At 37.5% G+C, this 116,352-nt stretch overlaps 2 protein-coding genes and 1 pseudogene across 4 annotated transcripts; 1 reads left to right on the top strand and 2 right to left on the bottom strand.

Moving 5' to 3' along the window:
- Positions 1-16,348: 16,348 nt before the first annotated feature.
- On the top strand, positions 16,349-18,926 carry otpb (orthopedia homeobox b; the record flags this gene model as incomplete). 2 transcript variants are annotated; one of them, XM_079415971.1, is made up of 3 exons in its annotated part: positions 16,349-16,424; positions 16,739-17,136; positions 18,417-18,926. In XM_079415971.1, 3 exons carry the CDS (start codon positions 16,349-16,351, stop codon positions 18,924-18,926), a joined length of 984 nt encoding a protein of 327 aa, XP_079272097.1. The 2 variants fall into 2 exon arrangements, with proteins under 2 accessions (XP_079272097.1, XP_079272098.1); XM_079415972.1 differs by having other exon boundaries at positions 16,349-16,385.
- Positions 18,927-26,612: 7,686 nt separating this feature from the next.
- Positions 26,613-31,066, bottom strand: LOC306869459 (creatine kinase S-type, mitochondrial-like; annotated as a pseudogene). The gene is made up of 8 exons: positions 30,941-31,066; positions 30,818-30,896; positions 30,566-30,757; positions 29,488-29,583; positions 29,154-29,377; positions 28,869-28,923; positions 26,999-27,114; positions 26,613-26,729 (listed from the first exon to the last, which is right to left on the bottom strand). The product of its transcript is annotated as a creatine kinase S-type, mitochondrial-like (transcript).
- A 3,465-nt stretch (positions 31,067-34,531) lies between these two features.
- On the bottom strand, positions 34,532-113,975 carry LOC306869654 (ras-specific guanine nucleotide-releasing factor 2; the record flags this gene model as incomplete). The annotated part of the gene is made up of 27 exons (XM_079416504.1): positions 113,340-113,975; positions 80,862-80,968; positions 79,105-79,252; positions 77,469-77,558; positions 77,053-77,306; positions 75,466-75,545; positions 74,937-75,130; positions 74,291-74,400; positions 73,415-73,533; positions 71,649-71,809; positions 70,652-70,718; positions 70,064-70,200; positions 68,581-68,663; positions 67,479-67,727; positions 55,091-55,497; positions 49,586-49,711; positions 48,102-48,191; positions 47,687-47,793; positions 41,949-42,061; positions 41,757-41,817; positions 36,952-37,055; positions 36,694-36,778; positions 36,392-36,589; positions 36,212-36,291; positions 36,008-36,125; positions 35,813-35,881; positions 34,532-34,624 (listed from the first exon to the last, which is right to left on the bottom strand). Exons 1-27 carry the CDS (start codon positions 113,613-113,615, stop codon positions 34,532-34,534), a joined length of 3,726 nt encoding a protein of 1,241 aa, XP_079272630.1. The 5' UTR covers positions 113,616-113,975.
- Positions 113,976-116,352: the final 2,377 nt, after the last annotated feature.

A 116,352-nucleotide genomic window follows, 5' to 3' on the forward strand; every position in this document is an offset into this window, starting at 1 on the left:
ATATACAACCCTAATTCCGGAAATGTTGGGACGTTTTTTAAATTTGAATAAAATGAAAACTAAAAGATTTTCAAATCACATGAGCCAATATTTTATTCACAATAGAACATAGATAACATAACAGATGTTTAAACTGAGAAATGTTACACTTTTATCCACTAAATGAGCTCATTTCAAATTTGATGCCTGCTACAGGTCTCAAAAAAGTTGGGCTGTTATCCAAAAACAAAGGGCTGAATAAGCAAGAAATTTGGAAAAGATTTAACCGGCTGAACATCTAGCAACTAATTAAGTTAATTGACATCAGGCCTGTAACATGATTAGCTATAAAAGGGATGTCATAGAGAGGCAGAGTCTCTCAGAATTAAAGATGGACAGAGGCTCTCCAATCTGTGAAAGAGTGCATAAAAATATTGTGGAATACTTTAAAAACAATATTCCTCAAGGTCAAATTGTAAAGGCTTTGCAAATATCATCATCTACAGTGCATATAATCATCAAAAAAAATCTCTGTGGTTAAGGGACAAGGCTGAAGACCTTTGTTGGATGCCCGTGGTCTTCGGGCCCTCAGACGACACTGCATCACTCATCAGCATGATTCTGTCTGTAACGGAGTGACAGAAGCGTGAGGCATGCGGCTCCATCTGCAAAGCTTTATTAAAAGGCGTGGTCATAAGCATTGGTTGATACACAGCAAACAGACATAGACGAGGCAAGACAAAGAGTATTCCTTAGACAAGCGTGGGTCTTCGATCGGCGAACAGTATCCAACAGGGCAAGGGAAAGAGAGATGAACCAGGTACACGAGCAATAATCCAGGCAGGGGCAAACACAATCCGAAACAGCAGAGCAAAGGGTTAAACCAAGATACACAGGCTAGAATCAAGACAGGTAAGGCAAGACTAAGACTATGAACACTAAGAAAGGCTCTGTAAGGTAGCTATCAGCTAGCGATAAGTGCATACAATACTCGGCAGAGAGGAAGAGGAAGTCCATGGTGTATGTAGGGTGTGTGATCAGTGCAATCAGATGTGTGTGTCGTCAGTGCAATGGATGATGGGAATTGTAGTCTGAGGTGGCGTGCAACAATTTGTGTGGTGCAAGAGTCCATGTGGTTGAGCGAGTGACCTCTGGTGGTGAGTTAACGGAAGTTCATAGACCAGATTCATGACACTGACATTGACATTACTAAATGGGCACAGGAATACTTCCAGAAACCACTGTCGGTAACACAATCCGCCGTGCCATCTGCAGATACCAACTAAAGCTCTATCATGCAAAAAGAAAGCCATATGTGAACATGGTTCAGAAGTGCCGTCTTGTCCTGTGGGCCAAGGATCATTTAAAATGGACTGTTTCAAAGTGGAAAAGTTCTATGGTCAGACGAGTCCAAATTTGACATTCTTGTTGGAAATCACGAACGCTGTGTCGTCCAGGCTAAAGAAGAGGGAGACCGTCCAGCGTGTTATCAGCGTTCAGTTCAAAAGCCAGCATCTCTGATGGTACGGGGGTGTATAAGTGCATACAGTATGGGAAGCTTGCATGTTCTGGAAGGCACTATGAATGCTGAAAGGTATATAAACGTTTTAGAGCAACATATGCTTCCCTCCAAACAACGTGCATTTCAGCAGGACAATGCAAAACCACATACTGCAGCTATTACAACAGCATGGCTTCGTAGTAGAAGAGTCCAGGTGCTGAATTGGCCTGCCTGCAGTCCAGATCTTTCACCAATAGAGAACATTTGGCGCATCCTTAAACGAAAAATACGTCAAATATGACCACGAACTCTTCCGCAGCTGGAAACCAATATCAGGCGAGAATGGGACCAAATTCCAACACCAAAACTCCAGAAACTCATAACCTTGATTCCCAGACGTCTTCAAACTGTTTTGAAAAGAAGAGGAGATGCTACACCATGGTAAACATGCCCCCGTCCCAACTATTTTGAGACCTGTAGCAGGCATCAAATTTGAAATGAGCTCATTTTGTGCATACAATTAAAAAAATTCTCAGTTTAAACATTCCTTACATTATCTATGTTCTATTGTGAATAAAATATTGGCTCATGTGATTTGAATTTTCTTTTAGTTTTCATGTTATTCAAATTAAAAAAATGTCCCAACATTTCTAGAATTCGGGTTGTAGATAGTCAAAATAGTGAGAATATTTGATTACACAAATCAGTCTCATAAAACTCACAAAGAACCACAGAAAACGGGTTTCCAAAGACTGATACCAGACCATTAAAAGCCTTTTGAGTACCATGTCCAGGCTTTTTACCCATAGATACATCCTTTTACTTGTGCCCCAAAACTGGGTGTAAAATGGCCCTCATCTTTGGAAGTCTTTGGTGATGATGATGTCTGTGAAGGGGCAGATGCTGATGGGACATTGATGGATGTCTGGAGCAGAGCTGTCATTCAACTGGAACTGAAGCCTTTGGTCAGTCATGCAGTTCCCGGATACTGATTCTCTCTCTCTCTACTCTACACACATGCCTTTAAAAGTATTGTTACACTAACATGTTATACTGTGTATGTGTGTGCTATAAAACGTGTGTATGGACAAAATAATGTGAACTAGGTAATATTTCTTTATTTTACCACCATTTTCCGTTAATATAGCTTTCAAACTTCTTAGACTATAGATTCACATGTAGATTCACATCAACTTTTGAATACTCACTTGTTGAATGTGGTCTATCAGAACATCTTCCAGTGTTTCAGAGATGTCACTCTTCTCTCTAAAATATCCAAAGTGTATTGATAATATTCAAGTCAGGTGATTTGACTAGCCGAGACAGATGTTGAAGATCATCTTGGTGCTCCAACTATCAAGGTTTTATGATCATAACACTATCATTTTTGCATTAGTGTCTGTGATTAAATATTTAAAATTTGCAGTATTTTCATGGATGTTGATAAGAATATTTCTGGATAGATAGATAGATAGATAGATAGATTTACTTTTGACTTTTTTATTGTATATAAATTAAATCTTACATTGAGCAATAATTATGATTTACAATGCATATTCTATAAAATAAGGAATAATTCCAACTTTTTGTATTTGAATGCATTGTATTAAGGCGGTTTTTCATTAGAAGGCACAATTAGTGATAAACTAGCCATAGCGGTCCGACTCATTAGATGCTGAAGCTTTATTTAAAATTTGAGCAGTGCCTTGTTTCCACTCTATTCTCCACCATATGTATGCATTAATTAGAGAACTGTGGAGGAGGAGTGGATTGCTGTGTGTGTGTGTTTATGTGTGAGCATGAATGTGTGTGTGTGTGTGTGAGAGAGAGCTAGGCAGTGTGTATGATGTTTTGTAATTCGCTTCAGTTCTACCCCCTATAACTGAGGATCTAATCAATCTGCTGGCTATTAAGTTTCTTAATTGATAATGCATACAAATTAAGCTGAGTGCTGTTACTTTGGAGACTTCGAGCAGGTGATTTTAGGCACCGGTCCAAATGGACTTTTAAAGCAGTTAGCGTAAGACTGAATCTATCTGGCTCAAGATGAATCTATACCACTGAGCTGAGGACAGAATCTTCTCACGTTTTCACTTTTCATGATTCGTTTCAGTTAGGCTACACAACAACAAACACATCTGGATGAATCCAATGTTTTAGAGCATCATGTGAATCGCAAAGCAGAAAAATAAACCTGTTTACCATTCAAGTTGCAATGTAAGTGTCACGAATCTGGTCCATGCTCTCCTGCTTTACCACCACCAGAGGTCACCCGTTCACCACATTGACTCTCACACTACACAGCACACTGGACTCCATTTCCCACTATGCATTGCACAGATCACAGCTGTCACCATTCACTCATCACACGCACCTGATGCTCATTTCACAATCACACACACTATTTAAACCATGGACTTCCTCAGCATCAGGGCCGAGTATTGTTAGCGTATATCACTCATCTAGAGATAGCAACTTTACAGAGCCATTCTTATAGTCTTAGTCTTGCCTTGTTTTCCTGCCGTGTTTGACCCTGCTCTTGTTTCCTGGATTTACCCTTTGCCTCTGCCGTTTGGACTCTGTTCGCTCCCTGTTTGGATTATTGCTCTCGTCTCTGGATTATCTCTCTGCCTTGCCCCTTTGGATACTGTTCGCTGATCATCGACCCACGCTTGCTCCACGGATTGCTTTGTCTTGCCCTTGCCATACCTGTTTGCCACTGTCTGACCCTGCCTGTTTCTGACCATGTTTTATAATAAAGCCTTGCATATGGATCCGCATGTCTCACGTCTCGTCAGCCCCGTAACAGTAAGGAAGTAGCACCTGATCATTTCTTCCGTATTGTGACGTGCATCAGAGTGAAACAGATTATCAAAAAAGAGGAATAAAAGTAGGGTGTTGACTTGGTTCTATCAGACGGTTGTTTGATGGAATCAAAGCAGATTAGAGTGTAAGACTGCAATCTATTTTTAGAAAGGGGCAGAGTTTACGCAAACGAAATAAATGGAGATGTCCAGTATATTGTACGTCACCAGAGAAGTCTGATGTTTCACTGGAAAATTATTTTTGATTTTTTAATGCATATGCATGGATGAATAGCTCACAATAGGATTAACAACTTGCGTTTAAAAATACAGATACGTATAATGAAATAGTGATCAAAGTGAGGAGGATTCCGAATATTATTTGTCTTATGTACATTTAACTGATAAACATCTAAATCATTTTGCACATGATGTTGTTCATAAAGTATAATCAACACTTTACTATCACATCTCCTGCTCAGAATCCATCTAAACTGTCTCTTCATGCAAATTAGACAAAATAAACATTAACAACTCACAACCACCAAACATAAATTAGGCAGACAAACCTGGAATGACAGTTACCATCAGCATGATGAGTCATAAAGACAAAATAATGATCCAGATATTCACCCATCTTTATGGCTGATCTGAGGAAAAAACATTCCATTAATCTGACACTTCATTAGGAACACACTTATTTGGAATGCTAAATAGTTTTGGCAATGGAAAACATGGTAAAAGAATTCACAATTCACTACCGTGGAACAATAGAACTACTCTGGAGTTAAATCTGACGTGATCATGTTTAATCGTGAAAGTACTTTGCACAGGTGATCCCTGCATTAATGTTTTTAATATCACAGTCTAATGTTAAATGTCATTGGAGAAATGTCTGCTTCTTGTGTAATGTGTCTGTTAGCAGAATTGTGTCTTCATGATTCATCAATGTCATTTAGATGTTGATATGTTCCTCATTTCAGAAGCAGAGGCTTGATGGAGACACTTGTTGGATGATTTCTGAGTGCTGGTCTGCCTTTTGGTCTTCATCCCCCTGAGACAAACGGACGTACAGGCATGCCAAACTCATTCTCTGATCAACACAATCTGATTTGGTCAATTTTGCCACATAGGACACATTCTCTATTACAGAGATAAATAGCTTTGGGCCAACTGTCGACCAAAACTTGTAAGCTAATAAATTATTCCAATTTCTCCCAATTTCTTCCCAAGGGAAATACACTTTTTGATTAGTGAAGTTATGCGTGTGTGTGTGTGTGTGTGTGTGTGTGTGTGTGTGTGTGTATTTTTGTGTCTGCGACACACAGATATGTCATCTCTGATTAGGACCAGAGCTTCTCAGGTGGGTGTTGCCTGAAGTGCTGTCATTTTGTAATGAACAGACAGAGGTTGGATTGGCCCACCCTTTCCCAATCTGGATATGGTGATAAAATCTTCATGCTATACTGTATTCTACATGGGCATGACAACATTTGGGTGAATATTAATGCCCACTGTAATTAAGTATGCTACACTCGGCTTGGATAAAAAAAACAACAAACAAACAAAACAACAACAACCATAATTATATCCATAATACAGCAGTGTTTTGTCTTTAAGCAAGCCCAATATTTGTGTTGCAATGTTAAATCATTGCAATATCTTTGTCGCATCAGTTATGATATCCCTAATCCTAATGGCTCTAGGGTTGCATTTACAATTATCTCTATGTCCTTGCCAGACATTTTCTTAATACGGTGCATGCGTTTTGTAAGTGGCAATTACCTTACTGTTCATTCATTCCTAGTTCATTAATAGTTCATCCAAAAATGAAAATTTGCTGAACAGTTACTCACTCTCAGGCCATCCAGAATGAAGATGAATTTGTTTCTTTATCAGAACAGATTTGGAGAAATTTAGCATTACACCACTTGCTCACCAGTGGATCTTATTCAGTTAATGGGTGCCATCAGAATGAGTCCAAACAGCTGATAAAAAATTTACAATAATTAACAAGTAATCCACATGACTCCAGTTCATCAGTCAACAGTCTTCTGAAGTGAAAAACTGTGTGTTCACATAAATATCCACTGACATAATTGTGTACAACTGTTTCACTTTCACTGTGCTCGATATGTGCATACTGTATTGCTCTCTGGATTCAGATGAGACTATTTTTCAACAATAACAAAATTGGCCTGTTGCACATGTAATGCATCCTCCTGCTGGTGGTGTTAACTCACGAACTGCCTTGAATTATAATGGCTTAAACCATTACATTTAATAATAATATTTCCATATAAACATAGCTGTTGCACTGAGCATGAACACACGATCATTTATCAACCGCTCGGTGCCCTAAATTATTACGTCTCCAAACTTTCGAACAAGGTCAAGGAAATTCAAATTGTAAATTAAACTTTAAAGGGTCAGCGATTTTTACTTTCCCTATTCATCTTCTCTCACCTTCTAACTTTGAGCCCAGGAGTGCATGATAATTGCATTTCAGTGGGTGGCAGAGTTTCATTATGTCTTCCTATCTTCTGCTCGCATGTGTAATTTAGTCAGGTCTTCCGAGAACTATACGTAAAGGCAGGACTGCTTTAAAGAGAAGTTGTTACGTTTTGCAAATGAGCTCTATTTGGTGACAGTGATGTTTCCTTCTGCGTAGCCAATTTAGGCGCAAAATATGATTTTCACTTCACATAAATGGCAGATCTCAATGAGGTTGTTAGTCTCTGATGTTCAGCGGACACTCCAGACAAAGCATTCAATAACACAGACACTGCCATTCTGAGCCAATGAAAAACCGTATTTGTCTTCCCACTTCAGAAAAACTCCACCACCTCCAGCAGCATAATATAGCGAGTGTATGTGTTTGCAAAGATATACATGCGAGCTTGCGCGTGTGTGTGCGCCTGTGTGCAAAGAGCAAAGCAACCAGCTGGGTTGTAGGGGTAATAAAGAAGGAGAATCAATAGGGCATGCAATGGAGCCAAGGTGCTGCCATTTATCATGGCGCTTCTCTGACTCCAATCATTCATCAAGCTCAATGAGGCAGCAAATAGGAAAATGACTATTTGTATCAAACACATCTGCACTCATCCACTGAGGTATTTTATTCCCATTAACTTCCAAAGTAAAATACCCACTTTTTCAGCTGCTGCGCACCTACGTGTATAGCCGTGCATGTGTGTGTGTGTGTGTGTGTGTGTGTGTTTTTAAATTTGTGCAGTTATGTAGTAAGACAGCTTACATTGTGGGAATATTTAGAGCTGCATTCCTTTGCACATGCATCTGTCAAAGCGTCACTTATCAACCCATCCACCTCCCCAATCTGACCATATGCAATTATATATTTTGTGTCCCTAACAGCATTTTTAACTCACGCATTAACGGGTTACATTTTTCTATTGCTACGTGTGTCTCTCTCTCTCTCCAGCAATGGATGTCTCGAGAATCAAGTAAATATGCATTTCATTAAAATTTGATAGTCTCTCATTTTTGTTCATAAATGACCATTTGGGGACATACTAAATGTTCATTTCCATTGGCGATTTTTGTTCATAAATGACCATTTGGGGACATACTAAATGTTCATTTCCATTGGCCAGGGCTGCATCAGATGTAAATGGGTGGATTGATGTAATTATGGTGTAATATGCCATGAAATAGTAGAGTCATTATCTCTGCTCTTTTACGAGGTGTCTGTGAATACAGGATTCTGAGGGATTTCTTTTGCTGACAAATGACATAATTGCATTTGTTGTTTTAGGCTGTTATGATAATAAATGTAATATTGCTCACTAAGACAAAAGCTCTATAAATAGGAATAGTTACTCATAAGAATTTATTGCCTGCCATTTAAAAAATAATGTTCTTTATTATTTGCAGTCATGCAGTTGTGCTTTTTTTAAACTAACTTGACTGGCTTTTTTTTATATTTGTATAGGGTGTGTCCTTATCCAATAGGATTATTTTATTCAATTGATTCTAAAGGCTTGTGCTTTGTTTGTGTATAGTCTAATCGTGATTTATTGCATGGACCATAAATCAATTTCAATCACTGTTGAAAAGAAAAACACATAAAATACAATTAATGACCTAAACTTCAGGCTTTGCTTTGTCTGTGGTAAATGAGGGGAAAAAGGTGGGATCCTAATAGGCATTATTGTCATCTGACATTCACTGTGCACAAAACAGTAAAGCAATAACAGCCTGTAATGAAGTCTTCTCTGTGAAAACATTACATTTATTTAAGTCTAAGTAGTATGCTAAGTAAGTATGGAAATATTTAGAAAAATATGTATGTTTAGTAACCACACTAACCAGATGCAAATGCATTTGCAATATATAAATAATATACCACATTAATATTGCTTTTGTAGCATGTATTTTATAATGAGCCAATATTGAAGGGTTTTTCAAAACTCATAAAATCAATATCTTGCAAATAATTGTAAAAATATATTGTTTAGATAAATTTATTTTGCTTACACAGAATCAGCATATTTTATGCATACATTGTAAGAATGAACCCTAAAATTCCTGCATAATGCTGCTATTGTTTGTCTTTGATCAGTTTCTAGTGGTGTGCAGTGCTTAGCAAATTCAAACAAATTATTTTAATTCAGGTATGTCTGTCACAAATATTCCAAATTAGCCAAGTAATTATTTGATAGTCCCAGCAATTACTATATAAATGGTTAAATTTGGAACTCTAGGGTCCCTAATTGATCCAAATTTGATGTTTTGCATATTTGCATAATGAGGAAATTGATAGAAAATTGTGTTCATTCATTTGTGAAGAATCCTATGAATTTTATGAATTTGAAAGCCGTCCGTTGACTGTGGGTGACTTTGCTTGCTGATTGCTGGGAAAACTGGCCTCATGACAAGTTCACAGTCATGCAGATGGACATAAATGTGAGCAGTTACATGTCAAAAATAAGATATGTAAAATAAATTATATTTTCAAATGTATATATTATTTTTTTTTTTTTGCACACAATGTCTGCAAATTCACAGTCTGTGTGTCCTACAGTTTGTCATTTTTTTCCAAATACATGCTGCAACTCCTGACTAAACAAACTGCACACAGAGACGTACTCATGCGTGGCCGCTCTGCCCTCATAAATACAGAACAGGCAGAGGTGATGTCTCCATTTCACACACAGGCCACAGGCACAATATGAGACCCTGTATTGCAATTATTTCGCCTCTGGTTTTGACGGTAGAGATGAATTGCCAGTTCATCCTATCATTGTTTTAGAGGCCGCTTAATGCCAGTTGAAATACTTATAACACATAATGACTTCAGCACACCGCCAACAATAATGCTTGAATGAGAGTAGATTTATCACAACAATTCATAGCAGGAAATTTCTCATCAGGTCTAATTACTCATTATCATGATCTGGCCCTTTCTGTTCTATATATATATATATATATATATATATATATATATATATATATATATATATATATATATATACACGCACACACACACACACACACATATATATATATATATATATATATATATATATATATATACACATATTACACGCACACACACACATATATATATATATATATATATAATGTCCAGGAATAGTCCAATGAATACAAACAAAGCTGGAGTACATATTTTGAGCAAAGGAGGTTTTCCAATTATATTTATATTCTTGAGAATGCAGCACAATGTATTTGCTATATTTCAATTCCTTTTTAGCCGTCTTAGGTCTACTATTACAGATGGTAATCTGATTTTGATTTATGTATTTTGGTGTAGACCTGTATCCTTAGGTCTTGGCCGCTCATTTAGACAGAGTAAGCCTACAACTCGCCACCAAAATATTAGGCTCTTAGTGCTTGAGATGCTCTAAATAAGATGTCCGATGTAGTTTATAGCATGTGATAATATCCTTCAGGGGCTCACTAAATCATCTCATGATCTGTTGCCTGTTGGCCTCATCCGACAGAAAAGGGCGAGTGGCTTGTGGTGCATCGCTCCGAAAGTATAAAAGAGATGAAGGTAAGGATATTAAGTGACTCTATAAAACATCCAGGGCACAACAGAATGATTGATGGTGGGACATTGTGAGAGCTCGTGGACAGAGGACCCTTGGAGAGGCAGAAAAAGCCATCTCCAGCCTGGTGTGATCGTGCGGTCTATTTGTATGAGTAATCAGTTGAGCTCCCTACTCTGTCAGTCCTGTTTACTCACTGATTCTCTCAACAAGACAGTCATTGACACGGGATAGATGGGGATAGTCTAGCAGAGAACCGGCGGCTTTAAAGAGGTTAGGGTTACGTTGTAGTCTCCAGACCCAAAGCACTATATCACACAATGCGATATTTGTAATACCTGACCATTTATTTGAGTTGTAAGATTGTAGGTGATTTCCTTATGTCTTAGGAGTGTGTGTGTGTGTGTGTGTGTGTGTGTGTAACTAGACTGGCTGCAGGTGTCACAATAGTTCATTTCCACCAGCTGATGCCCTGCTCTTCTCGCTGTAACCGCAGTATCATTCTCTCCCCTTTCCGAACGTCACTAATTTCTCTTCCACAGTCAAACACACATGCGCACTAATGGTGTAATTGATATTCAGACAGCGCTCTCTGCGAGGACACCAGGACTGCATTTAGATGTGTGCTCTTTCGCACATTTTCGCACATTGGTTGCCTGAAGAGCCACGCTGGGTTTGAGTTAAAATATGCTCACAGAGAGCTGTAATTTAAATGCAATCTCGGTGCATTTAGGCGGCCCACAGTACTTTGTTATTTAGCATGTAGCCCACCATAGACTCACTGAGGCCTATGAATTAAAGTTTGTTTTCCACTGTATTAGTAACACGTAAATCTTTTTAACTAACCTATGTTTGCATGCTGTCCTTCATTTATTTTTCCATATAAGTCTACTTTGACTTGGTCATATGAAATCTCGCCGCCCTGATTGTTCCGTGCTGCGTGCACTAGGATAAGCCACTCATCCAGTTTTCCCTAATCACGACAATTACTTCTGAATTATCTTCGGACCCTGACAGACGTTCCTTGTAACTCTCTTTTATTTTCAAACGGCCCCTAATCAGCGACTCTCATTACAATCGCTGATTAAACTGCAAATTATCCAGCAGCGCCAACAGTTCGCGCCTACCACCGGCACGTTCAATATCAATTACTCCGAGCAGCATGTCTGCAGCCTCCGGGAGCCTCCAAGTGCTTGATGGTGGCACTTATTAGTTTGGAAAACAAGGAAAATACTAATAATCAGAGGTCATGAGAAAAAGGAGGACACGGAGGGATTATAAAGTGGCAATTAAAATGCTATCAATAGATACCACATTCTTCTTTGTGTACATAGGCTACTGTAGTAGACTTTGAAATTAAGTGGTAAATATAGCCTACCTGGAGGACTGTCTATTACTTCATGTCAAGTCACCAACTTCCAAAACAAGCGATTTACGATCTCTGCCTCTTAGTTATTTTTCCCCTTTGCATTTTAATGATGAAGTATAAGTTCCATTTATGGCCTATAAAGGTCTGCATAAAAGCCAGCGCGCGCTGAGTGCAGCGCTCTGATTGTGTGCTCCAAATTCATTTATACTACCCTAAGATAAAAATAACGTTGTGCTAGGCAATTACTTGGAAAATCACATCTGTATGTCTCAGTGCAGTTATATAAATACAAATGAATATGTTCTTATTGAAGAACAAATGGGGTGAAAAGGTGCTATGGCGAAATGAAAGTCTTGCTAAACGCATTTCGAGGATTTACAAGAGGTTAGTTCTCCTCCTTGATGTGCGCATATGCAATATCGATTTTATTTGGATTACAAAAAAATTGAAAATGGGCCCCAGATGTAGCTTTGCTACAGGTTGGTGCAAGATGTGTTACATGCCAACATATAGGCCTATATTGGCTTGATACAATAATATATATTTTTGGAAAGATTATGTACAGTTTTCAATATTAAAATAATTTTCTACAGTTTCATAAGAAATAACATCGGTGACTCGATGATTAGTTTTCGTTACAAAGGAGCCTATATTTTACGTTTAGAAAGGGAATGACGCATCTAGATCTATAGTAGACTGCTACAAAATTGTTCGTATGGCTACTTTTGTGCCAACAAAAATGTATTCTTTGAATTAAGAAGTGACAAATCCATTTTTATTATGTTTCACATAAGTGCCTCAGGATAAGAATAAAATGCCTCCACTGGGGCAACTCTTCATTCAAAGGGGATTATCTTCATTTCTCAAAGCTGCAGTAAAGCAGCATGAGATATTCATTTGGTGAGTTCAGCTTTGTATATGCTAACAATGACGACTGAAATTATTTGTAACTGACACAAAGTGTGACAAAGTATGTCAGGCTTTCTGAGCAAAGAACACACATTACTGAAGATCTGCCCCATAATGCACCTGACTAATGGCAGCTTGCCCACGCGCCCTGCTGATTTCATGAAAAATGAATTTTGTGCAGTCACTCCGACAAGATAGCAAGCAAATCCGGAATGAAACTATTAGTACGTATTTATTACCAATAGTGATATCTACAAACTGTATTAGAAAAATCATCCAGCAATTTATTAAATAAATGTTTCTCGTTTGTGCGTAATTGATAAATAATCAAAATATATCAACGTAACCTGCACACATTTCAGTTACAATCAAGTAAAAGTAGACCATTTACCACCTGACTTGGTCCGAATTAGAGCTAAATTGACGATCAATTAATCTTGGAGGCGCTAGAGTTGTATTTTGTGGACAAGCAGCAGAGAAGTGGCAAATAAATGGAGTGGAGACAGGAGATTAGTGGATTGAACAGAAAGGAGCTGAACCGCCTCGGTCTGTAGATAATGGGCTTGCAGCTGGGTCGCAAATTGCTGGATTTGTATCATCAGTATGGAGTCAAATATTAGCCTTTATGATTTATCATACAGAGTGCGAGTTTTTTTTTTTTTTTTTTTTACTTTCAGGCGCAACATTGTAGTTCGAATGGGTTGGAATCTTCTGGCATAGGCTACAAAACGAGTAGATTTAATGCGATTTAAATTAACGTGGGTAAAGCTTCAGGTAAATGTAAAAATAAACACCTGTTCAAATCATTCATTTTTAACGAATACAATAGGCGAAGACAAGAAACGACAATAATAATAATAAAAAATGCAACACAGGCGAAATGTTTTCATTTCCACATAATGCATCCAATCAAGCATCTGAGAGTCCTCAGATTACCTTGCACTTTTCTCCAATTTTGTCAATAACATGATACATTGTAAACATCGCCGTTTTGAGAGATGGCCTAATAAACCTTTATTGCTTTATGAAAATTATAAAACTCATTCACATCGAGTTTTCTATAGAAGGGGAGTGGTTTGGCGCATTTAAGCATTACTGTTTCACTCTCGTCTTGCAATGTACAAGGTCAGTGAAACTAATTATTTTCAGTATTAATTTGCTGATGCATTAAATTGCATTAGCAGTGTGATTATGCTGGAATTTAATAATTACTAGCACATGTTCCCAATTTGGAAAAACTCAGAGTGACCACTGACCCAAGTCCTCCCTTCTCGCAAGCCACTTAAGGCCTTTCTTAAATGAATAATATCAGTATATGTATCGTCTTAAATATTAGTTACCACACCCTATTCCTTTACTTGTTTGACACGAGTTCACTTCACTGTTTATTTCAAACAAAACAAAAATGACTAAATATGTTTTTTTATTTAATTTTTAAAAATAACTCTATTAGGGCTATTTATATTGCTGTTTCACAGGTTTTGTGTCAGAGTAAATTTAACTAACCTTTTCTTGCATAAGGCCCAGAACTGAATTACGCATCTGTAAATCAGGACTAAACCTTGCATTTAGACTTCGAAAACAAAGTTTTAGTGCAAACGTGGACATCGAAGTAAACACATTTTCATGTTTAGATGATTGTCGTGCTTACCCCCAAAAGTCTCATTACGGACCGTAATGGAGGCCAGCCACTCCGTGACACACCAAACCTCCATTTCATTACGGTAATCGCCGTCCAATGCTGATTATTTTATTTAGGGCCATAATTGTATTCTCCCCAGATAACTCACGTTGAAATCGGGTCCACATGGAGGGCACCGCGTCTAATCACAGTATGAGATGCGACGGGGGTCGCGTCTGCTTGAATGGAGGAGCCGTTGTGCTACTTTCCAATTCACTTATTTCACGGTATATGGTGAGCCCTTTGGACCTATTATCCAACCTATGTCAAACCGCAATGTCATTTATACATAATAAGAATTCCTCATGGATGGAATCGTAAGTATCAATAGAAATTATCCTGTGAAAATAACATAAAAACCCATGAAGCATATTAAAGAACATTCAAAATCATGTTATGAACACTGCAACAATTACAGCCAATAATAATAATAATAATAATAATAATAACACCGACATTATTCCTTCTCTAATTACAGTAAATTGTAAACGACAACCTTTCAAATAACAAACCATTTGAACCTTGGAGCAGAGATAGCTATAATTTCAATAATTGACTATCACCAACTTGAACGACCAGAAAAGAAATCCGTGCACAAGTAATCATGGGTTAATAATAATTATAATAACAGACATATAATGTTGTCATTATATAAAGTTATAATATTTTTATATAAACATTGTCACCCACCGCCGTGATTATGATTATTTACTGTCTAAAATATTGCATTGATCTGAACGAATGTTTAGACACATCCCTTTCTTTGATATTCAGCTGGATTCAAGCATTAAAGGAAAGTACGCAATGACCCCAAAGTAGTTGTTGTAAAGTATGAAAAAATATGGCTGCATTTGTAGGGTCTTTAGTGATATTCGAGATTCCCATATCCTTTGTGTTTCTTAATTAGCCTACTCTCAGTAGTCCAACAGCTTGGCCACACATTCATGCCACAAAACGAAGGGAGCACTGATTGATTATACAAAAACACTCTGAAAACTTGACAGCCTGGCGAATGTGCTTTCGCTGAATGGATTAAATTAGGCAATGTATGTCAGCGAGTTTGAATTAAATAAATCAAATTACTTGCGTCAGCGCTGATGAAACATCGATAGCCTACAACTGAGGCATCAGTACGCATCAGTAGCCTGTTTCACCTCAAGCCTTTACCGAAATAAATGAGAATTCTTCAAACATGATTTACAATGCCTTCTTGCAATACATCTAAACACAGCTAAATTACCACGCATTACTCAGATTTCACTGAAATAACTGAGATGAAAGCTCATAGATTTGTTACTAATTACTTCAAATGCTTAATGGTCTTGAAAATGACTATTTGGAAATGTACCTTGGATGTGTTGTTAGCTGCCTCAAAGAATTCATCGTTTTTGATAGATGGATTCCACTCAAATAAAGCTGTAACTCACATGAAGGTAATAAAACAAGCAGCTCACAGCACCCATAGCAACCCTGTGTTCATTCTCTTCACTCGACAACAAGCAAATATGACCCGCGTTCTGCATTCGATTCGCCAAGGGCCTCAAAAGTTGGACTACAACCAAATAGTGACTTTACAAAAAGTGTCCCTTATTCCATGTGTTTAGATGGAATAATATCGCATCCCAAGTCGGTCAAGCAGTGGGCAATAAACACTAGACTTTTTCACCTTTTGTGAAGCCTCTTTTTACCAGTAGCCTACAGAAAGATTTATTATTCACTGGTTATTTGCCATGATTATGAAGCCATTTAAAATGTATAGCTAATAAGGGGGCGACGCAATAAATCAGATTTGAAATGAACGAGAGCAACTGCAGATGAAGCCGGTTTGTGTATTTTAGTGGTTGGTTGTCTGACATTTTCAACCCTCAATTCTGATTGGCTCCCATTTGAGGAAGCTCACGGGCTCATCCAACTATTAAGCGCCTCCCAATCTCTCTAAAGAACAGTATAATACATGGCACCGCCTTTTTAAACGCACTGACGACTTTCCTTCATTTGAGCCCTATGCGCTTTTTAAAAGGGTTAAAAGTTGTAGAGTAGTTTGGGAAGCAGTTGTGACTCCAGCAGTGCGCAATGCTCTCTCATGCCGACCTTTTGGATACTCGCCTCGGTGAGTTATCGCCACCAAACTCCGGTCTTCAGCTCCACTGTAAGCTAGAGTATTTTTCAGTCTTCAATCTAGTGAACTAATGTGATTGCAAAATTGATATCTCAACCTGTTCTCATTTTGCTTGCAATGTTTGTTAATCATCAGATAAATTAATTACACATTTTCATCCATCAGCTTACTCTGATGGATTGCGAAACTGAACAATGTTTTTTTTATAATTGTTTGTGCAAAAAATATGTCAATAAGTTTATAATTTTTAAAAATACATGTTGTTCTTTCTGTCTTTAATATTGATATTTACATGCTCCTGCCATTTGGGGATAATGCTAAATTTTGGACTCGTGCTTCCACAGGGATGAAGGATGCTGCAGCCGAGCTTCTCGGACACAGAGAGGCTTTGAAGTGCAGACTAGGGGGGACTGACTCTGGACACCCCGGCGATCTTACTTCGGCTACAGAGACTGTGGAAGGGACCACTCTGCTTCCCGGGGAAGATATAAGTAATGGGGGATCCAATCCTAATGGAATGCAGCAGGTCAACGCCAAAGACCAAGAAAAGCAGCAACAGCAAAACTCCAATAATCAGTCGGGTGGCCAGCAAAACCAACAGAAACAGAAACGCCACAGGACCCGCTTTACTCCAGCGCAGCTGAACGAACTGGAAAGGAGCTTTGCTAAAACCCACTACCCTGATATCTTCATGAGAGAGGAACTTGCATTACGGATTGGTTTAACGGAGTCACGGGTTCAGGTGAGACTGAGTGGACCTGCTCATCTTTGACATCGTAACGGAGCTTTCCAGCTGGTGATTAACAGTTTAAAATTATAAACGGAAAGCAAACTGAACAAAAATTATATGATGAAAATATATATTTTTTTCTAAAGATCCGTAACAGTTGCATAAATTGCATGGCATTATGTCTTCATTAATAATAATAGGCCTAATAATCCCTCAAAACAATGTCAAGCCAAAAATATAGGTAAATATCTATGCTGCCCGCCGCGCAAGGCTACTTTACATGTAAAAACAATTGTTCTGTGTGCATGTGTAGTCAGTGCAAAAATACGTTAAGAAATTCCATTTAAAAAAAGTGAAATAAAATCCCCTCAAACGAAAAGAAATAAAAAATACTACATTTGCAAATTGTTCTTCAAAGAAACTCATCAACGTCAACAGAATGTATGCCCTATTAGACAATACTTTAGAAAACTTGTTGTATAGCCTAACTGAATACGAATCGTGTCGTTAACAGTAAAAATATGCAAATTAGAAATAATAAAATAAAAAATAGAAATAATAGTAAGTCGTCAATTATAATTCGTATGAGCCAAGCGCTAAATGTTAAAAATACCTCAACAATAAGAAGGGATCATATCCATTTTGGATGCTGCTTGTGCGCTTATTTTCATCATGAATTCATGTTTATGGTTCCATGATGAATTACTGAGGCCATCAAACTATTTGTCTCCTAGAATGTGCCATCAGCTAGAACGACTTCATCGCCGGCTGTCTGCAAAACATTACAGAAATTGCTTTGTCTCTTTTTCTCTTGAAATTAGCCTCTCGCATGTTATGGCATGGCTATTGTCCGTGAAGATAGAAGCCTAATATGTCAAATTTTGCATAGCGTCAACAAAAAACAAGCTGGTGCATGTTTATAACCCTCAGCAAGTCAGCATTCATGAAGAACCATTGTGTAAAGGCTATATATTTACAGTGGCTCAGTTCTGCATTTAAAAATAAAAGTGCCCGCCTTTTATCCATAAACGTATTGCAAGAAATCGTGCGGTAATCTATTATATATTTTATGTTTTTTTATTATTATTAATTGTTATTAATTTATTTCAACACAATTAATATTTTTTTATTTAATTTTATAATTAAAATCAAATAAATAATGTTGTGTGCAGTTTAGTATAGCAAAATATTTGTGCAAGAAAGTTGTAAAAGTAGCCTAGGCTATACTGTAATTTATACTCACCGACGAAATGCGTGACTTTCTAAGTGTTTGTTTTTGTTTATCCTTTCAGGTGTGGTTCCAGAATCGACGCGCAAAATGGAAGAAGCGCAAGAAGACAACTAACGTTTTCCGGGCGCCGGGCACTTTGCTGCCAACACACGGTCTGCCTCAGTTTTCGTCTGCGGCTGCGATGGGCGACAGTCTCTGCTCTTTTCATGCCAACGACACGCGCTGGGCCGCGGCCGGGATGCCTGGAGTCTCACAGCTGCAGATACCGCCTTCGCTGGGCCGACAGCAGGCGATGGCACAGTCCCTGTCCCAGTGCAGTCTCGGAGCCGGCCACCCTCCAAACTCCATGGGCCTTTCCAGCAGCTTATCGTCAAATGGTTCCGGTCTTCAGTCGCATCTGTATCAACCCACATTTCCAGGGATGGTGCCCGCTTCCCTCTCGGGTCCAACGAATGTGAGCGGCTCCCCTCAGCTGTGCAGCTCGCCGGACAGTGATATGTGGAGAGGGACTAGTATCGCTTCGCTGCGCCGTAAAGCACTTGAGCACACCGTTTCCATGAGTTTCACCTAATTTCAGCATCCAAGACGTCTTTTCTGTCACTGATAATTAACCCCAAGTATTCCTGAAAAGCGGTCACGGAGCACTCAGGATATGAGGTTATAACTGTGAAATTACAAACTGGCAGCCTTACAGGATGATGGGATCCCAACAAACCCCAGACAATGCTTATATACAGCAGATGTAAACTCTAGTAATAGTTTTAATGCTTGAAATGTAATTTATTTATGTGTTGGATTCGGTCATGTTTATTTGTTTTTTATAGCTATTGATTTTAATAACGGCGAGTTATTTATTTATTTATGAGTATTTATTTGACTCTTCATGCATATATGAAGAAACAACTGGAAGCATTTATTTGGCTCATCGGTGATATTATTTTTAACTAAACTAAATGTAAAAGGACACGTTATTAAGGACATGTGTGCATGTACAGATTGTTTTAAGGCACGTATACGTTGGAGTGATATTTCAGGTACATAACTGAACACGTTGGAGTAAGAGCCAATTAAATAATCAGATTCAGATACATGTCAAATTTCCACCAGGATCAACAGGAAGTTGTTTACATAAAGCAAAATGAACTTGAGTGTCTGTGTAGATAAGAAAAAAAATCTTGTTATCTGCTGGTATGTTTGTGATATGTTTTAACTTATTGTCTGTGCTTATTACTGGCATATGGTTTTTGTAAATGTTTATCTTACCAAATTCAACAGAATTGGGACGGTTTATGTAAGTGGGTGAATAAAATCATTTTAAGAATTTCAGTATGGTATGTGATCTCTAAGTCCAGAAGATTTTTGAAATGCAGCAAGTAAATATAGAGGGTGTTGCCAGATTCAAGAGTGACTTTAATTGCCAAGTCCATATGCAGTTTTAGAGATGGAGCAGCAACAAACAAAAAATATAGCTCAAAATGAAAAATTGTCCACATATTTTAAGGTTATGGAGCGATAATGTGGAATTCAAACATATGTTTGTCTGAAGTGATCTTATAATTTAGCAGACTTTTTTTTTCTAAAGCAACATTCTGGAAGGACCAGATTTTTTACCCCCAGTTGCTTGACATTGCCATGTTTTCAATGGGAATATATATTTACCCCCTGACATTTAGTAAAAAGACAAAATTATCATTATATATATAGAATGGCCTGGCACAAATCCTGATCCTTATATAAAAGGCTAATTTGTTCTTTCACGATCAAGGTTATAATCATGGTCATTTGGATAGTCAACACAACATATGTTTTTCCAGTGATATCTGATATATCCTCATAACACTGAAAGGTGTGTTCAATGTTTCAAAATATTTGAAAAGAATGTAATGTTTTAGATTGACGCAGATGTTTAATTTTAGTTTTACGGCCAAGATAAAACAAAGGAATGCGCAGAAAAAAAGAGACTAAAACTTTTTCCTTAAAAAAACCTCTTAAAAGGATAGTTCACCTAAAATGAAAATGCATGTCATTTCAAACTTATTTCGTCCTTCTGAGGAATACAAAAAGAAAATATTAAAAAAAAGTCATTTTTTCTCTCTCTCTCTACTGTTCAACATTCTTTAAAATATCATCTTTTTTTATATTCCCCTAAGAAAGATTTGCAACAACATTAAGATGAGCAAATAATGGCATTTGATTTTATTTTTAGGTCAAATTATTCTATAAAATTTTACAGCGCTTGTGAAAATGTAGGCCTAAATACTAGTGGGTGTCTACCCTGGATCATCAGTTGGACAGATTAAGCACATTTACAGAAGCATACAATTTATTTGAAAAGTCCTTGAAAAATTTGGGAAACGTAAGACACGTTACTCAAGACCCTTTGCTTTTTCTATAGCAGTAAAACACCAACATAATTATAGATATATCTTACAACACATTTTACAGAGATAGCTTATGATACTGCACATTACTACTAAATTGATCAATTCCAGTTGCAATAAGTCCGTATGTATGCTTATCTGCTAGTAGCCCCTTGCAGAAAAATATCTAAAGCAAAATTGTAACCAATTAGTGTGGCATGTTTTTTTTCTCCTCATCTTTGTATGGTTTGTAACCGTTACCACTGGGGAGGTGGAACAGCCCACAAACATCTGCTTGATCTTTTCTCCAATGCAATGGCCAGACTGTGTCCCATTTAGCAGATTTCTTTCATTTGTGAGAAGAACCATCTACCGTCACTTCAGCAATCGCCTTTATCAATTGACAGAAGACCTAGACCTGGACAAATGTAACCAGATATCAAATAATTACTGTAATGCCTGTAGCAACAGATTAAAAACCTATCTACTATTCTACTGTGATTTTTACCTTAATATTTTAAAAACATATGATAAAAAAAATGGCAAAAAGTGAAATCTGAAATTGCCACTCTCAGAGTGCCACCCTGCACTGATGTGAAACTAATTGTCCCTGTAAATTTGCATATAATATTTCACGAAACAATGGAAAATGCAGAATCTACACAAGCCTCCCCAAATCATTCAACAGTCTCCATGTAGACATCCATCATCATCAGTTTTAGCATCTGCTCTGAGAGACCCTCTGCCTCTCTGGTCCCCCTGTGAATGCATGCTCTGTTCACTGGTGTATTTCATCACTTTAAGCAAAATGCACAAGTGTCTCATGATTAAAACAGAATATAATGCCAATTAGGAGATTCTTTAAATGGAATGAATGTGATTTTGTCAAAAGTGTTCATTGAAAAATCTACTTTCAGTTAATAGTCGGCCCTTAGGGCCACTGAAGAAGTTCTTCTTACTCTTCATTTTTTATAACATGGTCCCATGGATATGAGTGTATGCTAATGAATCAGTGATATATGCACAAATATGAGATTTGAGTTATGAATGAAATGAAGGCTGCATGTGTATCCATTTCACATTACCATGCTCCACTTTGGCCAAGTATCTGATTATGGTCATCAAAATCAAAACAAGTCCGTAAAAAAAAAAGTAGAAGACCGAGAGATACGCAATGCACTTCTAATAAACATAAGCCATTCCCTGCTTTTCCTTGCTTGCTTAATTCACCCAACCTGTCCACACTTGCCCTTGAGTTGCTCTGTAAGTGAATGAAAAGCACCTCAGAGCCTCTGACAAGAGCAGCACTAAATCAGAAATCAGTGGCTGGCAGAGGAGTAAGCCACCATGAAGGTCACAGACATCAGCAGGATGCCATCTTTATCCACCCAGAGCACACATCCGTGACCAGCAGGAGGATTCTCCCCATCTCAGACTGGGACAGGCTACATGGCATAATCAAAACAGCCTGAATCAAAACATAACTAAGCAACAGAAAAGCAGAATTATTCATCCCATTGTTTGAGCAATTTACATAGTTGAACATACATTGACACGTAAGTATTTATAGGTGGGTTTAATATTTTTCAGTCATTTATGTTTGCCTGTTACGTTTATTTCATCAAAAGTTTTTAAATATATATTTGTAAAAAGGAATAAGTTAATTTTTTTTAATTCTTAAAAACAATAAAATCCAACTTAAAAAAAGATTTTGTTGTACAGGCTATATATTTTGAGAGTAAATAACACCTTTAAACTGGTATTTTCACCGTGATAAATTATCAATATAATACGATAAATTTGGGTTATAATATTCCATATATTACAACATGGAAAACACGTTTTATGGCGTTTGCCTTCTGCATATGTTCATCACATGTTAACATACTGCCATCTGCTGGTGAATTAGAGAATGTTTTGTGTGCTAGATGCTACTGATTCTTAAATCAACCAGTTACTTGAGACCAGTATGCAGGACTTTTTTATGAAGGTTATATAGAAATAAATACCTCCGTTAAATGAAATATAAACAATTTAAATGCTAACATTTGATATAGCATGAAGATTACAAGGACACCTTTCTCTCATTCACTCGTAATACAGTTCATTTCATCGTTTCTATTAACCTACTACAGGTACATCTAAAAAAATGAGAATATCATGAAAAAGATCAATATTTTTTGTCACTCATTTCAGAAAGTGAAACCCATATATTACATAGATTCATTACACATAGAGTGAAATCTTTCAAGTCTTTATTTCTTGAAATTGATGATTATGGCTTTCAGATAATGAAAACCCAAAATTCAGTGTCTCAGAAAATCTGAATATTATATAAGATCAATAAAAAAAGGATATTTTAAACAGAAATGTCAGGCGTCTAAAAAGTATGTTCATTTCTATGCACTCAATACTTGGTTGGGCCTCCTTTTGCATGAATTACTGCATCAATGCGGCGTGGCATGGAGGCAATCAGCCTGTGGCACTGCTCAGGTGTAATGGAAGCCCAGGTTGCTTTGATAGCGGTCTTCAGGTCATCTGCATTGTTGGGTCTGGTGTCTCTCATCTTCCTCTTGACAATACCCCATAGATTCTCTATGGGGTTCAGGTCAGGCGAGTTTGCTGACCAATCAAGCACAGTAACACCATGGTCATTGAACCAGCTTTTGGTACCTTTGGCAGTTGTGGGCAGGTGCCAAGTCCTGCTGTAAAATGAAATCAGCATCTCCATAAATCCATATGTCAGCAGCCATATCACCCTGTAGCCCAAGACTGGTTGCCTACTGAAGCTAAGCAGGGTTGAGCCTGGTCAGTACCTGGATGAGAGACCTCCTGGGAAAACTAGGTTGCTGCTGGAAGAGGTGTTAGTGAGGACAGCAGGGGGTGCTCACCCTGCGGTCTGGGTGGGTCCTAGCGCCCCAGTATAGTGATGGGGACACTATACTGTAAAAAGCACCGTCCTTCGGATGAAACGTTAAACCGAGGTCCTGACTCTCTGTGGTCATAAAAAAATCCCAGGATGTCCTTCGAAAAAGAGTAGGGGTGTAACCCTGGCATCCTGGCCAAATTTGCCCATTGGCCTTCCCCATATCTACTGATTGGCTTCATCACTGTCTCCTCTCCACCAATAAGCTGGTGTGTGGTGGGCGTTCTGGTGCACTATGGCTGCCGTCGCATCATCCAGGTGGATGCCGCACATTGGTGGTGGACGAGGAGATACCCCCCTTACTATGTAAAGTGCTTTGAGTGCCTAGAAAAGCGCTATATAAATGTAACGAATTATTATTATTATAAAGTTTGTCAGCAGAAGGAAGCATGAAGTGCTCTAAAATTTCCTGGTAGATGTCTGCGTTGACTGTGGACTGTGAAAACACAGTGGACCAACACCAGCAGATGACATGGCAGCCCAAATCCTCACTGACTGTGGAAACTTCACACTGGACTTCAAGCAACATGGATTCTGTGCCTCTCCACTCTTCCTCCAAACTCTGGGACCTTGATTTCCAAATAAAATGCAAAATTTACTGTCATCTGAAAAGAGGACTTTGGACCACTGAGGAACAGTCCAGTTCTTTTTATCCACAGCCCAGGTAAGACGCTTCTGACATTGTCTCTGGTTCAGAAGTGTCTTGGTAGCCCTTTTCCTGAAGACGTCTGAGCGTGGTGACTCTTGATGCACTGACTCCAGCTTCAGTCCACTCCTTGTGAAGCTCTCACAAGTGTTTGAATAAGCTTTGCTTGACAGTATTCTCAAGCTTGCGGTCATCCCTGTTGCTTGTGCACCTTTTCCTACCCAAATTCTTCCTTCCAGTCAACTTTGCATTTAATATGCTTTGATACAGCACTCTGTTAACAGCCACACCTTTCAGTAATGACCCTCTGTGACTTACCCTCTTTGTGGAGGGCGTCAATGTTCGTCTTCTGGATCATTGCCAAGTCAGGAGTCTTCCCCATTATTGTGGTTTCAAAGAACAAGAGATACCCGGAGTTTATACTGTAGGGATGGTCATTAATTGAAACTTAAATGTAAATATTCTAATATTTTGAGATACTGATGTTTGACTTTCATGAGCTGTAAGCTATAATAATCAAAATTAAAACAAAAAAACTTTTGAAATGTTTTACTTTACATGTAATGAATCTAAAATATTTGAAAGTTTCACTTTTTGAAATAACTTTTAAGATGTACCTGTATGTGCAGATTGTCAAATTCAGCTGCAGAGTTTAGCTCCAGCCCTAATTAAACACACCTGAAGCAGCCAATCACACCGACACATGTGCTTCAGGCGGTGCGTGAGGGATTCTTCTGAGGGGTGCTGTCTGTCTGATATGTAAATTAGCCTACTACAGATAAAACAAATAAAGGTTTGCAGCAGGTTTTATGTGTTTTCTCATAGTTATGCTCCCGTACACAGACAATATCCCCTATCTTAAAACAGCCTCCCTTGACAATAACGATCCACAATTCAACATAAATTATATAATTGGAACACATCTGGAAGCGCCAGATCATTATAAACATTTACTCTATACATGAATGAAAAGCCCATTCCATCTAACAGCCACTCACTTGTGTGTACAGGACCCCCGTTTCCCTTTCCTTCATTACACATCTATATATATATAGATGCATAGATGTCACATTTATATATAGTCCTGTAGTCTTGTTTGTTTTGAGATAAATAAAAAAGTTTCTCTTCACCTGCAAGCAGGCTTGATGACGTAACAAGACATAGTGAAAGCTGATTGGCTGGAATGAATACCACTGTATCGGATAAATGCGGAAACGTTTATTTTTATTTATTTACGTTGCGTTATTTGAATACCTATGAATTCAAAATAATATTCGTATTTATAAAATAAATAAAATGTATTTGATAAAAATGATTGTTTATAAAATGAAATTTAATTGTTATTTTTATTTAAAAAAAAAATTGAAATAAAAATTAATAAATGTGCATTAGAAGCACATTTATTTTGTACCCCTCCCCAAGTCAGTTTTATACTAAGGTTAATTATGATATTATTAGCTACATACTATTAATTTACCATAAGAAAAGGAATTTGACCATGCCATGAAAGTTGGGCCTAATAGTTGAACAGTAATTATTAAATCTATGCCACAAAGAAAAACGTTAATTTGTCTGATTACTTGCAGTTTGTGCATGAGGACAAAAAATGAGACAGAGTAAAACTGGTTATCATACACTAAATGACTGAGAATCTCACTTTCAAGCTGTCTCGAACATAGGAAATGCATAGCAAAATGAAAGTAATGTGTTTTAAAATATTCTTTCTTTCAGTCTTTTTGATTGTAATGCAATTTTAAATAATATCATCCCGGCCAGAAGATTCAAATGGCCTTCTAGGCTATAGCTAACTCTGGCACAACAACTGTGTTGCACAATGTCCCTGTTAATTAAATGAAATAGACTCAACTAAACCCTGACTGCCCAATATTTGCAGACTAGCTCTGACATTTGGCAAAAAGATTTGACTTTCTGAAAAAAAGTACAAAAGTTGTCACTGGGGTGGTACCTTTTCAATAGGTACTGAGATATATACTTGAGGTACAAATATGTATCTTTAAAGTACTAATATGCATCTTTTAAGGCTAGATAAGGTACAAAGGTGTCCCTGTTGAAAACGTACTATCCAGTGACAGCTTTTGTGTTTTTTTGAGAATGTGATGTAGATACCTCCAAAATCAGGGCAAAAATCGGGGTAGAAATCATGTTGTGTGTTTCAGATTAAATTTGAAAGATTCCACAAGACAGAATTAAAATATTAATAATTTATTCAGTTGAATTCCCTTTAAAAAGACCCGCAGACGTCATAAATAACAGGTTACAGATCTCTCAGCTGCCTAGCTCTCAGTTCCTCTCTCAAGGATGCCATTATTTCTTGAACTGGGCTACTGGTGGAGGGATGATGATATCCTCGCCCTTCTCAAGTTTCTTCTCACAGTCGATCAGGTAGTTGACACCATCAATCACACACTGAACGAGCTCAATCTGAAAGGCAATGTCAAATAAAATTGGATTTAATCACTGGCTATATCAAAGTATATATCAAAGACATAGGTCTTTGATATATACTTTTTACAAACATATTAAAAAACTACTTTTATTTGCAGTATTCTACACTATGAACATTTGGTAAAACATCTCACATAATCTTTTGGAGTAAGCTATGTCTACTTTCTATTTGCAGAATTTTCTATTTCTATCCAATTTGATGCATTTGCACGGGTTAAGCCACTTATCAAAGGTGAGCTGTTTACCTCAGATTTGCCTAGACGGTTGGAAATGTCAAAAGTGTCACCCACAGCCGCAGTATCCACACCCCCTGTACCACGTTTTTGTAGCCTGAGATTATCCAAAATTCTATCCAAGAGTCCTGTTCAGAAAGGTTTATGAAGTAGAGGACATTTTCTTAGTAGAGGAAGGCTTTCAGTAGATTATTTAACATAAATTCTCAGTATATATATACAGTGGGTATGGAAAGTATTCAGACTTCAGATCTTCAAATTGTATTCAATACCTTAAGTTCTTAAGTTTTAAATTTCTGAAGTGTTAAGTTTTAAGTTTCTTAAGGAAAACTCTTATAACCACACTTTCGCAAACTTACCAAACTTAAACTTTCAAATAAACTTTCAAAGTTTTTAAATAAAGACTGAAAGAGTTGTCAGAACTGGGGCATGTTCAGGCTCAAACCAGTGCACAACGTTTTGCTATGGTTTCCGGGTTGAATTACATGTTTCCTGGAAACGGTGTGCAACGGGGTTTGAGATGCGTTTTCTCTTGTTTGGTGGGTGTGTCAAATATGTCAGCCCAATCAGCAGAAACGTTTTTATACACCATGCGGTATTAAAGAGACAGATCGCTTACAAATGTGTCCGCTGCAGCTCAGTATAAGCAACAATTGAAGATATTAGAAAACATGTTTGTCCTAAGAGTTTTATAGTAACATAGCAAATCAACATGATGGTGTATATTGTTTGCACATGTTTATTGACATTAAAGGCAAAATAACTGAAATAATGAGAGCACAAGTATAGATCTGGAACTTCTTTAAGTCTGTCTATTGCAATGTCTTCTGGTCCATATCCTTTCCTTAGGAAGGTGTGCTAGACACTGATTAATGTAACATATACATATTTATATATTTTGCTATTGTATTATGGAGTGACACTTTCATAAACGTTTCTATGCTCCTCTGATTATATAATGGTAAATATTACAATATCATACCACAACAACAGTGATCAGCAATAATGATAAGCCTAATAATCACAATAAAAATAATAAGGTCATATAGATCATAACACAGTCTCGGAGGTAAGAATTGGATTATCCTTCAACTGAAATGTTTGTCTTTTCATCCTGAAATGCGAGGCAAATGCTGGATCATAATAATTAGGAACCACAGTTTGCAGAAATCTGTTCACTCGATTGGGATGTTCTCTTTTATTCTGGATGGCAAGGGCAGTGACTGTAACATTGAGTGTATTTTGCAGTATTAAACACATATTTACACCGATTTCATCAGGCTCCGTAAATTCTTCAAAAAGAGCACAAAGAATGGCCTTCTCAGCTGCCAAAGTTGCAACTCTTGCGTCATCAGAACAGGGTGTTCAACGCATCACCGTTACAGTTTAATAAACGTTTTGCACCGTTTTGTTGGGGCTGAACGCAGGTCAGATGATGAGGTTAAAGTCATGTGACTGTGGTGTACTTTGTTTATAGCTTACGTTTAGCCTTTTACTTTTGCCGATTATATTTAGACTTCAAAATTCATAATTTTGTGTTCATTTGTTCAGGATATAATGATGAAAAATGGTAAAAATCATCAAATTTAGTTGGTCACAGAGCTTGTTTTGCAATAATGCAAACATCAATGTAAAAATCCTACATGCAACTTCCCGGTTAGCCTACAAAAATATGTCATAACTGCAGTGCTGTGCATCAAACTACCACTAATATAAATGATCATGGAAATTCATGTTGGTCAAACATGGTCTTTTCAGCGTGTTGTATTTCATTTCAGTATGATATGGGAAGTATAATTGAGGTTCTTTGACCACACATGATGCTAATGTTGACTCTTCGCTTTATTGATATATTGTCTTTTACTGTGAATATATGACATACTGGCAAGATTTTTAAACAGGGACCTCTCAAGCTTTGTGGAGGTACTGCAGGTGATCTGCAGATAAGATGTAAAATATAGAAAAATCATTATATAAGATAACATTTTTAATTAATATTATTTTATATCTGGTGTCCCTGCCTCAGAAGAGAATTTAAGTGGAGGTCTGTAAAGATTGAAAACCTGGAAAAACTGGATAAATTCAACTGACATGTATTTGCGTCTGCATCTATAGTCATTTGCCTTCAGTGAGATTATGCTGAAATGTGTTTCTGGTGTGTACTTACATCAATCAGCTGCTGCTGCTCTTGCTCGGTCATCTCTGTCAGGCTGTAGTATTTGCCCGCCAGATCATCCTTCAGACCAGAAAGACCCTGGACCACCACACGCTCCACCTCACGGCGTTCAGCACGAGTGCAGGCGGGTGGCAGACTGAGCCCACGAACACAGCGGCCTGTACGCGCACACATGATGACAGCACATAGTTCTCATCAAACATCCCGGAGGTGATCTGTTCAGAGGCCTTCAACTAAACTGAGGCAGGTCTCACCTTGCATGAGTTATTGATGGAATGAGTTTGTAAAAAGGGATCAGAACCAAAGACAACAGAGGAACCTTTACCTTGGAGCTATCCAGGTCTGTTGGGTGCTTCATGGTTGTAGGGTCATAGCCATTTTGCCTGTCCTTAATGACTGGGTTAAAGATTTCAGCAAACACCTAAGGATCACAGCCATAGTCAATGATAAAGTTCATCTGCATGTACTGTATTTATGTCGAAGTACTTAATTTTGATGCCACTAATTGACAGAGTTGACCATGGACAATTAAATAATTACACAGTCTCATTGTATTATAAAATGAGCATAAATTCCTTTGTCTGTTCAACTGAATATAACATTGCTCTCTTCAAAGTAGAATCACAGTGACCACAGTCCAAAACTTAACTCTTAAAAACTATATTATTCATCAAAAATACTATGAAATTACAGTATTTTGCCGTTTGTTTCTTTTATGTGACAAAAAAAATAAATAAATCATTGCCACTAGTAGCCTCATAAAGATTTTTTAGTCAAACTGTGCCTGTGACAAGATGATGTGTCATTATTTTATCATGACATGACATTGATTTTAATTTTATTGGATTAAGATTTATATTTAAAATAATAATGAATATTTTTAAGGTCGATTTTAAGACTGTAAGTTATATAAATGAATGATGCACTAAAAATGTACAACAAACATCAAGAAACTCTTGTTTCAAACATATTGGTATATAAAAATCCAAAAATGGGGCCAAAATTTATTTAAATATCATCAGCACTGTTGCTCCTCATATTTCAATTTTTGCTGGCTAATGCTGCCTTCAAGTGCTATCGGAATTATCATAAATATTCCTAGTTGGACATTAGACATGAACAGCCTTTCAAGCCATATTTACAACTGGGAAACTCAGAGATACTTTTGATTCCTGAGTTTCCCAGTAGGGTGGGAGTGATGGAGAGACCTTTAAGTTTGTCTTCCATCAATGTTTTTATTGTGTTCTCACTGTTCTTGTGCAGTTCTCTATCACAGTGGGATATAAACATGGTGGAGTAACTGTAGTACTATAAAGTTTTATTTGTTTTTCCAACAACATATACATTGCTTTTTCTGCATCCTCTAAAGTCAATTTTTACTGCCATTTGGGCCAGTTTTGTACCTCATAGCTCTCCTCATCACCAGCCACCATGCCCACAGTTGATGAAGGGATGACCAGGGTTGTCCACTCCAGTCTGAATGCATTGGTCAAGACTCCAATTATTGGGGGTCGTCCCTCAGCTGGCCATAAATAGCAGGAGTCAAGGCAGAAGCCATGCAGTTGTTGTATTTGCGCAGGTCTGGGTAGTCAGCACTTGGAAAGATGAAAACCAAGGTTAACTGGAAACTAAGTAAAGTCAACTTTCCTACTCACCTGGGTGGGTACAGCTTCTTTTTCTCCCCAGAAGAGTCTCCCCCGACTCAGTCATGATATAGCTGGATACTATACTATACTATACTGAAATGACTGTTAAAGCGAATGCTTTATTGTACTCACCTCTAGGACTGAAGGGGTCTTAGGCTTCAGTACAGCAGACTGTTCCCTGTAGAGTGAGACCACACTGGGCCTGAGCTTAAAATAAGAGCTCATCTCTCCAGCCAATCCTATTTCATCTGTCAGCATGACACCATGTCTCTGTGTCCTTGAGTTCTCCCTAACCAGTGGATACCTCCAGTTACTGTACACAGCTGGTGACTATGATACTATACATACATATGTTTACCTTTCACCCACCATAGTCCATCAAGTAGCCATTATTTTACGGTCCATGTTTAGATATGCTAAGTATAAAAAAAATATAAAAACTTTACAATGTTATTACATGTCTCCATTTTCAGAGAAAATACCCTTTTAAATGATGTACTTTGTCAGATGTGGCTACAGATGAATAAAGCTCACTTGTTTAGTGGTACAGTGTGTGAGGGATAAAGTTAAACTGGTATTTGATTTGCACAGCCCATGAGCTTGTGCATTATCTGGTGCTCATCCCTCCCTTCCTCTGTAGGATTATGAGGAGAAAGAGAGACCTTGAGATTAGTGTCTGGACTGTCATAACACTCTAGTTTTCAAATAATTTGTTCACATTCCACACCCTTCTGAAGAGACATGTTTATATTAGAGAACTGAAGCTGTGCTCTTACACCTCTCCCTTTCAGTTTTGAGAAACATGAAACATGCAATGATTTCACTATACCCAAATGGCTTCTAGTCACCAGATGTCAATCCAACAGCACCTTTTTCTGAGGTGGTGGAATGGGAGAGATGTATCATGGATGTGCAGCTGACAAATCTGCAACAACTGTGTGATGCTGTTGTGTCAGCATGCACCAAAAATCAATCAATCAATCAATCAATCAATCAATCAATCTATCTATCTATCTATCTATCTATCTATCTATCTATCTATCTATCTATCTATCTATCTATCTATCTATCTATCTATCTATCTATCTATCTATCTATCTATCTATCTATCATTTGATAAATTATTAATTGTAGATTCCATTGTTTGTTTGATTTGTTTATTTGAAATGAAAGCATGGAATTTAAGTACTGAAGCCATACATTCTCCAAGAGAATCCGTGATAAAATAAAGAGGAAGGAAAAATAGTTTGACGCAGAAATGTACAAAAAGCAGATTTCACAGAAGGAATCCAACCTGAACATGCAAAGACATGCAACATACCAAAGCAACAATTATGTGTGCACAACACACTAAACCCATAACAAAGAGAGAGAAAAAGGACAAAGAATTGTAAATTAATCAGATATGCTACATTTTTCTTAACACATTTAGCAAAATGTAATAATTACAAGAGTGCTTGCAGAAATTAAAATCTTACAATGGATGGGGACAAAAATCATATTATATCATAAACCCATATTGACACACTGTATACAAAAAGGGTCAAATAAATATGCCAGGAAATAAATACTACTGATTCACACTTGTTTTAAAGATAACAACGCTACATTGATGACAGTGTAACTCACACCTTTCCAACCCACTCACCTCTGAGATCACATTCACACCTACAAGCTCTCCTGCCTTTCACACGCTTGCACATAAAGAACAGAAATCCATCCCACTCCGAAGAAAGGAAAGATCAGACAAAAACAACATTGTCTTCATACAGCACAGTGGTAGATATATATTTATGGCCATTTTGACAGTTCTCTGCCAGTCTATGCATATGAAATCTCCAGCTATTATGATTAAAGTATTTAGATAAAGAAGTGCAGTCAGATGAGAAGATAAATATATGTATGTATCTGTTTTACTTGAGATTTCTTGAGAGTTTAAAAGAGGCTACACAGCAGCTGAATGACATGACCACAAAACATGTCTTGCAATGCAATTTCCAAACATGCGATCACTGAATTTTTCATGCAGATTATGGAGAGACCCTCTTTCTGGATAGCTGACCAGTGGAGTCATTACATTAAAAAGCAGGAAAACATTGATTATTAGAGAACTTGCGAGTCAGATTTGATTAAGAATCATTCATAATTCGATAATAAACTTGTTCTCCAATAGGGGGCGGCAAAGCCTCAATTTACTGTAAACTCAGACCAGAAAAGGTTTTGTATTGCACAAGTATATGTCAACTTGTACTTTGTAAAGCAAGGACGGTGCAACCTACTGTAAGTGGATTATATCTGCACGCTGAGGCTATAAAAGTACTTTGTCTTAAAATTAAGGCCTGTTCACACCAAAAACTAATAACTATAAAGATAACTATATTAGCGTCCACACCAAAGCACAATGTTAATGGTGTTTATTATAACCACGCACTGCAGTTATGTTGTCTGCCACTTAAAATGCTCAAGCTCTTTAAAGCAGGATGGATTCTGATTGACTGTCGATGATTTTATCATTCATCAGCTGAAAAAATACAAGTTGATGCAACAATATCAAGAAGAGTCTCGCTGCAGCCCACAAGATCCAGGGGGCGTGGTTGGATCCAGATCTAACTCCTCCCACCTTAAATTTACCTAAACCTACCCATTTCCACTCCCTGATCCCTAAACCCACCCCATCTCCACCCCCTAAACCTACCCATCTCTACCCCCTAGATGTGGATCCAACCACGCCCCCTGGATCTTGTGGACTGCCCTACTTGACAATATCGGTCCTTCGTATCATAGTAGTTGTGGCGTGGACTCTGCTCTTGATTTAGAATGATTTTTAAAACGATATCTATATATTATATTATATATATTATGGTGTGAACAAGCCTTTACACTGAATTTGAGCAGAAACTGCTAATTTAAACTTGTACTTATTGGTTTAAATAGTTTGAATATCTCCATCCTGTCATCACTTTGCTACACAGGCCAATAATATCCAAACTTTTAAGCATTGCTGAGACATTTGTTTTCATTTACAGGTGTCTGAGAATATGAGAAGGCACAATAAGCAACTGATTTTTAAAGAGCTCACGTAGCTTCAGGGGCTATTATGAAATATCAATATCATCTACAACTGGTTAGTATTTTAGAAAGCTACTATACATTCCCATTACTTAGAAGTCTGATGTATCTTTGAAAATTTACATGTGGCTTTTTGGTTCAGTGCAGCCAGCTGTTGGCAGATGGGACAGCACATGGAGTGTAAAGTTGAGGCAAAGTACACAGCAAACCCACAGTCTAGTTCATGCACAAAGTCATTACCATTACCAATGAGGGGATGTGCCAAGGGCCACAATACACTACATAACATCTGGCTAATAGCTCTACTTCTGTACATGCTACATATCTTCAACCACTCTCTTCACAATTTAGACTGAATCCATCTGCTCGACCCTGAAACTCACTCATGACTCCTGACCTCTGACAATGGACAGTTTTCATAATTCATTCCTTCCATGATAAAAGTCACCCTTCAGGGGACATTGTGGTGGTGAGCACTGTTTAATACTCTCCTCCAAACCTGGACCCTCTACTTTTTCACACTTTCAAATGGAAATTTTTCCTTCCTCCTTCACGTCCCTCTTTCTCAAACACTAGGCATGCTTCATGCCTTCTAAACACCCCAAGAGTGAGAAGCACATCTAAATGGAAGCTGTCAGGTACTGAGGTTGCAGTTCATGCAGGAAGCCTGGGTTCAATCTTGAGAGACAAGTCATACAGTGTGTCTTCATCCATAATCAAGGTCTTATCCAGAAGATACTGTGTGACCTGGACACGAAAACAGTAGATTACATGATTACAAATTGGAGTGGAATTAGATTGCATAATAAATGTTTAAAACACACTAGAAAGTACAGGGTGTCATGATTCATTTGAAGTCCAATATGCTCATATTTTTTCATATGATATATAACAATCTCATACACACACACACACACACACATAAAAAAGCTAAATAGAATTAAGTTGAGCAGCTCTCCAAACCTCCGGCAAGATGTACACAGCACACATATAATCATAATTAATGACAGACACATAATAGTTAACTTTATGGATGTCACATTATGGTTAACTTGCAACATGTTTAGACACACACTACCACTGATTTTTTTTTTCCTTACATTTTTGAAAGAAGTGTCTTCTATTCTTAACACATTTGCATTTATTTTATCTTAAAATACAGTAAAATACAGTTAAAAAAAAACAGTAATGTTGTGAAATATCACAATTTTACATGTTTTCTATCTTAATATATTGTAAAATGTAGTTTATTCCTGTGATGGCAAAGCTGAATTTTCAGCAGTCATTACTCCACTCTTCTGTGTCACATAATCCTTCAGAAATCATATTAATATGCAGATTTGGTAATCAAGAAAATGTTTTTTTATTCAATGCGGAAAACAGTTGTGCTACTGAATATTTCTGTGGAAACGGTGATACTTTTTTTCAGGATTCTTTGATGAATATAAAGTTCATAAGAATTGCATTTATTTGAAATAGAAATCTTTTGTAACATTATAAATGTCTTTGTCACTTTTGATCAATTTAATTCTTATTCAATTTTAATTCTTGCTAAATAAAAGTATTAATTTCTTGGCAGTGCATATACTTATTTAAACAACTACAAGTATAAGAATTAATAATAGAAGTAATAATAATAAAAACATGAAAAACATGGCTTTGTGTAGCTTTTGTCTAAATAAAACCTCACAATATGTAATCAGTAATCAGCTATATATAACATATATACATGATTTAACAAGCACTGATTGCAATAAATTGCATCTACAAAAACAGACATTAGTAAAAAAAACGAATGTATTATGAAAAGTACAGATGACACACTGTCTGAATACATGCCTGAGATCAATCAAATGATATATAGTAATGTTATTGAAGCAACATTGATGCATGGAGGTGTCAGAACTTGATCTGAATATGAATTATTTGTCTAACCTTTGGTTGGTGCTCAATTCTGTACGGAGTTTGCTGGAACTGTCGGATCTCTCGTATGATATGAGATATCTGCAGACAAAGTGTCATGATTTATTAGTTCTACCCACACAATATCAAAGATACTAAAGCTACACAAAAAGGAATTTGTCTTTTAATCCCTGAGCAAATTATACAGGATATGACATAATTTCTTACCATTCTCATCTTTGAGAAGTTAACCAGACCTTCCTCTGTGAAGTTTGGTGTTCCCTCTTCGATAAATGCAAGGTCTGTCAAGTACATACCCAGATATGGAACACAAGGTGGATTACAGCTGCAGAAAGACAGAAATGAGGTCAAAAACAAGTCATAAGTTATGTAATAATAATGTAGGTGTTTCAAAATGTATCAGTAGCTCACTTTTTCAGAGTTTCCCTCAGGTTTTTAAACCTTCCCTCGGATGACACAGTCTTTTGAAGTTTGTCCATTAGTGCTTTAGTCTGAAGAGACATAACAGCAGTGAATAATTTATGACTTTCCATACTGATATAATCTCCTACATAAAACATTACAGCACAGTATTCACCCTGCATCTCTCACCTGTTTGCACACTTTAGCCCATGTCTTCTTTAGCCTGTAGATGGCGCTCCGGTTCATGGCAGATGTGATCTCCAAGACACCATTATAATTGTTGAGACAGCGGCAAATATCAGCCACTGCTACCCATTTTTCAATAGAGCTGGCTCTAGAGCCCACATCTGTGTGGCTCATGATCTGAGAGGCCACGAGATTACTCATCTACACAGAGAAAGAGAGAGGCATTTTTATAAACAGGGTCACACTTTTGTAATTCAGTATACTAAAAGGGTAGCAGATATATATTTCCATATATAGCTACTCACATCATTGAAGTGCTGACTTGTCTTCATGATGTATGGAGTTCTCTCTGACTTGTCTGTCTTCATCCATCCTTGGCCCAGGAACTCCCTACAGCAAGAACACATAGATGTGCATCTGCAGAGGATTCTTCTCTCATGAACACACAAGCTTTTTTGAAGCTCATAATTAGTATGTTCAGTAAGGCTGACACAGATTTGTTCATGCATTATTCTCTGGTGTCTTTGAGGCATCTCTCTGTACTGTGTTGATGCTCTACTCACTCGTAGGGAATGCTCCTGAAGACGATGTGATCGAGAAGAGTGATTTGTTCAGCTAGCTCCATCGCTGACAGAGATTCAAAACACTCACTCTTTGGGCATTCAGCCTGTATGAGACGAACAGACACAAAATCAGTTCTTTATTGTGACAAGATGGCACTGTAAATGTACAACAACTCCTGGTCTTATAAATACTGCATATCTACAAAGTATTTTAAATTGTTTTCATTAGTCAATCTGTTTTTCCCTAAAAGAAAAATGAGCAGGCATTCATTTTTAATAATTGAAATAGGATAATTAGTGCAAAATAATATTTTTTGTCATTATTTACTCTCCCTTAAGTCTTTCTTTCTTTAGTGGAACACAGATTAATAAATGTTCATGCTGCTTTGTTCCATACAATGAAAATGAATAGTGACCAGGACTGTCATACTTCATAAATAAATAAATCTCATGGGCTGTATTCCAAGTCTTCTGAAGAGCATATGACAAAAATGGAACAATATTAAATCAATATTAACTGAAAATCTAGCTTGATAGACAGTCACCATTCACTTTCATTACACAGAAATGAGCACCATAAACATTCCTCAAAACATCTTTGGTGTTACATGGAAGAAAGTAAGTCATACAGGTTTTGAAATGAATGAGTGTGAGTAAATTAAGACATATTTTTCTTTTTTAGGTGAACTATCCCTTTACCAGTGTAAACGTTCTATTCAGGGAACATTTTGTACTTGTGACAACGTAACATTGTTAAATGGCAAAGTGCAAAATATCATGCTGATGTTGATATGACAGCTAGAAATTACACATATTGTATGCATATGAACTTATGAAAATCTATAATTAAACCACCAATTAGTGATGAGTGACTGTTGGTTCTGTTTTCTTTGGCACAGACACTTTTCAATTAACACAGTAGGTGAGTATTTTAAAAGCAAGATAAGGGTGTGTGTGTCCAGGCAGCATGCATTACTAATCAAAACATGCACTTACTCACACACACACACACACACACAACTGTACAGGCTCAGCCCTGATAATGCATGCTGTGTTTGTAATTAGTGTGCCCAGTATGCCGCTGCCAGTAGCACATTATATCATACAGCCACGCATGAGTGTGTGAATACATTTATCTGTGTATCTATAAACAACGGTGCATAAGAAACATTAAAATCAACTGATGTTACTCACTCAAGTCCTCTTAAAACACAGAGTACTGCATACAATATTCATTAAATGTACAGTAAGCATCGGAATAAGTGGAACTGACTGCATTATACAGTAAATCTGCAGATGCTTCTTTTACAATATTAATAAACATGGACTACTCTCATCACATAAAATAGCTATTTTTCCTTCACTGCCAATGACGGAACAAGCAAAACTGAAACTCAACAAATACCACTAGCGGGGCTTTGAAATGTAATAGCATGATCATTTACAATAACACAGGGATATTTCAGGAAGGAAATACCCCTGAAAGGCTGTTTCGAGTGTGTTTTTGTGTGTGCTGCCTTTGTTGCATAGAGTTTGCATGTGGCGAACAGCAACAGGCGCTCCGTCTCGCTATTTGAAGTTGTAATTAGAGTCCTGCTGCTCAGAGATTTGCAGTTTGAACATGTAATTCAGTCCCTGAGCCTGATGCTGCCTCATGAGGCATGCCAAAATCTGCCTTCCCTCTGAGATCTCATCCTTAGGTGGCTGCTCAACAGTGATGTGGAACAGAAATATGATTAGAAGTGATAAGATATCTTCGGACACGTGAGACAGCTGGGCATGGCCATCTTATATCAAAGTCTTATATGAGCCATGCTTTAAAACGGATGGTTTACGTTCTAAATTCTCATGGGAGGAGCCAAGTATGCATGTAAGTATGCCCGTTCCTCCGTCCATCTGATCATTCATATTTATTCACAGATGTGATTTAAATTAAAGTATTTCAGCTATTTCAATATGGACCAAATTATTGGGACATTACACAAACAGGGACTTCAATGGCATAAAATACATAGATATTAATATGGAGTTGCCCCCCCCCCCCCTTGTAGCTATAAGAACTTTCACTGTTTTCAGATCTGTGCAAAAAATCCACATCCAGGCACTCACATAGCAACGAAGTACAAAAACTTTTATTTGACAGAGCTACATATTAAAAAAACACCAACGCGTATCAGCCCAGGCCTTCGTCAGGGTGTAAGACAATCAAGAGTGAGAACTGATCTCTTAAAGGAACACTCCACTTGTTTTTAAAATAGGCTCATTTTACAACTCCCCTAGAGTTAAACAGTTGAGTTTTACCGTTTTTCAATCCATTCAGCCGATCTCCGTGTCTGGCAGTAGCACTTTTAGCTTAGCTTAGCATAGATCATTGAATCGGATTAGACCATTAGCATTTTGCTCCAAAATGACCAAATAGTTTCGATATTTTTCCTATTTAAAACTTGACATTTCTGTTGTTACATCATGTACAAAGACTGACGATAAATGAAAAGTTGCGATTTTCTAGGCCGATATGGCTGGGAACTATACTCTCATTCCGGCGTAATAACAAAGTCTCTTTAAGACAAGTCCTGTCACTCGGTGGCCATCTTTGAAACGCCTCTCGGGCATCCAAGTGCAGCTCCCATCTCTTTGTATGGGGAACCATCAAATTCTCCAAAACGGTTCACTAAGCTTACGATTAAATTTAATATTTGAAATCACCAATGAAACCGGACAACAACTGTGTCATAAATGTTGTTTCTTTTGCTCAAATTGCATTATAAAAAGCTTATTTCTCAGGCTAGATCAGCCAGTGCGCATGCGCAGACCTGTGCGTCTCAGAGCGCTGACTGTTTCTATAGCAACCGGGACTTCTAACGGCAGCTGCAGTGACGCGCTGACTTTACTGATTAACGATTGTTTTTTTCATTCAGAAGGCGGGGCTTCCTGCGATTGAGCGGCCATATTGAGCGTTGCATTTTTCCCCATTCAAAACAATACGAGTGACATGTCTTAGGTATTCTATAGTCTTTGGTAATAATCAAGGAACTTTGCTGCCGTACCATGGGTGTAGCAGGCGCAATGATATTACGCAGCGCCTGAAAGTAGTCCCCAGCTATATCATAACTAGTTACCTAGCTTAGTCTTAGTACACGATGCAACTACAGGAGAGTTTTAAATAGGAAAAATATCGAAACCCTTTGGTCATTTTTGAGCGAGATGCTAATGGTCTAATCCGATTCAATGATCTATGCTAAGCTAAGCTAAAAGTGCTACCGCCAGACACGGAGATCGGCTGAATGGATTCAAAAATGATAAAACTCAACTGTTTAACTCTTGGGGAGTTGTAAAATGAGCCTATTTTCAATAAAAGTGGAGTGTTCCTTTAAATAGACCTGTGACTATACATTTTCAAGACTCAACCACTAGATGTCTCTTAGGCGTTTAAGACCTTTCTCTGAATAAATACATCTGTGAATATACATTTTTAAGAACTAATCACTAGATGACTCTTGGGTATTTACAAATTAAACATTGATCAACCCATCGCAGGAGGGAAGAGAAAATAAAAATTTTCTTTTTTAATTCACATAACCCAAGAAATATAATTACAAAGTCACAGACTGTAAGGATATGACACTGAAAAAGAGAGAGAGAAAAAAATATTATTAAACTATTGGACAAATACCAATAAATATATAAAATATATATAAAAAGCACCTACAAACAAATCTAACAATTACAAAAATGGAGAAAAATCAATATCTTCATTAAGACCAGGATACGAGAGAGCATCCAATTTATGTATCCAAAAAGTTTCTCGTTGTTTTAACCATCTAAGTCTATCTCCACCTCTGATGTTTAATGATAATTCATGTTGCCAGTCCGTATTGCATACCTGTGTTCGGCCAATTTATCACATAACCTCCTCTTAGTGAGTCCAACATAGAAGCAATTACATGGACATTCCAATCTATAAATCACATGTGTGGAGTTACAGTTGATCAAATCAGTGATCTCAAATGTCTTCTTATTTCTTTTGTCCTCGAAGGTATCTGTCCGGACCATTTTAATAAATTTTTATGGGCCTTGCTTTGTGCACTGGGGAACAGACATGCTGGAATGGAAAAGTGTTCCTAAGAATTTGAACGCATAGCATTGTCCAAAATGTCTTTGTATGCTGAAGCATCACCCATCAGACTGCCAAACAGAGAAGTGTGATTTGTCACTCCACATAACAGGTTTCCATTGCTCCAGAGTCCAGTGGCAGCATGCTTTACACCACTCTATCTGACGCCTGGCATTGCACTTGGTGATGTGAGGCTTGCATGCAGCTGCTCAGCTATGGAAACCTATTCCATGAAGCTCTTCCCTCACAGTTTTTGTGCTGACATTAATACCAGTGGAAGTTTGGAACTCTTCAGCTATGGAATCAGCAGAACGGTGGTGACTCTTACGTACCATCCACCCACTCTGTGACAGCGTGATCACTCTCTGTGACTTTACATGGTCTTCCGCTTCATGACTGAATTGCTGCTGTTCCTAAATGCTCCCATTTTCCAATAATGCCACTTACAGTTGACCCGTGGAATATCTAGCAGGGATGAAATTTCACATACTGACTCACTGCTAAGGTGGCATCCTGTCACAGTACCACATTTGTGAATGCAGACTGCATGGTTAGGTGCTTTATTTTTATACACCTTTGGTCTGATTGAAACACCTGAATCCTGTAATTAAGAGGTGTGTCCCAATACTTTTGAAAGAAAATGTAAGCTATTTATTGTGGTTTATAAACAAAGACTATAACTTATCCTCACTATCTGAAGAATGTCTTCAATCTTCAGCTGGGCATCGTCCTGGTCATCTTGAGAAAGGGCACTGGGGAGAAAAAGCAAACTTCCTTTAATTAGCTTTCCAGTTTGCCTTGAAAAAAAAAATCTACATTTATATTCAAAGACTTTCAGAATGCTTTCATTTCATGTGTGAGAGGTTGTGCTTATGTAACCTGCCTTAGTATGTTTGCTGTGGCTTTCCTCTCCTGAGGAAGAAGGTCAGGGTCTCTCAACACCTCCTCTAGAAGGCAGATCACACCCATCTTCAGCTCTCCATTCATTTCAAAGTCCTGAAACCCACCACACACACACACAGAATCACGAACAAACATCAGAGACCCATGCATAATTTAAGTAAAGTAAAGCAAAGACTGATGGGTTCACATCCCCAGTAGACCGAAATCAACTACTGGGTGAATCTAAACTCATTTCCTTGACATATCAAGGTTTTTTTTTTTTTTTTTTTCTAACTAATGCAGATTAATCTATTAATCTAAATATGTGAGTAGACTGAAAAATATTACTAATCATTAACACCAAGGCTGATAACTATAATTACATTAGCGTCCACACCAGCGGATGATATCGTCTGTTTATTGCAAGCACACACTTGTCTGCCACTTTAAATTCTCAAGCTCATTATAGCAGGTTTGATTCTAACTGGGTGTCAATGTTTTTCAGCTGTAAAATGTTTATCAGTTGGTAAAAATCATTCTGAAAGTGATTCCAACAATATTGTTTCTCTGTGCCTTTCATTATAGCTGTGGTCTGGACTACTATTCTTTAATATTGAGAATGACTTTATAGTTCATCTTTATAGTTTATAATCATAGTTTATAGTTTATAATCATCTTTATAGTTTTTGTCCTTGGTGTGAACAGGCCTTTACACAACTTGCTTTAAGCTAATTTGTCTTGTTTTAATGATGTTTATATATATTTATTTATTTTTTTTACTGAAAAGCAAGAAAATACAGATTAATAAAAAATGTATGCAGTGTGAAAGTGTTGGTGTTTTAGATTGCACACTCTCCATTAGTGCTCATCAGAAGCTGTCCTACCTCAGCTTTACAGTTTCCCACTGCACTAATCAACAGCTAACCCAGCCTTTCCTCTGTCTCTCTGTGCCTGCTAGCACCGCAGGTGGGTGGCTAATCTCTTGTGCCACAGTTAAAGCATTCTTCAGTTCTGGCTTCATAAAGCCCCGCATCTATTAAACAGTCAGTGTTCTTCACTGTTTTTTCTCCATTCACTTTAGGTTTATTGTTGAAATAATTTGGCCATTGGGACCAAAGCATTCGGCTAGTTTGATCTATCCATGTTCATACCATCTGTGTTTAAAGTACTTTCATCTGCCAGTTTTGAGCTTACTAATAATTCCTGATCCTGACATGAAAAATGTAAATATTCCTCTGCTAAGGGACAGTCATCCAAAATAGCATATGATTTAATCAAACCAATAAATTAGTACATAATATTCAGTGCAGCCTTTCAAATGCAAATGCATAAAGCACTTGAGCGCTTGTGCTGTGTTGTTCTCAGAGTATAAGTACTCTTATGTTTGATATGCTAGACTGTAGTTAGCATAATGGGCAACTCACTTGCGTATTCCTGTTATGCAGTACAATTTTATGTCCTCTTTATAGAGTATATGTCTGGATAAAACATTAAAATTACCCTTTTAAAGTTTTTTTTTTTTTTTTTTTTTTACTTTCCTAAGAGATATTTTTCAGATATCTTCCTGCAAATAGAAACTTTAAAACAAAGATGCAGGACCAGAATAGTTGCACCATTTTTATGATTCTGTGAGGTTTCTGCACTTATTGGTATAGTTGGTGAACCATCTTGGACCAGCAAACAAGTTACTATGTAATAAAACTTGCTTAAGCTGGTATGACCTGGTTTTCCAGCAGGGGCCTTTGAAAAAATATTAATTAATTACTAATTAATCTGAATTCAAAAAGTAGTACCAGATAGTAGCTGTTTCAGTTTGTCAGTTTGTTTTTGTTATGAAAATGGAGAAAGATGATGTAAACATCTGATAGAGGATGAGAGAGATGAAATGCCAGTGCAGGGTCTCTGGGCTAATTAACAGTGCAGCTGAATTCTCAGTCCTCTTATTCACTTGTGTGGGTTTTCAAAGAGATTCAGCAGTGATTTACACTAAATCATACTGTAGCTGGTACCATTTTACTGTGAACAGTAGATAGCTGCTCCCTAGAGTGACAAAAAAATGAGAGAAGCAAATAGTACCATGGTAATGCCATGATTTATTAGACAGTATCATGTCAGTGTTGTTATCAAAATAATTTCTTTTAACTTTAAAAGTTGGAATAAATTAAAATATTAAAGTAAATGTTAGAAACATTAGATATTAGATAAAAAGCCTTAAACGAAAATTAGAAATGTCGCCCAGGCAAACATTAGAATAGAATTTTACTAAATATAAAAGAAAGCTAAATGGAAATTGTGAAAAAATCTTACTAAATGATACAACAATATATAAATAATCCTAAAATAACAGTGTATCATTATATTATATGATATATATATATATACACTGAACAAAATTATAAATGCAACACTTTTGTTTTTGCCCCCATTTTTCATGAGCTGAACTCAAAGATCTAAGAATTTTTCTACGTACACAAAAGGCCTATTTCTCTCAAATATTGTTCACAAATCTGTCTAAATCGGTGTTAGTGAGCACTTCTCCTTTGCCGAGATAATCCATCCACCTCACAGGTGTGGCATATCAACATGCTGATTAGATAGCATGATTATTGCACAGGTGTGTCTTAGGCTGGCCACAATAAAAGGCCACTCTAAAATGTGCAGTTTTATCACACAGCTCAATGCCACAGATGTCGCAAGTTTTGAGGGAGCGTGCAATTGGCATGCTGACTGCAGGAATGTCCACCAGAACTGTTGCCCGTGAATTCAATGTTCATTTATCTACTATAAGCCGTCTCCAAACGCGTTTCAGAGAATATGGCAGTACATCCAACCGGCCTCAAAACCGCAGACCACGTGTAAACACACCAGCCCAGGACCTCCACATCCAGCATCTTCACCTCCAAGACCGTCTGAGACCAGCCACCCGGACAGCTGCTGCAACAATCGGTTTGCATAACCAAAGAATTTCTGCACAAACTGTCAGAAACCGTCTCAGGGAAACTCATCTGCATGCTTGTCGTCCTCATCGGGGCCTCGACCTGACTGCAGTTCGTCGTCGTAACCGACTTGAGTGGGCAAATGTTCACATTCGATGGTGTCTGGCACTTTGGAGAGGTGTTCTCTTCACAGAAGTTGCAAGGATCTGTACACATTTCTTGCATGGCCAGCATACTCACTGGACATGTCACCCATTGAGCATGTTTGGGATGCTCTGGGTCGGCGTATACGACAGCGTGTTCCAGTTCCTGCCAATATCCAGCAACGTCGCACAGCCATTGAAGAGGAGTGGACAACCTAATCAACTCTATGCAAAGGAGATGTGTTGCACTGTGTGAGGAAAATGGTGGTCACGCCAGATTTCGGACCCCCCGGATCCCCCCAATACAGTAAAACTGCACATTTTAGAGTGGCCTTTTATTGTGGCCAGCCTAAGGCACACCTGTGCAATAATCATGCTGTCTAATCAGCATCTTGGTATGCCACACCTGTGAGGTGGATGGATTATCTCGGCAAAGGAGAAGTGCTCACTAACACAGATTTAGACAGATTTGTGAACAATGTTTGAGAGAAATAGGCCTTTTTTGTACATAGAAAAAGTCTTAGATCTTAGATGAGTTCAGCTCATGAAAAATGGGGGCAAAAACAAAAGTTGTTTCGTTTATAATTTTGTTCAGTGTAATAATACTTTGAAGTGCTTTTGAGCAACTCCCTACTATCAGCTGAATATTTCACTTCTCTCCCTAGATAACCAGTATTTATAAACATTCCTCATCTCGTGTTTCTTTTATTCACATCTTTCTGTGCAACCATAAAGGTCATTTCTAACAGGCTCTCTCTGTGTGAGTTTGTCAGGCGATTCTTAACCTAAACTGACAAAGGGTTAAAACAGATCAATGCAATTAGCCCACACTTTGCCTTCACTTCACTTCACTGCAGTAGATAATTATGTTGGCTGTGTGTGAGGTCCTGTGACTGTGCACTAGAGTTTTGCTTTGAACAGTTGTCAATATTAATGTTATAATATCCTATGCTTTTGAGTGAAGAAAAAAGTTGGCAGGGCCTGAAATTATCAGGGCATAAGTTAATGGGCATAATACAATACAGATCAATCTGACGACTATGGCTTTACAGCTGAAAGCAAGCCAAGTACTGCTTAAAATACCTGAATCAATAAAGATATAAGTGTACAGAGAGAAACAGTAAGGTCATAAAGTGCAGTAAGACAATAAACCACAGCACATGGTAGATTTCAACACATACCACAATTCATTTAACTATTTCCTCCAACTACCAATGAAACAATTACCCAAAATTAAAAAATTTCGGAAAAATTAACTCTCAGGCCATTCAAGATGTAGATTTGGGTGTAGATGTAGAATTTGTTTCTTTATTACATTACATTACATGTATTGAAAGCATTACATTACTCACCATTGGATCCTCTGCATTGAATGGGTGTCATCAGAATGAGTCCAAACAGCTGATAAACACATCACAATAATCCACAGGTAATCCACACGACCCCAGTCCATAAATTAATATCTTGTGATGTGAAAAACTGCATGTTTATAATGAAGAAATCCATCCTTCAGACGTTTTTAACTTCAAAATGTTGTTTCCGGATTAAATACATGTCCTCTATCCATAATATTGCTTTCTCTAGTGAAAAAATCATCTCATCTAAATCAGGAATAAGCACAGATCAAGCACTGTTTATGAGCAGTTATTTTTTAAAGATTTATTTTGGGAATTTTTGCCTTTATTTGATAGGACAGTAGTTAGACAGGAAGTTGGAAGATAGGAAGACACGACAAGTTGACGCGCTGCCCACAAGGCTATCAGCGCCAACAGTGCAAAACAGTTCTAAGCAAATATGTTGGTGGATTTTGATGTGACAGGACAACAGGGGATGGACTTTATCACCAGAGGAAGCGTTATTATGGATAATAGATTGGTATTTTGGCTGATGTTTTAAAGTTAAAAAGCCTTTTCACTTCAACAGACAGAGGACTGGAAGTATGTGGATTTGATGTTTGGACTCTTATTTTGATGGCAGCCATTCACTCCAGAGCATCCAGAGGTGAGCAAATGATATAATGCAAAATTTCCCCAACCTGTTAAAAATTACTTTTCCTATTTGAACAGAATATGTATATTCAAAGTAATTTGTATCTCCTTGAAAAGTGTAACACTGGCTCTAAGGCTTTTCAAAACACTGATCAGCAACATTAACTTAAACAATGGCTGAGTTTGGGGCAAGGCTATCTGTCAGTCCAACCAAAGCTAGATGGGAAAATGTTCAAACAATCATTATTCTTTCAAATCCACTTGGTTGGATGCTACTGGCACAGAAATTACACACTTAACCTTTAATAGTCTCTCTTTCAAGAAATGCATTTTGATCCAATATTGGTGTGGTAATTAAAGTTTGGTAATGTTTATGTAAGGTAATTGGTTTCCCTTGTGAAAATAACATGGAAATTGTGAAGAGGTGTTACGCTTCCTCTGCCCTGTAAAATATGAAGCCCGGGGGTTAACCATGTGTTCACAGCTGAAGCCTGGACTAAAATGTATGCTGATAAAATATCAGTCAAGCAGCAGTCAAGGAGAAAGAGAGGCTGATGAGGGTGACAACTACTGCTTTAGGTTTGTAGTAACACGAAATGTGCCATCTGCTGTTCGGTAAGGCGATGTCATTGAAATACATGCAGCTACAGAAGAACTGATGCTGATACAGACCTGTGAGTGTTTGGAGACCCAATGGCGCAGGACATTCAGGACTCTGTTGGTAGCCGCACAACGTATAATAAACTCCTTGTCACAAGTCCGCTCAGAATTGTTAAAGACTGCAAAAGAAAATACACACCGTAAGGTTTATGCAGGCAAGAGGATTAGGTTTTTTTTTTGACAGTTTAATCTAAGCAAATTATTCCTTAATTCAACATGTAAATCTTGAGCCTGCTATTTTCCTGTTATGATTTTAAATACAGTACTCTGCTGATAATGAAAAAGCTACTAGAGCTGCAGAAACTGCAACAGCTTTATGTGTAAAGTAAATTTCAATTTGTGAACACAGTAGAGGGCATTCTGAGGCAAAGGGCAGAGCAAATGAATCTGTGCGCTTCTCTTGGGTTGTGTCAGTGGTGCAGTGTACCTGGAGGGCTGCTGTGTCCAGCTGCTGCTGTGGCGATAGCAAACGCAGAGGCTGGAGAAACGGAGCAGCGCGAGTTCTCAGCTGACTGGACTAGAAAAAAATAATATGCAGAACAGATTTAACAATGATCATTTTTAGAAAAAAAAAAAAAAAAAGGGGTGATGGCATCTACAAAGAATCAAGTCGTTCAAAAATTCTTTCATTATTTACTCATTCTTGAGTCATTTTTCCCATGGAACACAGAGAATCCAATAGTTTATTTATTTATTGGTTTTTAGGTTGGACCTCAATAACATCAAATGTCATTAGATCCCAAGTGTCTCATAACCACACGCCATGATGTCAAACCTGCACCATATCCATCATATTTGGTGAATCATTTTACTGAATAATGGCTTCATTTTCTCTCTCTCTTCATCACACAAAATTATAGGATGAACTACTTTATTGAACTACTTCTAAAGTATTTTTATCCATTGTATCTTGCTAGCTCCTGATCGCTATGGACTAATTGTATGGAAAATACTAATGTTAGTACCATTTAAAAATTCATTTTTAGCGTGTGGTCCGCTGGAAAAACAAAACAGCATACGGGAATGACATTAGGTTAAATAAATAATGACAGAATTTACCCTTGACTTCCTCAATGGACGTGTAGTACAGTATGTACTGTACGCATAGCAAAGCCATAGTTATCTCATAACCAGTGATTTTACATACTTCAAAATGAAAGACATTTTCGCAAAAATTCCCCCTTTATTCAGCCAGTAACTGAGTGAACATATGGAAAGAGCTTTTCATGGAAACTGAGAGAGCAGACAGTTATAAACCATATACTGTATATCTACAGCTAATTGCTTATGTTGAACAAAATGAAGATGCTAATGATACCCAATACAAACAGTCTGTATGGAACAACAGCTGCACCAATCAGAACCAATTATGTGCTGGTGGAAGTCCCATTTAATTTACTCCTGTCCCAACTCTCCCCATTTATGGCTTCATTTAATGTCATCCAAGCACAATATTTGACTGTTTCAGATCCAAGACTGTGACTGTGGCCATTTAGTAACAGCACTGGAATTTATGGAGGAATGCACTGAGCATGATTCGCTTGAGGAACCATCAGGAATGTCATATGCTTTCTCCTCTAAAATGCAATTTGGAAACATTAGACACATAAAACTGATCTAAGACCAGTACAAAAGCAACTTCATGTTCCATTAGCTATTTACTACATGCAACAGGACTTCGCAAAGTTACAGTCCAGCTTTATTTGATTAAATTACAGTCAAATCTTCATTTACACTGCCTCATTGTACAGAAAAATCAACAATATTGGAATGAAAGTGTTTCATTCACAGAAGTATCTATATTTCTCTCGGAAAGTAATAACTTGCCACTGTGTTTGACGCTATAGTTTTTCCCGTAAGAGGCCTGCACTGCCAAGGGAGCCAAACACAAACAGACATGCGCACGCTTACCTCCTGACTGTCTGTAGCGGAGGTGGCGTGGAGTGGAGGGTGAGCGGCAGGGAGAGATTTCTCCTGGTTCACTGCCTTGTGGCGACTCTGGAATAAATTTGTCCAAAGACACTGACTCCAGCAGAGCTGAGGGGAAAGTTAGACCCTTTATTAAAATGGATCATAGAACCCCTCCTTGAAAAATGAATTGTTTTAGGGCAACAGCTCTAGAAGACAAAAGAGCAGGGAGCAGGGAGCAGGGAACAGCAAATAACTATGGCCAGGGAGTTGCTATGCAGATGCTGGGGTCTGGATGGTTGTTAGGTCGTAGATACAGTGATATGGTGCATGATGGTTACATACTGGCACAAGTCAAAAAAAAAAAAAAAGAGAGTCAACTCTAAGCAGGGTTATTACACAGCTCTGCATTCTTTTAAAATAATTCTGCCAAATTTTGCCTAATTTCAATATTTGTCAGTGTTTGGATGCCATAAAACACCCACTGATGCAGCAGAAAATATCTGGGTCATGTTTGCTTTTTCTTCTGTCACTATTTCTAACTTTGAAATTGGAGTAAGCATAATAAACAGGCATCATAGGCACAAATCGGAATCATTCATACATGTAAAAATGGTCAGAATTGAACAAACAGCTGTAGCCTGGCTCAGAGGAAGATAGGAACCATGTCTTTGTGTCATTTTTTGGTGATTAATGGATGATACTTAGTCTCGTTTAGCCAGACCTTCAGACTGACGGTTGAAGGTCTGAGAACATTGGCTGCTTTGAATGGCCAAGGCCCGCCCAAGAGGCCATATGACTGATAGGTAAAGCAACCAATCATGTTTCGTTTTGTGCTGCGTCACGTTTCGGGGTGTGGAAATGTCACCACAATAACAGACATACTCTCTGACATATTTTAAAGATTATATGCCGAAAATTCAGCGTTTAGTTGATCCTGACAAGCGCTTGTCGTCACAGTTGTAAACACGACGGCTTTCGTCTTTCGTGAGGGAGTTTGGCGCCACGGCACTTTTGTTTCTAGGCGGAACGTTAAAAAACGCCACACACACTTCTCCCGGAAATCCTGTATAATCTAACCAATCTGACGATGACTTCGAAACTCCTGAAGTGTTTCCAGATAAGTGTGCCATTTGGATCAGACGTTTAGCCAATGGTCCATGGGCGTGAAGTCTGAGGCTGAGACTAGATTATATTAGACTTCATCGCCTTACGACAAGGCTGAAAGGGAAAATGCTACAAAAAACTGTGAGAAACTGTGATGTACTACAGCACAAAAGGCATAATTTTTTTGGAATCATCATCCCAAAATTTATTAAAATAATAAATAAATAAAATGTTGGATTTAATTAAGTAAATATAATACAGGGAGGTGTTATAGTTAACTAAAAGCATAAAAAATGTTACTTGAAATTAAATAAACATTAAATAAAATAAAATAAAAAAAGTTCAGCATGTTGCCAATTTCCTTTAATTTAACTTTATGTACTAAAATTACTAAAACTGAAATGAAATGTTATAACTAAACTATAGACTATATAGACATATTTAAAGCTAATAAACTAAAACTAATAAAAATGACAAAAAATTAAAATGGAAAATATAAAAATAAAAACTAATTCAAACTATTAATAAAAACTAAAATAATATCTCAATCTGCTAAAATAATACTACCTGTCACGAATCTGGTCCATGCTCTTCCGGACAATCACCACCAGATGTCACTCACTCACCACATTGACTCTCACACCACACTTCTCTGGACTGCAATACCCACAATCCATTGCACTGACGACACGCAGCTGATTACACTGATCACACAGCTGAATTCACTGATCACCCCATCACACACACTATTTAACCTGGGACTTGCTCTTGCTCAGGGCCGAGTATTGTTAGCGTATATCACTCCCCAAGCGATAGCAACTCTACAGAGCCATTATCCTAGTCCTAGTCTTGCCTTGTTTTCCTGCCGTGTCTGACCCTGCCCGTGTTTCCTGGATTAACCCTTCGCCTTGCCGTTTGGACTCTGTTCGCTCCCCGTTTGGACTTATTGCTCTCGTTTCTGGATTATCTCTCTGCCTTGCCCCTTTGGATTCTGTTCGCCGATCGTTGACCCACGCTTGCTCCACGGATTGCTGTGTCTTGCCCTTGCCATACCTGTTTGCCACTGTCTGACCCTGCCTGTTTCTGACCATGTTTAATAATAAAGCTTTGCATATGGATCCGCATGTCTCACGTCTCGTCAGCCCCGTAACACTACCCCTATGCGTATATGATATTCTGGTCCATAAATACAATTGGAGACATACTGTATGTAAGCAAATAATTTTTTGCCTGGTTTATCATTTGGCAGACATTGATTTAATAATTTGGGTTAGTACTTTGTAACAAGGTACATCTGTGACAGAAAAATATTAGTCAATAATAAATCCTCTATGTAGGCTCTCTCAAGACATTTGACTTTTATAAACGCAACATTTGCTCCCTGTGGCTATGAGACAGATTATCTTGTTACTGAGATTAGAAAAACTCAAAATGACAGTAAAATCGAAAACAATAAAATAATCGCATCTTTTTTTATTTTTTAAATGAGACATTGATTGGGCTGTGATATAAACGCAAACCAGAAGAGATCCTCTTAGCAGGTTTTATGTGGCTCATCTGATGCGGTTAAAGCTTACTTTTAGTGCTAATGGCTCACAATAAGAACTCAGAATGTGGTGGATTTTATAGCAGAAAGAGGGAAAAACAATACAAGCACATCTCTTTAAACTAGCAAACACAAGAAGCAAACTATTAGTAGTTCGCACACCACACATCCTAACCAAAGTCACTCAAAGATGTTCATTTCCAATACAAAAATTGATCCTTTGAATGTTTCTGAATAAAGCAAGAGCTTTATCATTTGGTTCAGTTTCAAACATGCCTGCTTCTCATTCCGAGCTGCCTGGCTGCCAGTATAACCACAAAATTATGGGTGTTTTGCCAAATATCTCAAGTCTTCTGCTTTGCACTTTATTTGTGCGTGGATTTTATGTGGAGACAGGAGAATGTTGGTCAGACTAATAGCCTATAAAAGAAAACAACACATTTGTTTGGCCGTCAAGTTACTATAATGAAGTGGTTTTCAATGTTATTTGGAGCAGCTACAGATATCTTTCCCACAATATTCACTATGCCTGTATGCCAGCTACTTATGGGTATAGATGAAATTATGCTTTTAAAAAAGCAAAAGCCAGCTAATGAAGTTCAAATACATGAACATCCGTGTTACCATCCAGCCAGTGTGTTGACCTACTTCCAGCATCCCACCACTGCTCTATTCCAAAACCTAGTGAGCTGCCTACAGAAGACTTTTAAGTTAAAAAAAAATCTTAATTATACTTAATTAGATACCTTGTTTAATCCATATTATAATCCTTTCATGTAACCTTCCTTAAAAAGGCAGTGCCAAAATGCATTGTGATAAGCGCAGTGAAAACGTCCAAGGATGAAGCAAGATAAATTTTCATTTTAAATGATAAATCTTAGATTTCATTCAGTGCTGAAAAGTATAATCAAGTATAAAAAGTATATCACTTTAGTGTACTTATAAATGGCCAAACATTTGTGTGCACTAGGGCTGTCTTTGACTAAGGATTTTTCTGGTCGACTAATAGTCGTTCATTTTAAGCATTAGTCGAGTAATCGCACGTTTATAATAAGCCATTTAAATCATTATTATGAACCTTTAATTGCCTATAGCCTAATAAGCGCTCAAGCACACTCAAAAAGCTTGTCAGAGCACACTGGCAGAAATAATGATTATGAATGTGTCAGTGAAAAACAGTAAGGAGATTGTATTAACATTTTAATAAACTAGTGCTTTCTTTGTTCTCGGTTTAAGAGATAAAGTCGGCGACACAGACTCGTCACCTCCGCAGAAGTGATGCGCCTGTATGTATGTTTCATATGGATTACATAATCTGAGAATATTTTTCTTCCATTTGAATTGGTTCATTTGAAAGTAGACATTTCACTCTCTATAGATATGTTTTTTTATGTCTGTAAGGTAAAGATATACACGCAATTTTTCGCTCAAGTTCACAGACCGAGACGGCATAAAACGCATCCTGTTTGCTTTCATTATTTTACAAAAGCATGATTTGTTTTTATTATGAGTGCAAACAAATAAACGTACTAGAGTCTTAACAGATTTGAAAGATCTATTACTCTTATCTGTAGGACCAAAAATGACGAGTATTTTAGGCGCAAGTGACCGCACCGACGCCTCCATCTGTCCTGCAGAGAGCGCTATTCTTCAGACACACTCCGCACAGACACAAGAGCACACATTTCTCTAGGTTAACATTAGACTGAGCAGCCATGTAAAGTTGCTAATACTTACATATTTCAGATGATAAGCCATATTTGAGGTCGATGAAAGATAGTCGAGTGTTTGGTTGTCCTGACTGATGTACTGTATTACCATAGACTAACCGTTAATGATCTGTTAGTTACAGACTGCGTGTAATCCTGTGGATTTTTATTTTTCTCCTGCGACTAAGCGACTTATTAAATTTTGGTCGACCAAGCCTCTTCTGGTCGACGCATCCTGTTTGCATCCTGACGCATCCATCCAGCGACTTTTTTACCTGCTTTTGTCCTGAAAGTATTTTTCCCGTTTGGATTTAAAAAAAAAGGCTTTGATAAACCTTATTACCTTGCCTTATAGCCATGAAACAAACCAACCAGCGATGAGGTGAAATTACAAACTTTGAATCGTTTTTGAAAATCGGATAAATAGACAAAAGACTCAATGGCTTTAATGAGGGAAAGAACTACAATACAATGAAGCACTGCAAATGATGAATGTTGATCTTCATGGGATGCTTCATGGGAGTGTTCTTTTGACACAATTTGCTTGTTTAGATTCTCTGAATTGTGGAGGTTTTTTTGTAGAATCATAGGTTACAGTTTTTCACCTAAAATTCTGTTGCTGAACACGATTATTTAAAAAAACAAAAAAAGTTGAAAAAATATGGACTGATGACCTTAACAAAAATAAGTACCATTAATTAACAACCTTAGCTTGTAGCTAACAATAGGTTTGCTTTTAATGGTTTATAATAGGGGTGCCCAGTCCTATTCCTGGAGATCTACTGTTCTGCAAAGTTCAGCTCCAACCCCAATCAAACACAAATGAACCAGATAATTAAGATCTTCAGGAGCATTTGATAATTACAGACAGGTGTGTTGGATTAGGGTTGGATCTGAACTTTGTAGGTAGATCTCCAGGAACAGGATTGGGCACCCCTGGTTTATAATTTAAAAATCCCTATAGAGAAAATTAAAGGGATTTTTACTTCCGGAAGCCAGCTGTTAGATTTTGACTTATGTGTATGCTTCCAAATAATGAGGTTCCATTTCAGGTGGACATGGAAGACACCTACTGAAGTAGGCAGTAGACAGCAGGGGAACTCTATAGGTTTTAAAACAGAAAGAGAAAAAGTATTTTCTGCTCACCTCTCCTGATGCTGCGACGCAGTTTACCACAGAGGGCGTCGATTCGCAACACCTCTGCATTCTCATCCAGAGCTCCAGGGCTCTGTTCGGGGGAGGATGGACTTTGTCCACGGCTAAGATCCAAAGGGGGCTTGTTGTTGTTGTTGGACGGTGGCGGTGAGATGGTGGGGTTGGCAGAGGTTGGACTACTGGCTGCAGATGACGAGGTCGTGGACAGATCCAGGATGCCTACTTTTGAGCCAATAGGGGAATTAAGAGAAAGTTTCCTGGTGCGAACTGGAGAGGAAGTACGGGAGGGGATGGAGAGAGGTGGAGGAGATGAGAACTTGCGACACAGTCTTGGGGATTTGTCATTTACGGGGTCCCCGCTACGGTTCTGGTTGGTGGCGAAGAAAAGCTCCAGGGATCTGAGTTGTGGAAAGAACATTGAAAGATAGGGCATAAATGGCAGAGCAACACTGGCACATCTCTCATGTTCTGTTCTCAGTACTTGCAAGCCCCACTAAACACACTTGTCAAACAGTTTCTGGGATGCATTCTGGAAACACATGAGGAGTATTGATTGCAGCTTTCAGAAATTGAGAAAACAGCAGTAACAAAGCAGAAAAACATTGCAAGATGTAAAATCTGCAATGGATGATAGCATTTGTGCAAGTGCAGGAGTATTGAGAATCCAATATTTAAAGGGGTCATGAACTGAGAACCCAAAATTCCCTTGATCTTTTGACATATAAGAGGTCACTGTACTATGAAAACATCCTGTAAGTCTAAAAACTCAAAACTTTCTCATTAGTCTAAAAACAGCTTATATCGAAGCCAGTCTGCCTAAACCAAAGGTTGTGGAATGTATGATGTAATAGTGTGACTAAACACCGCATCCTCAGAAGAAGATCAACATCTGCTTCTACATCGCTGCCTGTTTAGCCCCACCCACTGATTCACGCATGTAGTGTAAGTAGGTTATCTTGCTGGATCTGTCTGCTGCTTTTGATACGGTCAACCATCAGATCCTCTTGTCAACCCTATTGAGAAAGGGCATCTCAGGAACCGTACTCCAGTGGTTTGAATCTTACCTCTCTGATAGGTCCTTCAAAGTATCTTGGAGAGGTGAGGTATCCAAGTCGCAACATCTAGCTACTGGGGTGCCTCAGGACTCAGTTCTTGGACCACTTTTCTTTTCTGTCTACATAGCATCACTAGGTTCTGTCATTCAGAAACATGGCTTTTCATATCACTGCTATGCTGATGACACTCAACTCTACCTCTCATTCCATCCTGATGATCCGATGGTAGCTGCTCGCATCTCAGCGTGTCTAACAGACATTTCTTGCTGGATGATGGACCATCACCTTCAACTCAACCTTGCTAAGACAGAACTGCTTGTGATTGATGATAAGCTGAATTTCTCAGACCACATTGCTAAAACTGCCCAGTCCTGCAGATTTGCATTATACAATATTAAGAAGATCAGGCCCTTTCTCTCGGAACATATAACACATCTCCTTGTTCAGGCTCTTGTTCTGTCCAGACTTGACTATTGCAATGCTCTCTTGGCAGGTCTTCCAGCCAATTCTATTAAACCTCTACAATTAATCCAAACTGCCGCTGTAAAATTAATCATTAATGAGCCAAAAAGAGCGTATGTCACGCCTCTGTTCATCAATTTGCACTGGCTACCAATAGCTGCTCGCATTAAATTCAAGGCATTAATGTTTGCCTACAGAACCACCACTGGCTCTGCACCCCTTTACCTAAATTCATTACTTCAGACTTATGTGCCCTCTAGAAGCTTGCGTTCTTCAAGTGAACGATGCATTATTGTGCCATCCCAAAGACGCACAAAAACACTTTCACAGACTTTTTCATTAACTGTTCCCATCTGGTGGAATGACCTGCCCAACTCAATCCGAGCAGCCGAATCCTTACCCATCTTCAAGAAACGGCTAAAAACTCATCTGTTCCATCTTTACTTGACCCTCTAACTCTAGCACTCTCTATTCTAATTTTATTTTATCTATATGTCTTTTTATAAAAAAAATTTTTTTTTAAATAATAATAATAATTATCTGTACTGCGTTAGGCTATTCAAGACTTGTAATAGCACTTGCATGTTGTTACTCTTTTGTTGGTTTTGATTGCTTCTTATGTCCTCATTTGTAAGTCGCTTTGGAAAAAAGCATCTGCTAAATGACTAAATAAATAAATAAAAATAACGCAGGTATATGCAGAAACAAAACGATAAAGATGCCTCCGAAGACAAAAAATCATTGTTCATTGCCAAGTTGTGGAGTCTTTGCATTGACTTCCTTCTGATCCCAATGGAAAGAGTGAATTAACTTTATTTTTAATGAAGTTCCAGACCACATCAGTAAGAATTCAGTCCTTTGTTTACTTCCTTTGACCACAGATTCGTTAACAAACAATGAACAATTCGACACAGGATTTTCAGAAAGATTGAAACTAAAAGATTATGCTGTGTCGACTATAGTGGATCCGACAGTTATGTCACAACACACAAGTGTGAGTAACTGTTTTTATGACGTGATCACTATTGCTTTGTCTGATCGTTTGGTATGTGTATTTATGTGTTTTTAACCTAAATCACAGCAGCATCTATCTGTGAAGGATGTAGACTGTCAAACATGCACAACTGTTAGCCAATCCCAACAGTGGACCTTTACTTACGAGCCTACAATCCACCATGCCCATTCAAACAGAGCGTTCAGATGAAGGGGCTCTAAAACAGGAAAGAAAATAGCCTATTACTTCTAAATTATGTTTTTTAATGTAAAAATATTGATAACATTATAAGTGGACCTCAGAGAACAGTACAAAAAAAAATTTAGAAGTGAAATATTTCATGACCCCTTTAATAAAATCAAATATTTGTAACTTCCAAAAAAAGAGGATAAAGACTCCCAAAAATAAAGACAAACGGAGTGGAAAATATGAGGATACAAACTAGAAAATGGACAGAGATAAAAGTGAATGGGTAACAGAGATGGGTTTGTTACTTTGACTGATCCAGTGCTATCTTCCTGATCTTCAGGCTGTAGTCTGGGCAGATGGATGTAATGGACAAGCGGTCAAATGAGTGATACTGGACCCTGTGTGACAGCAAAGTAGGTGTGGGGATGAGGAACATCAGAAACAACACATTAAACGTTACATCACTCACAATGACCACAAGCATCTGCACATGAGGTACACAGGCTTCTGCACAACCATACTGAACATTCAAGGAAAATGGAGGAGGAATAGTTGAGCACTTTAAGGCTTTCTGAACTACTTTTCAGGTAAAAGTTACCAAGAGTTCACCAATTTACCTTGGCAGAACACCTGCTTTTGCAACAAAAAAACATTCTTCCACTTAAAAGAACAAATGTATGCAGAGATAAATGCCCTACTCACTCTCGCTCACAGCAGTGTTTTAGATGCATACACCTAGTGGTTTCTTTCACATATTTCAATCAAACAGAGCATTTGAGTGTGAATATATGGTATTATTTCAAAATGATTTGACAGGCCACAATGTAGAAAGCTGACTATGATCCAACAAGTTTCCAGAGACAAGCTATTTGCCTGTCTACACAAAATATAAAACTGCTGTGTGACATAATCCAATTATAGCCATTCAGACTATATTTATGTGGAGCAGGACCAGTGAGATCTCTCTATGGGCACTTTAAATATGATTTCTTCTCAGGGTCCTTTAAATATAATTTCTGATTTCTTTAACTATAGAACTGGCTGTAATCTACTGGCTACAATATATTGAATATACACAACTGCAATTTTTTTATTAAAGCCCACAAACAATTTGACTACTCTGATGATTTTAATGTGTGTTTTTGGCTAATTTGGTTAAAAAAGATATCTCTGATTAAAACTTCAGAAGCAAGTTTAGCTTAATATCGCTAAAAATACATTATATGGGTCAAAATTATAGATTTTTCTTTTATGCCAAAAATCATTAGGTTATTAAATAAAAATCATGCTCCATGAAGATATTTTGCAAGTTTCCTACTGTAAATATTTCAAAACTTAATTTTTGATTAGTAATATGCATTGCTAAGGACTTCATTTTGGACAACTTTAAAGGGATAGTTCACCCAAAAATAAAAATTCTGTCATTAATTACTCACCCTCATGTCGTTCTAAACCCATACGACCTCTGTTCATCTTCAGAACACAAATTAAGATATTTTTTACGCATTCTGAGAGCTCTCTGACCCTCCCATAGACAGCAATGTAATTAACACGATCAACATCCAGAAACGTAGCAAGGAGATCGGTAAAATAATCCATGTGACATCAGGGGTTCAACCGTAATTTTACGAAGCTACGAGAATACTTTCTACCACGCGGATACGTTGTTTTAGTTCAGATCAAAGCGTAAGCGACGTATACCGGGTGGCGCAACTGACACAGAACAGCATATGCTGTTTACGTTCAGTGGATACTCTCCAAAATTACTCTAGGGTGACGCGGAGGAGACGAATTGTTGAATAAAGTTGTTATTTTTGTTTTCTTTGCGTACAAAATGTATTCTCGTAGCTTCGTTAAATTACGGTTGAACCACTGATGTCACATGGATTATTTTACCGATGTCCTTGCTACGTTTCTGGGCCTTGATCGTATTAATTACATTGCAGTCTATGGGAGGATCAGAGATAGGGTGACCATTTCGGGGTATTTTTACAGGACGCGTCCTTGTCAGGATTTCTCTATTGCTGTGCCGGTAGATCTTTGTGTGACATTCATGAAAGCTATAGAGAGCAGAGCAGACGGCTCCTTATGCTTTCGAATCGCTCTCGCGCCTACCTTGGTGTCTTTTTTTTGATCAGTGCGCAGTGATGCTTCAAGTCAAAGGAACGAACAAACACATGCGCATATTTGCATATTTGATCGTTCTCTGTAGATCTCACCTTCTAACGCGCAGCGCCACGATTGGTCGATTATGTACAATACCTGCATGTCATAAGTCAAACTACTTGGGATGATTTAGGCAATATTAAAATCCTGGCCAGGACATGTCCCATATGAACGGCACATATGGCCACCCTAGTCAGAGAGCTCTCAGAATGCATCAAAAATATCTTAATTTGTGTTACGAAGATGAATGGAGGTCTTATGAGTTTAGAACGACATGAGGGTGAGTAAATTATGACAAAATTTTCATTTTTGGGTGACTATCGATTTTTTTGCATCTTCCGATTCCAGATATTCAGATAGCTGTATCTCGGCCAAATATTGTCATATTCTAACAAACCATACATCAATGAAAATCTCAATTTCTTTTTGTTAACAACTGTTTATTGAATTTTATTCTATGGAACAGTAGTACAAGACAAAAAGCAGCTGTACAAATTTAGAACCCACCCCAACCCATCCCACCCCTTGGTAGACTTAAAAAAAAAAAAAAAAAATAATAATAATAATACAAATATATTAATTAATATTAATAGATAAACAAATAACAATAAAATAATTTTTACAAAGATTTTAGAAAAGAAGACACAACATTAAAAGCTGAATGCCATGAATGAACAGTTTTCACGTTAGATCCATGTATACGAGAAGTAGAGAGTTCCATCGAGATAATGTCCAACAAATACACAGTCCAGGTTCGTCTGTCCATTGTGTGAGGAGGATTCCAACAGTTAACCAGCAATTTTTTTGCTGCTGTGAGAGCAGCTAACAGTAAAGATCTTTGTTGGACGGACAAGGTGAAGTCCTAAAAGTCATTCATGAAGAAATGGCGTGGAGTCAAACATATCTCAGTACCCAACAAATATGATAGGTTCTGTGAGAGCTGAGTCCAAAAAGGTGAGAGAGAAGGGCACTCCCAAAAAACATGCAAAAACGTGCCTAAAACCCTATGCGGCAATTTCCAATTAATCATTTGGTGATTAGGGTTTTTAGAAGACAATTTAAACATACCCCATACCTGATCGGAAAATAAAACATGCACATCCTCATTAAGATCCTTAGCCCAAACAGTAGTAATAGATAAAGGTTTGTATGAATGCTCAAGAAGAAAGAGATAGATGACTGAAGCAGAGGAGGGAGATTCCTCAGAAGGAAGGATTAGTTTGCACAAAGGGTGAACAGGCAGTTGAGAGTTCCAAGGCACCCCATATGGCCGTAGGGCCGATCTAATACGCAAATACATAAAAAAGGAGGTGCCTGGCAGATTATATTGAGTTTTAAGATTCTGGAAGGATTTTAAACCACTATCATCATAGATATCTCCCAGAGTGTTTACTTTACTATGAGTCCATTGCGGACAATGAAATGGAGTACTGCCTGACTAAAGGTTTTTATTGTGGAAAATAGGCGAATGTCTATGCCATTTTGTAGCTAGTTTTGAACGTCTTTCAACATAACTCCATGTGGAGAGGAGATGGGTTACAATGGGACCAAACCGAGATTTACACTGCCTAAGCGGAACTCCTTGCATCAATGCATCAATGAACTCAGATGCATCAATTTATACGGATAAACAATAGATTCCTCAATTGCTCTCCAAGACACAAAAGCGTCAGGATCAAACCAAACTGCTAAAGGGCGGAGGGAAAAGGCTTGAGTATACAGTCTAAAATTAGGGAAAGAAAGACCTACATGTAATCTACATCGTTGAAAGGTAGTCAGTTTAATACGAGGACGTTTCTCATCCCATATATACTGTGAAACACATGCATCTAGTTTGTTCTAGTAGCCAGCCCGTGGAGCAAGAGGAATCATGGAAGAAAAGAAATTGATACGTGGGAGAACATTCATTTTAATCACCGATATACGGGCCTGAAAAGAAGTAGGAAGACGAGACCAATATTCCAAATCTGAGGATACTTTGGCAAGAATACCATTATAGTTTTTTGAGACGATTTCCTGCAGGGAAGGAAAAACATGTAACCCCAAGTACTTAAAGTTTAGAACCAATGGAATAGATATAGAAAGGGACATGGAAACAATTTTAGAATTGAGGGGAAGTAAACATGACTTACTCCAATTAATTTTAAACCCTGAGAGAGATCCAAAATGTTCAAATAAATTCAGCACATGAGGAATAGAATGTGACGGCTTCTCCAAAAACAATAAGATATCTTCAGCAAACAAAGAAATATGATGATGAGTATTCCGTAAATTTATGGGAGAAATCATTTCAGATTGTCGGACCGCTTGAGCTAAGGGTTCCAAGGATAGGGCAAATAACAGAAGAGACAGCGGGCAACCCTGACGAGTACCTCGATGTATAAAGAATGGGTTAGAGTGACCAGCACCTGTGAGAACAGTGGCTGCTGGATTGGCATACAGAACTTTTATCATATTTATGAAACTCAATCCTAGACCCAGATGCTGTAGAACCGCCCATAAATAGTTCCATTCTAGCTGGTCAAAAGCTTTCATCGCATTTAGAGATAATACTGCACAAGGAGAGGACAAACTATTCTTTGAATTAATAATATGATATAACCTGTGTAAGCTGTGCCTCTACTGCGGAGTTCCGGGGCACTTAATTCGGGTGTGCCCCACTCGTCCCCTACGCCCAGCAGTGAGTACCCTCCAATTGGAGCCTGCTATCTCTACCCTATCACTGCTAACGGTACAACTGCTCACCCCACGTCATTTAATTTCAGTACCCGCCCTTGTGGACTCGGGATCCTCAGGCAATTTCATCTCAGAAGTCCTCCTAAAACAGCTTGATTTACCCTGCCAGAGACAGGCCAAGCTGAAGATCGAGACCATAGAGGGAAAACCGCTCGGGCGTGGGCACATCAAGTTCCGGTTTCTGCCGATCACTCTGCAAGTAGGCTGTCTTCATCAGGAGAGAATTTCCTTTCTGGTACTGGAGGGACCCACCGTCGATATCATCCTGGGACGCCCCTGGCTATCTCAACATTCCTCTGAAGTCAGATAGCGAGATCCTCTGATGGAGTAAAACCTGCATCCAAAACTGTCTTTCCAATGTCCCTGTACCCCTGGTTAGTAACCCGAAGCTCCAAGTTCATTCCACCCTAGTGGAGAGCCCCGAACCTTGTGAGGTTGCGATGATCCCATCTGACTACATGGCGTTCCAGGATGTGTTCAGCAAACAGGCAGCCACGAAGTTACCACCGCACCAGCCATGGGATTGTGCCATTGACCTGCTGCCTGGAGCTATACTCCCCAAGGGTCGAGTATACCCCCTGTCCATCCCGGAGCGCAAGGCAATAGAGGATTACATCAAGGAGGTTCTCCAACAACAGTTCATTCGTCCTTCTACCTCTCCGGCGGCCTCAAGCTTCTTCGTGGGCAAGAAGGACGGAGGCTTGCAGCCCTGCATTGACTACTGGACCCTCAATGATCACACTGTCAAGCTCCCTTATCCTCTTCCCCTGGTCCCGGCCGCCCTCGAGGAACTCCGTGGGGCCCGCATCTTCTCGAAGCTGGACCTGCGGAGCGCCTATAACCTCATTCGTATCCGGGAAGGCGACGAGTGTAAGACGGCGTTCGTTACCCCCTCAGGCCACTATGAATATCGGGTCATGCCGTATGGCCTTTCCAACTCCCCGTCCGTCTTCCAGGGGTTTATGAACGAGGTGTTCTGGGAGTTCCTCCAGCGGTTTGTCATCGTGTACATAGACAATATCCTGATCTACTCCCGGAACCTGGCCATCACATGACGCAGTTCCTACGCCAACTCAGGAAACACCACCTCTACCTGAAGCTCAAGAAGGTTGAGTTCCACCGCCCCACGGTCGAGTTCCTCGGCTACATCCTCAGTGCAGATGGGATCCAGATGGACCAGGGGAAGGTCCAAGCCATCCGGGACTGGCCCCAGCCTCAGTCAGTAAAGCAACTCAAACGACTCCTCGGCTTCGCAAATTTCTACCGGAGGTTCATTCTGAACTTCAGTCTCCTCTCAGTCCCCCTCACTTCCATGCTCCGTCAGAAACCCAAGTCTCTGTACTGGAACTCCGAAGCTCGAGCCGCCTACAAGAAGCTCCAGGAGGCCTTCTACACTGCTCCCATTCTCTCGCATCCCGAACCCCAACTCCTATTCATAGTAGAAGTGGATGCCTCCACCACCGGCGTGGGAGCAGTGCTCTCTCAATACCACTTACACTTACTTCTCCAGGAAGCTTTCCCCAGCAGAGCGGAACTACGATATTGGAAATAGGGAGCTGCTCACCATTAAACTGGCGCTGGAGGAATGTAGACACTGGCTGTAGGGAGCTCAACACCCCTTTACGGTCATCACTGACCACAAAAACCTGGAATATCTCCTAAGTGCTAAGAAGTTAAACCCCCGGCAGGCTCGCTGGACCCTCTTCTTCACCCGGTTCCAATTTTCCATCACGTATCGACCCAGAGATAAGAATGTTAAGGCGGATTCCCTCTCACGTATCCATGCCCCCGACGAACCCTCCACACCTGAACCCATACTCCCTCCAGCCATCCTTGTGAGCCCCATTCGGTGGGCCCTGGATGAACAGATCTGCATCGCCTCCATCACCGAACTCGCTCCGCTGGGAGGCCCAGAGGGCAAAACCTACATGCCCACTTCCTTGAGGACTTCCCTTCTGGGCTCCCTGCATGCTTCCCCGGGCTCTGGACACCCAGGCAGCCAGCGTACTCTCTCGCTCCTCCAAGCTCAGTACTGGTGGCCCAGTATGTCTCCCAGGATGTTCGTGGATGCTCAGTCTGCGCCATCTCCAAGACCCCGCATCACTTACCCGCCGGAAAATTAGTCCCATTAATCATTCCACGTCGTCCCTGGTCCCACGTCGGAGTGGACTTCGTCACAGATCTCCCCAAGTCAAAAGGTTATACCTGCACACTCGTTGCAGTTGACTGATTCTCCAAAGCCTGCAAGTTAATTCCCCTCCGGTGTTTACCCACAGCCCTCAAAACGGCAGAGGCCCTCTTCCATAATCTGAGTCCTGTGTCTATCTGCTGACAGATTCCAGTTCAACTATCTTTTTGTGCCTGTTTTTCTGAAGGAAAGAGGCATTTGAAATTGAGTTATTCCTTATAAATCCTTTAACTGCATTCCAAAGTGTTCGAGGATCATCCACTGAACCTTGGTTAATTTCAATAAACTCAGCAAATTTATTTCTGAACTGTAACAATTTAGGGTTAAATCGCCATCTAGTGGCACGAGATTGCCGAGGGATCAAAGATAATCTGCACAAATTTCCATCATGATCTGACAGAGATAAGGAACAGATATCGGCATCACGAACAGCTGAAGATAAAGAAGTAGAAATGAAAATATAGTCAATTCGCGAATAGGATTTATGAGTAGCAGAAAAGAAAGTGAAAGACTTAGCAGAAGGGTTTAATAAACGCCAACTGTCTACCAACGAGGATGAGGTTGCACATTGCCGAAGTCTGTCAGAACACAAAGCTTGAGAGTGTGATTCCTTTGGTCCAGATCTATCTAGGATATACAACATTACAGAATTCGTATCTGCACCCAATACAATTTCAAAATCTGAAAACTTCAAGAGATAGGTTGACAAAATAGAGAAAAAAGTATGGTCAGGAGTACAAGGGGCATATACTGAGAGAAATACAATATTCCTATTCACCACTATTGTTTTTATATGTGTTATTCTACCATTTGTATCACAACCTTTCTCTAAAATAGTGATATTTAAAGTCCTCCCCACCAATATTAGGACACCCCTGGTTTTAGTATCCGAAGATGAGTGAGATACCACTTCATAAAACTTATTACATCTGCGTATATCCTCCTCTTTCAAATGGGATTCTTGAACTAACACTATATCAATCTTTCTTCTTCGCAAAAAATCCAGAAACCCTGTATGTTTGTGAGGGCCATTTAGCTCATTAATATTACAACTCAGAATATTAAGGTCAGTCATAGGTATCAAACAGAATTACTGCATAATAAGACAAAATACAAGTTTGAAAATAAAACCAGTTGAGTCTACCATTAAACCACCCCCCATCCTCCCCATTACCATTCAAAAAAACAAACACATTCCCATGAACTATGGCAGATCAAACCAAGAACAAACCTTGATCTGCCAGCTCCCTTTAATATGGTCCGTGGCATCAACAAAAACCTGCACATTACTGTAGCACCAACATTTGGCCCCATAGTCACATATTGACTAGGTAGTATTTCTATTTAAAAAATGAACTATGAATTAAGAAGTGAACATTAAAGTGAACAGTGAAAGACACAGTCACCTAACCATTTAGAGCATCTCTTCTCCGATTAGAGAGCAAATGTCCAGCTGAAGTTCACTGAGAGTTGGTGGATGAATGGGATCTGAGAAAATATCTTGCTGCTTCTGGGGAGTGTAGCATTTTAGGTTCACCTTGATTGAGAATGGCCTTCAGCGTTGCAGGATAAAGGAGAAAATTCTGGATGCCAGAGTCTCTCATCTCCTTCCTAATTGGCGCAAATGCACTTCTTTTTGCGTTGACCGGAGAAAAATCTGGAAAGAAAGACAGCGTTGCTCCGTCGGAAGTTTTCACTGGGGCATGAAGTCTGGCGGCCCGCAGAATGAGCTCCCTGTCCGTGTACTGCAGCAGTTTAAAAATGAAAACCCGTGGTTTAGCGCGATCTGAGGAGAGCCTTGTGTACACGCGATGCGCTCACTCCACAAAATCTCTATGCTCGCCAGAGATGGGAGCCACGTCGGTAGCGAGCTTTTCAAAAAGCCCATAGGGTTGTCCTTTTCAGAGAACCTTCAGGCAATCCGACCAGACGCTGTACCTACTGCGATCCTGTAAGTCCACAACCTGGAGCGCGGCTACTCGCTTATCGTGATCTGCAACAACTTTCTTTTGTTCTCCCTGAGAACTCCCCTGTAAGAAGATCCAGTTCAGAGCATAGTGACTGAACAACTGACATGTGAGAAGCGAACTCGTTCCGCATTGCCGTCAACTCGGTTCTTAGAATGTCCTGAAAGTGTGTAACAGTGTTCGCCATCTTGTCCATCATATCGCTCTCGGTCGGTGGCTTGGATTGCTTCTTAATCTGAGAAGCCGATGGAGACAACTCCTGCTGTTTATGACTGCATGCCATCAGGTAAAGCACCACCAATGAAGAAAACTTAAAACAAAACGAAAAATTCAGCAAAAAGAGGCCAAACGTACGGAGCTCTACTCGAGTGTGACTAGGTTCATGAGCACGTCATGTGACTCCTGAAAATCTCAATTTCAAAAATTGACCCTTATGACTGGTTTTGTGGTCCAGGGTCACATTTAAGTTAATTCAGAGAAAAGAGACAAAAACTGAGATATACAGATTATATTTTGGACATTGAAAGAAAAAAGGCTGTAAAATATTCAGTAGAGATAATTTTTTTTATTTGCATTACCCAGCTCTAGCGGTGACTTTTAACCCCTTTAAGAGCTCTATTACCTGACTGGTATGGATGTAAAAGGCTTCTTGTAGATGTCAGCCAGTTTCTCCATGACCACGGTGGCGGTGGTGAAGATTCGGTAGGTGTGCAGGAACGTGTTGAGGAAGTCTATGGAGAGGAAGCGCAGGTCGGTCAGCCTCTCCAGCAGTCTCTCCACACTGGCGTAGCGGATCTGAGGAACCTTGCAGGAGTTGAGCGTCTTACTGAAGCAAATGTCAACATCATCTTTATGGAGACGCGCATCGGATCTAATGAGGAGCATAACCAAAGTATCTTTACTGTCTGTATGCTGTACACTTATGATGATATTATGAAGCATTAGCGGAGATGTACTGAAATAATTTTTCCACAGTTGATAGTATCTAAATATGTTAACTAGCTCATAACAAATGTAACAGATTGTAGCGTAATAATAGTAACATATACTTGAAAATTGTGGTTAATTTTGATTAGAAGCTTTATGCTAACCTACAAGTGGAGTATTAAAACTATTTAAACTCAAATCAATATTTCATATCTATATTTATTTCAAATTATTTCAAAAGTGCAAAGGCAATAAACAAGAAACAGCCAGTTGGTCATTATAGCAAAATAAACTCAGATTCATCCAGCTGGGCTGACTGTACATTCTCACTTTTATTTTAAATAAATAAAATACATACATACAAAATCGTTATTCTTTGCTTATGGCCCTTTTTGCCAGTGGTAGTCAATCACTTGGACAGTTGCACTGAAATACTGTAATGCTTTCTGGACTGGTATTGCCAACATATTTTCCAGCAGGGAGATCAATTAGTCCCGGTTGGTTGCCCTTATTGTAGTGTGCTCATTGTCACTGCAGTGTTTAGCTTGGACAGATGCGTTTGCACATGTGCAAGGGGCCAGCACTCAGGGCTTCAGTTCATGTTCACTGGGCCAACTGATGCATTTTTGTGCACTTAAAACTTTGAAGGATTAATCATTTCAAAACAGTGATTTTTTGCTAGTTGAAATATTATTTTTAGGCATTCGGTCTTTTACAAAATGCTTCTATTATTACAAAAACACTGACCCGTAACAATTAAGACACATCATTTCACAATAAACAAAGGTCTGACTTACTTGATCATGTGTGGCACTGTGACTTTTGAGTTCTCCTCAAACACACTGGACATCAAGCCATTACAGCGGATGTTATCAATGCACTATATAGAGCAGAAATTCAAATGAAGAGAGGCATCAAACCAAGGAGCAAAGAACAGAGAACAGCATAATTAATCCAGTCACTAAACACTGGACATACTGTAATTTCTTTGAGACTGGGGGATTCAAGGACAGAGAGATGTCTCTTGTGGGTTCATCAGTAAGCCAGGTTCAGTCCACTAGTACAAAGTGATCCTCTCCAGGAACAAGTCTTAACCTCATGGCTCTTGGTGTGAAGTTTCAGTGAGGTGGGTGTTAGATATTATGTTCAAGTTCTTCTGTAGAGCCATTTTCGTTTAGTTTTTTAAAGGCTACAGGGAATTTGTATGGTTCAGAGTAATTGCACAAACTATAGATGAGGTGTCAGGCACTGTTATCTTTATATTATTTTTATTACTGTGTATGCCTATAATCAACAGGAAACTAGAGAGAGACAGGGTTGTATATAGTTGAATATGAGAAATGAAGCAAGCTAGATACTAAAACTTCATCTGCAGCATGTGCATTAACAACCATGCCACAACTCTGACCAAGCTTATCAGTGAGCATATACAGAATAATAATTCATACACTACAAATCAAAATTGTTTTTTTTTTTTTGTGTGTGAAAAAGAATCATGGCTACTGTATCACAAATGTTTTCATTAATGGCTACTGAAAATTCAGCTTTACCATGGCAGGAATAAATTACAATTTAAAATATCAGTGTAAAAGGCTTTTCACAAACATTAAAGGGATAGTTTTCAAAAATTACAATTTTGTCATTAATTACTCACCCTCATGTTGTTTTTAACTCATAAGACCTTCGCTCATCTTCGGAACACAAATTAAGATATTTTTTATGAAATCTGAGAAGTTTCTGATCGTAGAAAGCAACGCAACTACCACGTTCAAGGCCCAGAAAGGTAATAAGGACATTGTTTAAATAGTCCATGTGACATCAGTGGTTCAACCGTAATGTTATGAAGCTATGAGAACTAAGAACACTGACACGGAAGAGAAGAAATTGTTGAATAAAGTTATTTTTGTCTTCTTTGCACACAAAGTATTCTCGTTGCTTTATAAAATTACGATTGGACCACTGATGTCACATGGGCTATTTTAATGATGTCCTTACTACCTTTCTGGGCCTTGAACGTGGTAGTTCCATTGCTGTCTATGGAAGGTCAGAGAGCTCTCAGATGTCATCAAAAATATCTTAATTTGTTTTCTGAAGATGAACAAAGGTCTTACAGGTTTGGAACGACATGAGGGTGAGTAATTAATGACAGAATTATCATTTTTTGGGTGAACTAAACCTTTAAAAAGATTGTCAACCCCAAACTTTTGAATATAATACCCATGAGCAGTTGAATGTAACCACAGAGGAGGAGCTGTTGGTTACATGTGGCTTCTCTCTCACCTGGCTTATGTCGCTGGTCCAGGCTGCTTTCTCCTGACGGGATGGTGCCAGTAGCACCACAGTGAAGGCAGGAGCATCTGAGGGCTCTACCACAATCTTAAAGTCCAGGTGACCAAACACCTGCCCTGAATTCTTAGCTAAAAACAGACAGAAGGTTACAATTAATCATGAATCATGCTTGAAAATCCTAATTTACCAGTCCCGAGGGACCACTCAGGAAGACAATGGCAATAAAAACTAATTAAACTGAAGGTATCTCTTCTTAGTAACACAATGATGGTGGTGATGTTTATTAAATAAGCTCTTAGGGACCATTTTCAGGGATCACGAGAAGGTCGTTGTGATGCAGTTTTGAATTAGCAATTGGGTATCTTTCTATACCCTCAAGTGGATAATCAATCCATGACAATTATCATCTCTGCCCATTTGACATTTAAACAGCAGGCAGTTTGGACTCTTTTCTGACCTGTCTATAATAGTTAATTAACCTGCAGTATATGAATAATAGCCAATATATAGCTATTGATGCATGTCTCCACTCATCTGTGCTGATGTGTTTGAAAATTTGCCTCAAAGAAACAGGCTCACCATCTTCGTCGTTAGCGTCAGGCTCCTCGATGAGAGTGCACTCAATCAGGGACAGCACACCACCTTGCTGCCAGAGTCAAACCATTAGGTTGAGAGGTTAATCACAAAGGGAGATATTGATATTGATGGTTTGTTAGAATAATGGCTTTGTGATGGATCTCATGTACAAAGACATTTCAAAGGTGTTTTCCAAAAGCCTTTGTAGTGCTTTCTTATAAATCTCCTTTTGCTGTGGCAAATGATTAAATAACTGGTAATTATTTAGCTTAATTATTTAGCTGGATAACAAAAACAAAGTGTTTTTGAGAAAAAAAAATTGAGAAAATAATTTGATTAGTTAATGCATCAAACAAATTAGTAAATATTTTGTTCTGCATGGTCAAAGTGTGTATGAACTCATAGCTTTACTGGAGTTGGATTATAGTTCATTTCCAGCTATTACTGCAAAATAGCTAATTGTTTTATTTTGCAAATTAATTTAGTATATTAACAAAAAATACTGTATAGCTATATTATTGTGATGCATGTAAAGCAGAGTCCTGCATGTGGATGGGTGATTGGCTTTATATTAATCAGGATTATGCATTTAAACTGCTGGACTGTTAGTACACAAACTAAATAAACTGTATTAAGAGAGTTTTTTTAAAACCCTCTTAGTTATACCTATTTAAAGCTCACAAGGAAATTCAGCTTCAGAAATTGTGCCTGAGGGTTGACCCATTCAATTACAATAGCACAAAAGCATGTCACAAAGTGTGAGAGGAGTAATACACAAAATCCGGACAAGGGCTGTAGGGACTGAAGGAAATGAATAGGGGACGCTCAAACCTCATCACACGATTAACCTTTTGACATTACAATAATCAAATGTTTGCTGCCGGGTTTCTATGATATTGATCATTAGGGGTTTGCTTTATAATCACTATGCCCTAGCTGCCCTGTCAATACATTCAACACAGAACGGAATACTTTTTTTTAGTGCATTTGTGTCACGTACTTTGAGCAGGTGAAGTTTGCCTCCTGAGCTACGTGTGCAGATAAGGAAGTGCTTGGTGAAGAGGAAGCACTGTCTCTCCCCTTCCTTTTTGAGTGAGAGAGAGCCTAGACGCACCTTACTGAGCTTCCCTCTCTCCACTGAAGGCAACTGGATCAAAGAGCCTGAGAGAAAGACATCAGAAAAGAGAGAGAAAATATAAAACTGTTAATAGAGTGACAACAAGCTGAGACAACAGAGCAACATCAGCACAAATGATAAATGAAGATCAAAGACACCTTTACCTCTGAACAAAAGATTACAAGAAGAAAGGGAACATGAGAGATTTTTAATCAAGTGACAGAAATCATAAGGAATTATAATAATCATATTCAGAAATTATAAACCAGAGTCCAAAAAAAAATGTATCCATGTGCAAGTATACAAGTATATTATATATATTTAGGACAACACAATAACCTATTTACAACAAAAAGGGAATCTATTTACTTTATTAAATCACTTTATTAAACTGATATAACACTTTTTATAATAATTTAATTATTTTTTGCTAATTTATAATTTGAACAAATTTTCTTTTTTCTTTTCTTTTCTTTTTTCTTTATTTATTTTTGCATATATTCATGTATATATTTTAGTTGCTACTGTAGTTTCCCCACCCTCTTTCTTACATTTGAGTAAATAAGATATGATTTTAAATATACACACACACACAATTTTTGTATATATATATATATATATATATATATTTTTTTTTTTTCTCAATGTTTCTTTAATATATCTAAATATATTTATCTTATGCTTAGAGAGTTCATGGGTTAACGTTTCAAGAGGAGAAAAATTGTCTCTCCTAAGGCCACATTTAAAAAGCTGGAGAGACTATTTTGACAAGAAATCAATTTTATTATTGCTAAAAAATAAACATTTTACAGAGGAGATTTTAGCAGTTTTGCAGATTTAAAATTTTAGCAGTGCATCATGCACAAGATGAACGATTATAAATGTATGATGAATGATCTTTATTGTATCACTGTATGTGGACAGAGACAACTCAAACAGATAAAAACAATGTTCTCTGTTGCTCATTTTTTCAGAAATCGGCATCTCACATTGAAAATATAAGACTTTATATAGTATAGCAGTACAAATAGCCAGTAGAATAAATAACCTTTTCAAATTAAAATGTCAGTTTTTTGCTGTGCTTGTAAGAAAGGTAGGCTATCTGTACAATTTAATTTTAACTTTGTCATTGTTCAGTGACATATTGTGAAAGGACACAGGATAAATAATAAAATAAATAAATTAAAATATAAAATTAAATTAAATAAAATAAAAGTATATAAAATAAACTTGTAGACAGATTGCAATACACAAGTCCTCTCACACAGACTCATGGAGCTCACATATTTTAAAATCACAAGAAAAGTCAACAAAAGAAATTGCTTTTCCTGTCACTCATTCTACAAAAGAACATGAATCATGGTGAGCTGATGTCATTTCCTATTCCATATATGTAGAGCCCCCCCAAGTGCTTGTTACTCCTGGTTTTCTGCTTCTCCAGTACAGGGCCGGATTCTAATACATTATAACCTCAACTGAAAACATCAGACACTCTGTCAATCCTGGAGACAATGCTGTCCGATTGTGAAATCATGAATAATTCAGAGCCAGAGGGGATCAAACCGAAGCTGTTGCTGTCACTCAGGTGCTGGTTCTGCTTTAGTCAGTGTGTCAGGCAGGTGGCAGCTCGAGGTGTTAACACGACTCACCTTGTCTCACAAACGTCTGGCTGGTATCAAGCAGGATGTCACAGCCCTCCACGATCATGCGCTCAATAGCCAGGTTCTTACGGATGTTTTCTGTGTCACTCACTTCATCGTGCATCACCCTGGAACAATGCAAACACGACACTTGTTTCACAAATGGAAACGTGAGACATTCACCTTCTTACTTTTTGCCACTTTGGTTATCTGGCAAAGCTGTAAATGAACATGTCAGGGTATAAGAAGCACAGGGTATAAGATGAGTCGATGTATTTACAACTACTACCTAATGCCAAGGGCAAAAAACTGGAGGAAATTCACTACATCTGCTGAAGCACTATCTGCATTGTTTTGACATATTATTCACTAAAATAATTCAAATGTGAACCAACTACAATTTAATTTACAATTTAATGTATGATATAAAACGATTCAAAAATCAGCTTATGTACTGATCAATAAAAAATTATCTTTTCAATTAATTTACTGTTGAATTCTCCATTTAACACCTGCTTTTTGCGGTGGAATTAGCAGAATATTCAAATAGTAGGGCTCTAGAGATTTATATATAAAGTAGAGAAAATTAATTAATGCTCATGGCACAATGCTATTTCAGTGTATTATTACCCACAAATGAAATTTCTTTCATTATTTACTCACCCTAATGTTGTTCCAAACCTATATGACCTTCCTTCTTCTGTGAAACCTAAAAGAAGTTATTTTGAAAGATGTTTCTATGGGTTTTTTGCACATACAATGGAAGACATTGGTCTCCACCCATTTGTGTTCCACAAAAGAAAGAAAGTCATACAAGTCTGAAACGGTCTTGACATACAATGCGCAACTGTTTAGTAAGTTTTCCTCTCAGGGTGGTTTCCTTACCTGGAGAGTTCCTCCAGTTTAGACTTGGCAAACTCTAGACTTTTCCTTTCCACATGCTCATGAGGTGTATGAGCCAGTAGCTCATGGAGAGTGATGATATAACGAGGGATCTGTCAATCAATAGAATAAAGAGAGAAAAATTGTAAAAACTGAAAGCGTATAGAGCGAGAGTTATCAGCAGGCCCGCATAGAATCTGTGCCCACAGAATGTCCGTCAAGTTCTATATGTCCCTCGCCCGTTACATGTTCGGTACTCAAAAAATTTGGCTAATTTGATAATGCTTTCGCCAAAGTGTATAGTATTCTCTGTCTAATTTAATTCTGCTGACTTTACCACAAAACCACCCCAGAACAAAGGTCTACAGATTCTGTCTGGGCCTTGATTTCAGGAAACTTTTAAAAGATTACTTTGAATGTTTGAGGAATTGAGATACATCAGGTGAGATACATCACTCAAGTGATAAATGAGGCTCTTCGTTAGTGAGTGTGAAGAGCTCGCTCAAATGGTTTATGGAAAACAAATGTCTTATTTGTAGAAACACGACCCAGCAATTCCCAGTGGCAGTTCAATTAATTGAACAAATCAAGCTCTTCAGTGATCAGTCTGGAATTGAATAAGACACTAATGAGAGTGCGAGAGAGGCACCTGAAACATGGGGTATGTGAGGAAGGTTTCCAGCATCCTCCCCTCACATGCAGCGTTTGATTCGTACTGCTTCAGGAGTTTGTCAAAGTCCCGGTTCTGCTTACAGTTGGCCAGAACCTGAAGACTGTACTGGTGGTTCCTCACAAACTCCTGATAGATGTTCAGCATTGGCAGCAAGATATCAAAGAGATCCGCTAAAAAGGAGAAAACAACGTCAAAGTCATTAAAAACGGATTCTTTTATTCACAGCAGTGCTTGAAAATGCTTATCTTGGGTTTAAGATTTTGGCGGGTTTTTGTCTGGCTCTCATTGTTGCAGAAGTGTGTGTGTCTGTATATGGTGAGATAGGAGACAGTCAGACGTCATTGAAGGTTTTGATTGAGATGCTGTGCGTCAGCGGAAACAGCTTGTCCTTGATGTTAGTGTCAGCCTGCAATGTGCTGTCTTTGTTGATGGTGTGTTCTGAATAGCTGCTCCTGAGTGCGGTAATTAGCATTCTGAGAGATAAAATGTAACAATCATGACATACCTAGAACCAGTGTGGGCCAGTTTGCTATCCTTGCCTTCAATCCCTGATGGAATATTTCATGTAGAAACATGATTGTCTCACTGAGGACAAAAAAAAAGAGTATATCAATACAATAAATATTTAAAAGGATTTATTAAAATATCAATAAATCCGATTATTCCATGGCACCAGGGTCAAAGCTTAACACTCACCTTGTGCCAAAGGTGAGTAAAAATAAATCACTCACCAATAAACACAATGTTGTATTTTGGTTGCAGTTCGTTTAAAATGCAGTATAACGTTTATACAATGTTTTATTTAGGTTTTAAATAATCAACACATTTGATTGAGATGTTTCAAACATTAAGGACCAGTTTTACTAAGCAGGGCAAATTAATGCGAGAGCGCATTTACAAAACAGCACCGATTGGCGTGGAAATTTCTGTGGGTGATTAACTAACAACGCGCAAATTAAAGAACTGAAAGGGAAACTCTGACAAATTCATATTCAATAAAGTCAGGTGCAAAAATAACTGTCCACTCCCTTTTCAGCGCTAATTCGTCACTGCGCGTCTTTAGTAAATCCTGACAGTCCTATTTTAACGCCAAAAGAATAGTAATACTGGCCCTATGCCTGTGTTGCAGAAGGATGTGGATGAAATAGTTCAAATCATCATCCAAACAAGCTGTCACAACACTGCAGTAATTATGTGTCAACACCGACCCTGGTTGATCTGGGTCAGAGGCTCTCTTGTATAAATTTTTTACAACCCAGGATCATTGGAAAAACATTCCTGGTGCATAATTTCAGCAAAATGGCATTGTTTGTTTCATATTTCCTGACACTTTCAAAGTGAAATGTCCAATGAACGGCACTAAAAGTGCACAGAGTTTTATCTGAAACAAATCAATGTGAATCTGGGAACGCTCTATTATGTTAGCTGTTTCATACATTGTGGCAATTCAAAAATTAAATGTCCAGTGAGTAGCGCTAGAAGGTTGATTATCTCTCATTCCACCAACACTAAACTTAACCAACAACAAAAGCAAATGTGAACAAAAGCAAACATGACATAAAAATGCTTTTGCTGAATCATCTATGCCATTAGCTTGCTTCTACAAGTCTCTGAGTTCTTTTATCTTGGCTTGTGTTTCACTAGATTTGTACATGAAGGCTCTGAATGTGTAGTACTGTACCAGGTGAGCTACAGTGCAAGTTAACTATGTCAGAAAAGGCATTCATTTGAAGTTGGTTATGTGATGCAATCATTAAATATATTAGTTTTCACTAATCATGCACTATTGTAAAATTATTTTGAGGTCATAACATAATATTGTGCAAGGAAACACGCAAGAAGTCTTTATTAGTTGCTAATCTGTCCCTGTAATCATTACTTGTGTGAAAAGGAATAAAGTTGTTGCTGTTTTACTGCCTCTAGTGTTATTTCAGCTGAAAGCTGCAGTGAATTATATGTTCAGATACATTTTTGTAGGTTTGCAAAAATGTAGGCTGAGGTACATTTGTTACAGGTTACTGGTTTTTCCAATGAGCCTTTGTTGATTTTTGACAGAGTGGTTTTCATTGCCAAAGAAGCCGAACTCACACACCTGTTAAGGAAGATGCTACTGACATCATCGTGGCTAATGGGTGGTTTCTTGGAGCTGGCGGCCATTCTGAGTGGCCTCAGGAAGCAGTTGACCAGAATGGAAAGCTGATGGACGTACTCTGTCTCAGCCTCCACCATGTTGAAGACGATCTGGTTCCTCTTCCTCATGCTCTCAGCATGAGGAGAACAGATGTAGTCCTGCACAATAATCTTCCATTTCCTTCTACACAGCCACCCTCGCATGAAGCTCTGGACCTACAGAGACAAAGTGTCTAGAATAACATTTGTGGTCACAGTTTGATCAAAACAGATTGACTTCTCAAACCAATGGCCCTGGCTAAATGTTTAACAAGCCCATATGGCAGCGGTACACATATGTACACATATTTCTGGCCATGTAATGTTGAAGTTCTTTACCTTTTTGATTTTTTTTATATCAGGATCCTCCTCTTCCTGATATACGTGGTAGGGACGCATTCTTTCCTTAGTTTTGTTCAAGGCTATAATCTTTAAGAGAGAACAAAACACAACATGACTGAGCATTACAATGTTCAAAACACTTGCGAAGGGAAATTGGTGGAGGTGACTGTCAAAATGATTGGGCCGCTGTGGTTATAATTTGACAAATCAGATAATGTTGAGGTATTTAACGCTCATCCTTCTCAATGAATAATCCTTGTGTGTCATATATGTGGATCACTGAGACCCTGTGTGGGTGCTGGCACATCAGATAACCATCTTAACTTCCTCTCCATTCCTTCCTTCATTCAACAGCCTTCATCACAAAGCTCTCTCACCAAGCCTTTATCAGCCATTTACTTTGGATGCAAATAGGCTAAATGCCCCACAGCGTATCTCCTAGTATATGCGGTCTGCAGGAACAAGCCAAGACTTGAGTTTATTGAAGTGCTATTGTACACTCTAGATAATATGTAATGGTCATGTTTGTTGTGTTTTCTTTATTTGTTAAGTGTTCGTTTGGAATTTAAAAAATCTTTGCATATAATCTGAAGGCTTTTATAGCTACCCTGCTTTAAGTGGCTAATGGTTCAGTTTCCTTATTCTAGTTTTAATGCCATCATATAACATGCTAAATGTATGTTTTTTTCTTCAGTTTCACAACAATAAAAATTATACTGAGTTTCTATAATAAAACAAATAATACAATCCCTTATCAAAATGCAGCATTTACACAGAATATACAGTATTTTTTATGTCATCAATACAAATGTTTTCTACAATATCAGGGTGTGAGCCAGTAGTAGTTGGTATCTTTTTTAATTGTATCCTTATAAAATATGTATAACTCACAACAAGTTTGAATGCAGATGTTTCAGTTTAAAAAACAAAGCACTGCTTTTATGGCTTCATCATTTATTCATAAAGAATACTTCTGATATAATCATGACAATACAGCATAAGTGGTTTTTATGGCAATTTATATTATACACCAGACCTATGTTTATATAAAGAAATAAGAGTGCAAGGAAAACAACATCATGCAGTAACAACAGTAGTTAGATGATGGATGGATAGATAGATAGATAGAGCTCGTCTTTTGTGAGTACTGAGCGTACTGAGTGTAATCAGCCTAATTAAGACAACATATTTCTTGTTTCTTTGCATTGATTTATACTTTGAATTGTGTGTTCACATGCCACTGGCCCTGCAATGTCAATAATGGGGTATATTTCTCATCCCCATGGCGACTGGTCCAATGGGGAGGATAATTCCATGGTAACAGAACTAGGGAACAGATAAAATGCAGAGCCTGAGAGATGCTCTGTGGCACACTGGGATTGCATATGTTGCTGGTAACCTTAATCACAAAAAGAAATACTACAATCTGGAAAAAGCAAAGCGAGAAAATGAGGATATGAGGATAAGTCACAAATGCTTTTAGTACACAGGACCGTTCAGTAATGGCGACATTTTTGGAGACCTGCACTGTTATTAGATTAATGGGATCTAGAGTGGTTCACTGATTCATAAAATTGGACTGCACGTTGGAAAACAGCCCATTAAATGGCACAGCTCAAGCATATACAGTTACCTCAGATTTAAGCCTCTCAATCTCTGTGTCTTGGTCTTCCAGTTGTGTGCGGAGCTGATTGGCTGCCACCTTCTCTGTCTCCACAATCTGCACCAGGTGGATGTACTTCTGCATAAGAACCTCACGCTCGATGATGATGTCAGAGTAGCTGAGATGAAAACAACAGGGTTACACTCAAATTTAATGAGTTCTCAGAATATAAATGTAGTCGTTTATGTATGCCTGGGTTCATTTAGTGGGGCTCAACAATAAAGATGCCCAGTTGAGGTGCCAAAGATGCCAAAATGCTACTATCAAGCCACTGCTGAACATGTTACTAAATCTTAACTTGATCGTGTTGCTCATGTGTGTTGTTTTTTTTAGTTTGTTTTTTAAATAGCCTGTGTGTGTTGAACCTACTGAACTCACCAACACTTTCCAGTAAAATTGTGTTTATGAAATTGCTCTGATGGATTTAAATTATAGCTTTTATCATTTCCAGATATAATTTAAAATAAAAAAATAACTTTTTAAATGAAAATTTACTGAATTTTAAAAAAAAAATACAATATATATATATTCAAAAAACAATATTATAGTCATGGTGGCATGTCCCAAAAAAAACTGATTTCAACTCAGGATCCCTGTTTCTTTTCTGCATTTTACCTATTATTCTAGCTTGTTTCCTGACGTAGCTTTCTAATAAACCTGGCATTGTATACTATGAATTTTGTTGTCTCTGTATTGAATTGCTTATTATGCTCCTCATTTTTGGTTGCTTTATATAAAAGCATCTGCATTAATGTAATGTAATGTATATGCTAAAAGAAAACTGTACCACTAGACCTAGTCACTGTCTCAGAAGTATGTACATATATTTTCAGTCAATAAACTATTTTACAATACAATATTGTAAAATAAACACTACAATATTGAATTGTTAACTATTATAATATTGCCAAATACAGCAACAAATAACATGGAAAATTTTATGTAATAAGCTTAAAGAAAGAAAGCAAAGACATGAATAGAATAGAATAGAATAGAATAGAATAGAATAGAATAGATTAGAATAGAATAGAATAGAATAGAATAGAATAGAATAGAATAGAATACATTTGTCCAACTTTCTACTTGGAAAAAAACACTAAAACCCATTTCAGAAATGGGGAAAAAAAAATGAATCCCAGCAAAAAAACAATAAAAACAAACCTGTACTTGTACATGCATAATGAACTATTAAGTTGCTAAAAAGTTTTCAAGTTGCCAAAGGTTGTCTTTAAGTGATCTTGCCTAGGACACCAAGTGAGAAAGGGCTGGTACATCTTTAAAAATAAAAAAAATAAAAGATTGGTGCATGACGCCCCTGGCAACAGGGTTTCCTCAGTCTGAAATTACAGCTTAATATTCAGTCTTGCTCTAAGTCAGATCTGTGATATAACAAATAAAGCAGTTTATGCTTTCTTTAGAGATTTGTCTCCTGGAGATGAGTTGCATAAAACATGACTGCAAACTTTGATCTTAGGCTGCATGTCTGAGCACCAGGGAGAGGAGAACAACAGTGCTGTCAAACTCAGTGCGGCTTATTTGTTGCTGTGCTGCTCTGCAGTGACAGGGATAAATGCACAATGCGCTTGACTTAACCCCCTCTCTGATATGTCTCTTTCTTATTATGATGATTTTATTCTTTCAGCCTGAGAGTAAAGCTTCTTTAGCGCCTCTAAATATTATCCTTGACTGAGCAAGATACAAAAAACAAATACACACAGTCACACTACCTGGCCTGCTGGATGGCCTCCTCCCATTCATCACAGTCTGACTCCTCCTCTGTCCGCAGTTCCAGAGGCTTCTGTCCATCATGCCCGAAGACGACGAGGAAATAATGCTGAAGAGATAGACAGATACAAACTGAGATGTTAGCCTCTGTGTGTGTGTGTGTGTGTGTGTGTGTGCGCGCGCATGTTTTTGTGACAAATGAGGACATACATTTGTAGTGACACAGGTATGACATAGGTATTACAAGGTGAAGGTGACTTATGAGGACATTGCCCCATGTCCCCACTTTTAAAAATGCTTATAAATCATACAGAGTGAGTTTTTTTTTGAGAAAGTATAAATGTACAGTTTCCTGTGAGGGCTAAGTTTAGGTGTAGGATGGGTGTAGTAGGGAAATAGCACATGCAGTTTGTACAGTATAAAACCATTACGCCTATGTGATGTCCCCACTTTTCACAAAAACAAACATGCGTGTGTGTGTGTGTGTGTGTGTGTGTGTATCGAACCTACTGAACTTCAAACTGTACTACAGGCACTTTCCTCAAATAGTGTACTTTAATGTCCTATTTTAAAGCATTATAGGCATTTTTTGTTATAAAAATTATTTGATGCTAACTATTTCATGCTTAGTAAAATAGCTGTATGAAAAGAAGCTATTTTTAACACATTAAAATGTATTAATTGTGGCCTTAACCTAACTTAACTTAACTTAACTGTATTCAACAATAAAATCCAAACAATGCCACCATCTTGACATAATCTGTTGAATCTATTTAATTATTTTTAATAATTACCTAATTTTATTTACTTGTTTCCCCCATTTTCTTCTCAACCCTCTTAGAATCTGTTTTTTGTCTAATTGAAAAAAAAAATATATATATACAGCATTCCCTAAAATTGTGACACTTATAACCACACACAATTTGGATCATCTTCTACAAAATGGAAAAAAATAATCTCGGTTTTACCACAAAATGCAGTGTTCAATGCATGTCATAATCAACCTTGTTATTTTGTCAAGAAATAAATAATTTAATCATTCTATTTAATTTTGATGCATATTGCTAGAAAAAACAAACAAACAAACAAACAAGAATAACCATTTGTTAAAAAAGAAAAGCAGTTCAGACATTATTTTCTATCTTATTTGTCCAAAGCACTACAATCTAAAATATGATGTTTAGGAAAAAAATACCACCACAAGTGGCCTGCTTTTAGATATCAGAGCACCTGCTCTGTATTAGAAACAGCACGCTTTTACTGCTAACACACAAATGCTGACAAGCATTGTGAAATAAAACAGGTAGAAGGTTATGAGAGTCTGAGCACTATGCGGCTTGAGGCCATCTGCAAGGCAAATACACACATACAGACGCTTAACAGCAGGTGTGAGAGGAGTTGAATCAGCTATTGTCATAATGGCTTGAGGGAAAATGCATGGTGTGAGCTGGTTAGCATGTGACATGCATAAGCAGCTTCACAAAGTGTAGAATAGCATGTGCATTTCACTTTAAATGTATTGTTTTTGTTGTTTCCTAGAGTTACAGTGAAGTATAGCACGTAAGACCAAAATAAATAATATGGGAAAAAATAAGGTAAATGTAATTTACAATGTAAGAAAAGCCCATAAATAAATAAATAAATTAATAAAAAAAACCGAATAGAATAGAAGTCTGATTTTCAATATAATATTTACTCAGACAGTCTGTGAGAGGACTTTATATATATGTGTATGTGTGTGTGTGTATGTGTGTGTGTGTGTGTGTGCAGTGTGTACATATATATACTGGACGTACATGTACACACACAAATTCTTGTACATCCAATTATAAATAGCGTCATCAAAATTAAAAGCAACTAGCTATTTGTTTATATAGCGGAATAAACTATTAATGCAATTCCTGCATAACCATATACACTGGTGCTGTTTCAAATACATTATTAACGTAATATCAACTGCATCAAAGGCAGTCAAGCTTTAGCAATACTAACCACAGCCTGACATGTAAAGTATTTAAAAAGAAAGGAATTGTGGCATGGCCTTTTTCAAACGGTGAAAATCACTTGCGAATAAAAAAAAAAAACACTCTAGCAGCATTTAACTGACACTGAGAGCAAGCAATCACAGTCTAAATGTAAGAAAGCTGATCATTTCCATCCCTTGGTGCCTGAATTAGCATACACTTAGAATCCAGTGGGAAATAAGTCTAAAATATAAAAATAATTCTAACTAGTTTATATAATTTCATAAGGCTTCGTTACACATACAAATGCAATCTGCTAGGCTTAGGGATCAGAATGCAGAACATGTTGCATTTGTTTGTGTATCTGATGTTTGCATTTATTTCACATCTGCAGCCGACACTAATGAAACGAGCGACTTCAGCTGGTCATGCAACAGTAAACACAGCTCCACTCGTTGCTCTTTGAGTCATCGCTAGACTCGCGAGAAGGAGACAAAATACAGCGCAAACATTTAGCCATGTACTGTACATGTTAGAGATAGAAAGAACTGTTTTTGTGTACAGATGTGCATATGCGTCCAGTATATGTATGCGCACATATATAATCACAAAACTGCAGTTGAAGTCAAGTTCAAGGGATTAAGCGTTCAGCGTTTTCTAGCACAGAGAGGCATGAGAGGCCTTATGTAACCCTCCCTAGATCTATTTACAGTCTCTCAGGCTGGCTGCCTCTCTGGATGTCCTCCTGCACTCGTCTCTGGGCGTTTAAGTTGCATGTAAACAGAAGCATAAAATCAGCACCAGGTATTCCTATATACACAAAACCATCTCTACGCTATCAAAAGAAAAAGGTACAAAACTGTCACTGGGGTGGTCCCCCCTTATTTATTAATTTTTTTTCTACAATTGCCAGTGACATTATCTTCCATAGTATGGAAAAAAAAGTCAATGGCTACCAGCTGTTTGTTTACCAGCATTCTTCAAAATATCTTCTTTTGTTTTTAACAGAAGAAAGAAACTCATACCGGTTCGGAACACCATTAGGGTGAGTAAAAAATGACAAAATGTTTATTTTTGGGTGAACTACTATTCCTTTAAATATCCAAATTCATCTGCAGCATCCAGCAGATCTACTACAACCAGCCACTGTGGTGTCTGTTAGAAATATTGGTACATATTGTAACACTTTACAATAAGGTCTCATTAACATTAGTCAAAGCCATAGATCACTAAAAAAAAAAAATTGTCATTAATTACTCACCCTCATGTCATTCCAAACCTGTAGCCTTTGTTCATCTTCAGAACACAAATTAAGATATTTTTGATGAAATCTGAGAGGTTTCTGACCCTGCATAGACAGCAACGCAACTGAAATTGTTGAATAAAGTCGTTATAAATAAGTCATTGTTTTCTTTGTGCACAAAAAGTATTCTCGTAGCTTTGTAAAATTACAGCTGAACCACTGATGTCACATGGACTATTTTACCAATGTCCTTACTACATTTTCATTTTTGGGTAAATCCCTTTAATGCATTAGCTAAAATTAACTAACAATGAGCAACACATTTTTAAAGCATTTATTAGTTTCTGTTAATGTAAAAAAAAAAAACTAGGATTAAAACTTTCTGTAAATGTATTGTTATTGTTTGTTCATGCTGACTGATACAGTTATCTAATGTTAACAATTGAAACATTATTGTACCAAAGGTTTAAATATTACAATATTTGCAGCACCCAGAGGCTTTTTTTTTCGAACAACCTACTAAAGAGGTTTGTGAGCAGTCTTGGTGAAAGGATGAGATAAAAACAAAGTTAAAAAAAATACACAGACATCAGAGTTAATACAGAACACAATATTATATCTCTGCAATCATAAGCCCTGGAGTAATCTTTTAAATGGTTTTGGAAAGCTCTAGTGTATACTGATATTTCCTGCGATAACAGGAAGTAATTTGCTCAAACTCATAACACTCACTAAGACAGACAATCAGACTTTACACAAAAAGAACATCCAAAAAGGAAATCAACTTCTATAAATGAAAAATGGTCTAACAACACAAAATAATATAAAATACATTTATATGATAATCGTTTCAGGACATGTTTAGAATAGTCGGGTAACAAGAGTATATTTACTTTACACGTATAGAAAAAAATTACTGAAAACTATCAAAAATATGCTCATTTTAAGAACCAGACAAAGCAAAAAAAGGCATCAACAATAAAGATGGCCCACTGGTCACAGATTTTCAGCTCAGGTTCGGCCTATTGAGTCAGTGCATTGCCAATTAAAATGTTCAATTTATTGATCATGTTGATTAAAATTAATGTTTATTTCTCTCTTTAAGGACCACAACTGTTTTTAACAGTGATAACAACAGTGATCATTCAGCTTAGCCATTGCAGGAATAAAATAAATTTTTAAAGAATAACCTGCAAGAATGCTGGTTTACATGCAGAGCAAAATCTGGTCACTAAATCAGCTAAAAATCTACAGTATTCATGCGGATTAAGTCTCGTCTAAACCATTTGTGACCTTAAAAAAGGATAGTTCACCCAACAATGAAAATTTTGTCATCAAACTCACGCTCAAGTTGTTCCAAAACTGTATAATTTCATTTCTTCTGCTGAACACAAAAGACGATACTTTGAAGAACGTTGATAACCAAATGGATTGACGGCAGCCTTTGACTTCCATAGTATTTTTCCATACTGTGGAAGTAAATGTCTACCATCAACTGTTTGGTTATCAACATTCTAAACTCAGGTTTAGAACAACTTGAGCATGAGTAAAGGTCTTTGCACACTGACTCCGAAAAATTTGTTTTTTCATTTATTTAGTCATTCTTTCCTATCAAAATGCTTGCTATGGATACGAAAATGCAGAAAATCTAACCTGATCCGATTTTTTTATGACATATGAAAGTTTCGGAGGCAGTGTGTAAACATGATTGACACAACGTGAGGTCGTATTTATTTTTTTAACGTGCAAAAATTTCGGATGAGAATTTCTGACTCAGTGTGCAATGACCTTAAATGATGACAGAATTTTCTTTGCATGACCTAAAAGTTGTCTGGTTATTAAATATAATCAGTGCAAGATTGTGCATAAATGCAGTCATACTTAAGTTTAGATAACATTTTAATTCCAGATAAAATAACAAATACTAATCCCAAACTACAACTTGGCAAAAAAGACTGATATACTATTAATAAAGCCAAATATTCTCTTTGAACAAAATAAATAAAAACAGAGGAGAAGTAGCCCACGCGGACGCTGACCTAATAAACTAAATCATCGGTGCTCTGCCCCTTTACACGCATGAGCTATTTTTAATGCGGGTGAGAATGGACCAGTGACCCCTCCACTCACAAGCAGTTATGCCGGTCTGACTGAAATATTTCCTAACCTATTTCCTCACAAAAGTCATACATTTGCGAAATTCTGAAGCCCTGTATTCAGAAGGCCATGCCCTAAAGCATTGAATTATATGAAGAGTGTCTATTCTGGGCTGAGCGCTTATACAGAAGCCGTACACACAGAGCTCTCTTGTTCGACTCACAGGAGGGCACTGAACTATGCCGCCACATTAGTGCCCAAGGCCAACACAAACCAACAGGCCTGGTGAGCAGGGTGAAGGTTTGGCCCAACACCTCTAAATCTAGTCACCGAACCCTCCACCAATACACAAATTCATCACTGCATGTATCCGCAATAGTAATTTGCTCTGGAAATCTGCCAAGCCTACAGAAGGGAAAAACAGAGCGGGTGGGTGAGAGACAGAACCTCTTGCATAACATTTCTTAACAAGTGTCAAGCATATTTTTAAACCGTCACTTTACCCAACAAATCTCGTTTCCATGACAACGCAGTGCTCTGCGCAAGAACAGTGCTCAATAATGTGCTTTGCTTTGTATTCATTACTACCGCTTTCTTTGATCAGCGCCTTGCCAATCTTTTTCTCAATTTAAACTTCCTTGTCTATTAGGCTGACAGGAGTTATGTTATGAATACATTCGGCTTGCTTTTAGCAAATCATATTTGCCTTGATCTTAGCACCGTAAATGACGATATGTTGAAAAAAAAACAGCCCAAGGTGATTTCTGCTGGTTTGATCTGGTTTGAACGGTCAGCCAGCTGGTTTTACAAATTGACAAGCACTCAAACCCTCAATAAAACCAGCAAAACAGAATAAACAGAGACTAATTGGGCCTATATTAAAAAATAAAGTTAGCTTATTAGCATTTTTAGTTCCATCAAGAACATCCATGGAACCTTTCCATTTCTTTAGAGTAAAAACAGGATATTTAGGTCATTAAAATGTTATTCACTCCAAGAAAATAATGGTTCTTTTAAGAACTGATGGAACCAAAAATGGTTCTTCTATGGCATCACTGCAAAACACATGCAACAGAAAAACTGCTTCTTTTTAGAACTGTTCACTGAAAGCTTCCTTGGGGAACCATTTATGCATTGAGATATGCATTTATTCCGCTGACAGGAAATTGTTTCGCTCACATTTTGCAAATAATATTTGGCATCATCTCAGCATTGTAAATGACAATATGTTGAAAAATAAACGACTTCAGAGGATTTTCGTTGGTTTGATCTGGTTTAAACACTCAGCCTGTCAATCAGCCAGTTTTCCAGCCTGACAAGCACTCAAACCCTAAAAAAACAGCAAAACAGAGCAGATTAAGCTTAACTGGATTGGGAGACCACATATGGTTTTTGAAATCTTTATTTTTTAAGAATGGAGTGGAGGTCGGTTTAAGGAGGACACATATTTGTCTCGGTTAGCAGCACTTGTCCGTTTTATGTATTTCTCTCATTGGAGGAAGGCAGAAGAGATGGAGCTGTCTTTCAGGAAAAGTGTTGATGTTCATTGTCTGGATGAAATAGATGATGTTTTCTTCTCTCACTCCTGCTGGGTGCTTACCAGGGCTTAATTTGTGCCGGAACAAGCCGGATCCGGAACCGGCACCTCTGAAATCCGATCCGGCACCTCATTTTGGGGGATCCCCCTCCTCATGAGCCAATGAAAAACGTTTGTGCTGACGTGTAGAGTGCATATATTTAATTAAAAAACACATATAATAACGATAATGTCAATAACGTTATCCCTTTAAAATATAAAATGATAATAAACATAAAAAAAAAAAAAAAAGATGTGTTATCCATGCCAGGTTTTGGAGGTTTTTATTTCCATGGCAATAAACTACTTCTGTAATTGGTTGATGCTGATTTGTGTGTGTCTGTGTGTGAGGGGGAGGGGAGGCTTCAGTGCTTAATTGGAAATGTGGAACAATGGCAAAAAGACAAATTTACGAGATTATTTTAGACAGGGCCCAATGTCTAAAACCAAACAGGCCAGAATTATTATAGATACCGATAGCAAGGGTTCAAGTTCACCGGCTGATGTTGTTAACACAGAGGAAGACGAAACAATCTGGGATGAACAGAGAAAGTTGACAACTGCGGAGAGTTCTGGCGGGCCGGGGGAAGAAGCAGCATGTGGAGGTGAGCAAACAAGCACCGAAGATGGAGAAAACCAGAAAACGGGGGCAATATGGACCGAAGCAGAAAATACATTATATCCTTGGCTTGTTATGGAGGGGTCGCATCTGGGCTGCACTGTTTGCAAAAAGGTTGGAAGACTGGGTCCTGAAAAATCGGCGGGGATGAAACTGGCCAAAGAGTGGGTGACATGCACTATAACGTCATCAGCCACAGATCTAAAAAAACAACAGAGGGCATTTACGAAAAAGGTTTTTGAATACTCTCGGACGAAGACGCACATTGCAGCACTTAGCATTCTGGAAAAGGCAAAGGAAGACTCATTACAAAAGACAATAATAAATAGCCTGTCCGATGAAGTGAAAACTACTACAATAATTTTTCGTACAATGTACAAAGAAGCGAAGCGCCACAGACCAGCGTACGGCTTTGACAGTGAAATTGATTGTCAGGAGTTAAATGGTCTGGACATGGGAAGAATTCTGCACTCTAATGTGGCATGTGCAAACATACAGAGCCATATTTCGCTTGAAATGAAAAAGAAATTATTCAAAAAGATTGTTGCTTGCGCTCCTAAAATTGGTCTGATACTTGATGAAGCAACTAGTGTAAGCAGAAAGAGTGCTTTAATCATTTACGTTAGATTTCAGCTGCCCGACATGGAGTCGCCTGAGAATATTTTAGTTGAACTTGTTAAACTTGAAGATCAAAGTGCCCAAGGAATGGTCGAACAGTTGTTACGTGCTTTGGAGGGTGTTAATTTTACCAAGGATTTTCTGTCTAAAATCCTAATAGGTCTCTCGTGCGATGGCGCATCAGTTATGCTCGGCCGCAAGTCTGGAGTGGCAGCCAGACTTAAATCACTTTTCCCAAATATGATAGCATGGCACTGCTCAGCGCATCGACTGGAGCTCGCAGTCGGCAATACGATGAAAGAATTAGGAGAAATAAATCACTTTAGGATTTTCATGGATAAACTCTACACATTGTACAGCACATCAAACAAAAACAGAACAGAGCTCAAAAAATGTGCTGACAAATTAGACATTCAGTTGAACAGAATTGGCCGGGTCTTGGACAACAGACGGGTTGCGTCGAGTTTTAGATCTGTTGAAGCTGTATGGAAAAATTATCCTGCCCTCTACAATCATTTCAGTCAGGCAGCAGTAGATTCCTCCCGTGACAGTGTTACCCGCGCGAGCTACAGTGGCCTAGCTAAGCGTTTGTCCTCCTACAGTTTCGTCCAAAATCTTGGCCTCATGTACGATGCACTTCAAGAATTGTCTGAGCTGTCGTTGGAACTCCAAAAGCGAGACTGTACAATTATAGCAGCGCATAAAGCTATTTGTCGTGAGGCAAGGGTGTTTGAGGCAATGCCTGAGAGACCTGGACGTCACAGAAAAATCAGTCAAAATGCTGTAAATGACAGCATCTTCCAAGGCGTTCCTCTGCATTCAGGATGAAGAGAAGAAAAAGGAATGGACCACAAGGTGTTTTTAGGAGTCTGGCGAGAAGCCTAGACAACCGCATGCTATCGTACGGAAGGGCTGAAGGAGACCGGACAGGGTAAAACAAATTCATCGAAGAGTAAAAAGTGCTTTTTTCCTGAGTACTGGCCTCAGGATGCCAGAGCAACGTATGGTGATAAAGAAACTGAGTCTCTTTGTCAACAATTTGCCGTTGACAACCCTCGAACTGCCGTCCGGGCTTTGAGGGAATATCGAGAGAATGGCGGCCGGCTCATCCCAGCAGGATTAAAAAACATTTTGACTGCTGTTACCACGGTTCCAATTTCAAGTGCAGAGTGTGAGAGGGGTTTTTCTCAAATGAACTTAATTTGGAATGCAAACCAAGCATCTCTCCACACCACAATTTCATTGCTTTTATTTCTCTGCCTTGTTGGACCACCACTATCTCAGTTTAACCCCATTCCATACATGAGGTCATGGATTTCAAAGGGACACAGGACTGCAAAAGACCCCAGAAGCAAAGCACGATCTAGAGAGACTCAGGGAAAATTGATGCCTGTGCTATGGTCCATTTTAAACAACTAAAACGAAAGGTAAGAATGGCATTATGTTAATTTTCTGTGGCATTGCAGTGTTGAATACACTGTTTATTGTGTTTTTTGTTTGTTCCACAGGGTTAAAAAAAAAATATATATATATATATATATATATATGACGGAACACGCGTTGGGCTAATCTTACCCAGCAAATTGCCTTTATTTTTTGTTAAATACAGTTCTTAACATATTTTTACCGTTTACACATGTATACAATAGTTCTTACATTTAAACTCGTTTAACAAGCATTTTAGAAGCAAAAAAACAAAAAAAAAACATTTAAAAGTTTAAAACTTTGTGAAAAGACCAATGCAACTTGTTTAGGTGACAGACATCGCGTCCCTGTAGTTTGCTTAAAATAAAATAATTTACAGCGAAGAAACGGTTTTATATATTAAATAATAAAATATTTGTCAGTGGCACAGAGAACTACTCTTTACCTGAAAAGGGTACAAAATATCTGTGCTCATTACAAAAAAATAAATAATGATAAAAAAAAAGACTTGTTTGAAATAAGTTAACCCATGATTTTTTTTTTTTTAGAGTGCATGCACACCATACAAGCTACTGATGCTAGCTGTTATTCACTTAAGTTGGCCCACCAATGTGATTGCGCGAATGCTCCGTTACCTCACCCTCCTCTGATCACATGCCGGATCCGTCACCCTGCTTTGTTCCGGCACCTCGCAATTTACAAATTAAGCACTGGTGCTTACTGATACGGTTTACAATCATGCGCTGTACGCTATGTCTGTAGTTATCTTTGCAGCTACAGCCAGAAATAAAAGCAATATTTGCTGCTGTCATAATACATCATGTGGTATGTTTATGACAGACAGATGGCAGTAAAAGAAATGGAGCAGGTCCTGCTTTTTCTCAGAGTGACAGTGGACTATTTTTCAAGCTTTCAATAAAGTTTTTATGGAATCTATTGTAATATCCCACCTCAATTATTTCTTGACATCCACATAATATTTAACACAGAGTGGTCTGTCAAAAAATATTTGAGTTTTTAAGAAATCAAGGCTGTAATACAGAACACAACTTTTGGCCAGATTTTTGACCTGATTTGCAGTTTGGATAAGTCAACGCTAGCTTCCTATAGTCAGAGCCAGTCAGCAGATTTTAGTCAGTTGGATGTTCAGATTTAAAAATTTGTAGGCTGTTACAGCCTTTACTAACAGCATAAACCAGCCTATGGTGAACTCATTCTTCCCATGCAAACTATGCCGATCTTACAGCCATGCTGCTTAGACTGGTCTTTTGTGGTGGTTTTAGAGGGTTTTTTGGCAAATAACAGTTGGGAGATCCGCTTACTGACCAAGTAGATAAGTTTAAACCAGGGCTGTCAGTTTAACGCGTTAACTATTAATTAGTTATGAAAAAATAACAAGATTAAAATATTATGTTTTGTTAACAACTGTTTATTGATTTTTTTCCGGGAAAAGTAGCCCAAAACAAAAAGCAGCTGTACAGATCCAGAATCCACCCCACCCCCCCGGCAGACCCCCAAAATATAATAAAACAAATAAATAAGCTAAATAAAATAAACAATAATAATAATACAAATAAATGTATATTAATAGATAAATAAATAACAATAAAATAATTTTTACAAAGATTTTAGAAAAGATGACACAACATCAAAAGCCGAATGCCACAAATCCACAGCCTAGATCCATGATCCATGTATCCATGACTAGATCCTTTTGGATAATGTCCAAAAGATACACAGTCCAGATTCGTCTGTCCATTGTGTGAGGAGGATTCCAACAGTTGACTAGCAATTCTTTGCTGCTGTGAGAGCAGCTAACAGTAAAGATCTTTGTTGGACGGACAAGGTGAAGTCCCATAAGTCAATCATAAAAACAATGGCAAGCAGTCAAACATATCTCAGTACCCAACAAATATGATATGTCCTGTGAGAGCTGAGTCCAAAAAGGTGAGAGGGGCACTCCCAAAAAATAAAAAAATAAGAAAGACCTGCCTAAAACTCCTTGGGAACAGAGATTAGACGACAGATTTGTATAGAAACGTTTCATTGGAGTCAAGTAAACCCTATGCAGCAATTTCCAATGAATAATTTGATGATTAGGGTTTTTAGAAGACAATTTAAACATACCCCATACCTGATCTGAAAATAAAACATGCACATCTTCATTAAGATTCAAGAGATAGAGGTTGACAAAACAGAGAAAAAAGTATGGTCAGGAGTACAAGGGGCATAAACTGAAAGAAATACAATATTTCTATTCCCCACCATTGTTTTTATATGTGTTATTCTACCCAGTGTTGCCAACTAATTTTCAGAGAAAGTTGCTAAAGGAAGGTCAATTTGTTGCTAAAAGTTGCTAATGACATTGTGATGTCATTGCGTGATGATGTCATTGCGTGATGACATCATTGCGTAATCACGGCGCAAAATTGAGTCACAACATCAAATCTCAAAATAATACTATGTTAATTTAGATTTGTTTGTAAAATAATATGTATAATATAATATTAAAATATAAATAACTTTATTTTAAATACATTGAATTATTGAACATTTGCACATTTTTGAATGATTACAATTTAAGTTTTTTTAATAGTTAGTAAACTAGTAATACTATACACATTCTCAACAATTATGCTTTAAGCAGTGTATTAGTAGTTAGTATGCTACACTCCAAGAAAAGTCTGTAAAAATAGAGCACAGTCTACTACAGTATGTTAATATGAAATAATTTTCCATTTTGTTTTTTACCTACATTTTAAATTATGTATTGTGTTTTCGGGTTACAGGGCTACAATGGATAATAATGTCCTGGAAAATTACTAGTATCTTTTCCATTTTTCTTACAGTGTATTAACTGATCAACAATCGCAAGTACAAGCTACTGACAAAGTGTATCATGAATGAACATTTATTCAATTAAACAACTGAAAATAGCCACTAATTCAATTCACGTGATGTCTGTAGGCTACTGATAGGCATCTTTGATTTTCTTCTTTTTGTGTAATTTGGATGGAAAATGTGTGCCTTTTTTATTGTCTGAGTCACTTATCAAACGCTGCTAAAAGTTGCCAAATAAATTTTAAAAAATTGCTAAATTTGTTGCTAGGTGGAAGAAAAAGTTGCTAGGGTAGTCTGAAAAGTTGCTAAAATTAGCAACAAAATTGCTAAGTTGGCAACACTGATTCTACCGTCTGTATCACAAACTTTATCTAAAATAATAATATTTAAAGTCCTCCGGACCAATATTAAGACAGCCTTGGTTTTAGTATCCGAAGATGAGTGAGATACCACTTCATAAAACTTATTATTACATCTGCGTACATCCTCCTCTTTCAAAATAAAACCAGTTGAGTCTACCATTAAACCACCCCCCATCCTCCCCATTACCATTCAAAAAAACAAACACATTTCCATGAACTATGGCAGATCAAACCAAGAACAAACCTTGATCTGCCAGCACCCTTTAATATGGTCCGTGGCATCAACAAAAACATGCACATTACTGTAGCACCAACATTTGGCCCCATAGTCACATATTGACTAGGTAGTATTTCTATTAAAAAATAAATAAATACTATGAATTAAGAAGTGAACATTAAAGTGAACAGTGAAAGACACAGTCACCTAACCATTTAGAGCATCTCTTCTCCGATTAGAGAGCAAATGTCCAGCTGAAGTTCACTGAGAGTTGGTGGATGAAAGGGATCTGAGAAAAACTCTTGCTGCTTCTGGGGAGTGTAGCATTTTAGGTTCACCTTGATTGAGAATGGCCTTCAGCGTTGCAGGATAAAGGAGAAAATTCTGGATGCCAGCGTCATCCTTAAAAAATTCTTCATGCTAGGGTGTCAGCGGTGAATCCAGTGGAGAGAAATCCCACCACAACTAACTGCAAACTGGCATTCAGGTCTGCCTCCATTTTGCAGAGGTGGAAAGAGTACGAAAATATTTTACTCAAGTAAAAGTACCAGTCTAAAAATCTATTCAAGTAAAAGTAAAAAGTAGCTCATTTAAAATGTACTCAGAGTAAAAATTACTTAGTTACTTTTTAACAGTGGAAGGGATGCAACAATGGGATAGGCCAAGGGTGTCAAACTCAGCTCCTGGAGGGCCACAGCCCTACAACAGTATAGATATAACCCTAATTAGGGTTATATCTATACTAATCTAATCATTTAGGCTTATTTGAAAACTACATGGTATGTGTGTTGGAGCAGGGTTGGAACTAAACTCTGCCGGGCTGCAGCTTGACACCACTGGGATAGGCCTATAAATCTCAAATTAGTTGTTTTTAATTAAAGGAATCAGTTATTTAGAATAATAAGACATTTGAGCTGTTACCAGGCAAATTAAATCAGTATCAACAAAATTCATCTTTGCAATGCAGAGGAAACACAGAAGCTTCATCTGAAGTGGCATTTAAACGTATTTACACACTGTTTAATGCAGGACATGAATACATTTAACATGCAGTCACAAATGCAGATATAATGTTTTGATATATAAGACATAAAATGTTGAATACTCATTTGAAATTATATTTAAAAACAAAATCCAAAGATACTTTAAATGTGAAATTAAAGCCACCAGTAGGTATCACCAAGTCCCTGTTAATAAGTGAGTCATTGCAACTGAACCGAATCATTTAAAATGTTGATTAATTCAGGAACTAAACACCGTCATGTTGCTCAGAGATGCAAACCAGTGCTGTGGCTGTGTTTGGGATTATTTTTGTTGTCGAAATAAAGCAAAAACAGGCAATATTGTGTCTAAAACGCAAGTCTCTTAATTAATTTCTTATTTATTGAACTGTTGTAAAAAATAAAAAATAAAAAAAATATATACAGTGGTGTGAAAAAGTGTTGGCCCCCTTCCTGATTTTTTTTTTTTTGCATGTTTGTCACACTTTAATGTTTCAGATCATCAAACAAATTTAAATATTAATCAAAGATAACACAAGTAAACACAACATACAGTCTTTAAATGAAGGGGGTTTTTTTATGAAGGGAAAACAAAATCCAAACCCACATGGCCCTGTGTGAAAAAGTGTTTGCTGTGGCATGACCTTAAAAAGGCGGTTCATGCTCGAAAACCCTCCAATGTGTCTGAATTACAACAATTCTGCCAAGATGAGTGGGCCAAAATTCCTCCACAGCGCTGTAACAGACTCATTGCAAGTTACCGCAAACGCTTGATTGCAGTGGTTGCTGCTAAGGGTGGCCCAACCAGTTATTAGGTTTAGGGGTGGGTTTGGATTTTGTTTTCCCTTCATAATAAAAAACTTCATTCAAAAACTGCATGTTGTGTTTACTTGTGCTATCTCTGATTAATATTTAAATTTGTTTGATGATCTGAAATATTAAAGTGTGACAAACATGCAAAAAAATAAAAAATCAGGAAGGGGGCCAACACTTTTTCACACCACTGTATATATATATATATATATATATATATATATATATACTGTATGTATATATATATATATATATATATATATATATATATATATATATATATGTAATCATTGTTATTTTTAGAGAAAAACGGCACTCTTCGTGTGATACTGATTTACTATATGAAATTATATAAATATACATTTTCTGCACCTATATCTTAAATTTTGTGATCATTCTATATGCATTTTAACAGATTCAATCACGCAGTGAAAGAATACACTCTTAATGCGCATGCGCACTAGTCTAATCTACTAGACTTCACACACGGTAGGAGTGTTTTGTTTGGTTTTTCGCTAAATACTGATAATGTCAAATCGTACATCGTTAAAACAACAATTACGATATTGTCGCAGACGATATCGCACACCTGCACCACTGTCTTTTTGGCTAATTTGTGCAAAACCTTTTGCTAAACTGCCAAAGCTTCATTTTAACCACTAATGCAATGATGCAAGTATTTACCTTACCTCTACATGCTTGCAAAGGGTTGATGTCAAGATTTTATAAGCTGCTAGTTTGGTCTCCTTAGGCAAACACAGCTTACACTGCATAATAGAGCATAAATATGGCCAGGGGTTCACTTCATTTCCTTCGAGTTCAACTTCAGCCGAATACGACGGGTTTGGTTTCCAGCTGGGTCTGCACCACTAATGCCTGTCTTGTCCATCTGGATCTTCTTGTGATTTTAGCGCCAGTTTGTTCTCCTGCCCATTATATACTGCAGTAGGTTCCAGGGAGCGATTAGTTTTTTTTTTTACTCAGTAATGAATGCGTTTTAAAATGTAGCGAAGTACAATACTTCAAACAAAATATACTTAAGTAAAAGTAAAATTACAAATTTAAAAAAGTACACAAAAAAGCTACTAAATTACAGTAACGCGAGTAAATGTAATTCGTTACTTTCCACCTCTGCCATTTTGTTAGCAACGCCCCAACTTCCAATGATCCAATCAATTTTCGAAGGACGAAATCAAGTCCCGCCCTCTCATTTTAAGATGCCGTTTCACTCGGATAGACGTCTCAGTAGAGAAAAAAAGACAATCGCTCATTCCGTTTCATGCCGACTTTAAAGCCATAGCAGAACTGTTGTACATCTCCGAGCGAAACACATTGGTGATTACACGAATCGTGTAAACCGATGATTCAAAGACCTTTCGTAAAAGAGCCGTTTACTTAATTCCTGAATGAATCATGAAGACATTTACCGCCACCTGCTGGCATATTTAGTTTCTTATTTAGAGTATCATTTCATTAAAATGTAATCATTTAATAAAAAATACATAAATAAATAATAATAATAATAATAATAAAACATTAAAGAGCTAGTTCACCCCAAAAAATTACATTCTGTCATCATTTACTCAAACCTCAGTGACTTACTTTCTTCTGTGAAACATCAAAGAAGGTATTTTGAAGACTGTTGGTAACAAAGCTGTTTTGGTTACCAATGACTTTCATTGTATGAACAAAAAATACTGAGATGTTTCTCAAATGATCTTCTTTTATGTTCTATAGTCTAGGCCGTTATAGCCCAGATGTTTAGTGGTTTTGTCTCATATTAATCTTTTGATTGTGTTTGCGCTGTCTTGGCTCCGCGGCCAACAGGGCAATTTTGTCTTTACTGTTCCAAAACTTATGGAGGGCACTGTATATGTATGTATGTATGTATGTATGTGTGTGTGTGTGTGGTTGTACATATACATATATATAGTTGTTGTTTTTTTGGTGTTTGGTTTAGTGTTATGTTAGAATCATTATTATACTCATACCTTTTGTTCTTTAATATTTTGAATTGTTTTTAGCTTCATTTTTTGTTTTTCATATAAATGTTAAGTTTTGAAATTTAGTTGTATGCATTTGTCATTTTTATTTAATGTCTTTATTTTTAAAACGTGTATAGGTAGTATTTATAAAGTTTTTAGCTTTTAGTTTTGGATCTGTTTTTAGTTGTTTTAATACTAAAATTGATTGCTTCTGTTGTCCTCATTTATAAGTCGCTTTGGATAAAAGCGTCTGCTAAATGACTAAATAATAATAATAATAATGTTTATGTGTAATAAATTTTATGCTGAATCAAATAAAATATTTCTAAAGCTACAATTTGTAATGTCTACTTCAGTGGTTCTCACACTTTTTATACCAAGTACCACCTCAGAAAATATTTGGCTCTCTAAGTACCACCATAATGACCAACATTAGAATACAGTAGCGAAGTAGGCCTAACTATTCAGCTACAGCTCTGCACAGTTCAAAAACGAGGCAGTTTTATTCCTAATAAGAATATTGTTGTCAGCCACTTTAACGTTGTAAATACACAGTTTGAACATTAACACTGCACTTTGCTTACATACAGGTAAATAAAAAAACTTAAATAATTATTCAATTAAAATGTGTACCTAAAAGTTAAATAAAACCTGTGCTGTACTTAAATGTAAAAAAAAAAAACATATGTTGTGTTTTAAAATTAATTTATATTTAATTTAGTGATTCCTCTTCGTACCAAACTTTGAGAACCGCTGGTCTACTTGATACTTTTTCATTTAACACAAAAATAGCTGTTTAAATAATCTTTTGTGGGTATTTTCAGTCAAATTTATTTTGCGATTAATAAGATGAATTAATCAAAACATCATGTAATTAATTAGATTAAATTAATTAGATTAAAAATTTAATCTGACAGCCCTAGTTTAAACATACTAACAAACTAAAGTGATTGGTGAGGAGGGAACCCGAAGCTGTTGTCTAAAGTGTTGTCTTACTCTGAGACAATACCATATATACCAAGTGTACATTCACAGGCTAATATTAGTGTTTCAGTAAGCAAGACTTCTCCAAGTACTGTTTATTTATTTAGTTTTTTAATCTTATATTACATGATATTAAAAAATGAAAAATTAAAAGAACTTTCTAGGTGCAAATTTAGCTATGGAGCAAACATGAAATGTGGTTTCTATCACTGGTGAGCGTGGAGCGGGAAATGGAAAACCCAGAGTGTGGCTGGAGTGGAGAGATTACAGAACACTTTCAGCAAGAGGAGAAATTGCTGTCAAACCACTTAACTCATACACTCGGCAGAAAAACACCTTAGGCTGGTTTAAGCTGTTACTTTTGGCAGGGTTTTGGCAGTATGAACATAAAGCTCCCAGACCCTGTCTCTAATCTGTGCCTCCACAAGAGAAGTTGCACCACACAAGGATCAGATGGAACTACTTAAGTTTAGTGTTCTCCTACTGATCACATTATCAACACAGACTATGGAAATCTCAGGTAGTCTTTGAACGTGTGGACCAGTGGCAAAACATTTTTGAACCCTTTGAGCACACAGAGCAATATCTAACATTCAGAGGGAATTTTAACAATATATTTAAAAATAAAACACTTGGCAGTGATTGGGAGTCATAGGGAAAATGTACAAAAGTTAAACTGATTAAAGTATTCATGAATCTTTTTCGATTTGCTTAATGTCCAGCACTTATGACTTATTATGGGAGAGTGTTATAAGAGTGTTGATTACGTGGGAGAATGTGTGGATTGAATTGATTTTTACTTCTCACTGGTATCTACAAATATTACATGTAAAATCAGTTCCTTAAAGGTGAAGTGTGCAATTTCTGTGCCTCCATTTGGACTTGCAAAAAAAAAAAAAAGACTACGTTATAAAAATGGTCAGCGAAACAATAAGATCATTGCATCATGTGCTCTGTATATACAGTGCAGTTACCTTTCATGCAAATGGTAGTAGTTCTAAATATAACTCTATAATCAACACTTCATGATTAATTTATCTTGTCGGCTGTTATAGTAAAACAAACACAGTAAAAGTTTAAGAGAGTTCACATGTACTGCTCATTTCATATGCAAATATATTAGCCAATCATAGCAGTGGGCGTTTACATTGAAGTCTCACAGCAGACATGTCCCTTCCAAATCATAGAGCTAAATTCAGGGTAGAAAATGACCATTTATATCTAAATTATGACCATTTTTGATGAGGAAAAAATAAGTAATTAAAAAGCATACTAAGATTAACAAATGCATTTCATGACCCCTTTAACGAAAAACATAAATTATGATTCGCAATAACACAAAGCAACAAAACAGCAGGCTTCACATCCAAAAACAATATTTTTCGTGGAGACCGGTCATTTTAATGCTCCCAATCTAGAGATTATTTCTGAGGCCAATTATCAAAGCGTAACAGCTGGGAATAAGTTTCTCCGTCTCTCCTCTTAATCTAGTAAAAATCCTGGAGGTGGGGGATTTCCTCACAAAACGTATTGTTAATGAGGAACACAGGGACGAAATAACTTTCACTGTGAAACTACTGTAGTTTAATGCTGAAATACATCAGTATAATTGGAAAAGATTCACATTATGTCTGACCTTGTTCTTCCGATGGTAATGGTAATGATAATTCTCGAGGCGCCATGGTGGTGGAACTGTCATGGGGCGTGATACATTTCGTACATTAAAAGTGTATGAATTTGTGATCATCTGCTTTTGTGTGAAGATGGATGAGCTTACATAAGATGCCGAAGAAAAATAAAGAATGGTCATGGCCCTGGAAATAGTCTCTTAATATGAATTATTAACAATAATTGATTCAATAATAGCAGTTGCTTCACTGTAGACATATTGAAATGTGGGTGCAAATTAAAATAAACACATTAAGACATTTTAAGTGTCTGCACCAATTCAGCCAGATAAACTACATTGCGCCCCTTTTCTTACTTGTACTTTTGAGAACAACAGTTAAGGTCTTTGTATACTGAGTCCGAAATTCTCATTCAAACTTTTCAAAGATTTTCTGCGTTTTTGCATCTGTAGCAAGTATTTTGATAGGAAAGGATGACGAATACAAAACACGCATATGGAATTTTTGTGTGCAAGGACCTTTACCTCCTTCCTGAGATCACCATTGTGTTTAGAAATTTCTACATCTATTCAGTCACAGAAATCTTTACCATCAGATACAAGGATACTTGATAAAATCACTGTTTATTTAGCATGATGTTTTATCAAGACAAGCGCATCGTGTCCAGCTGTATGTATCTCAGAGGCTGATGGCAGCAACAGGATGACATAACTCCCACTCGGGTGTGAACAGTAATGAACCAGCCAGCAGCGATTCTTTAATGTTATCAATAACTGCAGTCAGGAGAGCAAATGTGTAATCTAATATCATCATGACGTCAATGGTCATGGCTCAGCATATATTAGCAGATCAATATTAGGTGGATGGTTTAATATTTAGATTAGTTTGTTTTGTAGGGAACACTGGGTGGGCAATATGGCAAAAATACCATCAGTTTTTTTTAAGGAAAATCACGATTCCGGATCTTATCACAATTCTTTGTCATGTTGGTTTTAATATTTTGCAAGTTGTCTGAGCAGTACAGCCAAACTAATTTCCCTATTTTAAAAACAAAGCCTTATAAAGTAACAAAATATAAAATAAAAATAAATGGCAGCCATTTAGGCCAAAGTGGGCAGAGATTAAAAAAAACAAATAATTTCATTATTTTATCTTCGTTATTAAAAAATAAGAACAAAGATACACATTTAAATACACATAACATGCAAATAAAACAAACAGTGCTTTATTTGTCAGGAACAGGTGTATTTAGCAGTTGCATTCAAGAAATTGAATGAACAGAAATAAAAATAAAACAATATACACTTCACTGTATATATTATATATTGATTCTTATTAAAGCAACTGTATTAAAGTTCTTCAGTCAAGAGCAGTGAGTGATTTTTCTCTTTGTATTTTATTGTTTTATTAATGTTAGGATAGTTCACCAAAAAATTAAAATTCGGTCATCATTTACTCCCTTTCAACTTGTTTTAAACCTGAATTAGTTTCTTTCTTTTCTTTCACTTGAAGAATGTGGGTAACCAAACAGTTGCTAGTCCCCGGTTACTTACATAGTATTTTTTTTTTCCCACTATCAAAGTCAATGGGGACCAGCAACTATTTGGTTACCCACATTCTTCAAAATATCTTCTTTTGTGTTCAGCACAAGAAAGAAATTCATACAGGTTTGGGAACTGTCTACTTTCACTTTAGTGAAAACCAACAGACATAACCAACTGTGTTTATATCTAAACCTTGTGTGCTTTTTAGTGCGCGCACACTTCAGGTGTACCCGCTCAGAAAAGGCACATGTCAGAACAGCACGTGAATGAAGTGTTCAAAGCACCTGCATATAATGTACTTTTGTTATTGCTAGTAAGCGCAGTGTCCTCCGAGTGGAACGCTACCACTGAGTTAACATTTGATGTGAAAGTATTCCACTTTGTACAGTATATTGAGACAAAAGCACCAGAACTGTAACTAATAGAATGTGTGCTATACTACAATATTTCTTCAAAAAGCAGATTGTGGAGACATTTAAATCATCCACGATCAAAAACCGTCATATCGCACACCCCTAGTTCACAGGTGTACACACTAGCTAGCTATGTTTACAAAAACAGATCAAATATACACAAAAACAGATAAAAGTGTTTTATTTTTCCTAGGAGGTGCTATTTTTATTAATACATTGCTGTACCAAATAAAATTGATATTTTACATCCACCATATTTTTAACTGAAGTTTCTGGTTTAAGATGCTTTCAGTTATTTAACAAAACAGTCCATTATGCTGCTTGATATTGCAAATGTGCATTTGTTATTGTATTATTTTTTAATTGATCATAATCATAAACACTGGTTTGAAGCAATAAATACAAACCGTAAACAATTTTACAGTTTACTGTACTTTGTGCTTTGCTTCTTCTAGCTATTTACATTAAGCAGCTAACAAATTAGAAATCTTGCACAGTCACAGGAAATACATTTGTTGTTGAAAAATAAGGTGAATAAAGGATGTTAAAATAAATAAATGAATATTTTTGGTAAACATCATAAATAATGATTACATGGTATTAATATATTTGTAAAAATGTTTTGTCAAAATATCTCGGTTTCATAAATTTACAAATTATTTATATGATTTAATTTACATAAATGGCTGCCCACTGCTCCGGGTGTGTGTTCACGGTGTGTGTGTGCACTTTGGACGGGTTAAATGCAGAGCACGAATTCCTAGTATGGGTCATGTTAAAAAAATAAGGTGAATAAGGTACAGTGGGGAAAAAAATGATTTGATCCCTTGCTGATTTTGTACGTTTGCCAATTGACAAAGAAATGATCAGTCTATAATTTTAATGGTAGGTTTATTTGAACAGTGAGAGACAGAATAACAACAAAAAAATCCAGAAAAACGCATTTCAAAAAAGTTGATTTGTATTTGAATAAGTATTTGATCCCCTATCAATCAATTTCTGCCTCCCAGGTGTCTTTTATACAGGTAAGGAGCTGAGATTAGTCTCACCTTGTTACCTGTATAAAAGACAACCTGTCCACAGAAGCAATCAATCAATCAATCAGATTCCAAACTCTCCACCATGGCCAAGACCAAAGAGCTGTCCAAGGATGTAGATTGTAGACCTACACAAGGCTGGAATGGGCTACAAGACCATCGCCAAACAGCTTGGTGAGAAGGTGACAACAGTTAGTGCGATTATTCTCAAATGGAAGGAACACAAAATAACTGTCAATCTCCCTCGGTCTGGGGCTCCATGCAAGATCCCACCTCGTGGAGTTTCAATGATCATGAGAATGGTGAGGAATCAGCCAAGAAAATGCGAATCAATTTACAACTTTTTTGAAATGCGTTTTTCTGGATTTTTTTGTTGTTATTCTGTCCCTCACTGTTCAAATAAACCTACCATTAAAATTATAGACTTACCATTTCTTTGTCAGTGGGCAAACGAACAAAATCAGCAGGGGATCAAATAATTTTTTCCCCCCCACTGTATATACTTGGAAGGGAATACTCCCTTAGAAGGGAGTATATTTTGCAGCTCACTGGGGTTTGGAGTAGAGATACTCTTAAAAATAAAGCTGCTTAAAAGGTTCTTCACAGCGATGCCATATAAGAACCATTTTTGGTTCCACAAAGAACCATTCAGTCAAAGGTTCTTTAAAGAACCATCTCTTTCTTACCTTTTCATAATCTGAAGAACCTTCTTTCGCCAAAAAGGACCTGTGAAATAGAAAGGTTATTCAGATGTTAAAGGTCCTTTATGGAACCATTTAGACAAAAAAGGTTCTTGTATGGCATCGTGAAGCACCTTTATTTTTAAGAGTGTATGTTATTCCCAGAAAGAAGACTGTTTTTGTAAACTGTTATTAGCAAGAATCTGGCAAAACAGACTGGGACTAAATGTAATGAAAAGACAGATGTCATATTCCACATTCTCCGTCCTTTCTTACAAATCATGGAGTGCAAATTAAACTATATCAGAAACACCTGCTTGTTTTTCACTCCAACATTTTCCATTTTAAAAAGTATTTCGCTGGCCCATTATCTTGTGCTTATTATATCAGCTCCTGCTGTAAAAAACATAATTGTGTGCTATCTGGGCCTGAACAGGACTATTAAAACAATAAAACAGGCCGTAGAGTGAAGAGCAGTGGAGTGAAAAGGTCAGACTACTTTTTTCCGCAACACATCCATCCGATGAACTGTTGGGAATTATGTGGGATTTCCCAACGTATGTATTTTCCCTAATTGGAAAAACAAACTCACGTCAGGCCTCTGTTAATAAAGATTGATTTTTAACGCATTTAGGGTGTGTGCTTAATCCGTATTAAAGGCATTAATAACAGTTAATGCCTGATGCCAAATTACAGAATTTTATTTCAGCTATCACACCCCTTGTGCTGAAATAGCAACATGTATTTTCCACTGCAATATGAAACTGCAGTCAGAATTGAACTGCATTGACGATGCACAACCTTGAGCTTGCATAGCTAGAGGTGTTTGCATCCACGTATTTGCTCAGAGAACGTTTCGGGTCTGAAACTGAGCATGTGTACAATATTCAGAAAACACATAACTGCAAATACAGTACACTCAGAGATTTAGACTGGCATCTGTTTAAACAGACTTCATACTGGCACCTTTCCTGTTCTTTCATATTTTTATAACTCTGTACCTGCTCATTTTATGAGAGCAAACCAGCTCATCCTTTTTTTTTTTAAGTCCGCTGGAAAGGATTACCAACATGTTGTAGTCTCTCAGTCAGATTATATCAATCCTATGCACAGCACACCTTAATGCCTATACTTTCAGATAAACACATCCACAGACATTGTGAGAATAACATGCAAGTCCTTGTGAGTGTTGCTCCAAGTATACTTGGACTGAATCAGTAACAGTAACCAATGCATTCATACAGTCTCTAATACAGAATCCTTTACAAACACTTCTAACACTATGATATAGTGTGTCTTACTATATCAACAATATTATATCAGAGATTGGTCACAGCCACTATGTAAACCAATCATTAATGAATGAGATATTACTGCTGTTAGAGATACAAGCCCATTGGCATCTGTCTTTCTCAGTATAATCTTTAATAAGACTAGCAGCACAACAACATCAATAACTCATGTGGGGTAAAAAGCAATTTTTAAGTGTTATTACATAAGAACAGCTACAAGAGGTCCAATAGACTAATTCTCTTTAATCAAACAACTTCACTACTTATCAGATGATATTTTGCATTAGGTTGCAAACTGAATCGAAATTGAATTATGTAATTTATCAAATATACACAATAGACACAAACAATAATTCTGTCAGGACCACTATCGTCAAAGATGACTAACAATTAGCACACAGTTTGGATTGGTGGTATGGTTCTGTTCTGGGCAAGAACTAACTGCCCATCCATGCAGCCTAGCATGGATAAGAGCATGGAGAGCAGCAATATCCCCCCAGGGTAAACGGAACAGAACCAACATAAGTGTATTGCAGATATAATTAAAGTTCAATAATTTAATGTAACATTTTAGAAATTAGTCTGAATCAAGGATAATCAGAAGGCTGAATCCTGACTGACAAGAGGAGGAGTCGGGGATGGAGGTGGGTAATTAGCTATTTAACAATGCAAAGCTGGTGATAATACTGAAGGACCTTATTTATGAGTGCCGTGATAGGTGTCGCATCCCTATAGGTAGACGTGGATCAGCTGAGAGTCAGCTGATGCAAGCTTGACTAAGGTGACCTGCCAGAACTAACGCTGATACTAGATGATGAGTAATAAATCATCTGATCTGTACTGATGAAGTAACTATATGCAACTGAGTTCAGGCTGTATCAGTTACAAATAATCAAGCATTTGATTTGATGCTGTAAACAAAACAACATCAAATGGGACACCAATGTCAAAATCTTATATTTCATAACACTGAAATGCCGACTACATGCATAATCAATCAGTAAAATTAAATGGATGGTTCACATTAGAATGAAAATGCTGTACTTAACTTTCTTCTGTGTAACTCAAAACGAGATGTATAATGTCAATGCTGACTGTTAAATAGGACAAAAAAATTAAAAAACAATAAAAAATAAAAAGGCCCTTACACTCTTAAAGATAAGGTTTTTATTTGTTTGTTTAATTATTTATTTTTATTTTTTGGGATAAGATGCTATAGATGCCAAACCATTTCTTCACACTTTTTTCTTAGTGTGAAGAACATTTTAATAATCTGATTAAACATTTTCCAGTCTAAAAAAAGACATTTTCCAGCCTTTTGTGCAATGGAAAGACTGCATGGATGTTAAAGGTTCCTAATGGAACCATAGATGGCCATAAAGACACATCATTACATTAGAATTGCATTGTATGGAAAAGAGCAATCAAGATATTCAGCTAAACATCTACTTTTATGTTTCACAAAAGAAAGAATAAGGGTGAGTAAAATAACTAACGTAACGGGTGAGTAACAGTTGTCATTTTGGGTGAGCTAACCCTTTTAATAATGCAAGTGTTGACAACTAATCACTGACTAATTTCTTTGGTTGAAGACAGAAAGACAACACAAGCAAAAAAAAAAAAAAACACCAACAGAGCAAAAATGATCAACTTTGCTTACAAGAAACTTGCAGTATTACTTGTCATTCTTCCTTCTGTACCTTGAAGCTATTACCTGAGTGTCTTCTGAAAATTACACACTCAGCCCCCACAGACAGTGCATCTCTTTGCCCCTCATTCATCAAACTGTCAGCTCATCAGATATGCTGGATATGAATGAACTACACACAAGACCAAGAAACATCAATGAGTCTTTGGGTAGTGTATATGAAATATAAAAATAAAGAATTGGTGTTATTAGCATTTAAACTGCATGGCAACAGTAAACAACAGTAAAGGCTTTACCACTGTAACCTAACTGCATTTTGTTGCATTATTTATACAATATGCACAAACAAAATCATTGGAATCTGAAAACATCAGTAGGATATGCACTGAATCAACTACATCCAGCTTGAACAAAACAAAGATCAGCTTCCCTTGTACAATATATACAAATGCAGCAAGTTTGTTGCTGCTCTAAGGTGATTATTTATTTAGCAATGTTAAGATTATGATATTGATCCAGGGCACAACATTAGCAGGAATACAGTATTTATAATTTATGTCTGTTTCAAGGCACTTCATGAGTCCCAGAAGTGTGTTATTACCCCATATAATTTCTGTGTTGATGCAATTAATCTTTCATAAAGGCAGTTAATTCAAACGATCTCATAACAACAAAAGACTCCAAATCAAATCTTGATGCTGTCTGATTGTTCCACGGTCTTTATAAGCTTAAGGGCGTCTGTTTGCTGTATTTTCAGCAAATGCCAATCCTCAGAAATCTGTCATGATAAAAAGAGATTTGGACTTCATAACAATACACAAATAAAATCTGTCAGGCACATGAATGTTTTCATTGACATTAGTGTTAGCTTTATGTTTCAAATAAGCATCTGGAAATCTCCACCTACACATTTCTATAAAATCTTTATGCTTCGCTCATCAAAAATAGTCATTTCTATTTAAAAAATAAATACTGGGAAATGCACTTTGATCATTAGTTACAGTGCTGAAAACATTTATTCATATTCGTTTTGGTTGGTTTACATTTTCAATTCCTCTGGGGTTCCTCTCCCCAAAGGAGTTTTAGTATCCCTATCGACTGCTTCTACACCTGTACTCTTTATAGACTAGCCCACATTTATTCCTTTGTGTCTTTTTAGTTGTCTGTGGGAGAGAGTGTGCATACTTATATGCAGCCGTGTGGGAGTCTGTGGGTGTATGATTGAGAGAGGATTTCTGACTGTGTTCTCACAGAGGAAAGAGTTGATACAGGGTACAAACATGCACTGTGTGAGAACTATCTGACTTCTGTAGATTAAAAGCCATCTCTTTTCTGTTTGAACAGGCATAATATTCAAAAAGCTACACGACTGCTGATAATTATATCTTTTTCAGCTATAAAACTGAATATTTTAGTAGGGCTGGAAAGCTTTAAGTTGACATGGTATACCATAATTTTGATAAATGCACAAATGCACAGCATCATTAAAGGAGTCATGAACTGAGAAACCAAACTTCCCTTGATCTTTTGGCATATAAGAAGTCATTGTACTTTAAAAACATCCGGTAAGTTTCAAAACTCAAAACTTTCTCATTAGTCTAAAACAGCTTATATTGAAGCCATTCTGCCTAAATGACAGGTTGTGGAATGTGTCACTCTATTATGTAATAATGTGGCTAAACATCAACATCAACAAGAACATCAACACCTGCTTCTATATCGCTGTCTGTTTAGCCCCGCCCACCGATTCGCGCAAGTAGTGTTTACGACAGAGGTGAATGCAGGTCTATGCAGAAACCCAACGATAAAGATGGCTCCGAAGAAAACAAGTCACTGTTCATTGCCAAGTTGTGGAAAAACAGTCTTTGCATTGCCTTCCTTCTGATCCCAACGTTAGGAAAGAGTGGATTTACTTTATTTTTAATGTAGATCCAGACTGCGTCAGTAAGAACTTGGTCCTTTGTTCAGTTCATTTTACAACAGATTTGTTTACAAACAAGGCACAATTCGACACAGGATTTTCAGAAAGATTGAAACTAAAAGACGATGCTGTGCCAGCTATATTGGATATGACCGTAATGTCACAACACACATGTGTGTGTAATTGTAGCTTATTACTTCTAAATTATGATGTTTTTGAGGTAAAAATCTTGATAACATTATAAGTGGACATGCATGGGGCCTGGTATTACACAAGATTTGTATTTTAAATAAAACCAGTTTGAAGGGAGCATAGTTTGCTTTTTGGGTTAAAAGAATTTCTAAATATGAATGGCATGACAATTACATTAGACAGTACAGAAATGAAAATCTACACGCTAATACATACTATACTCATAGTCACGCAAAGCTGATGTTGTTAACATTAATAATTTGAGAATAAAGTATAACAATAATAAGAATTTTCACGGTTTAATGTGATATGAGCTATCCAATCTTTAGATTAAATAACCATTTGTAGCGCGATTTATGGTAATGCTTTTTTTCTTCAGTTGGTCAGAACAAACGTTGTTACTTACTTGTTCAGATGACAATATACGGTGAAATTTCTGATTTGGGTCATATATTCCAAGACGTAGGCTAGAATCTGTGATTGCGAAGTACAGTAACTATCCACACCGGTGCGGTGACTGACTGACACACATAGGCCTTAGATTCATCCGCGCTGGAGCCGTGCCGACTCACAACCCCACACAAGGAAGGTAATTCCGCAAAAAGCTACAATTCTAGGTTTTCAAACAGAGATAGTGACAAAGAGGCAAAAGTTATGGACTGCAGCTTTAAATAATGGCGCAAATGCCAGTTATTTGACGAGCGCAAACATTAGTAAATCTCGTTGCATGATTCATTTGAATACTTTCTGCCCATAAATTTTGCGTCTGAAAGGGAAACTCCTACAATTGTATATTCAATAAGGTCAGGCGCAAAAATAACTGTCCACACCTTTTCAGTGCTAATTCAGTGCTAGTAAAACATGTAAAAATGGTAGGTAGTAAAATATGAATGAAAAGTTCAACATTATACCAATTAATTAATTGGATTTTCAGTTTCGGACACATAGGCTACAGTATATAATTAAATTAAATAGAGCCAATAGTTATGTCACAGCCAAAAAGCATGTTTTGCTACCAAAGGTATCTAGCTGCGGCATTATGACAGAACAAAAGGCACAAAACTCTCACTTTGATTTCATGGGGTCCTCAAGAGATTCAGCTTTTACAAAAGGTCCACTTTCTATCTCATGTAGTGGTGCTCCATAGAACAATCATGTTTCTATTTAGAAAATTGGTCTGTCTGAATGAGATGATTTCATGTCAGTAAGAGAGACACTATTGTGTTTAAAGGTGCCATAGAATGCATTGATACAGTATTTTAAATTGTTCTCTGATATCTACACAGAAGGTATGTGGCTTAGGTAAGGGCAAAAAATCTCCAGAAACGATTTTACATGTCCATTTACAACCCTAGGATTTCTCCCTAGAATGAAACGGTCTGTTATTGGCTTATTTGGCAAGGTCATGAATAATAATGAGCTCTGCTCTGATTGGCTGTTTCACAGTACGGCTCATCAGCAAGAAGGAAGCACAGGGAGGAAAATATATATTTAAATACTTTCTCTCGCAGTTATATCGTCGGGTAATTATACTGTATATAAAACGCGGGCATCAGGGAGCCGTTATTAATATGCGAGGCATTGAAACTGCTTTTGAACGATCCATCGATCGCGTTATAGTTTCACTTTCAAGAGACGCGATCACACAAACTATGTTTACATTATGGAGCAACAGTACTTACCACACATTTCACAAGATCAGATGCTTGTCAGTGGTGCTCAGGATCTGTAAGTCATTCGCCATCATCCTCATCTCTCCTTACTGAGAGTGAAATCTTATGTACTGTAACAGGCTACCGCTAGCAAGGAGCTAACCATGTCCCTTTAGTGGCTCGCGTTATTTGCTTTCTGTGCCTTTCTGAATACAGACACCAACCCATCCCTGCACTTCACACCCCCTGCACGGCCTGGAACATAAAATTTATTTTGTTATTTTCGCTGTTGTCCGTGCTTGTTTATTTACAATACCTGCAGAGCTTCTGATGGTTCGGCCGGCTTAGAACAAGGGCGGGTTTATGCAAATGTTGGGGGCGTAGTGATCCCGACTGTTGCGTCACAGTCTGTGTTATGTTCTGATTCGCCTGTTTTTCAGTGGTCTTTTTTAATCACGAGATTTACATATGAAGGAGGAAACTATGGTGTTTGAGGCTCACTGTATGTCATTTCCATGTACAGAACTGTTATTATTTAAATATGCCAGGGTAAAGACAGTTTTTCATTCTATGGCACCTTTAAGAAGATGATGACTGAAAAAGAAAAAAAAAAATACCACATATGTGACCCTGGACCACAAAACCAGTCATTAGGGTCAATTATTTGTTAGGATTGGACAATATTTGGCCAAGATACAACTTTTTAAATATCTGGAATCTGAGGGTGCAAAAAAAATCAAAATACTGACAAAATCGCCTTTAAAGTTGTCCAAATGAAGTTCTTAATGCATATTACTGATAAAATGTGGGTGGTGATGGCGCAGTGGATAAGACACATGCCTTTGGTGTGAGAGACCCGGATTCGAATCCACTGTGAGACACCAATGTGTCCCTGAGCAAGACACTTAACCCCTAGTTGCTCCAGAGGCGTGCGACCTCTGACATATATAGCAATTGTAAGTCGCTTTGGATAAAAGCGTCAGCTAAATGAATAAATGTAAATGTAAAAAATTAAGTTTTGATATATTTACAGTAGGAAATTTACAAAATATCTTCATGGAACATGATCTTTACTTAATATCCTAATGATTTTTGGCATAAAAGAAAAATCTTTAATTTTGACCCATACAATGTATTTTTGGCTATTGCTACAAATATACCCCAGCGACTTAAGACTTATTTTGTGGTCCAGGGTCACGTACATGACTGCAAATGTGTGCCTGTGAGAGATTCATCAGCAGATGAAAGTGTTAACCACAACATGGGTGGTTATATATCATCCCGCACTGTTCCCCAACCAGCTACTGACTCAAATGTTTCTCTTTGCACATGTACAGTATTTGTGAAGCATTCGTATAGTTTGTATTTTTTATCCTCTATTTTTAGTTTGTATAGGGTAAATACTTATATATAGTATACTTATAGTTAAATCTGTCAGTAGGTTAGTTGTGTATAGGTTTATAGTGTTTTTTACTTCATTGTTGTATGTCTGTATTTATGTAGCACCGTGGTCCTGCGAGGCACGACATTTCGTTCCACTGTATGTCCCCACATGTAGCCGAATGACAATAAAGCTCAACTTGAACTATAGAGCTCAGATAATTCCCATATTAACCATATTTTTTTCTGTACAGAGGTAACAGACTGCACCTGTTGAATGGGGAACCTCTAATACTGTTTCTAACTGAAATCAATATCTGACATCAATGGCCACCAACAATATCACATTTTTAATGCTGCCAGCAGACCACTACATTAGCAGAAGGTGAACATTTCCTCACGATAAAAAGGCTTTATCCACATTTATTTGTCAGAACCCCATTTGAAACTCAATTATTACCTATCTCACATACTAAAGAAGACATCACGAGTCAGTATAGACATTATAGGGGTCTTCTGGATGTGATGATCTTATATCAATGCATAAATTAAAGGTCACGTTTCTGCACTGCTCGAATGCTATTCTTGGGGTGTCCACTGCAACAGGTTTTCACGTAGCAAAGAAATTGTTTTATCTGCTAGACGCTTTCCAACACATTGGCGACGTTTAGCTTTTTACGATATGAGCAGAAGATATATTCTCCAAATTTGAGATAAGGCTGGATTTCCAGATGTCAGCGATAATTCCATCAGATCTCTTTTACGCATACTATAACAGCACTCAAAATACAAATATCTCCGGTATTTTGACCATTTTGGTTATATTTAATGTGCCAGTTATTCAAGGACTTCCGGGGGTCTGCGATTTTTTTAAAGGTATTTAAGTCAGTCTTTTTAACAGCACAATCTCTGGAGGTTCCTCACGCGCAACCAAAACGTATTTTGGACATAGCTAACTGACAACCTTTGAAAGACGTTTTAAACAGAACACTGGACTATGTGATATCAATATCTATAGTAATGTGATAATGACCACACTTACGCATTTGTCGACTTACAACCCGACACTAATGTTAAGTGCTAAAGCAGCATATTGATGCTCTGGTTACCTCATCACTTCCATTCACAAGCCTGTTTAGAGCGTTCCGACAACTTGTAATTGAACTTTTTTAGTTAAGGAAACGTTTAAAAGGCAGGCATATAAAAAGAATACATGTTTTTAAGACACCTTATCCTTTGCTTTTACCTCCTTTGGAGAAGGTCAAGCCTTATTAATGCTCAGCCTCCCTAAAGCCCCAATAATTCATGCCTTTATTAAACTGTTATGTTGAAGAAACGTTGAACTCACCAGCTTGTCAAGTGCGTCTTTGCCAGCAGTGGACACCTTGAGCGCAGGGACTCGTTCACATGTGCATCCTTCCAGAAGATAAATCCCTGATGGTCGAGCACTCTGGTCGGTGTCGAAGTAAAATAAAACATTCTGATAAAGTGCAAAAAACTTTTCATGCCATTTACTGTTTTCTGTGGTCTTCTTGCTGAGATAACCTCGCTTGGTGCCCTCTTTACGCGCAATAACGGAGAGATACAGAGCGTGTCCCTCATTGTACCGAACACTCTTCTGCATTTTCCGTCTTGGTTTAATGTGTATTCACTTGTTTGTCACCATATCCCATGTGATTTTAACTTTCCACCTAGGATGCTTGGAGAAATGCGCACGGGGAAGTTGCCGAGCTGAAGCGCACTGCTCACAAGCGACTCATCCAAACGATTTCAGAGCCCAATCCATTCTGGCCTGAAGAAAAGTTTTAACCCCGACGAACAACACTGTATGTCAACGCGTTTAGCTCATGCAGTACAGCAAAATAAGCAATAGTAGTGGACAGACGGTGAGAGAGAATCACTGTTGAGATCTGATGTAATCGGCTTTGGCATCCTCTTAAAGAGACAGCGCCTCTCTGGCGCTCTCTCTCCAGCGTTGAGATCCACTTTCCCTGGTGGCTGAGCGCAGCTTTTAATGAGTGGGCGGATCGAAAGCGCGGCAGAAAGACTCGCAGATCTTAATTAGGAGGCGGGGGATGCAGATAAAGAGGCGGGGCTGTGTATAGATTTAAATGAGCGGGCGGGGCGAAGCGTGCATACACAGCAAGCAACTGTCAGGGTCCAAATAGGTGCTTTACTGTTAGGTTAAGTTGATTGAAAGGAAAAGCCACGATTCACACTGAGTACATATAACATGTTCATGTACATTTCAGTGTCCTTGATATTCATCATTTAGAAATCGAGGTATAGATAACTACAAGCAGCATTAGAAATTACATTCATATAAATTACATTCATACATTCATTAATAATTCATAGTTTATCATTTCATTAAATACTATGCATAAAAACTGACACACAAACAAGAGCGCTATCTATAAAGATAACTAAAATGTTAATTCTATTAACATTAACTATATCCACACCAACACATAATTCCATCCTGTTTGATAAGCGTACACTGCTGTTTTGTCATCTGCCGCTAAATGCTCAGGTTCTATAAAGTCGGATGGATTCTGACTGGCTACCAATGTTTTATCGCTCATCAGCTGGGAAAAAAACCTGAACATAATTCCAATGATATTGTTCAACTGTTATGTTAGTTATAGCTGTTTTGTGGACTTCCACATTCTTGTACGATTAGAATGATAATCCAAATTTTTTGATTTACCATTATAGTCCTTAAAGGTATAGTTCACCCACAAATGAACATTGTCATCATTTACTCACCCTCAAGTAGTTCCAAACCTGTATGAATGTCTTTTGTTCTGCTAAACACAAAGAAAGATATTCTGAAGAATGTGGGAAACAGAGTAGTTCTGGGGCACCATTGACTTCCATAGTATTTTTTTCCCTACTATGGGAGTCAATGGTGCCCTAAAACAGTCTGGTTACAAACTTTCTTCACAATATCTTCCTTCGTGTTCGGCAAAACAAAGAAATTCATACAGGTTTGGAACTACTACTACAATCAGTTTACTTTATAGTGTAGCATCTATAATTCATGATTTTAAATGACATTTAAAATAATATTATCAAAGCAAACCTGGGCAACTTCAAAGCAATGCAAATGTGAGTAAGGGAGGAAGACACAGGAGGGTTTTATGTTCTCAGTCTGACTGCTTCAGCTTTTATGAAGACTGATTATCATTCACCTCAGACTTCACATTTGAAGGACAATGAGATTACTGAAGAAACTTAAAGGGATGGTTCACCCAAGAAATGAACACTGTCACCAATTACTATCCCAAATCTTTATTACTTGCATTCTCCTGTAGAACGTACATTTTGTCAACATCAAATAAAACTGTTAGGTTACCAACCAACATTGTTCAAATTAAGAAGAAGAAAGAAAATCATACACGAGTGAGTAAATGATGACATGATTTTCATTTATGGGTGAACTAATGAAATGAACACCACAATTTACAGAAAAATGTTTAATTTCCAGTTTAATTAATGTACATACAACAATACACTAACAATCTTAGAAAGGTGCATTATTTTCTTTTTTCCTAAGGACACAAATACAGCATATTACCAGCAAACCTTCTGGCCAAAGCACCTGGAGAGTGTCTATACAAGACATCATTCATAGTTGTAAGATCTATTGTTTTGAGTTAACGTTAAAACGGGTGATGAAATACATGATGTATTCAAATGCATGATATTCAGTTCCTGTTTGTTTAACGGCTTTTGCAACCATCGTGCTATGGGCAAAAATCATCATGCTATTATTAGACTACACTTTCTCCAATCCAGCAATGCTTCCTTGTTGGTGATACTCCAGGCATCAGATAACAGTTTCATAATTTTCCTGTGTGTAAAGACAGAAGGGGGTAATATCATGTTACATACCACAATATTACAAAAAAGTTTAAACAGTGTCAATACCTCAGGAAATATTTTTTAATAATGTAGACAAATCAAAGACATATGGAAGCCTGTTTCCACCACTGAAAAAAAAAAGGTCATTGCGACTTTTTATCTCACAATTCTGAGCCTTTTTCTCGCAATTGTGAGTTTACATCTCACAATTATGACTTGTTTTTCTCAGAATTGGGAGATATAAACTCACAATTGCAAGTTATGAAGTCAGAAATACAATGCATAAACTAGCAGTTGACTTTTTTTTCTCAGAATTGTGTTGAAGGAGTGGAATCCTAGAGCCATCCTGACCTTCATCAATATATTAATTATATGGTTTTCTTGAGTGATTATCAATCAAGTTATCAATCAGTATTTAGCCTCTTAGATTGTACTTGATTGAATAAAGTTATTAGTTACCATACATTATGTACACTGCATTTTAATTTGAAGAA

This window comes from Barbus barbus (assembly GCF_936440315.1).
Source record: "Barbus barbus genome assembly, chromosome: 5".
Taxonomy (NCBI): domain Eukaryota; kingdom Metazoa; phylum Chordata; class Actinopteri; order Cypriniformes; family Cyprinidae; genus Barbus; species Barbus barbus.